Source organism: Pungitius pungitius, chromosome 14 (assembly GCF_949316345.1).
Source record: "Pungitius pungitius chromosome 14, fPunPun2.1, whole genome shotgun sequence".
Lineage (NCBI taxonomy): Eukaryota > Metazoa > Chordata > Actinopteri > Perciformes > Gasterosteidae > Pungitius > Pungitius pungitius.
This window is the reverse complement of record NC_084913.1, coordinates 8317759-8459411: the sequence shown is the minus strand read 5'-3', so window position 1 is coordinate 8459411 and position 141653 is coordinate 8317759. Positions and strand designations below refer to the sequence as shown.

Below are 141653 nucleotides of genomic sequence, written 5' to 3'. Positions count from 1 at the left end.
AGACGGGATTACCACTGACACAGTCACAATCCCAATGCGTTGCGTTTATTCCAGTGTAAAGAGAAGATTTGCTGGAAGAAGATGACTTGTTTCACAGATGTCTGTATTCTTCCAGGATCCTGTTGAGATCCAGATGAGACATTGTCACTTTAAAACACTAATTCCACTTCCAGTATTGAAACTCAAATACATGTTTAACTTTGCATTTAAAAGTCAACACTAAACATTGTATTTTGGGGGTTTATACAAATATAGAGTGGGGGGGGGAAACATTTTTGTTCAACGATAAAATGCTGCTTTTCTTGCCAAACCTCAATTTTTGGGGTATCCAAAAGCAAAATTCCAATGTGTGATTATCAAGCTTCAGCCTGGTGAGCACAGGTGTAACTTTAAACTATTGGTTGCAGAAAATGAAAAGAAGTCAGTATAAACTTTTAGGAATTATGGATGACACTTTTAATTTATTGAAATTGAAAAACCTTGATCAGGATCAAGGCGATTAATGCTTCTAAAGCTGGAGGATGTCGTGGCTGGTGTATGTGTAGGCTTTAGGTGTAAAGCTGGACTTCAGTGTAGTAATCTCTCGTTTATTGTGTGTGGACCCTCGACCGTGATGCCAGAAGCTTCCATGACTTTTGGTTCATTCTCTGCACTAACTTTTACTTTCATGGTGTTACTTAGTTGTTTCTCTTTTGCTTTCCTGCAACATTATCTCTGTTTTTAGCTGTGGATCCTGTAGTTTCTTGAAACATCCCTAGAAGTCTTTCATGTTGTTTGCTTTGGTACCATTTGTGCGTGTGTTTCTACACAACATCTTGATATTAAGAGGGTGGATCATTGTGTTGATTGCTCTGTCACTCACAGCTTGAAGTTGTTTTCACAGAAGCTAGAAGTTTACATTGGAATCAATTCTGCACAATGATTGGGGTTTCCATTGCGAGCCGGTCTTCTAGTGTGTATCGAACCTTTAAAACAATCCTTCACTCTGCTGCTTTCGGTTGCCATTACTGCGTCTGCTGTGACCCACTTCGACCCGATTCCACTTCCACGGAGCTCATTCGGAATCCATGTCCAGATCCTATCCATTCAGACCTTCAGCTGCTAATTCACCATCGCCTCCCGCGTTAAGGGCCGTGACTTCCCCTCCAAAAAAAATGGTGAGATCCCGATAGAGTCTAAATACCAAAGAACACAAAGCGTGTCTCAGTATCACATGAATGCATGTCTTTAGGTAAGTCTTTAGATTCTCTCTTATTGTCCAGTATTAAGAAACCTTTTTGTTCTGCTTTACACTCATTCGTTTTTTGGAGGACCACGTCAAGTCCTCGGTGCCTTTATGACTCACAGTTGGATAACTGATGGTGGTGACTAGTTCCCTGGATTCCACTGATGATTGGTGTTATGTGCTCATAATTCCCTGCTCCTGTTCTCTCGGTACTGTTCAGTGTCCGCTTCGGTTGCCGCTGCTTCCCAACCCCTTTGCATGTTTACTTTATTCCACTTTCATCGGAGAGCACTTTCTACAGCTTGCCAAGTGGATCCATTTGGCTTGTGTGTTATTCCTGCTAGGACACTATAACACATTGGTTTTAGTTTAAAATGCATCAAGTAGCGGTGCACTGATTCCTCTTGTCACATTTTCACCGAGTTTTGGGAATCTAGTTTGTCTGATGGTGGGTAACTCTCTCTTATGTCAGCAGTTAATGGGTACAGTGTCAGTGTTCATTTCATTTTCCTCAGGGTCCATTTCCATGGTACGTGATTACAAAGATGTGTAGTCAACTAAAAGTTAAAGTTTTCTTCACAGTCGCTGCCCCCCCCCCCCATCTGCTCAACAGCTACTGACACGCTGCACAGTTCTGTAAACAGCAGTCGGCAGAACAAACAGCGGAGTGACGACACTGTTAAATGAACTCATGTGTTTTAGTGTATTTGCTGTGTTACGTCTCCTGGAAAAAGTGACATCTCGGGACAAGTAACACATTTCAGAGGGTGGAATGAAGCTGTGACTCATCATCTGCATACATCTGCTTCATGTTCTGGTTTCAACACAGTCCCACAAGCGAAATGCCTCCAGTCATTTTAAACCCCCATGATGCATTGCCACAGCCCATGCGAACATTCAATGCTTACGTTGAATCATGACATCACATTTGATTTTAAATCTCCAATGAATACGTGATTTTATTCCATCTACAGGCATGGTGAGATATCCAGAGTACACATCTGAATGGAAATCAATAACCCTAAACTTGGCATGCACATCAGAGGCATTTGAATATGTTCAAAAAGCTCTCTTGCATCCCTCACAGCTGTAGTTTGCCAGTGGATGAGCCAGAACTTGCAAACGGTTGCATATCGGTGAATTAAAGCTGTCAGTATGTTTCTAGGTTTCTGTTCATGTTCGTTTCAAAGTGCGATTTCATCCTTAGTGTATCCCTGCGTCACTTTTCTTGTCTTAGCTTTTCACAGTGAGTTGCACCCCAGAGATGTGATTGCTCAATAGTGGGAGATATTCCTAAGATTAAAACACTATGACCCCAGGCAAGGTAACGTGAGAAAACAGATCAATGGGGATTTGATTTTTACCCCTATATCGTCTTCTTTCATATTAATTGTGCTGCACTCTTGAAACCATCAGGCATAAATTGCTTTTTCCTCCATTAATTATTAAAACCTAACTTTATGCTTTGCCTAATGAGCTCTGAAGCTCTCCTCTATATGTAATATGCCCTCTCAAGCCCCAGATGAGAGGAGAATACCCCAACATCAGAATGGTTCGTATCATATACCTTACACCATCTTGCACATATGGAGATGGTATGGCTCCATATGAATATGAATTATACAATGTATGTCTTCAGTTACACCTTGGTTGTTGTGCAGAGGCAAGTGTGCATGTGTGTGCGCGTGTGCGCGTGTGTGTGTGTGTGTGTGTGTGTGTGTGTATCAGTGTCTGAGTGGAAACTGTGTGAGTGAGTTTCCCAACAGAGTGAGGCACGTTGTGTGCTCAGAGATACTTTTCATCACAGCATTGTGATGGTGATTCCCTTTCATTTCACACAGCCTCTCTGACATCAGTCGGCCACTCAAAGCAAAAAAAAAATGCAACTCACCCCTGTCTGGGGAAAGAGAGCCTGAGGTGGTTTCCAGAAAAGCTCGAGAGCACAGGCGACAGGCTTATTTTTTCCAACTTGAAATGGACTTGATGGTTGGGCTGCTCCTCCTCACCAGCAGCCATTAATGACAAAAGCAGCACCTCCTCATGTTATTCAAATCGTTTCATTCCTTCTTCAGAATAAAGCCGGTCGGACGGAGGGGTACAAAAATGTGATGTAGATTCTTCACCACATACAGCCAACGAGAACATGAATATTATCCGTCTCACATATTGCTAGAACATACATGTTTATGAATTTCTTTCCAAAAAAAAAGACCATAAGGTAAGTAGTACCTATAACCAATATCACCACGTCTCCTGCCTTATTCAGCTGTATGTGTCACAGCTTGGTTGGAAGAACACCTCCATGATAACATGTTGGCTGCATATCCAGTCAAAGTCATTTATTTTCTACAGCCGCTTATTGTAGAATCATACAGGAATTCAAGCATGATGACCAAGTGAAATATGCTCTATTACAATGTAAGTTGTAGCCTTGCTAAGCCAAGGGGGAATGTTTAAACAGCCATAGCAAATGACTCACAATGATAAACACTTGTCATTAGCTTGATAGTGACAGGAATATCTAATGAACCAAGTGCAATCAATGACTTTGAAGAGCAAAAATCAGTACTCTTTTTCATATAAAAATGACTATAACATTTTTTAACCATAATTTTCGCCATGAAAAACTGCAGATATGCCTGACTTATTCGTATTCTTTCCCTCATTTTCAACACCCCTTAGTGACTTCTGTGAGAGATCTTTATCTAGTGTGTGCTGTTTTTATCCAGATTATCAGCAGAGTTGCTTGCTCTCTCTAAAATAGTCTTTTTGAACCTAAAATGTTTGCGATAGTTCAGCTTTTTGAAAATAAAACATCCGCTCCGCTGCGCTCCCAGATCAATGCGTAATGGTTACGAACGCGGACAGATGGTTTATTTATTCATGACAAATTCAAAAAAATATCGTAAAAACTTACCTTTTTTTTTACTCCATTTGACGAATTTATCACCACTCTTCTTTTAAGAAAAAGGGAGAAAAAAGCGATCCGGGCATCCCATCAAGCGGTGCGCTTCTTTTAAACACGTCCAGTACCGACCAGCGAAATACAGACTGCTCATTCAGGAGGAAGCAGCGGGCGGCTTCAGCTTCAGTGGATGCTGCTGCTGGAGGTGCTGAGATGCTTCACACCTCATCTGAAGGGTGCAGCGCGTCGTCATGCTTTTACATTAACACAGTGAAACAAGTTATTTCAGTTCTGTCGCGAGAAACTTGAAGCGCCTCAAAATGATGTGTGAAAGGTGTGAAAAGTATCTGACGCCCCAAAGCGCAGCTCATCGATGCTTTTTATCCAGCAACCGTCAAGCACCCCCCCCCCCCCCCCCCCCCCACCACTCCTCTCCCTCACCCCCCTGAAGGGGAAGACATTGGGGGCTTGCCGGTGTTGAAACGGTCGGCTCCGCTCCGCAGGGGGGTGACGGTGCCGCCAACAAGTTGCATTAAAATGTGCGTTTCGGGGAGGTTTCGATGGGCCCGGCTGCACCACGGAGCTTCTGCTGTGCGCTCAACCCACGCTGCGTGTGAGGCAGATCCAACGAGACAACAGGCGGGTGTCTGCCAATAATTCAGTGGATAATTCTGACAGGCCATATATTGTCACTGTACATAGGTAAGAGGCAGGTAGAGCCCCATGGTATAGAAACTTTATCCGTATAAGTATCACAGATCATTTCTTTAAGAATATGTGGGAAATTATTTTGACTAAATCCATCTTGATGAGACAAACCCAGGCGTTTATTATGTTAAGGCTGTACTCAAAGCAATACTACAACCCAAATTGTTCTTTGTTCAATATATGGTGCCAATACTCACCCTTCCTGCTTGTGTTATATGTGAAACTCCACCAACACACCTTTGTTGAGTTTGTCGTATGCATTTGTTTCATTAAAATTTCATGCCCTCTGAATCCTCGTCCACATCCTCTTATATCAATAGAGCCTTGATGTGACTTCTGCTGTTATGCTGAAGCTGCATACATTAGGTTTGCATCATTTTACTGGGAAAGTGTGTGCGTCAGTAACACACATCTGCACTGTTGCAATGCAGCATGATCACAAATTAGTAGTAGTCTCTCTCTATTGCACTGTACACCAGCTGCCATTCATTTCACAGGTCATTTTGATATAAAAATAAATAAAAAGTCAAAAATAGTATCCTCAGGGGAAGACTGAATTATACATGTATGTATAAACAGTTCCCTACACAATAGTATTTGTGGTAAATTTGGCATTTTAATAAATATGCTGCAGATTCCCCTTGAGGTGTGAGCTTTTTACAAAACTACAAAAACCCGGCTGTAATGGCCAGTTTGCCACTTATTTCCATAAGTTGAGGGAGGCACCTTCAGTCAGAAACCATTGACATGCCATTGATGATAAAACCATCTGAGCCATTCTTATTTTAACTACACAGTAAAAAAAAATCTGTTGATAACACGGTGAAAAACATCCCCTAATGTCTAGTATGTTAACGTTGTCATTTTCAGTACTACTGAAAATACTTCTGTATTTCAACTGATTTTTTTACAGTGCACAGTCAATTCATGTAAAAATCACAATATTTAATTATTTTTTAGGTGCATTTCTGTTTTCAGTTCAATTTCTAGTACAATTACCAGTGATTACATGTGTTTATTACAATATATGAATGCCAAAATAACTTTCTGTGCTGAACAGTTTTTTACCATCAACATTACTGACTTTACAGTGTATATAACACGTTGCAGGGACTTTACTGTAATTTCAGCGATGTTGTAATAAAGAACAGTAGCAACTGTCATCGGAAAACTAATTTGTCCTCTTTGCAGGACTTTGAAGGCCTCTTCTGGAATTCTGGAATTGTGGATTGGAGATCACCCATTGAACATCTGCCTTAATCACTTAAATTACTGCACATATTTCCAACATAGACACTAGTTGAGGCTTAAAATCTAATAATGAGACTGCCTTGATTGAGCAAAATGATTATTACATTACATGTCATTTAGCTGACGCTTTTATCCAAAGCGACTTGCAATAAGTGCATTTCCACACAGAGATCCAAACTCAGAAGATCAAGTAACAAGAAAGAACAATTTTCATCAAATAAGCAGTTTCAAAAACATGTTATAGAAAAGTGCCATTGTAATTACAATTAAAGTGCTACAATTTGTTAGTGCTACGCTTTGCTAGTGTTTTTGTCAAGGTAGAGTCTAAAAAGGTGTGTCTTGAGTTTTTGGCAGAAGATGTAGAGGCTCTCTGCAGTCCTGATGTCATCAGAGAGCTCATTCCACCATCTGGGAGCCAGGACAGCAAAGAGTTGCGATCTCGCCGAGTGCTTATATCATGTTATATTACAGTATTATTGCATATTGGCAGGCGTCGGGAGGAGACTTATCAAGAAGGCTAGCACTGTGCTAGGGGTGTCCACTGGACGCGGTGGAGGTGGTGGGAGACAGGACGATGATGACTCAGCTCTAATCCCTGATGGTGGACGCCATGGAAGCTCCGTACAGCTCCTTCAGCCAGCGGCTGTGTGGAGGAGAGGTACCGCAGGTCCTTCCTTCCTGCTGCTGCACGACCAACTGTGCACCCAGTGAACCACAGGACATCAAGTCACTGAAAAAACCCACTAAAGAACACTTAAAGATATGTGCAATAACCACTGTGATACACTGTGTATGTACTGTATATGTACATATGTGTGTACATACATTTATTTAGTTCAGTATATTTAGTTACTGTGGTTTTGTGCTCCTTTTTTACCTAATATTATTTACTTACTCATTACTGCCGCTCTGCTGTTATTTTTTACCATGTACCTTGTGTCCCCTTTGCTTCTGCGATCCTGTGAATTTACTGAACACTAATTCACGGAAAGAGCGGTGTTGTTACTTCATTAAATGCTTTGATTGAGCTACTATTTCTCTCTCCTATCTTCCATATATTGTATCATTAATTTAATCACTGGCAGCTCCTTGAAAGTTAATTAACAGGCTCTTCAAACGTTCATCAAGAAACAGAGCACATCACTTTGACACAGGCCGACACACACACACGCACACAGACACACACACAAACACACCGTAAGGGCTGCTTTAAATGTAAATAAAGACCGCTGGATCTAGAATTGACAGATTTGTCTTTAAATCCCATCATTCATACTCTCAGCAAACGCAGCGTCCACATGGAAGTGAAGCTCAGCGCTGTTGTTTTGGCTGTTTAGCTCTTTGAAATACTTCTCTCTCAATGGAGGGTCAAAATGTGTTTGTGCCGAGTTCTTTTTTCTTTGCAGCGGTGCAATCTTCTGATATTTCAGCTGAACTTTTTATTCAGAGATCATTATGGTTTTTATCTTATTCCTATTATGCAAAAAACTGTCGTATGTAACACTTTGTGGTACTTAGATGCAAGAAAAGGCCATTTGAAGTTTTCAAAGTTCTCTCAGCAGAGCGAGATATACTGTAATTCTGTGTATGAAAAGTCCATTATGTAGGATTTAATTCATGACTAAACATACTTATAGTAATAGTTATAATAAATAAAAATAGTATAATATATCTTAAGTTAATTAGCCTGCGTATTATTGTACAGTACAACATATGTATTTTTGTAAAGAGCGCTAAACACACTTATTTTCAGCCACAGGTCACAAAAGCCTGTTCTTTAGTTTTTCACCTTCAGGCAACGTGTCAATTCTAAGCACAATGTGACTCATTTCAGGAGGTGGATTTATATTTTCCAAATTTGACTTCAACAAACATTTGTGAATTTGTATGTTGTTAACATTTATGTCTTCAGTAGGAGTGACTGACCTCGGCGCGGTGAGTTAAAAGTGTGATGGAAGGAAGGTTGTTTTTCCATTCATCACGAAGCCTTAACATATGACCACCGGGTCTGATGGGAGCTCGACCCTCTCAAGCTAATCCATCATCATTTTTCATTAAAGAGAAATATAGAGCACACGCTACATGTGGAGTGTTTTGCTGGACACCAATTCATCCAGGCATTAAAGAGCGTACAGGTCAGGACTTGCAGACCGATCTGATATGAGAGGAATGTCCTCCACTACTTTCACATTCCATTAGATCACATGTCATTTAGCTGACACTTTTATCCAAAGTGAATTACAACAAGTGCATTTCAACCATAAGGATACCAACACAGAAGAACAAGAAATAAGAAAGTGCAATTTCATTAAACTTCTACTTGAACTTGGATCCGTCACAGGGTTTACTGGTTTATTCTTTTCATACATTAGTGGGACGATTGATAATAAATGTCGGTTATCAGTGATGAAAGACGGTGGTTCAAGTCATTTGATCCGTCTCTCTGCATGTTTAAACCTTTGCTGCTACTGGCTGTGTTAATCCAACCCCATCCAATTCAGATAAAGCCGGGTTGAAAGTGATAAAGAAATAAAAGGTTTAGCTTCGAAAATGTGTTGGTTTTTGCCTCTTTCTTGCCAGTAAAATAAGGAAAAAGGTCTCTTTTACAGTTTTTATGTTTCCCAATACAACACAACAGTAGTTTCATTTTAGAAATAAAAACTGGATTGCTTTTTTTGAAGATAACCAACGGCTATTTGGCTGAAGAGCTGTTTTATTTCTTGATTGCTCACCTTGAAAAAATGTTTGCAGCATTCGTGAGTCACAAAGGCCAAAGTGGTGAGATAAGAATGCAAAAATCACAGTAAACAGAGGAAAGATTTCAGACATTATTAACTCTATTATATTTTATAATTATAGGTTTGACCCTGAACTTGGGTTTCATGTATGATCTCCTTCAATCAAAGGTATTCCTCATTTTTCCAGTCTTCGACTTTTCATAATAAACTTTGATCTTCATAGAAAGCATCCTGGTAAGATTTTGGAATTTTTGGCAAATTTGGTTAAAAGAACTAAGGGTGGCATCACTGAAGTACGAAATTTACGGAACAATTCAATCCACTGTGACCTCTGGATAGGATCTTCTAACCTCTTATTTTGGGGATTGTCAGAGACACAGATGGACACCCCTGTGTGTGCTAAAAACCGCTATCTCAAAGTTTAAATCCATGAATTCTTCCCCAGTCAGCTTGCCCCAGGATAAAGTAGTTTATACATGACATACCTGTCCGGTGCAGTCAGCACGGGTGAGTCCACTTTTTCTCACACACATACGCATTAGTCCAGACAAGCTACTGCTCCGTGCGGTTTTGATGTCTGTGGAAATGACGGAATCAGTATCAGCTCATTAATCCTTACGCCGGCTGCAACTGAAAGCTCAGGGAACTTGGCTCCTCAGCCGAGGTCTGTCAGTTCAAATCCCAACGAGCACAACGACCTTTAAATGCTGACTATACAAGGGATTGGAGGTTAACGCGGCCAAGAGTTCTTGTTAAGAATCATCTTTTCTGCCCATGTGATCCCAACTAAACACTGGGCAGAATGTCACCACTATTACTGGGTTCATACAAACCAAATGTATATTCATTTTCAATTGTATCAAACTATTACTAACTAAAATCAGCAAGGATCTGATCGGATTTCTAACATGCTGCTCACACTGTGACAGACTATTGTATGACTAACTCGGGACGGTACGGCTCGTGTATGTTTTGATAGTTTGTTTATTGGAATAATTCCAAAAAGCAAGAAAGTACAGTGACTCACTTTTTCCTTTTGAGGTGCAAGAGGTAAAACGAGACAGCACTGCGGGGCTAGCTGGGTTAGCTCATTTCAGTAGACATCGCTGTGACTCAATACAGTGACAACTTCGATGAAGCATTGTTCATTTTGAATGTTTTAATGAATCATTTTGTTCAAATCTAACACAATGCCCCATAAAGATGGTAAGGATTTTAATTCCAACGGTTTAGATGGGCCAACACACAAAAAACACAAAAGTATATACAATCCATCCTCGAGAGTGACAGAGTTCTTTAACATTTAGCATTTGAATTTTGTAGATTGATGACACACTGTAGATGCAACACGTCACTGTGGAAATCAACCAATAGCAGTTTAAAATTCTAAAAATTCTAAAAAATCCATCAAACCCACCCGACTGAAAACACTGACTGGACAGATGGAGATACACAGCACACATCTTCTAAGTCAGGCTGTACTGAATGTTTGGAGATGCACAAAACAACGACCGCTAAGTGTTTACCGAGAGAAAATTGTTTCTGTAAATGTCCTGCACTCAAAGCTCAGCCCGATGCTGTTCACTGATATAATGGACAGCTGCTGACAAAGGCCTCAGTTGACACACACAAACACACGCGCACACACACACACACACACACACACACACACACACACACATACACACACACACACACACCTAGTGAGAACTAGGTGGATGTGTTAATAACTTACCTTAAGGAAACCTCTTGCATGGTTTAATATGTCAGGAGGTGCCACAAGTGAAACATGTACAGTCATATATCGTTTACAGTGCATTTACACCTTCACTTAAATTACATATAATAGTATTGAGTGTGGATTCCGACACTCAAGATGCATAATAATGATGGTTGTTGACGAGGTAAAATCAAAATGGTAACAATCTTTTACTGTCCTAGCTAGTTTGTTCTATCACTTCATTTACAGCTTGCAAACAGGCAGTTCTGCTCCTTTAGGATTTCACATCCCCTTCTGTTCCTCGAACACTGTACTGTATCGACTGCTGATGTCAACAGACTAGCTGAAGCAGTGAATTTCAACAATCTTGTAACGTTATTTTCCATCATTTAATTTAGCAAAACTTGCGAGCCCTTTCGACCCCAGGCCCCTCCAGTCAGCTTTGTAGAAATAGTTCTCATTCATCAGAGGATTGCAGCAACTCGCTTCATTGCACCACCTCGAGCGTGTGGACTCCAGGGGGATGAGGCCTTATCCGGCCTCAGCATCCCTGTCCCTCAGCAATCCTATTTAGGGCTGGAGTCCAATCGGCGAAGACTTTGCTCAATGCATATTTTAAGCGTTTATAATAAATTATTGTCAAATTACAATCAAGTCTCCCCTGATGGAAATGTCCTTGTTGAAGAGAGCTAAAAGTGAATTACAAATTTGTTTTCTTGTTTCTCATTCAACTTCTGATTAATCAGCAGTATTCATTTGATGTCAAAATATCGTTCTATGCTTTATTTTAATATTTAAGAATGGTAATCACCATGGACTGCAGTATATGAAATTAAGAATGAAAAGTCCTGACTTTACAGTACAGATGCAGTCTTCTTTCACTACGTGATGAGAGCTGAATTTGCGTATTTCAACAAATGCAGCCGTTTTGAAACTGATGTGCGTAGTCACTGATAACCAGTGAAGGGTGCAAAAGAGCAAAGTAGTGGAGGGGGGGGATTTTGGTTGGTTGAAGACCAGGTGAGCTGTTGCATTCTGGGTGAGCTGCAGAGGTCAGATGGCACTGGAAGGAAGACCTTCTAGGAAGGAGTAGCAATCGACAAGGTGCGAGATGACCAAAGCCTGAACCAGAACCTGCGTTGCCTTCTGAGTGAGAAGGGAACGTATTCTCCTGATGTTGCGCATTATGTATCCACATGTCATAGTGAGGATCCTAGCAGTCAGGGCTGGGCTTAGGACGGAGTAGTCAAAGGCAAAGGTCAGATTGTTGGTGGGCGAGTCTTTCCCTGGAAGGGAAATAAATGATCTCTTGTCAAGGTTAATCTTCAGTTTGTAAGCCGAGACAGTTGGTGTACAGAGAGAAGAGGAGGGGACCCACGACAGAGCCGTGGGGGACCCCAGTGGTGAGACGACAAGGTGAAGACACCCGATCCTCCCACCGCGTTACCCGGTAAGTGCGGCCATTGAGGTCGGATGAGAGAAGAGAGAGAGCAGAGCCTGAGACCCAGCTCCTGAAGGGGGGAAATAAGGATCTAGTGCTTCACTGTGTCAAATGCAGGGCGAGACGGATAATAAAAGAGGAGGGAGAGGCTGCTTTGGCAAGGAGGGCAGTCTCTGGACTGGTGAGAGTCAAGAAGACTGTTATGGTGGAGATAGGAGAGTTGGTTAAAGATAGCTTGTCCGAGTTATGGGGAAGAAAAGTGCAGGAGAAAGACAGGCCAGGAGTTGTTAACATCAGAAGGATTGAGGCTGGGTCTCTTCAGGAGAGGGTTCACTTGCCTCCTGCAGAGACTTCGAGAAACAGCCAGTTGACAGGGAAGTGTTGATAAGATGGGAGGGAAAAGCAAGAAGGTCAGGAGCATTGACTGGAAAATGTGAGACGGGATGGGGTCAAGGGGTCAGGCGGTTGGACAGGCAGAGGTTACCAAGGTGAGAACTTGTTTGGGAGACCAGGGGGTGAAAGAGGAAAGGAAAGGTGATGAAGATTAAGTGGATGGAAATGTAGTCACAGAAAGAGGAATAAGATTGCTGAGCGTATGTCAGCATATGTCCTCCCTCTACTTGAGATAAAATCCCAGCTTTCCTTCAGAACACTTTTTTTTTAATGAGAAAGCAGCCTCTCACTCCTCTATAATCCAACTGTCTCGGCTCTGTCATTCACTCATATAGCTTCTACTACCATAGCTATGCAAACTAATCCTAATAGTCTTTTATCCCGATCTGAGACACAGATAGCAGCACAAATCTCTGCCTGTTCGACTGACATCTCTCTGTGCTCAGCTAACAATCTGAAGATTAACCTTTGCCAAGAGATAATATATACAGTAAGTTTCTTGCCTCCAAAACATCTGATTGCTATGGGGGGAAAGAGATCCAACTCAAACCCACTGAAATGAATAAAGCTAACGTTAATAAGATTAATAGCATACATTTTCTCTGCACCTCTTCTCTTTAAAACAGAAAAACGCTTTAATGAGTTTGAAGTGTTTGTGAAATCTTTGAAAAGCCAAATTGCACTGTCCTCCTGCAGTGATTTTATTATTCAGTAGCTGCTATAATATTCACTGCCGGTTGTTTGAGAGCAGCTAAGGTCGCTGTGTGTGCTCCGTCACGCCTGCATGTTGCCCGGGATCACAAATGGCATTAGTAAATCAGCAGGAATGCTTACTATTTCAAAGCGTTAAAGCAGACACGTACAAGTTGTACCTTCATTGTCATTAACTAACAGTGAAAGGTCAATGTCACTGTGAACTAAAGGCAATTGAAATATCGTGAACACAATGTCTCAGCAACAGTATTCATTTAACAAAGCCTCCGTTTGCCCTCAAGAAGAGCCGATGGGAATTTAGTGGTAAAATGTCGACCTCAAAATAAATCATCTTTTGCCTTTACTCAGGAATTGACAATCTTTTGTTTACAATTTCCCCAAAAAAGTTTAGAAGGATGAAATGTTGAAGGGACCACATTTTGGACGGACACGGAGGTGAACTGCAACATGACTTGCTGCCGGAGGCATGAGGCCACGAGCCGGTGATTGTTTTTTTTTCTTTACCACAGGTAAGTCACAAGGCTCTGTTCACCTTGTCAACCGCATGGACATCAACATAACATACCACTATTGTGTTGAAAATAACAACAGTGTGCAAAGCTGTATATTTACCCACTTGCTGTGTATTTGCAGACATGATACAATGATATTCCAGTGCCAGTAGGTCGCCAACATGCAGCCGGCACCAATAGCACATTAGCAGTGCACTAGTGAGCGTGTGTTGATCAAATCACACAGAGAAATAGGGAATCTCCAGTGCAACACAGATACCTTTTCATTTGTTTTGGGGCAACAATGTAGATCTACATGGCACAGAGGAATCTGTTACATCAGGCTTCTTGTTGGACAAGCAACATGCCCACACTTACACACACACACACACACACACACACACACACATGCACACAATGACTTGAACGCTTCACTAGCTCGGCTTGAGGTAGGTAACGTCCCGTCAGGGCCACTTTGGCTCGGGGCTGAGGATCCAAGTTGAGGAAAGCGCTTTTAAGATGATCAGGCATTTTCAATTTCTTTCTCATTAAATCTCATCAAGGTAAAATTACAAATCCGTCTTGACTGGCCCGAGGGAGCTTTTCTTTTTTTACACTCATCAGATTCACTTTGCTTGGAGTGCTGTTTCAATCTGAGTATAGGAGCAATAAGAGCTAAACTCAACATAGAGGGCAAATAAAATGAGTTACTAGTGTTAATAGATAGTATATGTGTGCATTTGGTCAGCCTTCTGTTATATCGTAATTTTAATCAGCAGGGCCACTAATAATAGTGTTTTTATTCAGGATTTATACCAATACAAAAAAAATGTAAATGCAAAAATTCTATTAATCATCTTTCATACGTTTTAAAATAACTTCTTAGTTGACATCAGAGACAAATCCCCCTAACATTTCAGCTCGCAGTAATGACGTGCAACAATCCTCCTCCACTCTCACGGGGCCATGGACTCAGACGCAGGGAGAGGGGGACATTTCATGAATGAGTAATTACCGCTCATTGTAATTCCCTGTTAATGTGCTGTTGGCACAGCAGGCAGCTAAGAGGAGGGGTGGGCAAATAAATCATCGTACTCATTCTGAGATTATTCTGCCTGATCGTTCAAACACGAGAGAAAGAGAGAGAGAGAGAGAGGAAGAGAGAGATAGAGGGAGAGGGAGAGAGAAGGTAAATGAAAGTTAAAAGGAAGGAATTAACAGGAAGTGATAGATTGATGCGTGGCATGAGGAAAAATTTTAATGAAATTATTCCATTATAGATGAATTATAGTCACACACCTTATTTTTGCTTCACCTTTCTGCAGTGAGCCATACAACATAATTATTTAATTTATAATTTACCTTTAATTAATTAACTCCCTTGTTAATGTCTGGTTGTAACAAGAAGTTACCGCCATCGACCGATTAGCTTAGCTTAGCACAGTGACTGTAAACAAGGGGAAAGAGCTAGCCGGGAACCGTGTAACCGCAGCAACAGTTATCATTTAGAAACAATTTCCTTCAATGTATTCCATCAATGCCGTACGACGTCGTCCACATTATGAACCAGAAAAAGGTGTTTCACTTCAGCCAACGAGCCTTATTTTCACCCAGCAGTAAATCCTTAGTCTCCCAAAGTAGTTTGTGACTAGAAAAGCACCTTTAGACAGGTTGACATTAATAACATCTCACATCCAGATGTTCCGTTACCTTTAAAAAACAAAATAGCAACTTCAAACAACAAACCACAGTGGTGAAATAAAACTTGTAAATCAGGCCAAAAGTATTAGTCCCAGTCAGTGCCTGATTTGGAGAACGTACAGTTATATTTTTAGAAAATCTATTTTCTCTTAGCAACAGAGGAGGTGCCAGATTCTACAAAATGTTGTCGGTGCTGATCCCATCGAGAAGGGTTCAAACCGTGTTCTGGCATGATGGAGCACAGATTCTGTCCTGGACCGGGTCCACGTTATTTCTGAAGACGTGAGCCACCAAAGGGACCCAGGGTACAAACAGATTTATAGTTTTATTCTCCTCTAATGACGGCAATATGTCTCTATCTCTGCCTCAACTCCATCAGACTCTCGGGGCATGAAACCATAAAGAAACGTATTTTTTCGATGTGTGAGAGTTTGTCGACACATTTGTAATTCTAAACCTTTGAATGAGCAGGATCTGATCAGATTAAAGGCTCAAAATACCCTCTCTCAAAGTGTCATTACTGTTTCACTCCCTCGTGTCACAGTTGACATTCGGCTAGCGAGGAAAACTGAGAAGGTCAAACTGAGAAGGTCGCACCTCCATTTTATCTTGAAGCGTTTTACTTGTCAAACTCTTACAGTTCTTTTAAAATTGCCTTCTCCTTTCTCTTTTACTCAGATTGCTTGATTTTCTGTTGTATTTGCATGTGCTACATTTCCCTCTGTCTGCCTCTACATGTACCGTATCTTCGTGTACTGCATTCAGTGAGCTCTCATTGAGCTCACCAGCTAACTGTCTCCTTCGAATAAGTTCAGAAGGCAATCAATCTTGTAATTGGGTGCCATACAGAGCAGGTTACTGGTCCCAGCACTCAGCATGTAGTTTCAACCAGTTATATTTGAGCCAACCTCAGTGTGACTTTTGCCTGCTGTGACTCGGAGAGTCGGAAACACTTCACTGGTCGCTGTGGTCGGTGCTCCGTGCTGCCATGTGCTGTCGGCCACCCGCTTTGTGTTCGAACCCCCTTTGTGATACATAAATACGTCTTTTTGCTGTATTTATTAATTAGTTAAACAAAGCTATGGCCGCATTAAAGTGCCGCACCATTTAGCGAGCACGTCGACACGCTGACTGTGATTAAGACGCATGTTGGCATGCTATTGTTTGTTAATGAGCGTATTACGTATATCATACAAATATTTTGACCTGATCATGGATGAAAAGTTGAGGGATAATCAAAATAATTATGATTCATCTGAATCAATGTTTTTGCCAAATTCCACGACAGGCCAGTTGTCAGTAGACATTTCACTCAAAGGCATAAATCTCAATCTCAGGAATGTCTACACAAAGTTAGAGCAGTCCATTTAGTTGCTGACATTTTTCAGTTTGCACCAAAGTGGCAAACCGATCAACAGACTCACTCCTCCATCCTTGGATTCATGCTGCTAGTGTGGTTAAAAGCAGAGAGGACACTCACCGATTGAACAGTAATGTGTTGTAATGTGTTGAAGCAGATTTATTTTCATTCTTTAGTAGATCCTCCTCTCTCTTAATTTCGACAAACGCATTATTCAACTTCTGTTCTCACCTTCCATTCCTCAATTAATCCAACCTCAAACCTGTGAAAGAGAGGGAGGGGGGAGGAGGGGTTGCAGAGTCTACAGGTGAGCGCTTGCTCTGCGAGCCTGATCACTAATTCTGTGATGTCTCACGGCCCATTTATAACAATGACGCCCTCTGTTTGTCAGAAGCAGCAGGTCAGGTCGGCAGAGAGAGAGAGAGAGAGAGAGAGAGAGAGAGAGAGAGAGAGAGAGAGAGAGAGAGCTGGAGAGGGTTTGATGTTTGTCGTAGTCAAAGAGTTTCAACTCGACAACCATTCCAACAACGAGGTATTCATGAAGATTATGACGTAGAGACATTTTGTATATTTAATCAAAGAGTATACACAGGGTGGATGATCAGGATTTGTCAAATTCAATTTAACAGTCTATAGGTGAGCGCTTGCTCTGCGAGCCCGTCCGCTCTCTCAGGTCAGATGGTCACCTGCTCCTGACGGTGCCTAAAACTAAGCGCAAGCTCAGAGGGGACCGCGCCTTTGCTGCGTCTGCCCCTAAATTGTGGAACGATTAGCCTCTGCATGTTAAGCAGGCCTCTTCTTTATCTGTTTTTAAAACCCATTTTTTCTCTTTGGCCTTTGACCCCTAGTAAGATGTCGACTTTATTTTGGCCTACTTGACTTAATTTGTTACTTTGCATGTTTTATTGTGTGGTTATTAATTGTAGTGTTAATATCTATTTTTCTGTACAGCACTTTGGTCAACCTTGGTTGTTGTAAAGCGCTTAACAAATAAAGTTGGTATGGTATGCTATGGTAACAACGTGAAGGAACAAAGAGCAGCTGAAGAACACTGTTACTGCGCGTGTCTGCAGAGTCGTTCAAAAGTATAAAGAGTTGTGTTTTAAATCAATAAAACCTAAATGAACAGGAAAATGTCTGCAGGGAAATTAATATTATAGATCAGGTAGCTGAAAAAACTAATTGGATGTCATTTGAAGTTATATTATTGTTTTTCTGAATATATATAAAATAAAAGTTGAATGTATAGTTTTCACACCAAGGTTGTGCAAGTTTCTTTCAAACATCTTCCCTTGTGGAAAGTTATCGTCCTCTATCTTCCAGTCCTTTAAGATTCTTATTCTGAGGGCTTGTTGCTGCTCCTTTTCCCTTCCCTTTAGTCTGCACTCTCCTCCCCCCTGAGCGCCCCCGTCCCCTCAAGGCAGAGCTTGGGGCGGCAGTGTGACACGGCTTCCCGGGTGTCGCTGAGGGCAGTGAAGTCACTTTGGAGGTCTCCTCCAGAGAGGGGGACGTACAGATGGAGGTTGCTGCTGCTGTTGTCAGGCTGCAGCGGGACGAACGAAGGCTGCCGGCATCATCGCTTGTTGAGTGTTGACCGAGACCCGGAGCTGCGTCTGAGGGCGGGAAGGACCGCTGCGTCTTCGGTGACAGGAGATGTGAGGGACCTCCATGTTACACACGCTGCAAAACAGGCAAGTCAATGAAATTTGATGTGAGATTTTGATTTTGGCCCGAAAGGTTTTGATATTACTTTTGGATCAGTTTATTTAGCTGAATGTTATTTAAACTAAAAATGCAGTACAGAAATTGATCACGCTGTGTATGAAATAAAAAATAGAAATCCCAGTCGGTTATTCTAAAACAAATGGGACTTCCCATCCCATCCTAAGCTGTTCATCAATTCACAGAGCAACACAGCTCGCTGTGCAGATGACAGCCGCTGATACACTGTTCCCAACTCGGTACATTAGTAGAACTTAAATGAAATCACCTCCTTTCAAGGTGGGAAATTTTTTAATTTTACTGTAAGTCTTCCGCTTGAATGATTGATGAAGAGACTATTGGATCTTAGATGTGGCAACGTTAATCTTCTTAAACATCAAACCCGAGGAGAACAAATGTATCTACTGAGCGAATGGAGCAAATGGGTTTTACTTCACAGTTTTTGCTCCAACTCCTCAAATAATTCACTCCAGATTCAATCCAGATTCAATTCACTTTGTGATCCGTCACAGAGTGCCAGCGTCATCCTTAATCCCCAAACTGCAGCCATCTGAATTGCTTTTAGTGGCACCTTATGAAGATGCTACTCCTGTAAACGAATATTGCCTTTCGACATATTGTTAAACACACTGGATGAGAACATTAAACTGGTATTAGCAGAGTCCAGCACTGACCCAGAATACTTCACATTATTGACATTGTTTTTCACTAGGCCTCTGAGCTTTAGAATTCATTTACTTGAGTTTTGTTCAATATCAAAATCTTACATTTTCAACAAGTACTAAGGGTTCAATGTGTTGGCGAACAATAATGCTCATATCTTGGCGTTCAAATGTACCATTTTTCACCCCAAACTGGGAGTAAACATGAGGTCATGGAAAAAGCAGTACAGACTGACGGGTAACTCAATGTTTTTGACTCACAGCAAATGCTGCACTTTTCTTAACCTGATGTGTGATTTCACTTCTTCCAATTGTTCAGTCGGAACAACAGAGTGAATGAAATGAAAACTGGCAGAGTAATAAAAGGGGCTCGCTGTGAACACCACTTCAAAGATTAACCTGTGTATCTCAACACTTGGCCGACTGCTGTAAAGTGAATGCATGGACATCCTGTTTTAAGACAAAAACACAATTAAAAGTTACAGAACAGCTACCACATATTGAGGACCTTGTGGTGTGACAAGTGGCGCGAGAGCTTTCCAATCTAGCAAAGTAAAACTGCTTAGTCTGTGATTTTATTTAGTATTTTCAAATGCAAATAGTCTATCTACAAAAAATAATGTAATTAAGAATCAGGCAGGTTACAATTAGCTGACGCTTTTATCCAAAGTGAGTTACAATAAGTTCATTTCAACTATAAGGATACAAACTCAGAAGAACAAGAAAGAGGAAAGTGCAATTTCGTCAAATACGCCAATTTACAACTTGTTTTAGAAAAGAGCCATTATAGGTACAATGTAAGTGCTACACTTTGTTAGTGTTTTTAGTCGAGGTGTAGTCTGGTGTAGAGGCGTGTCTTTAGTTTGCGACGGAAGATGTAAAGCTCTCTGCTGTCCTGATGTCATCAAGCAGCATCACGAATTGGCAGTACTGTTAATAAAGAGCCTCATATTTATTCTTACCCACACTCTGAGCCGGCATAGACAGCGCTCCGCTGTGCTTGTCGAAACCAAGACGCTCACCGCTTTTAAGTTATCTTTCTGAAAATCTTACAGCTTTCAGCCGAATTCACACACACGCGCACACACGCACGCACGCACACACACACACGTGTGCGGTAGCCTTGTGCCCTTGCTCCTGCCTTTATCTGTCTCATGAAGGGGTCGATGTGCTTTCAGCCGTCCGAGGCCCCGCCGGGAGCCACAGAGAAAAGTCAATATTAAGTCGTGTTGGAGAGTCATTTCAAGTTCAAAAGCCTGAACCCGAACCATGTAAGAGCCTGTCCACTCATACGCCCTCGGTGACTTGACTCGTGGGACGCAATGAATACAGATCCTTTTGGCATTCATTGTGCCCCCCCCCCCCCAATCCCATTGTCAGCATGTGTTAGGATGTGTTAGGATGTGTTAGGATGTGTTAGGATGCCTACATTCCCACCTGGAAGCCGTTGAGTGGATTTGCTTCCACATCCATCTGGTAGGAGGCCAGGAGGTGGACACACGGAGATACCAGGTGTCTGTCTGGCTGTGGGCTCCCCCACGAAGAGCTGGAACGCCACGACGGGAAGAAGGACAAACAAAAAAATAATGCAAGTGGTTTTACGCTAGTTCTGTAGTTCATTTTACTTAACACTTTAGTGTATTGAAACTTGTGCTGCAGGGGCATTTGCGACACGTGTTTGTTGTTCAGAGGCTCTCAGCTTATTCCCTGTGAAATGAATGCAAATCAAAGCTATGACACCCTTGAAAATATCTCATCGCAAGCAAATTGCCTATTTCATCCCCATAATCAACTGTAAATTACTATAAGTGCTTAAAGTGTGGAGCTAATCCGGCAGTGTTTGAAACCTTGCGCCCTGAAGAGGACTTTGTGATTTAGGTGTTCCCTGATCGGATCTAATATGCTGGGATCGAAAAACACTCTCTTCCACTTGCTCGCTTAATGATACCTGCTTTACAGCAATGACTATTGTCTTTTCCTTCTAATAGATATTTAGAAAGACGACTTGTACGACCTTTAAAGGTGCATTGAGGGTGCATTACAGTAGTGTGAAGGAACTGCGGGAAATAAATCACAATCTGACCTTTGAAACAAAAGTTGACTCGACTCAAGGTCTCATATGTCATGGCCCTCATCAATAGATGACGCTTGTTTAGTTGCCAAAGACCTGTAGATGTTAGACTTCATGTTTCAGAACTCCAAGGACTGTTCATCAATGTTGACGTCCGAGTCGAGCTCGACAGCGTGGAATAACAAATTAGAGCTTCCAGAAGCAGCAGCGCGGTGCAGAATATGTGCTGCCAGTCACCGTAAAATAGAGACAGAGACTGATTGTTCGATCCCCCTCACACTCCCACTCGCTTTTTCTATTTCAAAATACACTGTGAGGGATAGTTTGAGCAGAATTTGAAACTGTATTTAACCCTTGCTTAAAAACCCAAACACATTAAGTTGTGGGAGTTCGGCGACCTCTGCTTCTGGGTAAGCCAAGGCAATAAATGTTGCATTCTTTCTAATGGCCTCCAGGGGGCCGGTGCTCTGCTTGTAAAAAGAAGTCGAGTTTTATCAGTCTATAACAAAATTAGAGAATACTATGTTGATTTATTTCCTCAGTAAACATGAGTGTATTGTCTCAACCACTTGTTTCAAGACAACATAGTGTTCTTTTAGTGAGTTTACCTTAAAATAGACAATAAAGCAGGGTCAAGGTGGCTGTGTCCTCTTCTTAAACTGTATACTGCGGTTGTGGGACATAAAACAGAAACAAAGAGCTTGAAAAATGCTGAAAGAGCATGGGGAGAACTGCAGAGTTGGATTTTTACTTTCTTGCTACTCCTTTCACATTGTACATAGTGATTTGCTATCGTCAATATCAAGAAGTAGAAGCAGAAGCTTTGGAGCTTTCCTGCTTCAAACACGTCTGCACCTCATAATCCAGAGAAATGTACTCATACTGTGGGTTTTTCTCTCTTACGGAAATTGTCAGCCATCACCATGTTTCTGGTGTCATCTCACTGGATGAGTGGATTTACAGAGTAGATAACGTGTCTCTTTAGGTTGCTGTTTTCCTCGGTTACCTCAGAATGCAGATACACAGTGGTCATAAATCAGTCATTATGAGAGTGTAAGGAGCTTAAGCCTTGAACAAGAAAAGCCTCAGTGCTCCTGGAATACCTCATTATCATTTAAAAATATTATTAAAGGCTGTTTAAAACAAAACCCGGCTTTAAATTCACATAAAATCACTGCTTAAAAGCTGGTTTTAACTGAAAAAGAAGGCTACTATTCATTTTTTACACATTTTATTAGATTACATTACTTTTAGTTCTATAGTGATTTATGTCTTTATATTTTAAGCTCTTATTTACACTTTTATTTTATTTTTATTATATACTAATTTTATCTCTAGATGAAGACTCAGGATATCACCCACGTCATTATGACTAATCCTCTGTAGACCATGAATTTAAAATGGAATGGTAAATTAAAATACAAATTAATGAAGACTCTTTGGTCACATGGGTTTACCTTGTGGTTTAGCATATCCCATCCTGTGCTTGCATTAAAGGGTGTCGGTTAATGTCTAATGCTTTAATGATTTGAAATATTCTCACATTCATCATGTGTTTGAAGTAGAAAAAAGAGGCAGTAAAAGTGCCTACAGCTGCGAGGTGCTTTTTTTTTTAGTCATAGTGGGAGAGGTACATGTATTAATCTGTGCGAGTTTTCAGACACTGACCTGCAATGGACCGTGTGAAGGTGGTTCTTTTGAAGCCTACGCTCAGCAACGGTGCATCCGGAATCGGTAAATCCCTAAATGTTACTGAAGGAATTATAAAGAAAAGTACATGGCTTCCTAACCAGCAAGAGCGGCTTGTAATTGCATCCCAATTAATACCACATTTAAAATGGCACTGCTTGTATCTATATCGGAAAGTTTAAAGAAATAACATTAGCATTGATCGCCCATTCATGTGATGGATAGTCAAAGCAACACGTTTTCTAAAACACCTCAAACACAACTTGGATATTTCTTATTGCTAATTGGCCGTCTTATATGGCCTTACTTTAACTGTATAAGTTGAAATAAGACCCCCATATGCTCCATGATGATACATCATTTCTACTCAATCTGGATAGGCAAAGCATTAGCAAAGACATTACAAGCCATTTGGAACACATTATCTTTTTAATGCAACACTTAAACGGTCATTTAACCCATATGTTTAATTGATATCGGCGTAATAATAAGGAGCTGGCGATGAACCGGCTGCTCCTTCTCCTGACAGGACTTGGGGACACAGGGGGGAAGAGTCAGAGCTGCCTCATTTCCATTTGAAGCCCAAACATGAAGTCTGCAGAGTCGGGAAAGAAAGAGGAGGTCCTGTACAGCTCCAGAAATTTCCATACCTTCACCTGATGTGGATTCATTCCATATTTGACAAGGAGGGTGGTGAGGAGACAAGTGGTGAGCAAAGGGCAAACTCCTTTCCATATTTCCGAATGTCTCATTCATACAGTATAATGATGAATACCACCGCTATGCAGTGTATATTTTCACCTCATATATACAGAAAGTCCACTCCTCCACATGCAGCACATGCAGTCCTCTGCAGGTCTTCCCGAGGGGACAGAATGTACTCTTTCTGTCCATTCACAGCACTGGTGTTCCCGTCTCATCAGAACATCCTCCCCCAGGTGCACCAGCTGCAGTTTTATCAGGCCTCAGCCTGTGCAGGTGGCTAGCTGCTCATCTGGCTGGGCTTCTCTTCACACATAAGTCAGCTTTATCAGAGACAACGCAACCCTTCAGAGAGCTCAAATTGGATCTCAAAGCCCTTGCATCCAGCCCCATGAGAACGTGTCTCCAGCTGCAGCAGCATCAGCAGTCGGTAATCGTGATTCCCTCTCTTCTTCAGACACTTTCCGTTCCGTGAGTACAACTTTCAATGCACAAGAGCTATGATTCGTGTGAGGATGGTTGTGAATCATGTGTTTTCTCCATTTAGGATTCCATAAAATCTAATAATACAATACTGTGTTTGCAATCTAGTCAATATTGGCATCATTTCAGTGTCAGGTGAACTATAGCGAAACATTAAAAAGATGCTGGGTTGGTTTGGTTTGAGTCACCAAGCTTGTGTCTATAGTTTAACTGACCCTGCTTCATTAAAACAGGACATTGTTTTTGCTCTTCATGGATACCGGGACGGTAATAATAAGAATCCGAGGCATCAGTGTCAGGGCGTGTGCATGTCTGTGTCAAGAGAGAGAGAGAGAGAGATGAAAAACTTCCCAAAGTTACAGAGTGCTCTCCTGTTGCCAAATGTCTTGACTTTGACCTGAGCTTTCCCACACGATACTGTTACACATAATAAGTCGCCTTTTTCCAGTTGGCTTGAGAAGGAGTTGATGAAAAATGTGCTCACGTTGTGACTTTTCTCCACTAAACCTGACACATTCTGCTCCATTCATTTATTTTTCTGCCAATAACCCACCACAGTGAGTGCATCAGCACTGATGTGTGTGTGTCTGTGTGTGTGTTTCTGTTGCCCATTTCCATTCTCTTACATAGATATATAGAGATTGCCCTGAGTTTGGGATGTTCTACCTGGAAGAGATCAGTGTTTTATGTATTTTCTCTTGTCTCTTCCACCTTTTCTCCTTTTTCAGACGTCAAGATGATTGTGTTTCCTTCAGTCCTTCTTTAATCTCCACGCCATGGGATGGGGGGCTTGGAAAGTGTATTTTGTTGCTTACTGTCGGGGACCTTGCAGGCAATCTGTCAACTCAATCCTCACCAACAGCCTGTGTTTGTTTGTGTGCACACATTTGTTCATGTGTGTTTGTGCCACCTGTGGTGGTCTCCATCTTTATGCCTCCGATAGTTTCTCTGCCGGTGAGGCTGCTTTTCTCTCTGAAACATCAGTGGGATACCTAGGATAAGCATTGCTACATGAGGTCACAGCACCTATTAACTGTGGTTTACAGAACAGTGGGGGGGGGGGGGCACTGGGGAAGATGATTACTCTGCAGAGGAATAACACGGAAGCACGGCATTAGTTCATCTCACCACAGAGACAAGATCTGAAGCTGTAAATGGTTTGGTCAGGAAGTTCAGGCCTGTGTACGTAAGCTCTTGATGCACAGCACCATGGAAGTGTGTGAAGTCAGAAACATGTGTGACAAAGTACAACTTGGGTACTAGCCACCATGTAGTTTCATATTGCAAGTTACCCAAAGTAAATGGATAAAACCAGAAGCAGTTACAGGCAGTCAATAGTTTATTCGGTCTCTTTGCTTGTACTTGGCAGGGGTAACAAAGCATAGATCAATTCATTTACTATACATCATGACAAAATACTAGGAAACACAATGAGTAAACACATAACATAGGCACAGAGAACCCACCCAAGTAATTGGTTGTACTGCTGAATTTACAACGGACAAATCAGCCATGCGTGACTTCTGATATACTCATGCACATGCTAATTAACACTGCAAACGTTAAAACACCTAAATTAGGTCACACGATGACATAAAGCAAAATCAAAAAAGAAACAAATTATATCAAAACTCAATCATTAAGGATGTTTACACTGTAAGCGTTGCAAGGGCAGAGAAATGCCCGCTATATTCTTGCAGTAGAGCTATACCAGAGTTGGGCCCACAAGGAGAACAGACATCAAACAGTACAAAACACGTGGCTTTAACTGCTTAGTATGCCGAAGAGAAAAGAAACAAAACGAACCGAGGAAAACAGTGGTCCGGCTACGAACGATGATCGTTGGCAGATCTATAACACAAATTGTTCATATTAGCAGATATTGCACATTTTCCCCGTACATCATTCCTCTACTACTCACATAATTGAGAATAACTAGAATAAAAATTAACTAATTAAAATAGGGCAGTATGATTACATTACACGTATAGTGATCTGACCAACTAATAATATGGCCCACGTCACAGTCGCTTTGCCAAGGTGACTGCACTTAAAACCATGCCTGAATTGCCTACCTGGTCGTCCTTTGTTAACTCCCGTGAAAAGACCTTACATGTGCGTCTATGGGTCTCGCGCCACCACAGTCAGACAAACCAAGGGCTATGAGGAATAAGACACACACTAGTGAGCTGTATGCCTACTAATAACAAAACACAGGGCGTAACATGCACGGCATACCGTAGCTAATCAGAAATAGTAAAAAACCAACTAAGCCTAAACGCTTACCTCCTAATGCCTCGAATAGCGTGCCAACCAGCGACGGCAACATGAAACTCAAACAATTTCCGAGGTCATTTCCTGGTTTATCAAGCCGGATGTTATGGGCTCATTAGTCCCCATCTGGTACACCTGTGGGTGCCAGCCAATACACGCCTACTTGGGCCGACCCTATCACACTCACCCCGCCCACTAATGTTCACCGTCCCGGGGAACCATCTCAATTGTAGTACTAGCCGAACTAGATGTAGTCTAAGTAGTATCCACAGACTCAACAGTTTCAAGAGGACTGCGAATAGCAGACTGCGGTAGATTGAAGGGATTCCCATGTCGCCCTGCTGTGCTACGACTTGAACGTCGAATGGGAGATGTGGCCGCAGTGTCGCATGCTGTGCGAATGAGGGGTGGCGGGGGAGACCGTTCCACAGCATCAGCAGGTCTATGTAACCCCCCCTCAATCGGAGGTGTAGTTGGTGGCTGTATCGGGGATGAAGGTGGGCTTGTACTGCTGGAATGGGATGGGCCTTGCTGGTTGCCTTGTAGGGCTGGTTGCAGACTGGTGGTCTGAACAGGCATCCTCCAAAGTTCCACTTCCTCAGGTGCAGATGGGCTAGGAGTTTCCACGATTGGCAGGGCCAGGTCTGGAACTGTGTGAGCAGCCGAAGCGGGGTTACCAGCAAGTCCAGTTCCTACGGGTGAACAGGAAACCGCACAACCTGGGAATGCCTGGAGTAGCTTAGGGACTGGTTTAATCTCTGTGCGATGAAGGATTTTACATGGACCACTGCCCTCTTGAGGCTTGAGTTTATAGAGGGTACCCACCTCGTCTAGGCATTCAATCACTTCATAGGGCATGGAGCTCCAGACATCCTGAATTTTGTGCCGGCCATGAAAGTGGTTCCGGCAGTATACGAGTGTGCCGTTAGGAAGAATGGAGGCGGGCTGCGCATGGTCTTTGTTGCGCTGTGCTGCTGCAGCTTCCAACTGCTGGCGTGCATGACTGTATGCAGTAGACAGGCGCTCTTTGTGCTGGACCATCCATTCCCCTAAGTCAATGTCGGAGGAGCTGGTTTCCGCAATACCCAGCAACTGATCCACCGGCAAATAAGGCTTGTGGCCAAACATTAGTTCATAGGGTGAATACTTAGTGGACTGATGTACAGTGGTGTTATAGGCAAAAAGAAGCTGGGGAAGCAGTTGGGGCCATTTCCTTTTCTGATCCAACGGCAGTGTTCTCAAGAGGTCATGAAGTGTGCGGTTAAACCGCTCGCACTGTCCATTCCCCTCGGGATGGTAAGGGGTTGTTCGACTTTTCTGAACGCCATAGAGGGTGCATAGCTGATGTAAAAGTTCTCCTTCAAAGCATCGACCTTGGTCTGAATGGAGTCGTTGGGGCACTCCGTAGGTGTAGAACCATTTTTCTGTTAACACTTTCACCACAGACTTTGCTTTCTGATCGACAGTGGGATAGGCTTGGGTGAACTTTGAGAACACGTCTGTTACAACCAACACATTTTCATGGCCACTACTTGCACGTTCCAGTATGGTGAAGTCAAGAGCTACTATCTCCAAGGGCCTGGTGGCAAGTAGGCTTCCTCGAAATGTTCTGACTTTGGGTAAAGCGGCTTTTGCGACCACACAACGCTCGCATTCTTCACACCACTTCTTGATGTCATGGTGCATTCTTGGCCAATAGCACCGCTGACGGATGAGACTTGTGGTTCGATCGACACCCTGGTGACCATGGTTATTATGCAAATTGATCAATACCTCTCTCCGTAGAATGGCTGGCAGCAGGAGTTGGAGTTCTGTCGTCCTGGCTGGGGGCAGTTGCACCTCTCTGTAGAGCAGCCCATCCTTGTCTCGGATTCGCTGCCATTGTTTGACCAGCTCTCTCACTCCATTGTGAGCTGCTCTCAGTTCAGCTGTTCTTGGTGGCCGGCCCTTCTTCCAAAAGTGCATAAAACCTGCAATGCAAGGGTCAGCTGCCTGTAGTACCTGCAGGTCCTCGGTGCTTCGAGAGACTGACACTCCGACTTCACTCACTTGTGTCACCCGGGAGCCCACCCCGGGAGGTACTTTTACTTGCACTTCGAGTGGAACTTGAATGCCTGGAGTAATTACCCTCTCTGATAACTTCCCTTGATCATTCACGTGCACCCCCCGGGGACCCAGCCTGTGAGGCACTTCAACTTGTGAGGAGACACAGGTGCTGACAGTGTTTGCCTCTACTCCCAGGGAATTGATCTGGGGGCTCAACCCTAAGGTTTCCATAGGCATGGAACTGAGTGGCGGTGCCGAATCGGAGTTGGACGGCGTCGGCAACCTGGAGAGCGCATCTGCATTGCGGTTTGCTGTGCCAGGCCTGTACTTGATTTCATAGTCAAACAATGCCAATTGAGAGGCCCAACGTTGTTCAACAGCCGCCAGCTTTGCCGACTGCAGGTAGCTGAGAGGGTTGTTATCCGTGTATACTGTGAACTTGCTGCCCAAAAGATAATCGCGAAACTTTTCTGTGACGGCCCATTTCAGACCTACAAGTTCCAGTTTCATGCTGCTGTAGTTGGACATATTTCGTTCACTCGGGCGTAGGCCTCGACTAGCATATGCGATCGGGTGCCTCTGCCCATCCCGTTCTTGCGACAACACAGCTCCCAGTCCTAAGTGGCTTGCGTCAATTTCAACCACAAATGGGTGGGAGAAGTCTGCATATCCCAACACGGGGGCATGGACCAATCTGTCTTTCAGGGCTACAAAGGCGTCCTCACAGTCCTTGCTCCAGTGAGTTTCAAAGGGACCCCACACTCGACGTCCAGGCTTTTTCCGAGTCCCTTCCAGTGCCCCAACCAGCTTGTGTAATGGGGCAGCGAGGGCAGCAAAACCCGCCACGAAGCGTCTGTAGTACGAGGCAAAGCCCAAAAATGAGCGGAGTTCTTTTACTGTAGACGGCCTCGTCCACTCTGCAACGGCCCGGATTTTCTCCGGATCGGTGGCCACACCTGACGCCGATATTACATGTCCCAGGTAGTTGACCTTAGTTTGAAAGAATTTGCATTTCTTCAGCTTCAGTTTTAGATTGTGTTGCTGTAGTCGAGTTAGGACCATTTCCAGGCGCTGAAGGTGTTGCTGGATTGTAGTAGAAAAGATTACAATGTCATCAAGGTACAACAATAATGCATGAAAACTCTGGTCGCCAAAAATACGTTCCATTAGGCGTTGGAACGTCCCTGGCGCATTGCACAGGCCAAACGGCATCCTATTGAACTCAAACAGGCCAAAGGGCGTGCAGAATGCGGTCTTCTCTCGATCTCTTTCATGGACTAAGACCTGATTGTACCCACTTGCAAGGTCTAAGGTGGTGAACCATTTGGCCCCGCCTAGGGCGTCGAGAGTCTCCTCAATTCTTGGTAAAGGAAATGCATCCTTCCGTGTCTTCGCATTGAGTTGACGGTAATCAACACAAAGACGAATAGAGTCGTCCTTTTTTTTAACTACCACTATGGGTGACGCGTAAGGGCTACAACTGGGCCTGATGACATTATTGTCCAACAACTCCTGTACATGTCTTTTGATTGTGTCATATTGGGAGGGCGGCAGTCTGCGATATCGCTGCCGTACTGGGGCGTGGTCAAGCAAGGGGATGGTATGTTGGACTAGTGTGGCACATCCTAAGTCCCCATCTCCAAGACTAAACGCACTGCTGTGTTTTTCCAACAGTGACCGGGCTTCTTGCTGCTCCGGGTGTGACAGGGAAGGCCAGGTAAGTTGGGAGAAGTTAGGAGTGGGGTCACTTGCAGCCTGAGTAGACTGAATAATAACTACTTGCTCATGGCACTCTGCCTGCCTTTCAAAATGGACAGGGGGGGTAGTGGTGGATGCTGTAGCCACATACAATTCACCCAGCATGAGTTTGGGCCATAGCCACTGATCCTGGCTCCCAATATTGACGACTGGCACCTGGACACTGCCACAGGTAACTGAAAGGTAGGCAGTTGGTATGAGCAAATTAGCAGGAAGGTGACCATCGGTGAACGATACTGGCTCCAACAGAGCGGACGCAAGAGTGGACCCTAGACCCAGGTGACAAGACGCAGGGACTAATTTCATTGATCCTGCAGGTACTCTTATCGCTGGGCCTGACTGCACACGCACTGGTCCTATTCGACCGCACTCCAACACTCGCTCTAGCTGCTGGCACTGGGATAGGGCTTGACGCCATGCTCCGCCTGCCTGCTGGACATCAGGGGAACGGAACAATGCACTGCCATGGTCTGTGAACAATTCTTGATAACAATGACGGATTATATTCATTCCTAAAAGGCCAGGGACAGACTCTTTATGAGGCTGGACATTTGGGTCAATTGGAGTTTTAACCACGAGGATACCCATCTTTGGGAAAGTTCGTCCAAAAAGGTGAACATCCAGTTCTAGGTACCCCAAATAGGGTATTTCTAGGCCGTTTGCTGCCTTTAACTTAAGCCAGGTGCAAGGCTGCAACTGGAGACGTGACTGTAGATGTTGCTCAAAGAACTTCTGAGTAATGGTCGTCACCATTGAACCAGTATCCAGCAGACAAGCCACACCCACACCCCCAATCTGGACCTCTACTACAGGACATTTTCCAATGAGCAGTGATGTATTAACAGGAGAAAAGCCCGGGAGCTCCCCACCCGACGTTTGGGCCATAACGCCAGGGGGTGCTAGTTTTCCTGCTGTTGAGCTTGGGTCTGAGATACAACCTCTACCCTGGGGTGGGTACTAGACCCGGATCGACAGAACCTTGCTATGTGACCAGGTTGATTGCAGTGGGAGCATATGGGTGTACCGTCAGCTTGAAAACGCCAGCGTAGGCGGGACTGTGGCCGTAGGCTGGATGAAGGGGCCAGCTGGGAAGAATCGAGACGTTTCAAGATGGTATCCAGCTGAGCCTGTTGTTTACGGAGGGAGTCTTTCAGCTCTGTCAATTCATTGGTGGGTTTAGCAGCTACAGCGTTAGAATCAACATCATACACAGGGGTAGCACGGGTGCTAAAAGAATGGGCACGGGGCCTTTGACTAGCGTGTTCACCTTCCTGTACCCAGCGAAGGGCTTCACTGCGAATATCATAAAAAGAAATAGTGGGCTGAAGCCGGACTTGACGTCTTAGCTCTCGTTTCAACATGACATCCCTCACATTCTCTATGAATTGATCGCGTAATACGATATCTGGATTAGCAAAGCATGCAGGATCCCTTAACTTCACGGCTTCTAGCAGATGCAGGAGCGCGTGGGAATATTCCCTCAAGGATTCGTTCTCAAGTTGCCGTCGCTGGAAAAATTCTTTCTGAAGGCTAATGTAAGACTGGGTGCACCCATAAACACTTTTAAGTATTTCAAAGATTTTTTCTGGGCTATCACTCGCAGAAGCAGGACGGAATTTAACTTCCGCTTTGGCCTCACCATCAAGCAGGTCAAAGACGGTTAGTGTCTGTTCAGAACGGGACATAACACGCAGGGACAAATGACGACGGGCCTCCTCCACCCATTCCTCCACAGTCATAGAATCCATGGATAGTTTCCCCGAAAATCTTGGGCATTTACGATCTCGAGGGATGTACAAATATCGCTCCAGTGGCCTACCATCATGTGCAACACTGGAGCTAGATGACTGACTTGATGGCCCACCGACGCCAGGTGGGGGGGGTTGTCGTTGTGTGACCTCCTCCCTAAGCTTTTGATTATCTGCCTGTAGCTGCTGCACCATCTCAGTCAAAGCTCTAAGCTGGGTAGCCATTTCCTCCCCCGACATCTTTATTATTATTTTTTATTTTAAATAGCCTCGTGCTCCTGTTCCCTACGAACCGATGCCCAGTAGTCCGCAACCACTGTTTTCCTCCACAACAAAAAAATGCAAAAAACAATATAATGAAAAAAAACTAACACCAGCCACGATAATGAAAATCTACATAAAAAGAAAATAACACCAATACAAGCAACCCCTGTAAAAGCCTCTAGCTTGCATATCCTGCCGACAACGCCAAATGTGACAAAGTACAACTTGGGTACTAGCCACCATGTAGTTTCATATTGCAAGTTACCCAAAGTAAATGGATAAAACCAGAAGCAGTTACAGGCAGTCAATAGTTTATTCGGTCTCTTTGCTTGTACTTGGCAGGGGTAACAAAGCATAGATCAATTCATTTACTATACATCATGACAAAATACTAGGAAACACAATGAGTAAACACATAACATAGGCACAGAGAACCCACCCAAGTAATTGGTTGTACTGCTGAATTTACAACGGACAAATCAGCCATGCGTGACTTCTGATATACTCATGCACATGCTAATTAACACTGCAAACGTTAAAACACCTAAATTAGGTCACACGATGACATAAAGCAAAATCAAAAAAGAAACAAATTATATCAAAACTCAATCATTAAGGATGTTTACACTGTAAGCGTTGCAAGGGCAGAGAAATGCCCGCTATATTCTTGCAGTAGAGCTATACCAGAGTTGGGCCCACAAGGAGAACAGACATCAAACAGTACAAAACACGTGGCTTTAACTGCTTAGTATGCCGAAGAGAAAAGAAACAAAACGAACCGAGGAAAACAGTGGTCCGGCTACGAACGATGATCGTTGGCAGATCTATAACACAAATTGTTCATATTAGCAGATATTGCACATTTTCCCCGTACATCATTCCTCTACTACTCACATAATTGAGAATAACTAGAATAAAAATTAACTAATTAAAATAGGGCAGTATGATTACATTACACGTATAGTGATCTGACCAACTAATAATATGGCCCACGTCACAGTCGCTTTGCCAAGGTGACTGCACTTAAAACCATGCCTGAATTGCCTACCTGGTCGTCCTTTGTTAACTCCCGTGAAAAGACCTTACATGTGCGTCTATGGGTCTCGCGCCACCACAGTCAGACAAACCAAGGGCTATGAGGAATAAGACACACACTAGTGAGCTGTATGCCTACTAATAACAAAACACAGGGCGTAACATGCACGGCATACCGTAGCTAATCAGAAATAGTAAAAAACCAACTAAGCCTAAACGCTTACCTCCTAATGCCTCGAATAGCGTGCCAACCAGCGACGGCAACATGAAACTCAAACAATTTCCGAGGTCATTTCCTGGTTTATCAAGCCGGATGTTATGGGCTCATTAGTCCCCATCTGGTACACCTGTGGGTGCCAGCCAATACACGCCTACTTGGGCCGACCCTATCACACATGTCAAAGGGATGTTGTTAATTCAACAAAGGTTTCACATTCAGGCAGGGATATTGATCGCAAGCAGTGTTTCTTTTCTTAGCATTAGAGTGAAGGGAGAGTCGAATGAACCCCTACATAGAAAGTAGAGAAGGAAGTAAGTCACATTGAAATTCTTTGTTGATTACAGAAGACATGGGTAGGAAGCATGGACGTATTGTAGCATCATTTAGCAGCTGAATAGTCATCTATTTTCCTCCTTACTTGGTAGAAAGACAGCTTAAAGGGAGTCACTATTGGACAAAGACTAATGAGAGGGACATAAACATGTAATAGATGAAAGGTAACGTAGTTTTATAACTGTCAGATGTGTAAATTCTGTGTAAATGTGTAAAACAGAACTCGTGGGATACGTCATTTACCACAGATTTGTTAGAGCGAAACTAATTAAATAACGAACACAAGAGAGAGTTAAACATCTACTCAAGCTTCTAAAGACAAAACCAAACTGTGATTTACACGATACATCCCAATGTATTAGCCTCACCACGAACCAGAGTTTGAGTCAGTTATCATCTGCACCTTAGTGGTATATTTTACTTTTACCGGGAAGTTTCATAATAGCATTCTCATCAAAAAAACTCCAGAAGTCAGCGGCTATTAACTCTGCTGTGATTTTGCAGTCGGGGCACCAATGTAGTTCTGTTCTATTTATTTGCACAGTAAAATCTTGTTACTTCACAGTGCGTGTGATTCATTGAATATTTGTATCACATATACAGGCTTTCTTTTCCATTTCCCATCAACACATACAAATTACATTTTGAGCAGCACAAAGTCGCTCTCCGCGCAGTTAATAAATGCTCATGAAAGCCATTGAATTGTTCTACATCCATTCCAACCAATCAGTCACAAGAAGGCTAGCCGCCCAAATCCGTATCAGCCCACCCATCGCTTTCACTGCTTCGGTCAGGGTTCGGTTATTCCGACCTGAGTGTATGTTGTGTGCTGGTTTGTGCGTGTCTTCAGAAAGCCACACGGTGTAAGGACAGTGGAGTATTTGTTTGTGTTGTATAGCAGCTTTAGAGAGAGAGAGAGTTTTTTTCCTTTAATTATATTTAATTTAAAAGAGTGAGTGATTTATCTTACAGTCCTAACAGATTTATAGAAGTTTCAGGAATCTGTCATATCCTTTTCTGGAATTACTACCCTTTGTGTAAATCTGGGGGGGCAGATATATTAAGCTGTCCCACCTGGTTTTTAGAGTAGTGAGGCTTAAAAAACAATCCGACTGAAACTGTAATTTGTGGCTTGCAAATGTGAGTAACAGCTAAAACACTGTCCTCTATGCCTGATTAACGACATGCCAGATTACAGCAAAATCAATGCAGAATGTTGTCTGCTCAGCAATCGATGTTAATGTTTGGCCCGCACACTTCCAGCTCCTTTTGAAGACAGCGCTGCTACAGACAATCACATCAGATTTACTGTTCTCTTCTCTGGTTAAAGCCTTTTTAGATTCACTTCTAAGTGGTTTTGCCTCAGATCAATTATTTTTTAAAGCCATTTGATCATTTAAGATGCAGGATACAGGATACAGGATTTAGGATAAGATGAGATATAAAGTTTAATGGCCGGTCCAAGCAGGTGATGGTAAACAGTACAGTGTGAATGGAGCAGGAAAGAGTCCTGACAGGAAAGTGCAGACAATGGCTTAAACACAGTTTCATGTACAGACAGCAGGGTTTACAGCAGTAAAGAGGGTGCAAAGGAGGACAGGAAACAACTATGAATATCTGGCACTGGATAAGGGCTTATTAAAAAATCAAGGCAGGTGAGGGATCAGGTGAGCGGGGAAGATCCGACCACATTTAATCAGTCTCCAGTATTCCCCTTTCTATTGTCACATTTCATTTTGATTAACCCCAACTCTGTGGGACGTTTGGTTGGATGTGTGTGGGTTGTGTGCGTGTCGGGTGGGTTGTTTATTAATAAACAAACATGAATATGGTCAAGTTAAAACAACAGAAGCTTGCTTACCATTATGAGTAAAACAGGGGAAACATTTTCACACAAAGTGAGCCAGAGTGTTTGGTGATTGGTTTTGTCATAGACTATTTGCCTGGCAGCTAGCCCATGGACAGGAACAGCAATGAGCGAGTTTGACCTCTTGGCCGATCTGTCAACATTAAACCAGCTCGGAAGGTGGGAATGCAAGTAGCCTGCGGTTTGTGATTTGGAGTCTTTTGAGCTCCTCACCTCAAAGAGCCACAAGAGGAAACACAACACACAAACTGCCACCGGAGCGCCGGCCAAAACATTTTCACTCGAAATAACTTTTTATTTGTTATCCTTGAGAAAAGGAAATAATCTCTGCTCTTTTGATTAAAGTTGAAGATCGAATGCAGCATCGCCCTTTGTGTCATTAATCGAAATCCCTTCAAGCAGTTGAACTTTACTTATGTTGTTGAATAACATTTTCTTTAATTATCTTTTTTGATGGGAAGATAATTAAACTGTCTTTTCACTGGAAGCTTGCTGTTGTAACCTTAACTTACAACAGACTGTGGCATTGAAAAAAAAAAGTTTCCTTGCAGCTGAGCTGTTTGAATCTTGCTTTGCTTTATGAATGCACAAACAAACAGTAAAGAGTCTGGAAAACGTTCCTTTTGCTTCTACGTATCTCATGATCGAGCCAATTTCATGCATAACTAACCAGGTACGTCACAGTCAAGTACCGCCGTGCTATTGATTACGGATTAAGTAGAAATCCGTGTCATCACTGGGCATAAGCCATTAGTATGCTGTCAGTGTTTTGGCTCGCCGTCCTCCAAAGGCTTCTGTGATTGCCGAAACTAGCGGAGCTAAATGAAAGCAAATGAATCAGCCAGTGGAAAAAGCTTTTTGCTGTGATTCTCTGAGGATCAAACATAATCGTCGTGTAAGCATTTAAATACGCTCAAGAAAATTAGTGTCGCCCTTTTGCTCTCCTTGTTAGTACACCATCACCTCAAACCAAACTGCCAACACCATATTCATATTTTGTTTGTTTGTCCCGCTGGTCCTTCAGGTCTTTTGTATGCATTTACCGATTGTCATGAGTCTCAGACAGACCCCCAACAACACGTTGCGCCTATAAAGCGCATAACAACGTATAGATGGCTGGCAGCTCTCTCTTCGAAGCGGATTTCTAAGCTTTCACTGAGTCCATTTAAAACGTAAACTGTACATTTGCGGCCATCAAGCATTCTGTTTATGACTTGGCACATAAAAACAGTGGATTCAGTTTGCGCGATCAGCCTGGTGCCAGTTTGACATTCAACACACAAAAAAAGCCAGCTTTTATTAGCCAAAATATACCGGCCAGTAAACGGTTGGCTTCCCAACTGGTTAATGGTGGGTGCCAGCTGAGAGCGTATCAATAATAAGACGCTGATGAAAACTGAAGATAACTGGCTACGGATAACTAGGACTTTATGCGATTCAGATTCACAACAAGACAAAGGGGACACTATTCAGACTGGTGATAATGACACAGCTGTGGTTGCTTTGGGTGATAATGAAATACAGTTTTTCTACTCTGATGCAAACCAGAACAATACCAGTCTAAGGCTCATCCAAGCAAAAACCCTGCTGCTCATTTCAGTTTTATGAAGTGAACCAAAACGCAGGTGACTATAGGCAGAAATGTGTATGAATGGAAATAGGTTAACAGCACTTAAAAATTAGGTGTAAATGTCTGTCGGATATTTGAGAAAACACAGAAAATTCTTACCAATGTACACAACATAATGACGTTTACGCTTATTCAAGATAAACTGGAGGATGAGGGATTCAAATCAATAGAGAGTTAAAAAAAAAACTTCAGCACTCCTTCTCACCTGTAATGGGTGATAGTGCTGGGATGATTATATGTTTATATGTTTCTACTTCAAAAAGTTCAGCTGAGGCAAATATCATTAGTGTTGCATGATGTTTTGGTAGTATGAGTCAGCATAAGTATGTATCGGCCAAACCGGATGATGGCCCCTTAGATGGAGAGCTTACGTCATTAGGATCTTCTGGGGATGATTTTGTGGCAATCTATCGCATATTTGCTCAAATATTTCAGTCCGGACTAAAGTTGTGGAGCAATCATCCCTGGAGCAACAATCTTCATTCCATAAATCAGCCCAAAGCAGAGCGAGCAGCTCATGCACACACAGTGGAGACTCCCCATCGTTGAAATGTATTCCCTGCGCATTACATTTTAATGCAGTGGGAAGTTGAGGCTGAACATGTCCTCCCTCTTACCTACTCAGCACGTCTTCGTGTCGTCGCTCTCGTGTTGATCTGAGGAACTGAATTGTCTGAAATTGTGTTTTTCTAATTCCCATCTCAAATTGCTTCATCTGATTGCTTTCTCAACGTGGAGCAAATGCTGAACTGTGTTCATGTGCCCAATCATCAAGAGCCCCACACCTCTTTATTTATTTACGGAGGCTGTGTGTTGCATTAAAAAGAGTCCTGATTTTGCTGAGGTAACATTTCACTAAGCTGCTTGGCAACAGAAAATACAGAAATATCGAAGGTTGTAAATCCTCCGACTGAGCAAAGAAATGAGGGCAGGAGAAAGAGGCGGAAGGAACAAGAGTTAATGGATCATCTTTAACTTATTATCATACTCTGCCTCATACCATTTTTTGAAATATATTTGAATTATTTATCATGTTTAACCCAAAATTGCTACAAAAGGGGAAAAAGAGCTTTTTGTGGGGTCAGAATTCTGTGTTTTGTGCACCTTGTGTCTTACCAGATATGCTCCGTGTGATTTCACCATGATTACGTCACACTTCCTGTCTTGAGAAAATAAATGTTTGATCCCAAATTCCTCAACTTGAGGTGTGTTTAATAACTTCTTTTACAGCTTTCAATTAAGATGATGCTATCATTGCTCAAATAATCACAATGTCAACATTATCAGGCGGTTTGTAGCACAGGAGTGGCAATGATGCTACTACTCTTTGTCAAGTTATTGTCCTTTACAATCATTACAATGAGAAAAGTCAGTCTTACATTCTTCTGCTTCAATAAAATAATCTAATGGCTGATTTCCTTGAAAGTGTCTTTCTTAAACAGCTGACATGACGCTATCTTTGACAGTCCTGAAACCTTTCAGCAGAGTGATCAATTATTTCAAACTTCTGAATGGCAGCTGTAGTCGGCTTGAATTGAAGCTTCCAATGCAACACAACCCCCCCATTCCCTGTTTGCCAGGTACGTTTTAAACCCTCCCACGCTCGTCTATGTCTACATTTTGGGTATAACTTTCATTCAAAATGTATTTTTCTGAGCCATTGTTGTGTTCACTTTTTCACTCTAACTCTCACTCTGAAAGTAGAAAAAGGCTTTTTTTTTTTTTCATCCCAGCAGGCAAAGGCATGACACGCCGTACTGTGCCTCTCATGGCATGAACGCACAAAATGTCAGTCTTGGGCCTAAACCTAACCAACCCAAACAACAAGTAACTCAGAGGGAGAGTAGGGAAGGTCATGACTTTCACCATGCAACAAAAAGAGACCAGCCTGCACACATGTCTCAGCAGAGGAAAAGGCCGTCGCCTTTTTGAATTGATGTGAACGATCTACAATAAAATAATCATCTTTATATTGGAAATATATAAAAGTGTATCACAGATAACTAATGATCTTTCGTTATTGCTAAAAGGTCAAATCCGTCAGTGTGTTAAAATGAAGTCGCGTCCGGATTGCCGTGAATTTAATTGTGGTTGCATCCTCATCTGTTCGGAAATGAAATATGTAAACATCATAAAATTGATGATGATTGCTTACGTGTCAGTGCGCCGATGGGCATAATGGGCAGGTATGTGCAACAGCTGTATCGCATTTGTTACATCCACCTTTCACAAAAGCTGTGGGGGAAAAAAGCCTTGAGGGTAATATGATGTGATTTAACAAAGCTGACCCTTTTACAGTGTTTGCCTGTTCCACATTGCAGAAGTAGGAATGTGACTGAATGTAATGACAGACAATTAAGACAAGCTGCTAGGTTTAAAGAAATGAAAAAAGTAGGTCTCTACCATGCGGAGCAGAATCACATCTGGAATAATCTAATGTTATGTTATGTAATGTAATGTAATGTAATGTAATCTAATCTCAACAGAGCTACCGGACACAGGACATAAGCTGTCACAAGGGCCCTGGTCCTGAGCCTTGAAGAGACATTAGGCCTGTTTATGAAAGTAAATAGACGACCATAGATACACACAAAACCACAAAAGATCCACAGAAAAACTAGGAAATGACAACAGCTAAACACAAGAAAATGCATAGTTGTTTGTCGTTTTTTCAGATTTTTGTATAAAGCGCCAAGGCTAAAAGGAACCACAAAAGAACATTTAAAAGAACCGTTGCTTTCTATTCATTTAGTGGACCTTCTGTTAAGGTTGGTTGAAAAAGAACCCGAGAGCTCACACTGAGACGGGGTGGTTCGGTGAAGGAGGCGAGTGGCGGCGGCCGGGCTGCGGCGTGGACAAAGGGGTCCTGGGCGCAGGGGGAATATATCAATAACACGTCTCAACAAAAAAACAGCATGGGGACATGCCTCTAGTCAATAAAGGGACCTGGAGCCGCCGGGATTCTGACTGCCACTGAGCTGACGAAACACTCTGGAGATGAGTGGGAAGGAAGCCGGGGGGATTTAGTAGGCAGGTGTGAAGATGAGCCCAGGGGTCCCCCCCCCCCAACGCACACACACACACACACACACACGGAAACTCAAGAATAGGATTGGAGTCATCCTTGGCCTTTGCCTTGACATCACATTACATTTTGGGGTTTGACAGGTGGAGCTGGAGGGAGTTCCCATTTAACTTCCTTTATATCCATATTTCTGAGTTCTCAGCATTCTCCCCTTTGCGCATAGTCGGAATTTAAATGTCTCTGCAGGCCTGACCCCTTTTGTTGGCGAGCTTGTCCCACTAATAGTGTTCTACTCCCGGCACGGCGCAGGGACCTTGTTTCGGTTCTAAAGCAAGATCTTTCCTGTCACTCCCCCCACAAAACACCTGCACATCCCACGAGAGGAAAGAGAAGAAGATAGTGAGGAGGAGGAGGTGGCTTTGTGTTTCTGAATGACTCGTTGATCAAACAGAACAAACGCTGGGGGGCAAATAACAGGCCAGCTGTTGACATTGACATTGTGTGATTATGTCAGAGAATGGTGGGGAGTCAGTAAGAGAGAAAATCAGTCAGGAACAAAGCTTTATCCCTGAGATAGTGAAAAGGAACGAATAAAGCGGCAGAATTACCCGGGAGGATGAATGCACTAAAAAGATGCTGCTCTATGTTGTATTCTTTTGAATACAAAGACACACACACAGCCGGCAGGGCTCATGTTAGATTTTAGTTCTCATCCTGTAGACAAAACAATGTAACAACAGTGCAATGATGCCCTGACTGTGTGTCTGTCTCTCTGTGGGCACTTGAGTTTTGTGAGACTGTGCACGTGTGTCATCTTGTTCTGACTAAGCGCTAACAAGCGCAGGCAGATTAAGAAAATTGTATTGGAACAACACTCCATAACAGACTTTAGCCGTATGCCGCTGCCGAGGTGGGCCCCTATTATACAGACAAGTGGAGCAAGTCGCAGAGTGGTGTCAAGCGATTTAACCGCTGAGAGGTGAAAAAAAAAAAAGACCCGCCACCAAAAAAAGCGAAATCGAGTTGCCATGTGGATGATGTGCCATGCAAATGCATTTCCTCGTGATGCAGTGAGAACCCACAAGGCGTAGAAGAGGAAGATCTTTCCATACGAAGGTAAAACGTTTAATCAGAAATATATGCTTCACTTTATTTTTCCAGTGTCACCCATCTGTCGTTTGAATTTAGTATTTCAATGTTATTACAAATCCAGACCAAGTACTTCAGTCAAACTGAATGCAAATTTGTTTGTTTGGTAAATGAAATATATTCATATATTTGTACTTTATTTACAACTTTAATTTCAATGTTGAAAATAAAATTCCATCAAGGTAATGATATTCCTGTCTGCCATGCTTTGCAAAGCCAATTTTTTGTTCCAATGGGCAGCACGTCTGCTGGTTCAGAAAATAGTTGTGGCCTTTGGAACGAGGTGAAGAAATATCTCAAAATTCAGGTGATAAACAAACCTTCAGCAGTGCTGGGAGGAGATTTAGGGTGATTGTGATCAGAAAAAGCTTTTACATCCTTCTGTCACAGGGGTAATGTGTGGCGTATATTCCAGGAGCAGTGGAGTCCAAATGAAATTGTAGGAGGATATTTCCATCATGTACAAGCCTGAAATAGATTACTGCCCGCTCCTGCCAGGACAAATGACAGAAGGAGACACAAAAGGCTACAAGCTTTGGATTCATCACATGTCGGTGGCTCTCTCTACTACAAAGTGTTCGCCTGTGCATACATATTTTAATGCATGTGTGTCGCCATCAAGTGTGTATTAAGAGTTTATTTTTCACTGGCTATCCAGCATTTTTACGCAGGACCTCTTTTCTTGGCAGCGCTTCACCTCGAACGCTATTAACTCTCTCTGAGTGCCGCTATTCATCATTTGTAAGATTCCCACCGGGTGTTTTGTTTTTGCTTTCTAATCAAGGGTTGGATCTCGTGCAGAGAAGCTCATTCGGCTGGGAAACAAGGCCCAGGTCGTCCCTGGCTAACGACACGCATCTTTAAGCGAGTGAGCTGCCTGCTGACAAATGAGCTCGGCTCCAACACCAACGGGACGGGCCGCCGAGAAACGAACACATGGGCAGAGATGAGAGAAGAAATCATGCTTTACAGATGCATATAGCTATGGTCCATAAAGACTGTATTCATAGCTTACAGTACGCCTTCATACACTACTGTTTGTCTGTATTTATGATTGCAGCAATGTGGCTGGGTTTGTAAAAGTTTATCACCATTACTCATAGGCCTTTGCAAAAGGCAAAAAAAGTAGTTATTGTTAACAGTTATACACAAATGGATTTCTCGCATATAACTATAGTGTATAGCATGGAATTCATCTATTGATAACAAAGCTTTAGGAATGTTTTTTTTTTATCTGACCGTTATTTACAAAAGATTATTATAAGAAGAAATAGCTAACATGAAGGGATTTTATACTTAATATTCTTAATAATTTACCATTATTAAAATTGGTGACATGTTTGTTTTTTTATCTAATAACCCACAAATAGTTTTCCATGTAAGCGTTGGCCCTTTAAATCAGTGTTAGCCATAGGCTGTATTGTCTTTAAAAGCATATTTCCTCATTACTGCTATGTCTTCAACACTAGAATGAAAATCCATAAGGAAATGGAGTAAACCGGTGCCGTTAAACTCAGTTTGTACACATAATTGTTCTGTTCTATAAATAGCATTTTGAGATATTTGTTACATGATAAGCTTTCTGTATTTCACTGTATCCATGACTAATTGTGAAATGTGTGCAGTGTCTCATATAACAGCCAGATCGATCCCTTTATAAAGTGCAGCCATTTTTTCAATTGTCCACAGGCATTACATTGCAATGGTGTCCCTCACTCCTGAATTTACCCGGTGAAAAAAATCATTGATATATATAAAGCTTTTGATGCAATATTAATCCAAATGTCTTTTAGATTTGAAAAATATTCCTTGAGCTTCAATTAATCTTGAGGAAATCCATGATAGTCAGAGGAGCCTTCTGAACTTGAGTCTGATGAATGAAGTCCAGGCCTCCTGCGGGTATTTGTCATTTCTTTTTGGCAGGTTTGTCATGCAAGACAGAACATCTTAACTGCGTGTGAGACGGCAATACTGATTCATTGTGAGTACGTCTCAATGTGTGGAAAGTTGTGTGGGCTGTGAGCAGAGCAGTCAGCAGAAGCTTGACACTTGAGAAAAGAAGAAGAACCGAAGATCTCCACCGTTCCTCACTGACTGCACAGATACAAATGATCGGATTTGTCATTTTCTTCAGTGGCGCAGATCATGGCGGAAAGAGGAAAATGAACCATAATAAATGATCTCAACATAGCACTCAAACTGGAGTGATAAAACAAAAAGTTTTGTAATGTGGACTCGTTGGCACTGCATTAAAAGCTTTGCTCCAAAGGTATTATTTTAATTTTATTAACTTGATATGAGCACATTCTAAATGGTAAAGTTAGGGTCTGAGATGGAGTGGTGTGTATTGTGTATGCGGCACAGGACATCTGCAACATTTAGCAGTTTATAAAGCCTTACATTGAAGAAAAATCATTTACGTAGCGAAAATGCGTAACGAAATTGTAGTTGCAACTTCATCGCGTGGCGTTAACCTGGGGCCGCGCGACTGATTCAACTAAAAAAAAGGAAAGTGTTGCATCTGCATAGATTCTCCAGTCAGATCTGAATGTAAAGCTTGGAGTCTACCAATGTAAGACACAGGCCCTGTGAATTAATGTTACAATAATATGTTCCTACAAGACATTGTGTTTAGTCTATCCACTTGGCATTTAGAGAATTTGAGTCAAACTGAAATTTAAATGCATACGTTGTGTGTAAAAAGTTCGAAATGAAAGTGACGTCGCGGATATTGTGAATCTTTGACTGGCAACTCTTCAGAAATTACACCGCCTCCCAGCTAAATACCATACCAGTGTTTGTGGGCGTGCATGTGCATGGGTTTGGATGAGGAGCTGTTCGACCCCGACCAAATCGCACACCAAAGTACAGATTTTATTTACACTCCAAGCTTCCATTGAGGATTTTAAATGAAGCTGTGAACGTGTGGTGTCGTGAAATATATCTTTGACCCCTACTGCATTGTCGAAGCAGTGTCACAGCAGTGGCTTAGTAAACCTGCAGGGAGAATGAGGGCTCGTCTGGGAATGGAGATGCAGTGAAAAATGCATGCAGGCACACATACAGTAGCAGCAGGCATTGTCATTAATCCCGCAAAACATACATTTTATGACTGGTGCTTCGCCTTTACTCAACAGTCTCCATGTATTTGACAGATTGGCATCAGAGTCCTTTGCTCTACATGGAAATACGTGACTTTTTTACTAAAATCCTCTGTGTTTTGTAATCAGTGCTTGGATGTTGTTGGCAAAAGCCTTTTTCTAGTTTCATTTCCAGTGTGTGTTCACGTTCCTCCGTCTGTGTGTGTATGTGTGTGTGTATGCAGGTGTGTACTTGTGTGTGTTGTGTTTACTCCACACCCAACAGGAAATTAACTGACTGCTGATCAGTGGACATCCAGGAGAGGGAGAGGTGACCGTCTTATTAAAAACGTGTCCGTTGCTGCAGGTGGTGTGTACAAAAACATGCACAACACGTCTTTGCCGTCATTACTTTCGGTGTTTGCACATTCAAATTACACAGAGAGACACGTTTCTCTTTTTTTTAAATGTTCATTTTTGTCAATCAAACTAATGTGAAGGCTTTTGATCTGATTACCCAACACAGCGGGAATTGAGTCAGCTAAATATATATATATATATATATATATTTCAAAAAGGACAGCTGGTTTCTGTTATCTGACATCATTTTGATTTTCCCTCCCTCTGGAAACTATACAGCAGAAGTTAAAGCAACCTCTATTACTTTTGAGCTCAAAGCAGCTTTGCGGAACCTGCAGCCTTGGTACCAAATCTATCTCAAGCACTTCTCCTACAATTATTTTTTATCTAACTCCATTACACAGTTGGTTCCTATGTTGTGGGAGAAAGTCTGAGAGGCTTCCCGTTGAAAAGCTCATGAAAGCAGCTGTGCGCTGCTCTCTGGTGAAGGTGACGTACATCTGTGAAACCAACGGGACTTGTTTTATCATGGAAATGATTCATTTAATGCGTGGTAAATAATTGTCGAGCCTGTGACGGAGTTTGGGCAGATTTGGCTAAATAGAAATGCCGCGTGAAACAATATCAAGCGACTAGTCCTTTCAACACTTTTACCAGAGCTACAAAATGCATTAGTGTGAACAAATGTTGCTGTATTGCAAATCTCCTTTTGTCCATTTTGGATGCTCAAAGCACCGTTAGTGTGCCAAAATGCAATTGAAGCAGACAAGCAGGACATTGGCCTCCTCACTACAACAAGTTGTTTGCCTCTTGAAAATCCTTCAGCTCTTGCTGGAGAAATGTTCATGGATTTTAGCTCAGCATCTAATACCTTACTCCATCAGATCCAAGCTGAAACAGATGGAAACATGTCTATTTCCCCATTTTAACATCTACCATGTGCTAAGATGAGCACATTTCCCACTAAAAAACCCACTGTTTAATTTCGCAGATCGTGCATAAATATGTAATGGAAATTATTTTTAATTATACAAATTTCTCTTGATGTCACAAATATTTTGTGATAAAAAAACAATAATATTTTCAAAAATCAGAAGAGAACAATGCAAGAGAGCCTCTGAGGAGATAAAGGCTGAAGCTAAATAGTCACGAGGAAGTGAAGAAGCTCTCAATTCACCAGTTTCTCTGTGGCTACAAAAAAATAAAGACATCGTGAACAGAATAATGAGTTTTCTTCTCACAGGGACTTGTCTCAGGTCTCACCCCTGATAATGGGATCAGCTCAGATATCAGAGGGAACTCTCACCACTCACTGCATGTTAAACACGACCAGTTGAAGAGTGTTTGGGAACTTGTTGAGGTATTCCCGGCATGCGTAGCGGAGAGAAGACCCCGGGGCGCTGGAGGGATCACACACCCCGTCTACTTAGGGAAGCCGTAGGATCCTCAAAGGACACGACTGCAGTGAAGGACGCAGATCTGACCTTTCTGCCGAAGCAACGTGGACGACTGATGTGGTAGAAAAAAACACAATTGAATGTGAATTATTTTCTGTGTGCACGATTGATAGCCATTGTCTTTATTTACTTGTTTACTCGCATAAAATATACCTCTATTTCCATTGTCCCTTCATCATCTACTTTTTATAACAAATATCACTGTGAACTTTGAGACAGGGAAGTACAGCGTGACAGGATCAGATTTTTCTTTTTAAAAAAGGAATTATTTTGGCTGAACAGCCTTGAAACTTCAAGGCTTTTTTCTCAAATTCTCTGTTTCTTTTGTCTGTGCTGTTTGCCTCTGTGAGACGGTAGAGATGAATCGTTGAAGACAGGGTACGCTTTTTATAATACAAGAGAAAGACATGGTGAGAACCTCTAAAAAAAGTCATAGCAATCGAATATTTATGTTATGTGTCTGCACTTTTGCTCTTTCCCCTTCTCAAACCTCAAAGCTGCCCCGGGCCTCAACCTTTGATGGGGGGGGTAATACTCAGAGTAGTTAACCTCGTGCAAACCGAGGAGGCCCAAATGTTCAGAGTATTTTATTGTTCACCTCCTTCCTCGGTATTTAAAAGTGACTCTCTGGTGTGTCGATGTGAAGAATGGCTTTGCATAGTGTTGCACTTGACTTACTTTGGCCTTTCACAGCAAACGATTCTCCACGGCACATTATTTATTTCGTGTGAGGGGATTTGAAGCCTCACGCAAGAAAAACAATGATAACCTCAATCATCCGTTCCTGCAGTGCTCTAATTAATTGCTTAATAAACAAGCCTGAGGAGTAGCTTCTGAATAGATAAACACCCGAAAGCTTTGAGGCAACGAGTCAAACTGTGTGTCGACTATAAATTAAAAGTGCCTTTTCAATGTGAACATTTCAAATTGAAATCAAACACAGAAGAAGCTGTTTTTAAGACGCTGCGTCCCCCCCCCCGTTAATGGTAACCCCAAAGTCCTCCGTCTCGGTAGTCTGGACACGGCACAACGCGTCAGTGGGTGAAAAAGAGGGTTACGTAACAGCGGGTTGTGGTCACCACGAGGTCAAATCGAGGCGCACACTTCTTATCGCGTATGGCGACTCGGCACGCTGGCACCCCCACGCCGCTGTCAGATGAAAGCTCTGTCTTCCGTTAGCAAACTGAGAACTTCTAAGGGAATTTAGAAAAACATAATTTTGGTCAGACTAACGGCGATCAGCATTTTGAAGTCAGACCTAAATGACTTTGAAGGTTAAAGTGATGCAATCTGTGAAACACAAGCGCTCAGTACTCGGCTCCCTTCGCACGTACGATCAAGAAGTCTCATTCAATCTGACTCAAGAATACGTTCAAAAGAGCAGGGTTTTTTTTATTGGCTCCTCTGTTTGTTTGTTTTTAAATGCAATATAAAGATGGCGGACTTATCCCTCAAGGCCCTGGGCATTAGGAAAATAAATTAACCTCTATCTCTCACCTCCATCAGTCAGATTAATCAGAAAAAAGGATCAGCAGGAGATCAAACCTACTAATGGCTCTTTCCTGTGTTTGTCATTGAAGATTCAGATGAAAATACTCCTGAGGTAATAAACATATAGGTTATAGGTAAATGTGTGCACATAGTTTGGTAGCATAAGGACAGAGGATTGCACTAGACGAGCTATACGCAAAGGCGTTAAACCACTGTAGATCGCACATGCAACCCTTAAGAAATTAACTTTCCACATCCGTGTGCGAGTAATTAGTGGGTAGAATACATTAGCAAGTAGCCGACATTTTCACACGTCCTGGATGAGGGGGAGCCAATAACTGTACGTATGCGTGGCTACTGAGGCCACAAGGGGACCGCGTGCTCTTATTGGTTGGCGGCAACAGAGAAGAGAGCTGGGAGGAATAATATTCTGGAGGAATGATACTTGCAACAACAAATCACATCCTTAAAGCTGTGTACCGGCTGAAAGGGAGTTCAGAGTTCATCGATTTTCAATTTGAACTTGAAACACCTTCGGCGTAGCAGCCGCGGGAACAAGAGTCCCCGCTCTGCAGGTTTTCTCTGCGCTTGAACGCTCGGGACGCTCCGGTTGAGCGAAAAGGTTCAGAGACCGAATTGAAAGTCCACAAAGGACGTTGTCGGTGTCTTCTCTCTACTCATTCCAGTCAAAGGCTCTTCGTCCCTCCACCGCTTCTTATCCACCGGTCTCGGCGCCCAGTCTAAAGCAACTGGTAGCTACGAGGTTTTATCCAAAGTGTCCAAATGTTGCTTATTTGTTTACTTGGAGGTGTCTTTCACATCAGGTTCCTCCTTGTCCTTTATGCGGGATGCTGTCCGTATGTACTTACAACTAATGCTCTTATCCTGACAATTCTCCAGAGAAGATGAATTAATCCTCTTTGTACAGATGAATTGCATCGTGAGTTGTCAGTCAAACTTGTTTTCCTTTGTGGGTTTGTGCAGAATAGAAAATACCAGTGAACCTACCCACAGATGTGTGGAAGAAGTTCCAGTTTATAAGGAATATCCTCTTTTAATGTTCATCAAAAGAGTAAAATACCAATATGGATATATTTCCCTGTGGTATAAGCATGCCGGTAAAATGTTATTTTACAACCAAATGAACCGGCTGCTAAAGGCTTAGTCTATAAAAGGTTGTTTATGCTGACATAAAAAGAAGCAAAATCCTGGGATGATTTATCTCGCAAAGAGAATTGAATTGAATTACAAAACAGAAAAGAAAACAAACCATGGAAAATGTAGGAATCTTTCTTCATAAATACCACAAGGATCAAACTAATAAACCTTCCAAAAATTGTAAAAACAGCTTCAACAAACATAATCAGAATGTGCCGTGGAGCCTGTTTGATCCTCCCTGTACGGGATTTGCCTCTTATTGCTTGTATTTGCAGGCAATGGAAAATGTCCTCAGGGTGTTGCAAGATATAGTTCAACATTATCAACTGTTTCAGGTATTTGCAAGTAAAACCAATATTTTTCCTGTGCATTGCCTTTTTTTCTGCCTAAAATACTGGTCACACAAAGTGATGATACGGAGCAAAAACTCTCCTTTCTGCAACTCTCCTGTGGTTTAATGAAAAAAGGCTCCACAACCTTCAGTCCTGGCAGACTCGCTGGGACAGGGATGGAACGGTGGTGGACGGGTCTTGTTCCTAACAGATATGGACTGAAGATGCAGCTGATTGAATCCACTACACGCTCAGCCAATACTGATAGTGTGTCTGTCTATTTCTTACATTTCTTTTATTACATTATGCAATAAAAATGTGCTTGACAAAAATAAAATTAGAGCATAAAACTTGTCTAATGCCACTTTCAATTTATTTTTCAATGAGTCATTTGATTAACGGCAATACGATTTCTTGGCCCAGTTAAAAGACTTTTTCTTAATTCAGAACACTACTGAGACACAAAATTGCTTTTTGAATGTGGTTGAATAAATAACTCATTGCTTTTCAAAGTCAACCGTTAAAAAACCAGAGTTGCACAAAATCTGAATTATATAGTTACAGATTTGCGTTGGAACTAAACACACATTAACCTAAAAATCAACGTCTCCACCAGCAGAAATGCAACGGTCCCCCACTGTAGGCCAACAAGTCTGCATTGATGTGGGGATTATCCCCGCCGCTGAGTGGATTACGTTTGGGTCGTGTCTTATCTTGCTGTGTGTTCAGGGTAATGTACGAGGCTCGCTGAATCATGGATGAGGTTCGTGCTCACCATGCCAGTTCCACACAGCACGTCTGATTGGCTACCCCAGTTTTGAATTGCTTTCGCAATTAAGCAGCTCCAGATAAAACATTCATGATATTTGCTCTCGTACTCGTTCTCATTTTTTTATGTGATAAACGAGTCGACTTTGCTCTATTCTGTGATCTTGCAGGATAAAGTGGTCTCTCCATGACCGCACATTATTTAGAGCAGTGAAAACCATAGCACAGAAATCATAATCTTCAAAATCAAAGGGAAAATATAGAAAGTCTGAAATTTAGTGTGAAGCTCTAAGGTGGTTTAGTGAAAAACTGACAAATTCAAATGTAAGCGGTCGTAGATCAGGAAGTCTTTCCTATCTGAAGATAAATGTATGTGGAGGAGAAGGTCACTTCTGTAGTTTCCAGGATCCTGCTTCTTTTATTTATCTTTCCTCCAAGATTTCCGATACAAAGAATAAATGTATCCTGCGCTGTAAAAGATCTGATTAGCATGATATATATTTTTCTCTTTGAGTTTAATAAATCCCAAGCAAACACCACACTTGCAGCTCATGCACCAGCATGCGAAACCCCTCAAGGACACGTGCATTTAACTGCAACTAGGTGATAGTCATTTCTGAAGCACGTGCTTTTGCCACCAGGAGTTCCATCACGGACATTAAACCGTCTCGTGCCTGTGATGAGAGGAGCTAATGGGGTTTGTTATTCCTCAAGGTCACCCACATGTAGATAATCTATTCCGTGAGCTGACAATACATTCACCCGGCACCTTCTCCATTTAGCATTGTGTCCCGATCGAAATTGCGCCTTCGGCCCCCAAAGACGTGGCTCGCTGACCCCGAGTGTGGTTGCGAGTGCTTTGGTGTCCTTTGTTTATGTTGATGACACTCAGTCCTGCCAAGCGGGCCTGATTACTTATTAACTAGTGTGTTACTGACAGTGATTTACTGTAATGCCTTATGGGGCAAATACTTTTTGCTGTCCAAATTGAGTCACGTGACGAGAAACAAGAACAAGAGAGGACGACCGTGATGTGAGACGGGCAGAAAAAGGCAGAGCAGTCATAACGAGAATGTCAGAAACAGGGAAAACATGCGGGACGTTTTACAGCGCAGACCACAATCAACGGTTGTGATTTATGTTTTTTCTCTCTTCTCTTTTGACGCCTCGCTTTTGTTGTCCGCATTAAATGAATCGGTTTATCAGGGGTCTCTGACCTTGGGGATCCCAAGGCGTTCCCAGGCCAGCTTGTCCTGGGTCGTCCCCCGGGTTCTCTTTGCAGCTGGCCGAGCATGGAAAACCTTCTGAGGGATTCTTCCCTGATGCCCAAACCACCTCAACTGGCTGCTTCCCACGCAAAGGAGCAGGTTCCTCTCCCAGCTCCTCACGGACGGCTGGGCTTCTCCACCTGATACGACAGCCCCCCTCCTGAGGGAAACCCATTTCAGGGCCGCTTGTACCCGTGACCTAGTTCTTTGGTCATGACCCAGCCTTCAAGACCATAGGAGAAGTGAGCTGTGCCTTCCGGCTCAGGTGACAGTGAAGCGAGTGGCACAGAGCCCCCGCTGCTCCACTTCTCCGGACAAACTCACACTCCATCTTTACCTCACTCGCCAACAAGACCCCAAGGTACTTGAAAGGACTTGTATTGCTCGATAGATTAGGAAAATCTAATGTTGACAGAACAATTTTTGTTTTTGCCAAATCAACCCTTTAAGAAGTTATGACCTGTTCATGAATCTTGTGAACATATTTGTCATCTGCATGTTTCCATGTGGTGGAAAGAGCAACATGAACCAGTAAACAAAGCCTCGCTTTACTGCAACACTTCTACTGGCAGCTTCACCTGAAGCCAGGTAAGACAGAACAAAAATAAACTCTTTTACTGGGGGGAGAAATACAAAAGTGAGTGATTTTTACCAATGACGTTACGTCACATGACATTTTACAACAAAGTCATATGACTCTACGGTCATAGCATACAATGCATTACCGGCGTAGCTATCTTAAGCTAAACCAAGTTGTTTTGTCTAACCCTAACTAGTGTGGCTATTACCTAACACCTTTTTATTTTTCTTGCATTTCAGCTTTTGAGCATTTGATGTCTTCAGACATGGAGGTAAAGGTGAACTAAACTCATCAATATGAAGGGGAAGACCTCAAGTGATATCTTGTGTCTCCAAAATAACTAGTGAAACGTAGAGCTTATTTATCCTAAGCCCTAAAATGTGATCAATTATATTGTATTATCATAATTAAAAAGTAGATTTGATATGACCAATTGTTGTTACTTTGTGTTTTTGCTTTCTCATCCCTTTTCCTTCTTGCCTGCACAATATGAGTTACTTCTTACACATTTACAGTAGTTTTTAATTTTGCTTCTTGACTTTCTCAATCCTCTTTTAGGGCTCCCCAAATAGTGTATTTATGTAGCTGGCTATATCTCATATATATATATATATATATATATATATATATATATATATATATATATATATATGATTTGGTTCTTTATGGCTCTTTCCCAAGGCTAAAAGAAGCCTGGTGATGTCTAACCATTGGCCTATAGGGAACTTCTGGCTTGCCTGCTGTTCCTTTATGCTTTTTAGTGTCGAGCGTACGAGTCTCAGAGGAAATTTACACAGAAAATACTGAACGCACAGAAATGATGACATAACACATAAGCAAAGAGGGATGGACAAAGTAGATATAAGTAGTGAATTGTCCCGTTTTAAGGATGGATAGCATGTCTGCGAGTGTGGGAAAGACATTAAAAGAGGATGTTAGCATACGGATGAGTATTCCACCCATATGTAATAAATATGCAGTCCTATAGGCTCACGGATCATCCTCCAGCACATCCTCCATCTCTCAATCTCACCTGTACTGGCTCTTTGCCATTCTGATCCTGGACTTTCGAGATCAACGCTTTGAGTCATTAGGATCTCATAGATTCTTGTCACGCGGTGAGATAGAAGAAAGTGAGTTGCAGACAGAGGAAATGAAAAAGGCAATGGGAATTTTAAGTATTACACAGATAACAAGTCACACATTGACACACAGTCGATTATCTGCAGCCGCCAACACCTAAAAAGACCTGCGCAATCTCTTCATTTCTCCTTCCTTCTGTCACCTGTCGGTTTGAACATCAGTCACGCAGATGGCTTCTCGCTGGGGTTTAACCACGAAAAGCAGGATTCCCGGGGAATAGACAAAGTATTTCCTGTTACCCCCAAAATATATATAATAACAGTACAGCAGAAAGGACTTGTTACGTTCAAGAAATATAGCAAAAAGGCTTTGTTTGTTAGACAACAAAAAATAATCAATTCCTATTCCGATGCCTATTCCTTAAAACTAAAGCAAAGTTCAAGCTGCCAATAAGTTTATGTGTCAAATAAAATCTCACAAGATAGAATATCAATTACTGTACATTATTTAAAATGTGAACATAGCAGAGAGTTAGGTAGAGCTGCGGTACGAAAGATACTATCCGCATTTCAGCAGGAAGACGGTACACAGCAAAGTCCTTAGAGTTCATTTTCCTGTGTTGGGCAAAAGTGTTTAAGTGCAGAGTTGAAATCACACTGCAAAAAGATTCAACTCTTAGAGTCAAGAGCATCGAAGCGAGGGGGCCTCGTTGCAGTGATGTCATTTTACTTACTTACATCTACATATTTTCTTAACGTTCATAAAAACAATCGCAGCGATCTTGCTGGTTTCGCTTTCTCAGTAGCAGCTCATCCAAACTACTTTCCACTTAACACTTTGTGTCTTTGGCACCTGAACAGACACCAAGTGTCAATCACAATCAATGGTTGCTGAGAAAATAGAAGGAAGGAAAGACAGTTGTCAATAATTTATCAAGAAGTTGCCAAGCAATCTACCTGCTAATCCATGTGTGCAAACACACTGTACTTTTGAGTTTGAGAACTAATTCCATCTCAAGGGCAATGATCTCTCATTTTCTCTCTCTTTCTGAGTGAGTTGGTTCTCATCTCGGGGGAAAACCCCAAAGAAAGTGGCCAGAAGAAAAAGGTTTCCACAACAGTGATTTATTCCCACCCATTTCCAGGGGGAAATCATGAATAAATGCAAGAGTTGGGTCAGCTACACGCCTCACTGATTGTTTCATCTTGTCATCTTAAAAAGAGGGCAGGGGTGTTACTGTTCACGACTTGTGCATGTTTTAACCGCGACGCTTCTGTCGCAAATTGGATAGCGATCACTTCTGTTGTTGTTTTCTATTTTGCTAATTGGGTTTATTTCGGGGGATTTTGCAACACCTGGGAACATGAGATACGCAATCACCGTGCGTGACAAGAGACGGGGTGCCATTCATTTTTTGAGATCTAAAACTTCAGATCTATAAGGATGGAACGGTACATCTGTGCACATGTACGTCTCAACGTTTGTATGTGTAAGCATATGAGCTGGTCTCTGTGAAGCACAAAAGTACCTTTTTAATTATAACTTCTCCTGGTTCTTGAATTGCTGTTCAAGATGTGTTGCACTGAAAGCACTTTTACAGCCCAGATTTATTCTTTGTTTTGTCAGGTTGAACTCATTAGAACTTCCCTAAGCTAAACTAAAAAAGATATATTCAAATATTGATCCATGCAAAATATTTTTGCCAAGCAAGAACATGGAAGAGACAATGTGCTCTCATCACTCACAGGGTTAAGGGTTACCCGGGACCATTAGAATAATGGAAACAGTTTGCCTGAAAAACTTTTGATTATGAAATTTAGATTTGAAAAAGCTTCTCCCGCTTTCAGAAGACAAGCTTGCATATTAAACAAAAGAGAAAAGTATAGACACAAAAAGGTCTCACTTATTAGTTTTATTGGTATTCAATGTGTTCAAAGGAAATACATCTAATTTGGAAACCTGCCCACTAGTTGCATGGTAGGAAAACATGGACAAAGGGACCTTTTCTCACAAGGTCCAAAGCTGCTCTTTAAAAAGAAACATTTCTATTTCCATTCATGCCACAACTTTTAACGGGTTTGATATGGAGAGGTAATTGGCTTTCTCAATATTTCAAATATCTTCTTGTCTTTGCCTTTTGCTCACATTTCCTTGTTTCCTCATGAGAAAAAAAGACAGTGTGTGATGCTTCTCTGCAAATACATGAAACAGGCTTTTTAATGAGGTTTGAAGCCACCTGTAGAACAGCAGACCATCGTCAGGGAAGGAGGGAGGACGAAAAGAAGGCGAGGAGACAAACAATCTGATGGTCACGCTGTTATTTCACATGAGGCAATGTCAATGAGTCCCATGGCGAAACCTCTGTGGCCCGAGTTGTGTTGCCCTTTGACCCATTCCCACACCTTGTTGTAACACACCTGTCTGCGTCTAAACCCTGCAGGAAAAGGGCTCCTGCTCAAGTGGAACAACATGATGAGACTATGAACAGAGGTCTTCATCCTCAGGTCGCTGTGTCCTCACCATTCTTTCTGTAACGTAAAAAAGAGAATTTGTGATGTGGATTCCGTCTGTTCTTTTTCCACCTCAAAGTCGATTGGTACCCTTTTTTTCTCAAGATTTTTAAATATTAAAAAGAAGAAAAATTAAGGAAAAGAACCTCAGAAAGAGAAAACTGAAAAGGAGGAGAAAAGGGATACAGAGAACTGACGTGAGAGGCGGATGACTTCAAAGGGTGTCGCGACACAAGCCCTGTGCCTATTGGAGAATTTATTAATGGAGGTAAGAACAAGGTAAAGGCTGGTGGTAGAGGCTCTATATTCGCTTGTACAGTTGTGAATGATTTGTCAAGCAGAGGCTTCGCGACGACAGGAGTATGTTACAGGAGAGAAAAATCAATGCAGAGTCAATGAGTGTCATTACAGATAAACACTGTCACTTTGCAACACTAGGAGTGCTCTGTTGCCTCTTCCTATTCCCAGACTCACATCACGATTATATTTGTTAGAATCGAGGAAAAATGAACTGGAAGACCTTGACTTTGAAAAGCATTTTTGCCAGCTTGCAGGTGGGTGTGTGGGTGTGCAGCGCCTCGCTCCGACAACGCAGCCTCATTAGAGATGTTCATCACTGTGTGGGTTTCTGTGTTCAAACATCTCTCGCTGGCTTTGTGCGTGTCGTCTAAGACTCCCCGACAGGCCGTATGCACCCAACAGAAATAAAACCCAATGCTTTGTACTCTGCTCATTTAGCTGCAAAAGCTCTCTCGGCTCTATTCGGTTTGTCAATGAAATGTGCTTGACGTGTATCTTTTTCATTATTAGACAAGGGACAAAATGTCAAGAGCAAACTAAATAGCTTTTTGTCTTATTTTTAAAAAACAACCCTGTCTAAAGATTTGAAGCAAACAAAACTCCTTGTTGTTGAGACTCGATTTTAGACAAATGCCAATAGGGGATTTGATATTGCTTTGTTTATGAAATAACTTAACACAGGATCATAGGTTATAGATAATAGGATTGAAGTGAAAACATCATTTTTAATTTAAGTGCATCTTCTAAAAGCTCCAGGGATTCTTTGAGTAACGACACTTCATGTTTCAGTCAGCGACAATCTGCTGTTAGAATCCATCACAGACTTGGGATGTCATGCAGAAGACATGCTTCACAGTTATCGGCTTTTAGGAATCAAACTTCTTGTAACTCCGTCTTTCAGAACAAGTCTCACTATCAATGCTAACAAGCACAGGGACGGTGTGGATGCTGACGTTGACAGGGACGAACGTCTGAACGTCTCCATCTATCCATCCAGCAGACACAGGTAGGAGATGCTTCAGCTTACTGTGAACTTGGTGAACAGGGAGTGTGTAAAAGCAGCTGTTGCGGTTATTGTTTCCTGTGGTCGTGTTGGACATTGACAGATTTATTTTTAGAGCAATGCCACAACTTTTCTCGTTTTCCCAGGTGGGAAGAGGAGGAGATCTCTGTATATTTGTGCTTGTTGTTTACTCCCCAATCCTCTCAACACTACATATGTGGCAAACACATACAGTACCCATCACCTGAGAATATTGTTTTATGCAATAATCCTACTTGTGTCTGGACTTTCTTCGGGCTTGTCAATATTTAATCAGAACGTTGGTGGGTTTTAAGGGCGTAGTATCAACATACTCACTTTGTATCTCTCATTACAGGGGATTTCACACCAGCAAAACAGCCTCTGCAAATATAAATATATATATATAGCTTTACAGGTCACATTGAGCAGGGTTCAGATTGACTAATAAGGGGTGGAATTGGTTCTGGATGCGCTCCATCAGTCAGGGTGGTTCATGTGTGTGTATTAGTGTTTGCTCCAAGGTGAAGGACTGCATCTGAAGCCTTAATGGGTTATGCTCTGCGCTGCTGAGAGGACCAACACATCCCTAAGTACATGTTTGAATTCCAGTATCAAAGCACTGTTCATGCTGAAGGAGATGGAAATAGGCAGCAGGAATGGCTCCACGATCTGTGTGGAAAAAAAAACATGAACTCACCGTGAAATGCGTTCTCCCGGCGTAGCTCCGGGGCAAAGGCCTCCTCACCTGAAGATCGACCATACAAGGCGCTGTTTTACAGACTTACAAGAGCTAAAGCGCTCTTACTTACTTAAATGTATCAGTTCCTTTGGATGTAATATCACTGATATTGCCCCTTTGTTTGCAGGTATAATCAGAAGTCGGAAGTATATACACTCCTATAAATGTAGCCTCAAGCTCATGTGTTCATAATTGAATTTCAGGCAATTGTGAGACCAATAATGAAAAATAGCTTCTCAACCCTCCCTCATGTGGATAATCAGGTTACATTGGAACAGCAGGGCAACTTGTGGCCGCCTAAATAGTCCGTTCAGTAACAAGGACGGCCACGTTGTCCTCATGTGCTTATGAGAATATGGCTGAATTAAGAAAAGCATTCCTTGTACTTAAGGCATTATCTTTGTCTGTTCTCTCTTTTAGCTTTGATTTTTGCACAAATCAAGGGTTATAACACCCCAAAAGCGGCTAAATCGCCTTAAGAAACCCCAAAATGAATACTGCATTCATGTCACTGATAGACCAGTACCTGCTAGTAGCTAAAATGCACTAAAGACCTCAGAAATCCCCAGTGAATTGAATCAATATCTTTGTGAAAAAGACTGCACATTGTGAACTTTACAAAGCTGCTTTTTTTCTGAGGAGAACTGAAATAATAAGCAGAATAAAAGTTGTGGCTTTGAGCAACAGAAAAAACAACTAATATAGAACAATACATTTTCTTGACATTCAAAAGACGTTGGAGAGAATAATCTCACAGGAGTCAGTTCAATCAATACATTAGAACAGTGTTTGAACAACATGGGAGTATTTCACAGGACAAGGTGACCTATAATGTAATACATTTTGTTTAATGATGTTGGAAAAGCCCAATATTATAATGTGTTTCAAACCTGACTGTTTCAATCTCGAGATGAAGTCAAGAGTTAATAATTACAGACAAAACAGTATTACATTAAATTGTGTTATGCAATCGAAAGATCTAAAAAAATAGTTCAGTCTGCCTTTTAGTGAGATTGATTTGTCAACTGTTTTTTTAAGTTAAAGAAGAAGTTAAAGATGTCTCTTTGCCGACACGGACAAGACAAAAAAACCTCCTCTTCCTGTTTTTATACACATTGAAACACATTTCCACAAAATTCAGCCTGACAGATTGGGTATCTTTGGAAACTTTGGATCACCACATACAACGGCATGTATTATTGTTATTATTTAGGTCATTATAAAACACTCTAATATACTACTTTAAACCGATCCACTCAAATCATTTTGAATTTAATTCAAACAACTTTAAAGCAGTGTATGAAGCCACAAACTCCTCACGGGCTGCTGACGTCGGCGTAAACGTCCCTGTGAAGATAAATGCGTCGTTGTCAAAGCAGTGAGAAGTTCATTCACATGCTGCTCAGAGAAAGGGATTTAACCACAGCGGCTCCCGCCATGAAGGATTTCCTTTTGTTTCTGCACTCTTTGCTTTGTACATACATGGGATGTCACAGAGAACGCAAGAGCCAACTCTCCCTTTACCTTATCCTGGGACATGAGCTTATGTAAACGTGTTGTGTGCGTGTGCGTGTATGTGTGTGTGTGTGTGTGTGTGTGTGTGTGTGTGTGTGTGTGTGTGTGTGTGTGTGCACTTCAGAGGCGCTTCACCACAATAAACTTGATAAAGGTCCTCGTGTTATTGGTCGTTACCAGATCTACATTTCTGAATCCAATTGGTGCCTCTGCAAACCCAATTGCAATCTGTCACTGCAGCAGTGTTGTCTGAACTATACAGCTGCTCTTATCTGGAAATGGATGTAATGACTTCAGCATGACTGGATGAATCAATTCAATTACGCTCAGAGGTCAGTGAATATAAATAAGGCTAATCCATTTCCAGCTGGCAAAAATGCACTACGGTGCAGCACAGTGCATCCACATGTCGAGAGGTTGTTTAGATGCTCTGACAAAACTCAAAACCAAAAAAAAAAGCAATCTCTGTCTTCAAATGGTTTTCTGTTTGTTTTTGAGAAATAATTACGAGCCAAAGTACGTGTGTGACCATGACTTCTTCTCTTTCCACAGGGTTCAGGTGAAGAATCGTAGATCTTAACTAAATAAGATGAATATATATATGTTGCACATTCAGTGCTGTTAACAAATAGCTAGAATGTGAAGACGTGAAGGTCCAAACATTTCAAAGTTTCAGACAAACAGCTCAAATAGTAAAGGAAATATAACCGATTGATGGAATTTTTTAATAGATCAAGAAGGTTGACGTTGTTTAACAGTAATAGATACATGATTGAAACATTCATCTTTTAGCACTTTGAGTGGAAATAGAACCAATAAACATGATTAAACACAATCATTGTCAGTTAAATTGTTTTTCTGAATTTTTATTGAGTGTTATTCGTTTGAGCAAACTCTTTTCCAACTCTGTTTTACTTGCTCTTCGTCTTTTCCTCAAAGCCAGCCTTTGAGACCAAAAGAATGTGTTCCCATTCAAGGGTGACTCCAGCAGAGCAAAACTTCTAATTCTTCTTCTTCTAACAAGGAGTCAGCTCCTCTATAGACCCACACACAGACATTTAGCATATATTCATCACGGATAAATTAGGTATGATATTCACACTGGGCACACTGATGTGCTCCTTTTTCGCTAATCTGATTTTAGGGCTATCTTTGGTACCATAATGACTCAAGAGCATTAGCTCGAGACGGACTCAATGAGACACTGCTGAGACATCAAATAAAGGCTCAAGAAACCTAATCAGCTCATGCTGGCATGTGGGAAAGACTTTATCTTCCTCATTACTCACACCTTCATGTTTTGAATGAACACTTTGGTAAAACCTGATGAGGTTTAATGTTTCATATGTTTGATCAAGAGCAGCTAAATAAAGGTTGGTGTCGATTGGCTAAAATGAAGTGTGACCTGAACGGAAATCAGTATACATATATATATTGTTGCTGTTATAATGTGCAGGAAATTTGTACTTGTTTTGCCAAGGACTAATTTGTTTTATTGACTTTGTTGCCAGGATAGTGGCACACATTGGTCCCTTTGTGTCGCCATTCAAGTCCCAGAATAACAGGAGCTGTTTACTGTCGGCTCTGACAGCTTCGAAAGAAAAAACGGCTAAAACTAGATTAACCCCGTCTTTTATTTATCATAGAATCTAGGCCAAACACAGTGTGTGGGAGCTGCCAATGACTCAGCAGGTGTTGGTATAACATAATTGACAAGGTAACGTTCTGGTAGGATTAGTGGAGATATCAGCAAACTAAGCTAATTAGCCTCCACTTTCTGAATGGTGGATTCTGTTCACTACCACTCGTCTACTGCATTTACAACATTAAAAGTCGTGACAGATTGCTGACAGTAGGCTGTGGGGAAATGTCAGTAATCCATGTTTGTGGGCTATGAAATGGTCCAGGCGGTGAAAAGCACATGAAAGAATGTCAGCATACTGAATAACTCTGCCAGTAGCTGATGCTGTTTCTATTAAAATAAACAAAGGTGGAGGATTTGAATAAGAAATGTGCAAAGTAGGTGCGCTGCAGTGTGTTTTTGTGTGTACTTCATGTTTCAGTTTGGCTTCAAATCTCATCCAATATGAGACGGCGGATCGCATCACAAAACTGAGCACCAAACATCTGTCGGGCAAAGAAGGAAGGAGACTAGGAAGAGGAAAACGTCTCGAGTTCATGATGGTTGGAGCCCACAGTAGGCCGGGGGGGGCATTCTCAGACATTAATGGCCTTTTTACAGTCTCGGATTGTGTGATTACAGAGCGATCGACTGCAAGCGGCTTCATTTTCGCCATCGTGCTTGACCCTAAGTGGGGCGGTGCGTTTGTATAGCATGTGTGCAGCTGTGACACAGAAAGCAGGAACAGAAGTAGAAAGCATGGGACGCCAGCTTCAGAAAATAGAAACAATATTCAGCAGCACAAATGTACAATAAAGCTGCAGTGTGCTCAAGAGGTCCCAGTACAGGGAGAATATGCTAACCAGCCACGCTTACCAACCGCATGGCTTGTGACCCCTTGCCATACTGTGCGCTACTCTCTAAACTTCTGAGACTGTTTAAGTTGAACTATTTTAAAGATGTGTTTATCACAGCTATTATATGCTGATTATAGGCTGTTCAGCAAGAATAATGTTTACAGCGCAAAAAGATTCAGAATACATTTCAAGCAAATCTGATGCCAGTCAGGTTGTCATTTGTTTTGCTGGTGGGCTTGTTAGGTAAAATATTGATCGAGTTGATCAGAGGGACCATGAAAGCTGCAACTGGTGCAAGAATGTCCATCCAGTGGGTGTAATTCAGACAATAGTGGATCAACAATCATTGCAACTGCAAAAAGGATAAGTTGAGTAATAACCAATGTAGGTTTTTGTTGCACAACACGTTTCTTTCCGGTCCTATTAATCATGTTTTGACCTTTCACAGAGAACTCAACGCTTTTGGTGTGAAACCATTGGTCACAGACATCATGAATAAAACATCAAAGTTGAACCTTGAAATGGGTCCAAAGAACAATCACAGATAAATATTGCCACTAAAAAAACACTGGGATAGCAAGGGCAGAGTTTGGTAATGGGCCCCGTACATGAATATCTACCGCTGCATCTGCAGTGAAATGTGTGAACACGGCTAGTGTTTTATGCCTCGAAAAGCACACTGCAGCCAATGCAGATGTGATTGAGTGAATGCATAAAACGCTTCTCAAAAGATTAAACAACGTTCATGAACAGATTATCCTGTCAGCTCTTTTCTGAGAACCATAAAATATTTTTAATTTACCGGTTTTATAATCAAAGTACAGCACTGCCCCCTCCTGGTAGAAAGGTTATCTACAGGAGGAAATATGACCAGATTGTTCCAGTGAAGTAATTCATATATAATTCCCGTGCGCACACTACATCCATCACAGATGGTAAATCTAAATAATTTGCCATACAGCCAACATTACCATTAAAGAGGGACGAGAACACTATCTGACTAAATGGGGAAAAAAGCTATGCTCTCTAACCTTTATTTTAACACCAGCTGGTGGAAGAAATATAACCCAATTGGAGTCATAGTTAGGCTTTCACTTATGACATACTGTACACCTAGTAGTTTGTGCCCTTAAATTTCTTGTAAATGTTATTTTAATAATGATGTTATATCCTATTGAGCATTAGATGTTTAAATAATTTTAAATTAATCAAGTTTCCCTTCCAAACACTTCATGCTGTACAGATTCAGGCTTCCTTTGGGCCGCTGGCTTGATCAATGTACATTTTAATTGTCAGCAGAAAATATTACGCACTCTTTACCATTTACAAGGTATGGTTCAGAAGGAAGTAGACTTTAGAATATTTTTACATGAAAGACTTAAAAGTATCAAAGATCCAATGAATGTAATCCAATTACGGCTCTAAATATTGGATAAACTGTTTTTCAGTTCTTAAGTTTACCGTCAGCTTTATAAACATGGCCCATCTTTCAAGACAGAAGGAACAAAAACACTGAACATTTATTTATCTTTATTGGCCAGAGACAAGCAGCTCAAACAAGGACTCCATATTGTTTAAGAACATCTGTGAATTTTGCAATTTTGCTCTCAACGTTCTTTTCTGCCACCTTGGTCAACTTGGTCAGTGTCTTTTTCTTGCTGTAGCGGAGCTTAGCCTTCTCCTTTCTCTTCTCCTCCAGGGTGGCGGTGATGGCCTGGTATTTCCAGCCGACCTCATGTGCCAGACGCCCAAGGAGCGCAAACTGTCAAAGCAAGAAGTGCCAGGTCTTAAATTTACTGCAGCAGGATTGATAACATTCTGACATCTTTGAAAAGTTTATATTTTTGAAAAGTTTACATTTAAGTTTTTATTAAAATGCCCAACATTTATCCATCTTAACTCAGGAATCAGATCCGTACGTTGTCTCATCAATTGATGATCAGTTTCGGGATAATTTCTCATCATTGTCAAGAACTGTTGTAGCAGGTTAAGACTTTAATCTGGTAATTTATAAATATTGACTAAGTGATCAAAGTAATTCAGGTCAGCACTGAACTTAAATATGAGGCTCACCTTGCGAGTGGGTTTCAGGCGCACAATCTTAAGAGCAGCTGGAACAACCATGCGCTTTCTCTGTGGAACAAAAGCCATAATTAGATAAAGAAGAAAACAGTATGCCAAGCCACGGCTATGTTAGCATGTCTCAGATAATTAATTTCTTTTCAGTTGTTTTTCAAACAAGGTTAAGTAAGGAATTTATTTAACATCACAGACAGCAGAATTCAAACATTTGTCCTTTGTTCATTGAGATTCACCTTGTCATAGGGCGGAGGGATACCATCGAACACCTTCAGCCTATCCAGAGCAGCCTGTCCTCTCTTGGTTTTGTGGGGCAGCATACCTGGTCGAGAGAAAATGCTTGCAGGTTACATTTTCAAATACCGACAATTGTTGAATTATTTATCATACTGTTGAATTTGCCCAAGCACAAATCTAGTCAACTCAGCAATCAGATCCGAAAGGTTTATCTCATCAAAGGATTCAGTTTCGGGATAAAGTGTTCATCACTGTCAAAGAACTTGTGCTTGGTCAAATAAACAACTGCCCTACAATAAGTCAATTTGGAATTACATTTGAATCCAACCCAGGATTACTGCTCAATGTCCCACTACCAGGCCAACAGGAATCTACAAAAGCACTGCATTTTAGCAACGCCCCTTTGTACGTTACCAAAGAAAATATGGCAACATACCCTAAAGAGCACATCAACTCTCAAATGCATGTTTGAGCACAATCTACAAAGTGATTTAAAAACTTGTCAGTTAAGCAAGAATCCAACTTTGTGATAGCCTAGCAAGCTCACCCCTGACAGTCCTCCAGAAGATCCTGCTGGGGGCCCTGAAGTGGTACGGTCCACGGGAGGGGTTGGTGTTCATCCTCTTGCGCAGAAAGGCCAGGTACTTCACTGTAGAGTGGCACATGAGACATTTAATCTCAGCTACAAATACTTGGAGGCACAAGGCATCACTTGGGTATGCTTTGTCTCAGATGGTAGTGCATGTAAGGTAGTCTCATTGTCATTTAAACTCGAACAACAGTGTTAAAAAAATCATCACTGACAAGCATATAAATTGAAGAGGTCAAGTTAACTGATAAGTACCCTACTTACGCTTGTTGCGGTAGAAGTTCCCCGAGATGTTGATTCCTTCACATCTCACCACCACCACTTTGTGTCCTGAAAGATGAACACGATTAACTTAGTGCGAGGTCATACAAATCCATCCATGTAAATAACCTATTTGCATTCTGTCTCAGATGGTAGTGCATGTGAGTTTTCTCATGGTCGTTAAACTCAAGCAAAGCTGTATAAGTATCATCAACGACAGGCAGAGGCCACACGGCAGCTTATAAAACAATGCTGCTTGGTAATGTAATGCTCATATGGGCACAACACATGGCTTTAGCTAAAATTGTTAAGTTAACGTCAGTTTAATATCCTTACATGGAACTTACCCAGCAGAACCTGTTTAGCCACGATGGCAGCAAGCCGACCGAGAAGGTGGCCCCTGCCATCAAGCAGCAGAACCTGTAGAAAAGAAAGTTCAACGTTGAAAGCTTTTTCGCCAAATGACCCTTGATTTCCTATCTCACCGTAAGCGATAACTTTCCCCATTTCAAAGCAGACGGGTACTTAAAATAAATACTTCATATTTTGATAGTGCCCACATTAAATACGGAATTCACTCAATCTTTTACAGGTTTAATAAACTAATGCTTCCGACATGCGCCTCTGGAAACGCCACATGGGACTTGCCGATAAGGACCTAGCATTAGCTTAGCATCAGGACGACTTAAACGTTATTCAAGAAATTCAAGTCAAACAAAAAATACAAAATGAATGCTATACAGTTAGTGCAGCTACATACGCGGGTAAATTGAACAGATCTAAAACACTAGCTTAAGGAAGCAAGTAAAAAAGGCATTGAATTGTTGAGGTGGCTGCCATGATGAAAGCATGTAACGATACTCGGCTTCCACAAGCCGTATGAAAACTGTCGTGAAATCTAGTCTTAAGAGTAACACTGATAAAAGATACAATAACGCCAAGAAGCACCGTAGTTATCACCTGCAGATTATCTATAAATTGACGGATTAAACGTCCACTAAACAGCAAAAAGAGACAATATCATTCCGCAGCGGTAGCACACCTTATTGAACCGGTCCGCCATGATGTGCGAAAAGAAAGGGCTACGGGGTTGCTCGTCCTAAAAGGCACGGGTAGGCGGAAGTGACGACATTGATATTTCTTGCTCGTGGGAAGTGTGAGCAAACGTTCCATTGCCGCCGTTTGTATGGAGGAGAAGTTGACATAGAAATGTACCATATTTTATCCAGAATATATCTATCCAGCTTATATATGTGTATAAATGATAAATGATATAAATACAATAATAATGTAGTGTTCTCTTGATTCCCAATTGAGAATTAAAATGTTTGGCCATTCTCAAATTGCCAGTAATGGTCTAATATAAATACCCAAATCGGAATTGGCTCAATTGAGAAAAAATAGTTTACTATCTAACATGCTTGTGTTGGGTCATGTATTACACACTGGAGTTATGTTACTTATTTTCTTGGGAAATTGGATTTGGAAGGATCCAGTGTATGTGACCTATATCCTTCAAGGACAAATGACCAGGCCATTAGAGCAACTACTCCCTTACTGCGACAATTAGTCATACTACTTTATAAAAAGGTGTATGAAATTATAAAAGATCACAAGTTTCCAAAGCCTCCAGGGAAATCTTTAGACTGTTTCTCTGACTGACAGTTAACTTAAAAAAACAAAAACAATAAATTGCTTCAAAAGTAAATTGAAAATACAGAATGTATGGTTATTTTCCATACTAAATTACAGAAACGAGTAATAGCTCCTAAAAATCATTGGATCTTCAGTTTATTATCTCATTATCTAAAAGCACTAAAAGAAAAGCTGTCAATGTCATTTAATTTACTTATTTATAAGTTTTTTGCCAAAGGAAGCATTACAAATATTTTGTTTTTTCACTTGGGTGTTTTTGGCATGCAACACCACTGATCACCCACTGTAAACGAAAGTGAAAAGAAAGTGGTGCAACATGAATCAGGTCACACCATGGAAACAAAATTCAGTCCTTGAATGTTTTTAATAACAACTCAAGCTTTTACACAACAACTACTTATAGTTTAATGGACAGAGTTTAGTTAGATGAAAATACTGGAACTTTTTTTTGTCCCCAAGAAGGGTTTCACTCAGTCGTCGTGCTTCAACTTCCTGATTTTTCCCTTGTGGCGGTCGATCTCACGTTGCATTCGTTCAATCTCCTTTTTGTGGTGGTCAATTTCCTCCTGGTGATGCTGCTTCAATGCAGCCAGTTGCTCCTGCTCCTTACGCCTTGTGATGAGGTGGTGGGTGACAGAAGAGCAAATAGATGAACATTGAGAAAAGAGCATGACAGATCAGTGGTTAATAAATAGATAGCAGGGGCAGCTTAGTGCACATTTGGCTGCTGTAAAATAAAGAGATGCATACTTAAAGTACATCTCCTCCTCAGCGGCCTGCTTCTTCCCCATGGCGCCACCTGCCTCTCTGATGGACCCTCCTGCACCACCTCCCTTTCCTGCACCTTTACCCAGCTCGCCCAGCTGAGAGAGGGTGGGGAAAAGTTTAGTTCATAAACCTATGCACTGTAGAGATTATTATAACAAAACAATGACTTCAAATGACACAATTACAAATGAAATGTATCTCCTGGCTTGTAGTTTATAAGACTTGCCTGTGTAATTGAGGTTGAAGCAGTTGGACAATATTAACATGGCCCTATTCTGAAGGTCAACAGGGCAACACGGTTCTTTGTTAGCTAAATGATAGTGCAGGCAGCTGGAAGGGGACCAGAAACCGTGTAACCAAAACATGGACAAAACCACGGAACACACCTGGATTCCTGTCCCAAATAACGTTGTTTAACATGCAACTCATTGTTTTATTTAGACCAAACTTGCTGTGATCTAACGTTAAATGAATCCTTTCTAATTCAAGGCATTTTTTGTAAAATCTTTAACAAAATGGCCTTAACGCAGAATTATTATGCCAACAGTGGTTTGCCTACTTGTCGGGCAAGCTTTTATTAGCTAAAATGATCAACGTAACGCAAGCTAATTCAAAGGTGATTCTCACACAGCACTGTACCGCTCATGTTACGTCTTTCCAGGACGTATTTTACCTGGTCGGATGACATTCTCAGCTGTGAGGTGAGAAAACTCCGGACGTTAGGCCTCAAAAACCTCGCCATGTTTTGAAATCACATGTGAAAATACCACTAACAGTTGCGAGGATCGTGTCCTTCTCCTCAAAATACGCTAAAGGACGAAACCATTATTAGCCAGGGGGGTCGGTGCCGGGGGGGGCACCAGCATTGAGTGGGTCTACTCGGAGATAAAAGGAACGGATCATATATACTCGTACAATATGCTGCCAAAGTTGAGTTTAATATAAGTAGCAAATAGTTTAATATAGTTTAAATACACTGCTGTTTCAAAATGGTACGGTCTCGAAAAAGCCGACGTGAATCAGCACGTTCACCACGTGACTGTTGACATCGTGTTGATTTCAGATGCTTCATTTTTTCTAAAATGAAAAAAAACTTTCTTTACCAAAACTTACCATAAACAGAGATACAATTTTTCTATTTTCTTCAAGTAATCCAATATATTATATTATACGGTATTGAATAGTCTACTTCTACAAATCACTAATCCATATATAACGTTCTGTATACTTTGTTCCTTTAATGGGTCAACAATAAATTCCTGTACTGTTTTTTGTTACAATTTGAATAAATCACTTATTTTTTTAACATCTTCATTATTTTCGTCAGTATTTTTTTCCAGGCGTACATGAAAAATCCTTTCAGTTCACAGGTTTAGTAGGAAATAACTCAACGTTTCTAATGCACACAAGTGCATTACTTTTATATAGTACATCCCATAATCATCACTGAACATTGTCATGATTGGACTGATGGCCCCACAAGATGTAGCCAATGTCATCTCACCACCATCATGTTTAGAAAAACAAGCTTAATTTTAGTTTTGTAACCGTATTCAAAAAAAATAAAACCAACAATAAGAAATGCCTCAAAGAATTTTATTCAATGCAGTAAAGACAGTATGCAGTCCCCTCGCTGAACAAACCAAACACTGGCTTATCTGGTGAAAGGAACCTCGCGGACCCACTTCCCCATGTCCCCTGTAAATACTTTGCTTGCCAGGCAACTGCGGGCTCACACCGGCCCAAAACAAAAAAAGAAACTAAAAAACACAGCATCAACTTAAAATTTCAAACCACATTCAATATTTTCCACAATTCACATCATACACCATTACTCCAACTCCCTTAAGTTACATATGTACAGGTACGGTAGGAACCTTGTCGGCAATCACATGCTTTAGGAAAAAATAAAACAAGTTCCCCGCAGTGCATGTAAAAATTATGTCTAACCTAAATTCAAATTAAATATTCTGCACTGCTCTGTTCATAATGCGTCCGATGAACAAAAACAGATTATCAGAGGCACTCCCATTTGTTTCACCATGACTAAGCATCTACATGTTCTTATGCAAAACTGAGAATTTGAGATGATAACTATGTTCACCTTTAGACTTTTGAGCTTGCTTGGAGATACTTCTTAAGAAGCATTATATTGAGTTTTCATTAAATCTATTTTGTTATTCAAATCCACAATAAATAAAATCTCAGTGTTGTGTGGGATTAACCAGTTCAAACAGTTGAATGTCATGTATGCATCACAACAGAAACATAACTCTTTAAGGTAAATTTCTGGCCTTGAAATCAAACATTGTCTTATTTTTTAATTCTACAAAGCAAATGTTAAGAAATTGTACGGAAATAGAATTATTTCAGAAAGTAATCATTTAGATATATCTGCTAAATGTGACCTGTGCTCCAACAAGAATTTTAGCAAAACACACATTGCCCAGATTTATTCTCCTCAGCTAGTGCATATTAAGTGTCTATGGGAAGACTGCAGACTTTAGTTCAGGCTTGAGATATTTTTAGGCTGGCTTGTGCTGATATATTTGGGTTTTGTTTAGAAGAACATTTCAAAAAAGGAACCAAACAGAAGATATGGCAAGTAAAGAAATTACACAGGATTGGGTGGGATAGGTAGAAAAAGGCCAGGGCGCATTAGAGGGCCAGGAGCGGTCTGCGGAGGCCCTTTAGGGTTGGAACCAGACGAACCTCCCCTTTCCAGCCCCATCAGTCCTGCTTGATGCTGCCCAGAGCCCGCAGGCGCTCCAGGAGGGGAGGGTGGGAGTAGTGCCACATGGAGAACAACCAGTCAGCCACTGGGAAGCCCAGGTTGTCCTTGTTGAGCTTGATGAGGGCAGAGCAGAGCTCAGAGGCTTTGCCCATGCCGCGTGCAAAAGCATCAGCCTGGAACTCGAACCTGCGACTCAGGACTGTCAGACAAAAGGACAGGACCTGCAAAGAAAGATGATATTAGAAATGGCATTAATAACTAATTTAACTCAACAGCTCAGAAATGTACAGAAACAATGTCAATCAATCCCACACTCGCCTCGTTGTACGGAGAGAAGATGAACTGGAAGATAATCATCAAGCCTATTAATGTGGGTTGGCTGTCATTGAAGCCAAAAGCTACAAACAGCTCCTTGCGTCCAATCAGAACAGCAAACAGGGAGAAGCACAGGAAGGAATTCATCTGCAGAAACAACAGTCAGCAGATTATATTTGCATATCAACTGACATTTAAATTGTCTGAATTTGATCAATCAATTAAGTCAACTTCTAATTTTTTGGATTAAAAAAAAAAAGAATCACCTGACTGATGCCAATATTCTTGACCATGTGGCCAAGCTTCCAGTGGCCGAGCTCATGACCCAGGACAGCAAGGATCTCAGAGTTGTTGCATCCTTGTTTCTTGTTCTGAAAAGTATACAAACAACTGTTGAGTTAGACGGATATTACAAAAAACAATACGAGGGGAGGATTGAACATTAAATTTGTGTTAAGGAACTACACGCTTCTGATTGAATCGGTGGTCTCCACCTTTCGTTAGCGCGGGTTGCTAACGAAATGAACGGATGTTCAAGATAACGCTCAAAAACAGAACTGCCAAACATGGGAGTTTCCTCGTGTGAATTGAGTGTAAAAAAAAAAACAGCACTTCCTTTGTGTCTTTGCTTGCATTGCAAAATATCTACGTTTCCTTAAGAAAAAAAAATGTTACTGAATGTGTTCTAGTCAAGATATATATAAAATGACAATTAGGCAACTTTAGGGACTGTTTAACAAAAATACGTACTGTCAACAAAAAACAACAATTCCTAAAAAGAACGGACATAAGTTACGTACGGAAACCTGGTTTGTATGAGGGCATTTAGGACATGAAAGTTTATAGATAAGTAACCTTTTGCTTGGCTTTGGATTTGTTGGATGCTTCCTCTTTCTCTGGCTCTCCTGCCTGGTTGAGAGGCGAATAGTCTTCCAGCAGTGTGTCAAACAGAACAATGCGTTTGTTCTTGAAGAACCCATAGAAGTATGCATTGCTGTGGGAGGAACGCTTTGAACCTGCATATAGAAGAAAAAAAAAGTTAGAAAAAAAAAATTGTTTATCTACCATCCACTGTGGAAATATTCAATGCATCTTAAAAACAAAATATAATTATAATGGAATAGTGACGAGTTGTCAAAGAACACCATGAACGGGTATGTAGCTACGGATGGCGTATCAAGTTTTCCTACTTTACCTTCAACTACATAGACTTTAGTGAGGGGGAAGCTTATGCTCTTGGCCATTGCCTCAATGTCTGTCTTCAACTCTCCTTCTGGCAATGGAGCGAACTTGTCAAACAGGGGCGCAATGTAATCAGCATAGATCGTGACAAGCACCTAAGAACAAAGGAGAAGTGGACATACGTTGATGAGTCTCCTGAACCACAAAGCCAAACAAAGTGCAATACAGCACAAGTACGTTATCAGATGACTTTTCTTCATGTTTTCTCCTCATTAACAGAACCAGTTGAACATGGCACTAACCAGAGAAACAGCCAGAGTGAAGAGCCAGGCATAGATGAAAAAGAAATCTCCACCAATCTTGATGATGTAGAGGAGCAGCGAGGTGACAGGCAGCAGGATACACTGGGTCACAATAAACTTCTTTACAGCATCCTTAAGGAAGAACCCCAATGTCTGAGGAGCACAAGACATTCACATATAAAATAAAGGATTTTAGAAAATGCCTGAATAACTGTGGTCTGGGTCCTACACTGGTGATATTTTAAGTATAAAAGTAAACACACTGGGCATCGGTTATGCTGTAAAAGGCTTTAAGTCTAGTTCCGAGAGAAAGCTGCTTTGGTCTGCTTTCATTCATAACGTTTGAATCCATTAGTGTGGAGAAGCTTTCATAGTGAAAAATAATGAGGCCCTTAATTAATCTTTGCTCTCCATCTGCATGCTTTTTATGTTTCCAAAACACAACTTCCATTGCAGGTTTGGATCTCCTAAGAGGATGATAATGACACATCTACGTTGATGCATGGTGGTTACATGTTGGTTATTATAGCGGTTATGAAATGAAGATTGTCGAAGATGCTGTTCTTCCTCAGGAAGGAAATGACACAAACACATTTCAGGCCTACGGCTCGTGTGTGTGTGTGCCGTTCAGTCCGTCAGTGTACCTGCTGGTTAAAGCCATGCTTCTCCTCTATGACAAATGTGTTGTACACACTCCAGGGAAGTCCAGTAAAGGCACTGAATAGGGTGGCGAGCGTCAGAAACACGAGCGACTGGGTGATCTCGTACTCTGAACCTAATCCCATACGAGACGTCAGGGAACCAGCAGTGTCCCACAAAAACGGGATTCCTCCCAGGAGCAGAATCAACTGAAAATATATGAGAACAGCATACGTCAAATACATAAATTAAACATGTAGCAATGACAAATATTTATTTATATGGTTGGTAAACCTGATTTGTAGAGAGGCATGAACAAAACACCTTTCACATTAACAATCTGAGTAATCTGTCCCATTCTCTGTCCATGAAGTTACGCACACATTTATTGACACTAACAGCTCACTCATAACATATCTTCAGTATAAGGGAAAAAGTGTGAAAATGCAAGTCAAGTGATCGATCGATGGCTTTTAATCTTTCTGTTCTGGTTGTATTACCGTCCCCTCAGTCTCAGAATAGAGTCCAGACCAAAAGCTGAAGTTGCTTTTATCCAGCTGATAGAGACGTGACTTCTCAAATGTTTCAGAATCCATGATCCTCAAGAGTTCCTGTGGCACATGTGTTGTTGATCTGTAGGTCCTCCTCTGTGAAAGGTGATGAGGGCAACATCAATTGATTTACACTGTTACCTAAAGACAGATTTCCAAAACATCAGACATCATAAGGGAAGAAATGCTTCTAAAGAAATGCCTTAGCTTTCTTGATTTTCAACAGATTTATGCTCCAGAAAGGATATATTTACCTCTGTCTATATTTAGAATTATTTTCAATACTAAATTCAGCGAAACATATATTCACATGTTTACCATTAACTTGTTAAATAACTGTTGAATTTTTTACCATCTGAAATTATTCTGGAAAATAAACTCAATTGTGCAAACTGCAATCATTTTTTATCATTCTCTACGGCTCCTCTGTTCATGTTGTGAAGAAGCTAAATTTGTACCACACTTGTTTACACTTTTTTGTGGGGGAGAGATAAACCGAACTCTAGAAACCCCTCCAACCATGCCATTTAAATGTGTCTTTTACAAGATTCAGAGTGAATATTTTGGTGTTAGTTTCAACGTTTACTACATTAGAAACCTACATGTATGTCCACTTATTTTGAAGATTCAATATAAGGTAAGGTTGAAAAAATCAAGAGGAAAAGTTATTTTAAGTCCTAGCTTCACCTATGACATTTTTTCCAAACTATTCCTTACTGTCAACATGTAGCTACATTTAACCTGCAGTTATAGTACATGTTCAAAGGTTGGGGAGAAAATATTGCATATAAACGGCTGTCAAACCAATAGATTAGTAGAAATACAATTAAATTAACTTATATTACTCTTGAGAATTCAAGGACACAAAAAATGTCAGTTACCTAACAGCTCATTTAATTACTAATTAGATTTAGTGGGTTTTCCCCTCAAAAGACACATTTAGCAACAAAGCATGAACTTCAGAGTCCGATGCAGTCGAACCATTAGCTCACCTGTCTGTAAGAAAGGTAGGCTTCCCACAGATACACCGTCCACGAAAAGCCCAAAACGGCATAAAAGATCTGCTTCTCCACCGACAGGTCGAGTGTGTGTTCGACCATCTTTGCTCCGTTTCTTGTTTCTGTTGTTAGAGCAATGCAGAAAGCTCTCTGGCTAACGATGTTAACGTCACCTAGCCTGACTGCTAGCTTCAGGCTAGCAGCTATTTAGCTTGCACTCTTTCCCACAAACAGAGACCACTATAAAGTTGAATAAAGGGAACACCGTTTCCACGTTAAATCGACAGATAACGACTAAAATTGTAAAATACAAGAACTATGCATTCATTTTACATTCCTAAATTAAAGCTTTTACAGTTAATATTCCATTCATGCGAGACGCGAATCTGACGGCGAGGTGTGACAACAAAATCTGCCCCTGTGGAAACCACAGCTTGAGTTTTAGTTCCGCCTTCGTTTTATTGCAATGATGTTTAAGTTAACCACTAGTGTTAGTAGAAACTGATCAGATCATTTTTGTTTGCTAAATGGTGACTTTTACTTTTGGTACGAACCAAACCAACTGGAGAAGTTATTACCTTCTAAATGGTTGAATAAAATGAAACAAGAACAGTGTAAACGATAAGGTAAACCTCTTTTACAAAGCCAACAAATGAATATATAACTATTGTTTTGAGAACTCCAAAACAAGTTAATTTACAGTTTGGGGTTGGATTTTAAAAGATTATTGATGTTGTTAGAAAACGTTTTACCCGAAAGAAAAAAATAACCTTTATATTATATACGTGTGTGTGTGTGTGTGTGGGAGGGGGTGGTGCTGTGCCATGTGCATTGGTATTTTAGATATACAGCCTTTAATGTGAAATAAATCTCCTACTCCATACAATAGTTCAATGCTACAATATCGTATAGCTGCAGATTTTATGCTTGAACCTTTAATTCAAACATTTTTAAAGAATGTGCACCTCTCTAACACACAAAAGGAATTTCTGATAATAGCACCATATTGTGCATCATCTATATACTAAACGTCCAGGCAGTGGAATATTTGACATACAAAACATTTTAATTTACTTAAGTGTATTTTCAATGTAGCAAACAGCTCCTATGCTACAATTTTATAATTACTTTGAATTATGTAAGTAACTTTTTTTTTATATACAAAAGTAAAGGACAAAAAACATTTCTTAAAAACGTGTCAGATACATGTCTGCCATTATCTTTCCACTGCATCCCAACACTGATTTAATACAAACTTAAGTGAAAAATATTCAAGCATATTCCTTGAGTATTTTTTTTTAATCAGGAAATGTCTTGTCACATTTTCACACAACTGAGAAGGCCTTGCAATACACTACTTAACATTTCTAACAATCTGAAAATCTGTACATTGTCATGAATAGCTACAGTATATACACACATACACACACACACACACACACACACACACACACACACACACACACTTGTGTTCGTAATGAGTCATAACAGGTGTTATTTGAATGCGTTCATACAACAGATATCTAAAAATGTGCACTGTTTAAGCTTGTTATCTTAGAGCTAATAACATTTCTATTATATTAAGGTTGGCAACTTAAAAAAAAAAGAAAGAAAGAAAAGCCAATACTAATACTTTGGGAGAAATATAATTACTGGAAGAGAATGTGAAAATACAAAGTAATTAATCATAGCTGTAGCATAGCTATGTTAAAAAGGTGCTCAGTTCAACTAACTTCCAAGAAGCAGCTTGCTGCTGTTGGTGTCTGATGGGAAGAGGTCGGGCAGGGTGCTGCTGCACACTGGCCTCCCCAGGACCACCACGGGTCTGAGGTACTGAAGCTGCTTGATGGCCAGGTCCTCGCAGCCCGCCAGGGCTTTGTCCAAGATGGACTTCAAGTTTTGGATCGACCTGACGTCCCCAGTAACAGTGTGGGGCTTCAGCAGCAGGGAATGAGTGCGCCTGCTGCGGGTGTGGGAGACTCCCAGCTGCTTGTTCTCCTTGACGGAACAACTGCGTCTGAAGGAGTCCCGCCGCTTCACCGCCGCCGGGCCTTTGTCTTTGGAGCTCGTCTCCTGTATGAACCTCAGGAACGAGGACTCGAAGCCCGTCGGCTTATAGGCGGTGATGTCGGAAGCGCTGCGGGGCAGAGGGTCTTTCAAGTTGGAAGGCGGTTCAGACAACTCGTTTTTCCGTTTTAATGGCTGCCGGACAGGTGGGGCCGGTGGTGGTGGTGGTGGTGGTGGTGGTGGTGGTGGTGGTGGTGGCGTTGGCGCTGCCGAGCCGTTCGCCGCCTTGCCGCCTTCTTGGACGACCTCCTCTGCGATAAAGCGCAGCGAGCACGGCGGAGAGAGGTCAACAGTGAGGGGGCGGAGGAGCGGTTTGATCTTATCCAAACTTAGTCTCTCCTCTGGTTTCTGGCTGCTCTGCGCGGCTGCAGCAGTGTCCTCGGGGTCCCCGCCTGTGCTCGGCTCGCCGTACAGCACCTCGTCTGCGCCAACGAGGACGCCATTTCTCTCCACGGGCAGCGGCGGCGGCGGCTTGTCTGCCTCCTCCTCCTCCTCCTTCGGGAACCCCACTGGGTCGCAATTAGCCTCCTCTTGTGCGTCTGCCTTGACGGGGTGTAAGCTCACGGGGGATGGCAGCCCCTCCGGGTTTTCCGGCTCCGCCTGATACTCCATTTTGCGAACTCCACTGGGGGAACACGCTCCTGGGACCGGTGGCCTGGCAGACTTCTTCTGAATCAATTCCTCCAGCTGCTCGGCGTTGAAAACCAGCTCGTCTTTATGTCTCGAAAACTCTTTTGGCCGCATGCTGTGAACCCTGCGGTAGTGGCGGTGCAGGCTCTTTGAGTACGTGACCACCGAGTCACAGTCCTGGATCATGCACGGGTAGCCCGCGCTCATACAGCGATCCTGGCACATCTGCAGCGCTTCTTCGTGCGATCTGAAGACGTAGCGGCTGTAAGTTCTTATTTCTCCTGGCTTTTTCTTCTCCACAGACGTCACCACCACCTCCTTCTCCTCCTCCTCCTCCTCCTCCTCCTCCTTTTCCTCCTCCACCTTCTCCTCGCCCACCTCCACCGCTGACCGAGGGGTCCCTTCGGCGGGCGGACCGGACCCCTCCGCCCGTGCGGGCTCTTCTTTCGGAGGACTCTGTGGGGCGACGATGAGCTTCTTCTGGCATCCAGTGATGGACTTTTTGTGAGTGCTCTGCAGACGTACCACCAGCGAGTCGTAGTACTCGCAGTGACTGTAGAGTGTGTGTTTTTTAAGCGCGCTGTCGTGGCTGAACGCTCTTGTGCAGCCTTCGAAATCGCACCTTATCAGCTCTGGCGGCTGCGAGTGCGAATCGCGAGTGTGTCGCACTAAGCTGCTTTTCAGGTGGTAGGAAGCGTGGCAGTTGGCAAAGTGACACTTGTACTGGGGCTGAGGTTCATCAGAGCTCGGGGGAGGCCTCTTCTTCGCAGGCTCTTTTCGGGCTTCCGGACTGTGATTGGCGCCGATGTCTTTTTCCAGCAGGAGCTGAGAGCGATTGTAATGATGGATCAACTGGAGGTGGCGTACCAGGCCCCCCTGGGTGGAAAAAGCTGCATCGCAGTTTTTTGCCACACAATGAAAGGGTTTACTGAATTTGTCCAATATATAGCAGAGATTGCCTTTGGCTACCAGGCGTCTGGTGGTTCTGACCTGTTGTGTGGTCGAGTCCTCACTTTTTCCCTTCAGCTCATTGACTCGCTCCTTTACCTTCGATTCCTCCTCTCCTTCCTCCTCAGATGGCGAATGATTGTCCATGTTTTGTCCATTTTCGCTAACCCGGGGCAGGCTTTTGGCCTCTTGTTGGCTTTGCAGCTTGGGGATGTCTTTCTTCCATACTTTCAAGTGCTGAGGTGCATGTTTTTTAGGGTCTTTTTTGCCCTCAAACAATGTTGATGCGCAGCTTATTTTGTCCACCAAAGTCTCACTTAGTTTATGTTTCTGAATATAGTGGCACCTCAAAGCACTTTTTTCTCTGACACTCTTGGAACAAATCTTGCATACGTAAGGCTTGAAATACGATGAAGTCAACCTTTTGGCCTGCTCTACTGTGCGGCCATGTTTGGTGTTATAGTGCCGCCGTAAGCTGAAACTCTGAGCAGTCCTGAAGTCGCAACCTTTCATCTCACAGACATAAGGCTTGGCAGCTGCTAATGGTTCGTCACGGCCTTCATCATCAGCAACTGTAGCTTGTTCCACTTTGACTTTTACCTTTTCCTCAGGGTGGGACTTCTTCTGAATCAGCACAACAGGGGGCCTCGCCGCGGTGGCCAGAGATATTTCAGACGTAGCAGACTCTGGGTTGGACTGAGGCGCCTCGCTTTTCGGACTGTGAGGCGACGGAGAGTTCAGGTCCAGTTTGCCGAGCCCAATGAGGATTTCATTTAGAACATCATTTTCAGTCTGAAGGCACAAATAGTTTGTGTCACTGTTTTCTTTTCTTTCTTTTGGGTCCTCTATGGGTTGAAGTGGAATCGAGTCCTCCTCCCTTCCCCTCTCCTTACCGTCTGGCTCAGGCTCAGCCTTTGTCCCTTTGGACTTTGACCGCTCTTTGTCACGTTTGTGCTCTTTGTTCTCCAACTTGAGGTGTTCTGGGTGGGCACATTTCAGATGCCTCTGGACATCTCTGGCTCTGGAGAAAGTCATGCCGCACTTCTCAAAGCCACAGGTGAACTTACTCCCATCAAAACACACAGCGACCAAGGTTACTGTGGTTTTGGGCTCCTTGCTGTCATTTATCTCGTCTGCGGGCTCCATGCTTTGAGTTGCTGGCGGGGAGGAGGCACAACTTGCTGCAGAAGCGCTTAGTGTTTCTACCTTCACCGTCTCTTCTGTATCTGACATATTAGAGCAGATTGTGGCTTCAGGAACCGTCTTGAGAAGTTTCCGCTTTGCCTTCCTCTGAGCCTCAAAGTCCTTCTCGGAGAAGGTGATGTTGTGTGTGGATAAATGTTTCATGAATTCTTTCTTGGATAAATAGTATTTGCCACATTTAGCGCTCGAGCAGGTAAACGCCGCGTCTCTGAAATGCTGCGCCTCGTGGTGGTAGATTTGTCCCAGGTCGGAGTAGGTGACGTAACAGTCTTTGAGCTCGCACTGGTAGTGGAGGTGATAGCCGTGGGTGTGTTTGTGCGTGACAAGTTCATTGGAAGTCCTAAACTGAGCGCCGCAACCCATAATCACACACGTGTAAGGCCGATCCCCGTAGTGAACTCGCCGATGTTTGTGGTGATGGTATGCGGAGACAAAATGGCGTCTACAAAAAACACACTTCTCCCGCATGTCTCTCACCTGATGAAAATGTTTCACATTGTCATCCCCTTTGTGCTCCGACTTTAAATGCACATACAAGTACTTGGAATGCTTAAAAGTCCGAGTGCACCCGGTTCCTGGACACGGGTACTCCTCCCGGTTCTGCACACTGAAGTGCTGGTTGATGTATTCGAACGTCACATGCTCGTCATTGTCCACATTCTTCTCCTTCACGGTTTTGGCTTGTTGCACAATGTGGTGCAGCACGTCTGGATCATGTGTGGATTCGTAATACTGCATTAAGGAAGGGTCAACGGTGATCTCACCTGGTTCAATATCATCGTCCTCATCCTGCCTCCTCTGACCGTCCACTTTCTTTACATTGTTCTCCTTCACATGCGTTTCACTATGCACATGGTCCTTCAGATGAGGAATGAGATCTCTTCTTCTCTTAAAGTTCATGAGGCAGAGAGGGCAGGGGTGGCTGTTGTCCCCTGCATGCCTTTTGGAGTGGTGAACGATGTGGGTGTCTGCGATCGATCGCTTACATATCTGACAGCAGAACCTGGGTTTCTTGGTCTCTGAATCACCTGGAATGTCTGCCAACTCTGAAGACTGCTTTTCATCAAGCTGCTCGTGGCCATCAACACTTCCATTCATTGACTTTGCATGGTGAGATTCTACTTTCACTGTGATTCCCCGTGGGTTGTGTTGTTTACCCGTCTCTTTTTTGTCTACATCTACAACTTCTTCATCTTCTTCTTCTCCCTCGGACTCTGGCATCAACCCTAGAAGGGAGACGCAGTGATACTTGAGAGTTTTCCAGTCCCAGAATTCGGGGTCAAAAGGCCAGTATGCTTTCAGAGCGAGAAGCAGCTCGCAGCGTAGCGAGTTGGGAATGAACTCATTTTCCTGGTCATACTTCTGGTCTGGGCGTAAGTAAAGCTCCCGAAGTGACCCAAAGATGTCCTGGCTGGGGCCAATCAGGAACTCTGTGAGCAGGCAGGCACGCGATACTTCAAGGTCCCGTGGAAGTAGGCAGGACACGGACTTACAGACGGAGATCCTCGATTCGGAGTCGTCCTGCTTTGGAAGTTGAAGGGCTTTGACACAAAGTTCTACTGAGGCAGGTACCCCTATTTCCTCCGTCTGAAAAAAATGTGTTTTTTAGCATTAGTCTCTTTAAATAATACAAAATGAATACGATTTAATGTGGAAGCCTATAGCTAATATGACATAGCACTTCAAATACAACTTGCAGGCTGCTCTAACTTGAATCATCATTTGGAAACATTATTATTCACCTTCACACCAAATAATCTAGTTTCCAGCCTCCCTTTCCGCCTTTGTATGGCTCCTTTATCCCCAAACAAGCAATAAAGATCAAAGTCTCAATTGTGCAAAAAGAGTGCAGAATTTTAAGAAATGTAATTTCTCTTTTCTGACACTTCATGTGGTGATAAAACAAACAGGAAGTGCATGATAAAATGTCTTTTAGTTCCTCTGTTTACTTCCTGTGGCTCCTCAGTAACTAGAACTCCTGCTCTGTTTCCACTGTACGCCTCCTGCCCGACTGAACTGAACTCACTTTGGGTACCAGATCCTTTTATCTACTGCTTAAAAAGGGCCCCTTATATAACCAATGCACGCACTAAAATAGAGTATAACAATGGACGGTATGGATGTTGGGCTAACCTCAGTCTGAATGACACGGACCAGGCAAAGCAAGTGGTGGACGGTTTTGGCAATAGCACCTAGCTGAAGGCATCGTTCCAGAAGAGACAGCGACGAGGGGTCGATCCTCTTCTGAAGCTTACTCCACAACATAGTCAACTCCCTTTGGATAGAAGAAAATATACACTTGAAATTTCTCTTAAAACTATACCTTGACTCACTCGCCGATAACCACCACCACATCAACAAAGAAAAAAACCTTTCCTTGGACATGAGGCATAAATACATAATGTACATGGCGTGCCGTCCACTCAGCCTCTCGGCGCCACGACTCACCAGGAGCAGTAAAGGCTCTGCTGCTGAAGCTGCTGTGTCAGGAAAGTTGTGCACAAGATGAAGGCGGTGTTCTCCTCCCCCTCAGTCTCCAAATTACACGTGATCTCCAGCACGTCCTTGCAGTCGAGTCTGGATATCTGTTTGAAAGAGAAAAAAAAATAAAACTTGACAGCTCAGAAAAAACAACATGGCAGACAACACACGCTCCTGCATTAGCTAAAATGAAATGTGTGATAGGAGGTGCCAACAGTTCCCTTTTTAACTAGTGAGAAATTTGGCTGAAGTTAATACATCATTTAGGGCTCCACCATTGAGGTCGGACTATATTAAGCGGATCAGATCTATAGAGGATAAAGAGATGCAATTGCTTTGTAAATATTACAAAAAGTGTATTTGTGTGTGAGACGACTAACTATAGATTGGACTCCGACAGCCTGTGATTGCCCAGCACTCCATGCCACAACCATATGTCTCTTCATGCATGTTCAGCAGAGGTCAGTCATTTCGACCATCTCACTATGACTTTTAACTGTTTAGTTTTAGAATTGAAGGCTTTGTGTTTTTCTTTCTTAAATCCTTCAGATTGATTTGGAAACCGGTGACATATTTACTTCATCATATTATCATTGAAGCCAAGCTCTGAGAAGTAAATACATAAGTACCTTTCAGGACTATCGTCATTATACAACATTTAATCGCAGCTGTCAAATTGGACAAAAAGAGGATCTAATGTTTGAGTAACATGTCAGCAAGTGGAACTCTGGTGCAAGTATTCCTCCAGTGTTGTAATACCTCCATTATGGCCTCTTCGTTGGGCAGCAGGTGACAAAGCAGGGAGACAAATGTTTGACGAAAGGTAGCTTGGTTGGAGATGACGCTGCATTCGGTGCAAGCTTTGGCCAGCACCACTGCCTTGGCCACTTCGCCCATTTTCTCCAGGTGCTTCACCCGCATCTCCATGAAGCCCTCGCCCTCCAAGCTGATGTATGCATCCACTAGCGACAGGGGGAGATAGGATGAGCAAACTGCCACAACATGGCCAACATGACAACAAGCAGTCATGCAATGCAGTGCAAAAGGAAAAATGGCATAGGAAAGTTTTTGCCAACCTTCTTGTGGGTTGGTTGGCTGACCGGTGAGGAGAGATGCAAGGACAGGGTTGCTCCAGGCTCCTCCCTCTCCTGTGATCTGGAGTAAAGCCTGGAGGTCTGTGCTTCCATACTGTAGCAAGGTGTCATGGGCAATCTGCAGTAGACACACACAGTTGTAATAAAAGAGGCAATTTGTTAAGCTCCTACTTGAAGATTAGACCAGTGATCAAAATGATCTAATAAATTAAGCCGTATTTTGCTAGTGTGCCACGCACGCACATGCACACGCACGCACGCGCACACATGGGAAATTTCATGAGATAATGAGCTTTACACATAATTAAAGGGCCATTAGTTCACATTACAAAAAAAAAAAAAACTAAGTGGGTTAAGTGAAAACTTTTTTTTATCGTCCTAACCTGCTCACTGATGGATTTTATTTAACAAACCGTGATTTTATCTCTGACTTGCAAAGCCACTTTTATTGCATTCTCTGAACAGCTGTCAGTCAATTCCCGCAGTCACTGATGGAACAGTCACTAAGTTATATGTTCATAAGTGTAAACCTATATTAACAGGATATCATTGACTATTTAAAATACCTACATTTCAACCTGAAATAAACTAAACGCTAAAATGAAGCAAAGAGAGGCCTAAAATTGTCTACTGTATTTTTACATCTACTTTTTTTTATACATATAATTATTGGATTTGTTTAAAATCTTCAACTTTACTCATAATCAGTTTGCTGATCTCTGGTAAACGAAGAATTATTGGACAACACTGAATAATGATTCAATACTAAAGTTATTTACACTCCTCTCAAATTGTTTCATTAAATCCACATATACATGAATTAATATCTCTCTGCCCAATGGCTTGAAAATGGAACTTGTATTTCATTAACACGTAGCCATGGTTAGTTGTGATATCGGACCTCCATTGACTGCTTTTTTCCCTTCCGACAAGCAGTGTCAGGATTAGATTAGATTTGTTCCGGTGTGGCAATGAGTTCACATAGATCTTCATAGTTTGTCAGTTATGTCCGCCAAGAATGAATTATTATATAAAACTGCCTGCAGAGGATAAATTGGGTGTTATAATCCCCGGGGGTTTAGACTCAACAAAAGGGAAACACTGCAATCTGCACCAGCTCCTAGCCCTTTTTTCTCAAGCTTCTCTAGCCGACTATCAGAAGGCTTTTGAGAAGACCTGCTGAGGCCCGGACAACCAGAACGGCATTTTTCTTTACACAAGCTTATTTTTTTTCCGAGGAAAGTCAGCATTCCCTCTGGAAACAATGGTTTGAAATGAGGTTGTCTACCTGAACAGAGTGGTGGAACTGAACCCAGGCTTCGTATGGGATTTCATTCTCAGGCACTGACAGCAACAGCTCAAAACAGCTCCTACAAGAAATGACGAGATCAGAGAAATTTCAGTTAGTTACGATAATTCTGGACAGTTTTATTAATTACCCCAAGACAAAAAAAAAAAAAAAACACAGTCTAGATATTTTAATCTTGATTTAAGTCTGTGATACTACAAATCAGTAGGCTTTACTAAACCAAACATATACTTCATGAAGGATTGTTTGAAAAACGGAACAGTAATGACACGTTTAGGTTGTACTACAAACTCTAAGGCCGCCAGTAGTTAAAACGCAACCATTTTAGGCAACTATTTTAAAGGTTTTAGTGTGAAACTTCAGCTCAGTGTTTCCCCTAGTCGGCCGAAGCCAACCGGGTAATAGTCGGGCAAATGGTTCGTTCCAGTGTGGAACTGCCGGATAAATAACACAAAAACAGTGGTATAATGGTAGGGGAAACACCGCAGCTACAACAACCAACATTCCTCACCCAAAAACACCTGCATATGGATGGAGATTTATGGCAGAAGTAGCACAAGCATGGCGTATATCCATGTGATTTATGACAAGTACTTTTACTAGTACTCTTTATTTATTCAAAACTGATTTGCTTACTAGTTTTTAAGAAAGTGGAAATTTGGACGAACCGCCCTGTTTTGAAAATGGATCGGAAAGAAAAGCGACAACCTACCAAGCTGCACATTCATCCTGTTAGTTTGTAAAGGATGTATAGGGATGTCTTGGTGCAGAACAGAACTGTCTCTCATCCAATTTAAAGATAAATGAAATATTAAAGGAAATGCATCAATTAACAAATCCTCAGACAACCTAATGACTGTATGCTTGCGTTAACTTTTAAACTTAAAGTATTCATTAAGATGACAATCGCTTAACCTTGAATCTGGATGCCAAACAATGAAATGGCTTCACCGAACAGGATGAACTATAGTCGCTATAATATACATATCCATTTGTCAGTACTTACAAAGCTAGTCTCTTCAAAACAAGGGCCACTCGGTCCGACTCTGAGGTGAGGTGAGATCGGGCCGCAGCAAAACAGTTTATGGACAGACAGTAGACCTCAAGAAGAGGCAGACCATGTTCCATAGAGTTCCTGCTCCCAGCATAGTGCATCAGTGCCTACGAACACACAAAAATCGCACAGAATGACGAAAAACAGTAATGGTAAAAGCAAAATACTCAAAAACGCTGCAATCAGAAGAGGACTGGTGAGAGAGAAATGTGTTTCCACCTGAGAGAGATACCAGTCTACACCTGGTTGATCCCAGCTGACATTGTGTCTGGTGTGAGATGCTGCTGATTGGGCCCCAGGGGACTAGAGTGTACAGCATGTGACAAACCTATACCTTCAATGGTGAGAGAAAGTGCACTAAAAAAACCCACAGAAAGTGCACTAAAAAAAGGTACTTGAATTATATACCAATGGGCAAGTGAATGCAAACGTATTTTCCTTCCTTCATTCAACAAAACCCAATGGACAATATGTATTTCTCTGAATTATACTAACATGACATTTAAACCTATTTTACAGATGACCAGGCATTTCCTATTCCTTCATTGGCACTGTATAGTTACCACGGTTCACAATGTGTCAATTGTCCTCAAACACAGAAGAGTCAACATATGCGTCTGTTTGTAGCCGGCTGCATCGCACATGAACTCATCATCACTATCAATAGCACATGAGTCCAGTTTTCCAGACAGAAGAACCATTGGTTGTTGCTTCTTGTGTCTACAGAGGCAAGACATGCATTCCCTGCAGTCTAAATATACGGTGCCCTCTCAAAAGGGAGGCAGTAGTAAGTCTCAACCCAAGAGACCCATACATCTGTGTACTAATTACATCCAGGCGACTTCCGAGTCTAACAGAAAATTAATAAAACAAACGTCAACCCACTGTGTGCGCATGCACACACTGTACATATCCACCTGTTCATTATATAAAAAACAACTGTTGAATTTAATCATTATATATTTATTCGAGCATATTTGTATTTTGAACTTTTCCACTGCAGAAGTATTGTTTACAATGTTCACAATATTTGACTTACAGACATTGCATATTGTTGTTTTACTGTGTTTATACTACAATGTATTCTACAATGAGAGCAAAAAGTTAAAATCCCCAAATGTTATGTTAATATACCTCCACTTGATCCGCAACACAAAGTGAGTTTCTCAGTAGAGATAGTTATCTTGTTCAATGAAAATGCGTATTTATGCAGGTATACCTTGTAAAACGTAAAACGTTCAATCACAGTGAGCTGGGTAATGAATAACTATTATCTAACGTACTATCAACTTTGGCTGGTGACCAGGTTTTAGTGGAATACAGGTGCTTTGCTCAATAAGGTAACGTTACCACCAGAAGGTGGAAGTGAGGGAAGTTCCCCTAATTCCACCGGTAATAAAACGTGTGTTTACACCTGCTATGATGTGGATGCCTCCATTGTTAAAGACGATTTTCATGTCAGGTCGACAAACAGTGCACAGCAACATTCGACATAGCAGAATATCACACGATAACTAACTTAAGAGCCCAAAAATGGGAAATGGTTGGGTGCAAAAAAAACAGAACCAAACGCGCCTTTGCACTGGCTTTACGCTTCTACTCGAGTGGATCTGGATAAACATAACGTGATGCCGCCCCGCCCCACGCACATGCAAACATGCAGCAATACAATGTGTAAATTAGCATATGTTGGCTTTCTCTTCATGAGGGTGTTTTGAAACGTCAACGTCAGCTCACCGTAAGAACTTAAAACCAGCAAATAGGCAATATATGTCGCATCTGACAATGCAACGTTGCAGTATCATTGGCAATGATGTCAACTTATGGCTAGTATTGAAACGTGCCATTAGGTGCATACGTCAATATGAACGCCAATGGACAGCTCCATGTTTGTAGAGCCAACCATAAACTTGACCAGGTAGCTAGCCGTTGCAAATTAGCTAACGTTAGCTAGCGGGATGCGAGAAAACACAACCCTAGGTGAGCTAACGTCAAGCTAACTGTAGCGTCGGTGCTGCATGTATACATTACCTGACAGAAGTTGTCGCAGTACTCCGTGGAAGATGCTATGGATATTTCCTGTTGCCTGAGTACGTCTTCAAAGGCTCTCAGTGTGGCCAGCAGGGTTTCCATTGCAACCAGAGTGTCATCGGCCGTATCTAGGGCCCGGTCGCTCCATTCGTGCCCTGGTTCGACATTATTCTCCGCCATCTTCGCACTCCGCCACGGCGCGTATGCAGTGCAGTCTGACGCTGCGTTCAAGTGCTGTCGGAATATTTTTGTATGTGTCAGTTAAACATAAACCCCATATAGGGGGAGAGAGGACAGTCTGTAGAAATGGGATTTTACGTATTTTTTATTTTATCTTTGTAGGTTGCTGTGGTTTATTCAACGTTTGTATTTAGTTAACGCATTGTATACTCTCTAATTAATGTGAAAGATTATTAAATTACCTAGCTGGACAAATAAGAGATGAGGTTCTCCATTCCCTACAACTCCACTTCATCGTGGAGTTTTCTTTGGTATGTTGCAAATTTAACAATCCTATTTAACTTAACCATTCGTTTGGCCTACTTATATTTAATGGCTATAGCATGACGCCAAGGTATTTGCTATCATGTTCGCAAAATCGTGGTGTTTAGCGCCCCCCTGTAGTACTTTTGTTTTCCTACTTTCCGTGACCCGGAAATACATTCCAGTCCACTCGGCTACACGTGCAAAGGGTAAGAAATGCAGACTCGATAAACAAATGTGTTCTTTGATAAGGAAATCTGCTGAATCACATATTGTCTTGCCCCGATCATTTCTGACGGGCAAACATTTTACTCCACTAAACCCGATTTTTATGACGTAGAGTAGCAATACCCCGTCTAAAACGTCGACATTTGCTGATATCTTGGTCTCCTGTTTTCTGCTGAGCAGGATCCGCCATGGGAAAGTCCAAACAAACGGGAAATCACAACAGTGACAAAAAGAAGAGCATCTCAAAGACATGGAAGACTAAACGCAGGACTAAGGACTTGGACCAGATCCACGCGGACATGAAGCCCGAGACCGCCGCCAAGTTGCTGCATCAGAAGGTCGACGTGGATGTCACGGGGTGTGCTCAACACTACTGCTTACACTGCGCGTAAGTTCACATGCATCCTATCTGCTTTTTTCCTCTAAGGGGCATTGAGTACAGTTGATTCCCCAAGAGATGCGACGTTTCCTTGTTGTTGTTGTGGTGGTTGTTGTTGTGTTCACAATTGCCCTGATTGTAATGTGTAACAACCGATAATAAGGGTGCATCGGGTAATTGGTCTGATCAGTACAAATTGTATACGTGCTGAAATGATCATTGGTAGAGGAGGTACTCTTACTAAAATAAAAGTAGATAATCGATGCCTACAAACGCTTTTAGTGAGGCATAGTTTAATTAATGTATTAATAATCCGATAACAAATATGCAGATCCTGAAAGCGACTCACCTTTTGTAGACCGGTTGGGATTCTTTGTGTGACTTATCTCTGTTCTTATTCCCTTTCCTGAAGTCACGGAGTGCAAAATCAATCTTGAACTCATTGAGATGAGTTGATTAGATAAAGGTTATAACAAAGCAGTTTGTTGCACTTGGCTTTTATCTTATCTCCTCTAACTTACTAACCCATAGCTTTAGTTTTTAGCGTACTAACTCATAGCTTATATTTTATTATACTTTTATTTTATTTTAATCTTATTTGCACTATGTCGTCATCATTGTACTGTCTTCTGTCATGCACCTACCGTCAAGACAATTTCCATGTATGTACAACATATTATGGCAATAAACGTTTCCTGATTCCTGATTTTAACAATGTGGCCCTTCATGTCCTGCAGGAGATACTTTGTGGACTTGAGATCGATGAAAGAGCACTTCAAGACTAAAGTGCACAAAAGACAGTAAGGCACCATATTTCTCCTGATAACTACAGTTGCCAAGTGTACCTGCGATTGTCAAAGATTCCCATCTTTTATTTTCAACCTCAGGTTGAAAAAGCTCAGAGAGGAGCCCTACACACAGGCGGAGGCAGAACGAGCCGCGGGAATGGGCTCCTACATTCAACCCAAAAAAGTTGAAGTGAAGACACAGGATGTGGAAGAGGACATGGCATGAGAGCTGCTTACTGAATTTATGGACCGATCAGTTAAATTACAGAAGCATTTACAAAATTGATGATGCTTATATTTTTTTCTTGCTGTGACAAGTGTTCAGTGCATTTTACGTGTTGTTTTTTTTGACACACTGTCTTTTTAGCTAGTAGTAAGCTGGCTATCAACAAAGCAGGAAAGTCCCATTGCAATCCGGCTAATGTAATGCATCATGTGTCTTTTAAAAATAGTGTAATACTAATAAGCTGTAACATCGAGTAGATGGGCTGCATTCATGTCTCACTACAAAGTTTGATTAAAGCATTGTTTCATCAGTTATTTTGTAAGCGACTCCAGTCCACCTTGTGCTTATAACCTGAAAGGAATGTCACGTTAATAATATTTTTTAGGGATTACAAACCCCAAAAAGGTTGGTGCCCTTGAGTCCATACATTTTTATAGGCAACATAGCATTTATTTATATATTCTTTCAGTCCAACAAATAGGCCTGATTATAACAGCAGTCTAAATTTTCTATTGCATATGGCCAATACACACTTTGTGTATGCCCATATTTCTACTTAATGCAAAACTTCTCGGTTATATGAAATTTGGTTATTGTCTGTTACATTATAACACACCCCTACTGTGGAGGTGTGGAAATCCCAAAGGCAAGTCAAGCAGAAACGGGGCCTTCACTTCTACTGGAAAACATGAAACTACAAAGCAATAATCACAGCGTGCATTGGCAGACAGACATAATTGAGGGGTTTTAGCCGTCATTCCTTGGACGAGGAATGCTACACTGCCCCTTTAAATGTGGTCACTGTTCTAGTAACTGTCATCAAGTTCGAGGGAATGTAAATATCAATTTCCGGTTACTACCTTATACTACTACCTAATAAAGTAATAACCACCGACGCCTCAGAAAACGGGAGAGGTTTCTTATAAAACCGGACAGAGTCGTTTGTTTTCACGCTTTAAACTTCTCAATATTGCAAAGTTGTGAGTTAATAAATATCCTGTGGTTCATTGGACACCCCACTAACCGTTGGTTTCTTCACGGAAAAGGGGTTTAAAAAATAGTTTGCTCACTGAAAGTAGATCCCGGTGAAATCACAAACATACATTTTAAACACAACTAGGGGGTGCTTTACTCAAACAAGGCACGTTTTGACCATTTACCTAAAACGTGTGTTGAACACACCGAATCTCGGCCTTCAGAGTGCGGAGTAAAAACGCTGTGCTTTTGTTTTGAAACCACAAAAGGCAAATATCCGGTTGCTCACCCTGGCTGCTCTGCCATCACTTTCCCACTTGACGCATTTTAACCACATCCATATGTTTCAGGGCTGGATGTGGGAAATAAGAAATCCGTGCCGCTAGCTTACATTTCACAGCTGTTGCCAGCGATTGCAGCTCCTCCGCTGCAGGAAAACACAACTGCCGCCAGATTCTCAACACTTTACTTTACGGAAAGGCTTTTACACCGAACGGATTCCCCGCTGGCTGCTTTTTTCGGGGCGTTATCCGACCACCATGTCGCCGATGTCCAAGTAGTCGTGGTCGGAGGTCGAGGATGGCGGCAGACGTGGATAAAACGCCCCCCGGGAATGAGAGAGTTTTGTCACGGCCGAATGGGCACCGGAGCCCGGGCTCTGGATCCCGGCTCTCCCGCAGGCTCTGGACGCTGCTCGTGGTCGCCGCGGTCCCTTTCCTCGCCTGCGGGATCAAACATTACCAGGATGCCCAGCTGCTCCAACGCCATGTGAGATCTACATAATGTCTTATGAGTCACCGGGGACCTTAACTAGAAAACAAAAATAATAACTTTTACAAATTCGTGTCAGTGTTAATAGAAAGTTTCCATTGACCTGAATTAAGTGATGCATGTATAACTACTCTAGACACATCTCATTGTTATAATTCAATGTTGTTCTCTCAGACGCCACTAGACACAACCTCTGCAGTTTTTTTTTCCACTCGTGGTGTTTTATTAGGGGAGGTGGATGTGAGTCACATCTGGTGAAACGCTTTTGTAAACCCACTCTTGTTTGGCTAAGCAGGGTCTCCAAACAGGGTCTTCTCCTTTCTTCCCCCCCCCCCCCCCCCCCTCTCTGCCTCCATTGTAAAGGCGCTAGTAGGCACGCATCAGACTGAGAGTCTGTGGCCCCTGGGGGCTGATCCTTCTCCAGACAGCACGCTGCTGAGGCTGAATGAGGCACAAAACACTACTGTCACATGCACATGTTTCCTATGAGCGTGAGACGATGCATCTACCCCGGTGTTTTCTTTTTCCTGAATATCTGCTCACTAATGTCCCCACTCTGAACAGGAAGAGAGTGTTCGAACCCTGGGTGCAGAGGGGCTCTTTCTTTTCTCCTCCTTGGACACAAACCACGACCTTTATCTCAGTCCAGAGGAGTTTAAACCTATTGTTGAGAAACTCACAGGTACGTCACTCTAACATTTCTTGCTCAATGTCTCATTTATTATCGATACCTTTTTCCTCTTTCACCTGCAAAAACCTCCAGTATAAAGCTGTGTCTGTGTTCCCCGTGGCTTCCTCACAGGGATTACACCCCCGGTCGATTTTGAGGAGGAAGAGATCTATGACCCCGATGGAGAGACTTTGACCTTGGAGGCCAAAATGCAGCCTCTACAGCTTGACTCCATGACAAAAAGCAAAGATGGATTCCTTGGGGTAGGACAAGGCCAAACTGTTCTCTATCTCTCTCGACAACTTTATAGTAATGAGTCTGTATCAAGTGTTTAGATAATGCCACACATTTACTCTGATTCCCTTTTTAATAAATAACCCTCACCTCGAGGTTCTTTAGATTATTAGAGTCAATTCTTTTTGACATTCTTTTTGTCGACATCGGCTCCTTGTCGATGGAATTCATTCAGCAGTCGAGAACTGCATCAGAAAGGAAAACATCATATTATTAACTTTCAATCATCTTTGATTGATTCGATTCTTACAAGTCATTTTTTTTAAAGTGAATGGATTTTGTCTCCTCGCTCTTTGGTCTTGCAGGTGTCTCACAGCTCTCTGAGCGGGCTGCGCTCATGGAAGAGTCCGGCGGTGCCGTTTTCCGCCTTCTCTGCCGGCCAGTTTAGGGCCCTCTTGCCCCCGAAGAACAAGGTGGAAGTGGGTGACACGTGGTGGGTCCTTCCCAGCGAGCTCAACATCTTCACCGGGTACCTGCCCAACAATCGTTACCACCCTCCCACACCAAAGGGCAAAGAGGTATCCCCCCCCCCCCAAAAAAAAAAACTTGTCAGGGTGTTAGAGGCTTTATAGATAATCCGACTGTGTGTTGATGGCTGTTCTCGCCCTGCTGCAGGTTCTCATCCACTCCTTGTTGAGTATGTTCCACCCGCGGCCCTTCATCAAATCCCGTTTTGCTCCTCAGGGCGCGGTCGCCTGCATCCGTGCCAGCAACGACTTTTATTATGACATCGTGTTCAGGTGAGAACCAATTTATGAGGAGATTAAAAAGGTGCTTTCCCTTCTTTGGGCCCATTCAATTCCACATTATGCATCCTTCCCATTAGTGCTGCCTAATGTCCAGAGTATATTGTTCATTTTCCTTTCTCCCCTGGCACGCAGCCACAGCGTGCTCCGCTTGACTCCGCTTTACTTTGCTCTTAATGTTTCATTATTATTAAGAGCCGGTTTTGTGAGGTCAAAAGACACATGAGTCAGCTGCCAAAGAGCAACTGATCTAAATGCAAAATAACCTCCCGATTGGCTCTACATGCTGGATTTATTCATTTTGTTGTGCCCCGGCTTAAGCCTTCCAATGAAAAGTTTTCTTCTTTTTTTAATCTCCAGCTTCAAATACCAATGTCATAATTGAAAGAGGTTTTAAAAACAGCACTCGCTCCCAACTGCCTTTCCATGTGACAATAACGTAACATTAGCCAATAGAGCGCGGTTTACGAAGCCTACGACTGCCGGGAAAGTTTGGAATCGATCTACAAGTGGTGGTTTGCGCTGGAAATTTGTCAGCAGCAACGTGAGTTATAACATTTAACCATCTCCTCGATCTGTTCTCCTCTGCAGGATTCACGCAGAATTTCAGCTCAACGATGTTCCAGACTTTCCCTTCTGGTTCACTCCCGGGAAGTTCACGGGCAACATTGTTCTTTCTAAAGATGCATCTCATGTCCGTAACTTTCACCTCTACGTCCCCAACGACAGGTAAATCCCTCAAAACGTGTAACCGCCGCCGCCACTGTCCCCGCAGCGCCCACTCAGTGTTTTTCTGGTGCGATGGTGTGTGTCAGGTCTCTGAATGTGGACATGGAGTGGCTGTACGGGGCCAGTGAGAGCAGCAACATGGAGGTGGACATCGGCTATCTGCCACAGGTACACAGGCTGCATTGACACTTCAGAACAGATATTCCAGCACTTCCTAATTTAGTTTGTTACGGTATTTTAAAACTTATTCGCCACATATTGCTGTCTTCCTTTAATTTACTTTCTCTGTTTTAGGCCTGGGTTCCATTTCCTTTTTGACTTCAATTAATCACGCACAATTAATGGATTCATTTCCCCATTTTCATCAGAAAAATACGGTCGCCGCATAAGAGATGTGAAAAATTAAAAATCCTTTAAAAAGTGTATATTTGAGATGGCTTGCATTAAAATGTGTCCACAGTTGGAGCTGCAGTCCACCGGCCCGTCCACTCCCTCCGTCATCATGGATGAGAAGGGCAACGTCATCGACAGGCGGGAGGGGGGGGGTGAGCCGATCCAGTTCGTCTTCGAGGACATCCACTGGAGCTCAGAGATGAGTCGGCAGGAAGCCGACCGGCGCTTGGAGGTCACCCTCTACCCCTTCAAGAAGGTAACGCTCCACGAAAAGATGCCATTGGCTTTAATCCTGCGGCTCCGCAACTGTTCCACTGTCCTCATCTTCCTCCCTCCCTCCCAGGTGTCCTACCTGCCTTTCTCAGAAGCCTTTGAGCGAGCCGAGGCAGAGAACAAACTGGTGCACTCCATTCTGCTTTGGGGGGCATTGGACGACCAGTCCTGCTGAGGTGAAATCATTAAATCTTTAATTTAGTGTGAGTTAGTGTTTAGAAAATATGCCGTGCTGATGTTTTGACTCCTACGTTAGTTTAGTGTCAGGGCAAAAAATAAGGTCTTGAACCTTCTTGAACATCTTTCTCCACTGGTGCGGCCTGTAGGTTCGGGGCGAACTCTCCGGGAGACCGTTCTGGAAAGTTCGCCCGTCCTGGCCCTGCTCAACCAGAGCTTCATAAGCAGCTGGTCTCTGGTCAGAGAGCTGGAGAACATGCAGGTGAGCAGTGTGACACCCAGAGAAACTCGGCCAAAAAAAAAAAGTATTATCCATTTATGTTTTCACATTTTTCCTCTCTTTAAACAGGCTGATGAACAGAATCTTGTGTTGAGTGAAAAGGCCCGATTACACCTGGAGAACTACAACTTCCCCGTCGAGATGATGGTGGCTCTGCCCAATGGAACTATTGTAAATATGTGGAAACCCTCTTGCTGATTTGAGTATAAAAGAAATTTATTTAAGTAAAATAGGGAAACCTGTTTCATATCAGTGGTACTTATTAATGTTGATAATCTTCCATTTAAAAGAAGGAATGCCTTTCTGTTGCGTTAGAACGTCAGATGTAAAGCTTTCTACTTCCTGTTGGGCTTTAGATCCACCACATCAATGCCAACTTCTTCCTGGACCAGACGGCCATGAAACCAGAGGAGGAAGGAGCCCCTTTCAGCTTCTCTGGAGGGTTTGAGGACCCGTCTACATCCACATATATCAGCTTCCTGAAGGAGGGGCTGGAGAGAGCCAAGGAGTACCTGGCACAGTAACTGGGCTGTGCGACACCAAACGGAAGGAAATGATCATCATTCCTCTGATGTAATGGTCCAAGATAAGGAAAAGCCTCTGAGAGTTGTGTAGATAAGCTTCCTCATCAGTGTCGGCAGCTGACGTGTTTCGTTTTCTGTCCCGTTGTTATTTATTTGGGCGTCTTTCTTGCTCGGAAAGTTTTATATCCAGCGACAAACTTAACGTGGAAATACTGCTTCTCAAACCCAATGATACTGTTAATGTAGCTTATTTACTTAGATACAAAGCAGTAACAGGTATATTAACACATTTAGGCCGGCTTCTTTTGGGTGTAGCTTCTGATTAAATTTTTTTTTAAATGTAGGCCGAGGCTCCTCACAATGCAGAAAAGTCCTATATCTCTTATTTTACATCTCGTTATGTCATGTGCATTTTTTTAATGACTTGAGTTTGTTTTCCTGCTGCTGATCGTACCCACAGACAGGGAGAGGGGGGGGGGGGCAGCTGTTGCCTTCAGTTGTTTCAGCAGCTTGTGAAGACGTTGCCTGAAATCTCTCTTTGGGCCGGGCGACGCCTGATGTTATTGCTGAGGCTGCTGGAGGGAATCTTCCCCCCCCCCCCCATCCCCCGACTCAGGGGACAAAAGCAGGAAAAACATGGGCTGTGGCGCTCAGAATTATTTAAGTTATCTTCAAATTTAAACCAAGTGTTGAATGTTTAGGAAGATACAACCGCACCAAAGAGCATTTTAATATGTACAGAAGCTTAGTGCAGCTGGAACAGCTGTCAAGGTTCATATTTATACATCTAACGGGAACCCAATGGTTACAGGTCTGATTCTTGAACGTGATAAGTGGATCGCTTTAAGAATATAGTCAAAATACATAATAAAAAGGCAAATTCTCTGTTTTAAGGAAAAAAAGGTGACAATCCGGATCGCACATCAGCTATTTTATGTCTCTTTAATTTGTTTATACATACAATGTTTCCTCTACAGGTCCTAGTCACCCTGAGCACAGGGATCAACACAAGTAATGTTAAATAGTAACAGCAAAACTTGATAGACATGTGTGAAAGGTCAAAGAAGATCCTCCTCTTACTCATTGATAAGCCTTTAGGGAGGAATCGGTTATTCTGTAAACTACCAGTGCCATTTTCTTCCACAAGGGGGAAATAATTAAAATGTTTTGTCTTTGTACAAAATGACTCGTGTCTCTTTTTGGCAACATGTGCTACACAATTAGACTGTTTATATGGTCACTTTGCAGCTTTTACCAACTATAACACAATGCTGTACAATGTAAGATCGGTTTTGTTCTGGCATGGAATGGATACAGTTGAATCAGCACTTCAACTGAAAAGAGTTCATTATCCATTGTAAGTGCAGCTGTTTTTCAATTGAAAAGCTTGACTTCCGAGTGTTTGCACATCATTATCTCCAGTATTCATTTCTGCCGTCTATGGCAGTAATTGATGAAAACCCATCAAATTGATCAGTGTTCAGTGACAGGTGCTTGTGGGAATCAGGGCTTTGTGTGTGTAGTTTTGTTTGCACTGGACAAATCTATTCACGAGAAGACAAATATGTGTTGTGAACTTCCACCTTTAACCAAGCACAGTTATATGAAAGCTTTAGGCTCACCGTCATATTCACATGACAAATGTTAATATCATTAAGTTACTGATTCACATAAAGAACAAAGTGCATTTTGTGAGACTTAATTCCCGGACTCAAAAGAATCCAATTCAGTACACATTGACATTTCTCCTGCCAAACCAACGGGAACGAGACGACCATGAAACCATCCAACATTAAACCCCGTACCCTGGGTCATCGCAGTGCCTTGTAAAGTTCAGTTCCTCCTCAGGACTAAATCACATGGATGAATCCAGCAGTTTGTAAGAGTTCATGTTGGCGGCTGTGTGTGTGTGTGTGTGTGTGTGTGTGTGTGTGTGTGTGTGTGTGTGTGTGTGTGTGTGTGTTTGCTCTGTGGTGCAGCAGACGCCGTCTCTCTGGCAGCGATGAGAGTCAAGAGGGGAAACCCGGCGACCTCTTTCAGGTGAACGTCCACACCTCCAGCTCCATGACTCGGAAGTCGTTTGTTTCCGAGAGGCAGCAGTTGTTGAAAGTGTAACAGGGGTTGCTGCGCCCCAGGTACAGATTCTCATCCACCCAAAGACCAAAGTGACCGCTGAAGATAAAGATAGGAGAAATTGCTGAAATTCCCATCGAATTCATATTTTAGACATTAAAAAAAGTTTGTTGGGAAGTTGTGAAAATGCATTACCTGCCTCCGCCAATAGCGAAGGAGTCCAAGTCTCCTTTGATGAAAAAGGAGTTGTCTCCGGTCCATTTGAAGCACTGCAGAGGAAAGGAACAACCACAAAACCGCTTCAGGGCTTGCTGTCAAACTTTGTCTCATTACTTTTACTAAAATCTTGTCTTACGCAACCATCAAAAAAGCCTTTAATTCAATTTTGACGCCACACCAAAAAAAAAAAAAATTGTGATATTGAGCAGATATTTAACAAATTGTCAGAACTAAAAACAAAAGCAGAGGATTCATTGGCTCACCTTGAAGCGAGGATGCAACATGAAGAGGAAAGTTTCTCCTGTGCCGTAGAACGTCTCACTGGGCCTCAGGGGGTGAGAGAGGAAGGCCCCGAATATCTAGATGAATAAAAGCCACAAGACACGGCAACAAGACACAATTAAATTCAAGTAGCATCCAAAATCAATATTAGAGGGAACACAGTGTTTTCATCCACCTCGTCTAGAGCGTCCTTGATAACAACAACCACAGGGGAGTCTGTGGCGCGGAGTTTCCTGTAGAGGGACTTGAGGCTGGCGCCGTGCCGGAACGTACTGTAGGTCAGCTGCCAGCTGTAGCCGACTGTCCTCGGTGGAAGCTCCTTACACAGCTGAAAGAAGAACGAAGCACATCTATGGACAAACCGGACCAAATGCTGAGATCTAAATCTGTGCAGCAATCAGTGAACTCTTACTCTGGATCTTTTAAATACCACAAAGTGTAGTTTTGACCACAAGTGTTTACTAAAAAGGACATAACTATTATATAAAAAAAGCTGCACCACACAAACTGGTTCGTTCGATGAGATTCATATTTGCAAACTGACTGAACAAAACTATTTTGTGCATTTTAAAGCTTTAAGAAGTGAAAGATATGAATTATTGTTAGCTAAAGCAAATATATGCGTATGAAAATAGTATAGCGTGGGAAAAATTGAATGGGATAATTATACCTCAAACATCATGTGTGCAAGAATACAACTATTTTTACAGAACACATTCAGTTTTATTTATATGTTACACATTGCTTTACTGCTAATTGAAAGGCTGAAGACGTCTCTTTACACATTTCTGAAGTCTCAAAGTACCAGTTACAATTACTCATCTCTTTTGCAGTCACACGTTCATCAAGGTTTTGATGGTGCAACACGATTCTTTAGACAATCAGTTTTAATTTGTTACAAAGACAAAAATGGGGTGAGATTATATACGAGACCCACCTCTCTGACATGTGAGGCCTCTAAAATATGGCTGCTCTGTACGATGTCATTGAGTCCATCCGGTTCCCTGTCGATGACCAGGCCTGGTTTGTCCCCACTATCCTCCATTAACACCATCTGCAAAAAAACATTGAAGAACCAATAAATAATTGGTGAGGGTGTTACACTCCCAAACCAAGTTTGGGATACATTAATATTTTCACTAAAAAAGAAGAAAAAAAATGACCAAGATGGGATACAGTGGTGCAGGTGGGACCGTCTGATTGGGCCAACCAGTAACCGGACATACATTCCATTACCACATCGTTCTTCATTACCAGCTAGAGGGAATCAAATGCCCGGCCAAGATGGCCGTCGGGCTGATGATCACGAAACAAGTTTAGGACGTCACATAGGTATCTAAACACGACCCAAACCGGTGTTACCACACTCCTCAAGTGTTTACACAAAGTACCGCCACTTCTGCCCTCCTGCACGCGCTGTCCTTAAGACGATCCGACTGAGGCACTCGAGCCCACGACAGGCTGGACCCGTCCTCAACCTGTCGTTGCTGAAGCTGGGTTGCAAAACAGAACTCGCACCAATCATTCATGAATGAGCACATTTTCCTCCGTAACAGCTGCTGCAGCACAGAGACAATTTTACAGCCTTCTGTTAACTCAGGCGAGTGGCATTTTTTAAACTTCTCCATGGAGGCCCGAAGATCTTTTTAGCCCTTTTTGCCGAGCACACGGGACCACTCTTTGTCAGGAGAAAAAACTCAAAATAAAATCTGCTTTCTTTATTTGCAAAACATCAGCCGATAAGGCTCCTGCCCGCATGCCCTTTAAATGCCAGCCGCACCAAGCGGGTCTCACTTCACTCTCTCCTCTGTCTGTTAAAAACGTGCCCACCCATTTGAAAAGAATTCAATCTCAATCCACATGTTCCTCACAAATGCCTCGAACGACACAACACTCATACATACATACACACATACATCTACTCACAAGGACCCAAAACGAGGGCGACGGACACAAGAATCTCTTGTGAGAAAGAACGAGAGGCACTTCTGTCTTTAAAGACGCTAACCTTCAAGTGTGTTCACAATCAAGTTTGATTGTGAACACACTTGCTTGAAGGGCACCAATGTTCAAGGAAAAAAAAAGGAAAAAAAAGCTCTCCTTGCGAGAGTGAAGTGAACCTACTCACCTCCCAGTCGTCCCCTGAGCCGCGGTGCCTCTGGAACACGTCCGCCTCCTCTTCTTCCTCCTCCTCTTCGTCCTCAATGACTACAAACTCCTCTTCATCCCGGTCCGCCTCCCTCTCATCCTCCTCTCCCTCGAGTATACACAGGTCTGGTCGACAGTGGGTGAGGTAGGCGCGCAGCTCATTGGAGCTGCGGGGGGGGGGGGAACAAAGCGGCCCCTCAGACATGTTGAAAAGGCAAACAATCCCAACAGCTGCGTCAACAGGGTCAGAAAGAGACGCAAGAGGAGCGTTTGAAAGCTTTTAATTGACTCATTAAAAGAATACATTAGTAATTCTATTTTCAACTGAGGTATGTGGGTCCGAATAATACTCAAGTACAGTGTTTAGATTACTGTGTTGGGTTACCTGCCCCCCCCCCCCCCGACAGCGTTAAATAGTTACTGTTTGGGCGCCCTTTCAATAACCTTTGTACTTTTACTAAAATGTTCACGGAATGAAAAGAGATTAGTTGACAGGGAAAGTAAATATTCAACTGAAGCCATCAGTTTGAGAATCACAAGTAGATGAAGTGTCCACAACAGAGCAGCTTTCCAAAGATTGACTTAAAATGAGCCAGACAACGTCACAGCGTTGTGTTGTTCTTAAGTACATTACTAGATGGGAGGAAAATATTCTGCCCAACAAACCGCTGACAGTCTTGACGCGGTATGAAAATAGCCTCTGCACTTAAAATGAGGCTCTTACGAGTCCCCCAATTGTGATCTAAATGTCTGGAGTATCCCTTTAAATCTCTAGTCCACGTATGGTTGGCTGTCATTAGTTACTGTAGTACCTCTCTTCTGAAAGAGCGAGCCAGGCATCTTTTCTATGTAAAGGTTTCGACGACCCCAGCCGAAGGCCCCCAGCCCCCTTTTTCTTTCCTGCAGACGGCTGAACCCGCAGCCGCAAAAACCTCAGACCCCCGGGGTTTCCATCCGACGAACTCCAAGGCACTGGGGGAAGTGAACACAGAGCCAGGGCTGACTTATCGAGAAGGAACATAGAAAAACAGAGACAATAAGCCACTGTATTCACATCCGTTACCTGCGGTCCAACTCTTCCCAGACCCCGCTTCATCAGTGCGGGGCGTCTCCGCCTCTTGACCGCCAAAAGGAAGGCTTGCGGCCCCAGACACCCCCAAGTCGCCCGCGGCGGACGCCTCTGGCAGCACCTCCAGAGGGCTGCTATCGAGCTCCGCCTCAGCCTCCGACGCGCCTCTGCTCTCGGCCTCCTGCTCGTCCCCACAGACCTGTTTGGTCTGGAGGGCCAGATGGGACAGATCTGATGTGGCCACGGACACCCAGGCCGGGAGCGACTCCCCCTTCGGGGTCGGGAAGCCGCCTGCTTGTCTTTGGGCGGTGTTCAAATTCTGGACATTTTTCTTGGCTTTTCTCCTGGTAAAAAAAGAAATAATAAAAAAAGACTTTGTTCCATTGACTTTTCATGTAATCCGGTTACGTGCGTGTTTAGGGTTAGGAACAGTGAATCGTTGCTGACCTCTGCTGGGACGTGTTGAATCGCACATGTGAGATGTCAGAGAAGAAGGCGACGGACGCCAGATTGTCAACGGAGCAGGAGAGGAGGTACTCCTCACATCCGTGTTCCTTCACCAGGGCGTGTGTCTTACACGGGTCGAAAAAGATCTTGTTGGACGTCACCAATAAGATACCTGAAACCACCCCCTGAACAGGGACAGAAAGAGGCGATGTTAGTGTTCGGATGTTCTACTTCAACAGAGGGCATCAGCTGGACAGATGTGCTGCTCACAACGACCTTCCTGTCGGTGATGTAGCGGCAGAACAGTTTGAGGTACCGAATGGCCCCTGGTCCCTCCCCCTGGCAGCACTCTGGGGGCAGAGCCAATAGGCAGAGCTGTCCATCGGGCATCGGGACCGCCTCCACATCCTGTCATTATCACAAATGGTATCGGCATTAACAACAACAACAACAACAACAAAAATGTGCCTAGTGTTCCAATTCGAGCCGGAATGATTGGTCAACAGACATGTTTAGGTTTGATTAAGCGTTTAACTCATCCCTACATCATGAATTCTGAATATTTATTGGTTTTAGCTTTGCCATTGATCATTTTAAATTATTACAAATATGTGGTTTGGACTTTTTGTTGGACGAAAACGGCAATTCAAATAAGTTAACACAACACACACACATGTTTACATCAATCTTGCACGATTAACATTATTATTATTGGATAAAAGCATCTAATTTAATTCAAATGACTCCTTATGTAGTAATTTGAGCCCTGTGTCCCTGTGTTTTGTCCGCTGTCTGTCCTTCCTCTGCCTGTGGGTGTCTGTCTGGAGATCAACCCACGCACCCGAGATTCATCAAGCTCCTGCTGAAAACTACAACGGCTTTGTTTAGTCAGTCGGTCAACGTGGTTAACGGGGTTTTCTAGTTTATTTTTAATATGCCCTTTTCAAAGCATCAATGTTGACATGTCATTGAAGGGTAAACACAGGTGTAATCGACACAACTGATAGAGTTCTCACTCTATTTAGTGTTACATTCATTATTAGTGAGCCATTATGCACAACACTAGGCCCAAGCCCACTTAAATGAAACCGCGCCATAGTTATGTTTTTTTAAATCACGTCTTTCTCCACCATGTAACTACATATCTAAATGGCTGATATGTTTGCCTGAATCCTGTGAATTCATGTGTCTCGGGTCCATCCTGTGGTTGCCCAATGCCTCTGCGGTCTGTTTTCCCTACAAACTCCAAATCTCCTTACTCACTAATGAAGACTTTGTTTAAACCCTTTGTTTCAGATTCTGCTCTTGATCCCTAAATTACTCAATTTAACAACAACAATCTCAAACTATTTTTTTTGTGCATGTATTTAGTTGAGTTGATTTGGAAATGCAGATCATGCAGAAACAGGAAGATGTTTTTTTTTAACTTACCAGTAGTTTGTCATATTCTGCTTCTGGTGAGGGAGGCTGAGTTTGAGCAACAAGGGTTTCCAAAGACTCCGGATCCGCCTCTCGCTTCGGTTTAGGTTTGGAGTCCAGTTCTTGTTGAGACGATACTGGACCAGCGGAAGGGTTTTTTCCCTTCAGGACGACCAGCTGCTTTGGAATGGAAGCCATGATAAGAATAGCTCTGACATTGAAATACACACAACACAGTGACACGAGTGACTACTTCCTCTTTCTACAGGCCAGCATTTCCCCCACCTCCCTTTGTTGCAGTCAGATCTTACCTCCATGCCACACATGAGGGTTGAGAATGAAGAGCTGCAGACATATTTGTACAGCGACAATACAGCAATTTATGGTGTTAAAATTCACTTGAGTTTACAAATACAAAACTATCAGTCTCTGTTTGTTAGCCAAAATAGGTTTTGTGGTGAAGTATTGATTTCATAAGTGGATTAAAGATGAAACCCACTTCCTTCTGAAGGTATAAATACTTACATCTCACGTAATAAGAGACATAGGGGAAATGCTTTGTTTTACAAATCGGTTCCGCCAAAGCAGGATTAAAAAAAAAAAATACCCATCCCTTTCCACACGTAACATTCACACTGTGCCCACATGGGCTTACAATTCATTTGTACCTCTCTAGGAACGCGGGTAGCAGAAGAGGAGGGACGGTGACCAATATCCCCGTCTTCCGCCGAAGAAGGACCATGACTGTTGAAGTGAGATGAGACGCTGAATACCGTGTCCCCACTGAGACCCTGAAACAACAACATAGGAAAAGATTCAATTCTAAAACCAATATCAAAAGAAATCTCTTCATTCATGCACAATATGTTATTGCATCCATCTTCAGTCAAGCAGTGAGCTATGAGAGAAATAAAGGAAGTTCAGTATGAAAAGAAAATGGATGACACATAGATAAAAGGTTTACCTCGGTCGTACAGAGGGAAATCATTAAATAATGTAAAAATCACAAAAACTATTTAGCAACTCAGAAGAACAATAAAAAACCCATCAGTTAAATACCTTTAAATAAACATCCAAATGTTTATTCCTGCGGCTGTATTTGTTGTAGAGGCTGCGAAACAGACTCTGTTTTCCCATGACGTTTTGTGGACGTCTCCAACGACTCTGACACGCAACTCTGAACCTTAGACTTCCTCAGGACCATAAATTGTGAAACCAATCATAAGGCACAAAAAGGCTTGCCCCAGCATACCTCATCAGACGGCATCTAGGTTGCACCAATAAATCCAGGTCTGTGGCTTCCCAACTTCCCGAGTCTATGTCTCAATTGTTCTCACAAGACACAAGTCCAAAACAAAAAACATGTGACTTACGGTGCTGCTTGTGCGGTCATCTAATGGTCCACTCAAATGCTCTTGCTTCACTGCAGTATTGTTCAGGTCCCACGAAGTCCCTGTGAGAGGGGAAAAAAAACAACTTTTGTCACACAAAAACATCTCGAGGTCCAGCGCGTCATCGCTGTTTAGTAACAGGAGTGATAGACTTCAGCTCATTTCCCTCCATAAAAATGACTTCATGCAAAGACAAGGACGACTCGGTGGGATAAAATGTAAATTCAAAGTTGAAATTGCCCTGCGTTTGGCCTTCGACTCAATGCAAACCGAGGGGATGACAAACGGTGTAAGCGCACCTGCCAGGTAGTACTGCCGTAGTTTAGGGTTTCGGATGTGTGGGGTGTGGTCGAGGGGCCGGCTCTGCGGACGCTGGACGCCGGGTGGAGTCTCCCAGGGCCGCTTGGCAAACTGTGGAGGCTGAGAGACACCCGGAGGAAGCTTGGATCCCAGCCTGGGAACGAGCAAAAATAAACCGTGACATCGGATACTGTCAAACACACTGGGAGTATGTTATGAACTAACTATAAATTCACCCTCAAACTGAATTTACATTTAGTTGCTATCCAACTATTATTTTTCATTCTTTATTTGTTCTGCTTTGTTTGATTGTTAGTTTGTTTGTTTTTAATAAAAAAGGTTCCCACGTTCTTCTTTTACATAACAGAGAAAAGCAGCCCACGGATCATTCACCCGTCGTCTAAAATGCTGCCGCAAAACTATTGATCCACAAACACTTCATAAATCCCTGGCTATTACTGGAACATCTGTCTATAAAGCAGCTACTAAATGTATTATTTTGTCAAATGTTCCTCCCAGTTTCTGTTACAGGTTCAAACGTACAAATGGATATGAGTTATCATTTCTCAATTCATTAGTTATTTGTTGGTCTGTGAAATAAAATACCTTTCCCCATACAATAAAAACCGAGGGTGGCATCTTCAAAGTCTTTGGTCGGTGAAAAAAAGAGGGTGAAAAGCCTAATAATATTTAATTTGATATCATACGGGAAAGAAAAGAGCAACAGTACACACCTTCAAAGCCATGTGAATTCAAAAGTTCAAATTCTTTTTATTTATTTTTCACTAAATTGCATGATCATTCAAGATGAAAATATACATTATATTCTTTAATAGTGGGGAGATTGAAGGATTGATTTTTACTAAGAATTTGAAGCGTGAGTGACAGAATGGAGAAGATTGGAGATATTTATAGGGGGAGTGGGTGTTGTCTAAAGGAAATGTTTGTGTTGTACCTCTCCCCCACATGATACTCTTTGATGGAGCTCGGAGTCTTTTATTGACAGTTGATGGAACCAGCTGATTGTTTTGTTCTAAACAAGCATTGCTATTTGTGTCGTAGTCTGGCACGACACATTCTTTATTTTAACCATAACATGTAACCCTTGTTATGACAATAATGAAAGACTGAATCAATAAATCTGAGAAGCGATTGCCAGCCAAACACGTCACATGTCTGCTCAGAGCTTTCCCCTTGTTTTCCCTACAGTAATCCATGTATTTACATGGCTGACCTGGTCTTGACGTTGCCAAAGTAGCCGGTCCTGGTCTTATCCCTCTGGGGCTCGTGGTCCATGGCTCCTGGGGTTTCCTGCCTCCTCACGGACTGAGCCATTTTCTGTTTTGCTTTAGTCAGAGGCTTGCGGTGGTTGCAGATGGATGAGGGGCTCAGCATGCATCCTTCCGCCTCCTTTTATTCCCCATGCCTACCAGTTGCCCCAGTTTCACCTACACAAGACAGGGAGTCATATGTCATTGGGATTACATTTTAACAGGCGGAGGGGGGGGGAGGGATGGTAAAACTTCTACCTGCAGCCATATGACCCAATAAGGAAGTAAGCTATACATCTTGCAGGGTAATGGAGATGGGTTGACAATCGATCCATATAATCTGAGTGTGCTATCATATTTCAATGGTGAGCCTCTGATGCTGACTAAGTACATATTACACTTCCCAGTAGATTAATAATTCTGTAATAATAAAGTAAAATAATATTACACATAAAAAAGGTTATGGTTCTTCTTTTTAAAAAGGACAACAGTCACTCTTAACAGCGCACAGCTTAGTTAAGACAACCACAAGAGTATGCTCCGATCAAGATATTAGGGAACGCAACCTGGCTACATTCCTTTCATCTCCTACCGCATTACAAGGCTTACACCCTGTTACACACTCTGAATAAACAGCAGCATGCTATGGTCCTGCATCCTTCGCATTACCCATATGATCATATTATTAAAATGATCACAGGCGGGTTCCCGTCAATGCTCGGCGTGCAATAATCACCGTGAAGTCAGCATTTTAGACGACAGAACAATCGAGTCTGCTGCTGCTGCAGGAACCAAATACGACATCAGCAGCGCAACAGACACGAAGAGTTCACGGAGGCATCATGCTAACTGAGCAGTATATTTACCGACCTGTGCCTTGCCCAGGGATGGAGACGGGCCGCGGTCATATGAGCGCATATTTTCTTATATTGCAGTGTTGTGATATCATCGCAAGTAAGAGTTACAAGTTCAATAGTGAAGCTCCGCCCAGTCAAGAGGTATCCCAGCAGGTCGGCTAACAGAAGCGGAGGCGGAAGTAGACGGGAGGGATGCATCTTGAGTTATATACAGTCTATGTTGAAGTCCCTTTTTAAAAACTTATTTACTTATTCTTAGGTCATTATTTTTATTTCCATATATATATATATATATATATATATATATATATATATATATATATATATATATATATATATATATATATATATAAATATTCATCCCTTGTATCAGTTATATGTTATTTTGATGTTTTTGTTTTGTGTTATGTCTCTTGTTGTTCCCCAACAAAGACTATTATTTTCTCAATCCTGCTCTATGTAGTCACAGAAAAAGAGAAATGTGAGGATTTACAAGCATAGAAATGGTTATTGTAATATTTTATATTTATTTTCAATAAAATAAATACATTTTTAAATAAAATAACACATTTTTTTACTATGTAGTATCTTCTCACATCCACCTCTGGGGGCGTTCTTACACTAGTTCCGAATAAATAAATAAAATGAAAAAATGAAAAAGCTGACGGGGCTCCAGCCAATCAAATCACAGGAAATGAAGGCACAGGTTTTCCGGCCTAATGAGGAAAAACACACAACTCCAAGCCGCAAGACGAAGGGGAGAAGCGGCTGCTCGTGAATAATTATACTGCTTTAGCGTTCCAATTTATTGGCATAATCCACCGTAAGTTACGCTCTTGCAGCGTTGGTTGTATTTCCTTTGGGGTGAAGGCCTACACGGTGAAAAATAGTCGTGTTGGTGTACGTTGAGGGTCAAACCGGGGGGCCGTTGATGATGCTGCTGCTAAAGCTAACTGACGGTCACTCATATACCCGTAACGTTAGCTACCCACCAACTGAGCAAAGCTACTCACAAACTATCGCATCCGAGCTATTTTTCTGACTATCATCATTCTCCATCACCGGTGTCTTTGTTAAAAACTGCCAGTAGAAGCAGCTTCGATACAATCAAAGCTAACGTTAGCTGTTCAACATTTAACGGTAATGTTAAGAGGTTAGTTAGCCCGCTATATTAGCAATGATGATTCTTTCCTTGTTTAACATCTTTAATGTATGTATGACAAGCATCGATGGCCCGTTAAGAGTTGGTTCCCCAAACCTTTTTGAGAATCCCGTTATTAGCTAGCGGTAATCATTTAATGTCTTTAAGATGTTTTGTTATTGTTTACCCTCTAAAGTAAAACATAAGAAATACCCTGTTAAGACCAATCATTTTCATGCGTTTTGTATCAAATGCCTTCCGTCATCGACAGCCTATCTGTTTCTATAATTCCCCTCATACTAATGTATTTAAAGAATATAAAATTAAGATCATGAAAATAATCAAATAAGTTTTTCGACTTCTAATCTTACTAAGCAATTTTCTCTATGTTTGTGTGTCGAATACTGCAGTCCTGCTTGTGTCTCTTAACAAATGCTCAAACTAATCGCTAATTTATCTTCCAAGAGTTGGCTATTGATGTGACATGGCATCTGTCTACTGAACTGCTCCATCTCCGCCACTATAAGCACCAAGCATTGGTGTGCAACTTCCCAGTGAATGCAACATCATCACCATGGAAACGGATCCAGTAAGTTTGATTATTTTGCTGTAAATGATGTCTATTAACACTGTTTCACTTAACACTGCCTTTCTGTGCAATTATGCAAATGATAGACTAAGAGACTGACATTCAAGTACAACACTTTGTAGAGCGACCGTTTTAAAATATATGCTTTACAGGAAGTTATTCCTATCTGGCAGAATAAGCCTCATGGATCCACCCGTAGTGTGGTGAGGAGAATAGGTTCCACTCTTCCACTTAGACCTCCTCAGAGAGCATGTTTCCAGGTAAATATCCAACACGTCCTGCATGTATTTATTTTATTTTAAACCTATATATATTGTAATAGAGATGCTTCTTAATGCAACACCAACTTGTGTTTTTTGTGCATCAGGAACTACCGGGCATGCCCAGTCTTCGGCCTAGGGATGGCCCCATTGTGCCTACCTTGGCCGACATAGCCTGGATTGTTGCAGATGAAGAAGAGACGTATGCCAGAGTGCGGTAAGAGTGCCCAAAGACACAACCAGTAAGGTTATGGAGTACTGCCAAGTCACTGATCAATAACTGCAGCTTCCATCTTAATAGGTGCACATTCACACCAGAAAAGAACATAGTGCACTGTATAAGATTAATTTTGCAGCTGTAAATTGTGGCAAAAACTGAACATTATACATTCAACAAAAAAATGTATTATTTGAGTGTTACTGGATCCAGCTGCTACTGTAATAAACTGATATTAAAGTATTGATTAGTACTAGGGCATTTACTGAAAAGTCTGCGAAGTGAGAGATGTGAGAATACTGTTCCGCAACACTTATCGCCCACTTTTCTCTTCTCAGGAGTGACAGTCGACCTCTGAAACATGAATGGCGGCCCACGCCTCTCCTGGTGCTCCACAGGAACTCATCTGTACCCAACTTCCGGCGTGAGGGCAAACGGGTGGAGGGGCTCAGGAAGCCTGGGGTGACGGCCATGAACCGTACCACTGCCCTGCAAGACGAGCTCAGCAGGCTCCGTGCACAGATCGCCAAGATTGTCGCAAGCGATTCTGGTAGGCAATCAAGGCAGCAATTAAGGTTTACCCACAATATAGACTTGTCCACAGTAGATTGTTATCTTTAATTTAAAGTAATCATGAGAACTGGTTTTACACTTTACTTGACATTCTTTATTCATACTTCACACTAGGATTCATGAAGCTGCTCATAACAGTGTTGAATGATACTGGCTAAATTGAGTTTCAGCGCTGAGATCCTGTCTTTGTGATGACTGTAGTCCTTTTGTTGCTTAGTCAGTTTCCCCGATTCTCCTAAAGCTCTTTGATACTAAGATGTCTTGGCATTACTTTACTGTAGGTCAGTGGCAAAAGATAATGCCGGCGATTCAGGGGTAGCTCTATGAGGAAAAAGTTTCACATTCAAAAATATTGTATTCCCACTGGTTTTAAAGATCCTTTCTGATTTCTAGAAAAACCCCACAAGAAAGATCAACTTATTGTGTATAATCTAAACACTCCTTTATTGCTTCTTAAATTCTGTTATTTTTGTACCAAGGCTGCAAACAATAAAATGTCCTCATAGAGTTCAGGCTTACATGTTCACTAACAGTGTTGGTTTTTTTAAATATAATTTTACAGCCTTCCTTCGAGGTAGGTAATGGGATCCTAGAAGCATTCAGGCTTTTAGGTGAGGAAACCAAGAATAGGTGCTTGCCTCATGAAGAAATCACATACTGCTAAAAGAAATGTGATTGATTGGAGTGTGGACTCTCCCAAAGCACTCTACTCCAGGTATAATTGTGGAGATCATCCACTCGAAGCAACAATAGCTCAGGCCAGAAGTTGACATTAGAAATGGCATCTGAACTGTGTGCTTCTGATATTTATAGCAGCTCTGCCTCCTTCTCTCAGCACTGTCCACCCCAAGCGTTAAACAACTACAGATTATTATTTCTACCCTCCTCTGGTTCTTTTCTCTGTTCAGACTCCAACCCTGTGACCCCTGACCTGCTCTCCCCTGACGACACAAGTATGAGCTTCTCCATGGCGCCCTTCGAGACAGCGCCCTATCAGCCGGCTGCTACAGCTGCCGCTTCCTTTGTCATTAGTGATGTCACGGAGGAGGAGGAGGAAGAAGAGGAGGAAGAAGAGGAGGGAGATGTGGTCTCTGTAGTGTCGGAGCTGGTCCCTGACCCTCTTCTGCCCGTTTCCATGACGGCATCAGCAACCTTTGACCTGGACAGACCGAGCATGGAGTTCCGGGAGGCGGAGGAGGATACAGTGTCTCTATCAAAATCGACCAGCTTTGCTGATGTTATGGACATCCTGAAGGACATGAACCGCATGAAGATGAGCAAAGACCGGTAAGAGTTGTCTGTTGGACTTTGTTATGTGTTGTTTGAATTGCAAACACAAGAGTGGTTTCTGTCTTCTAATTTCACTCCTAGCTAAAAAAACAAAAACAAAGACGCCTTTACACAGAAACTGCCTGTTTGAAAGATGATTTTTATTTATATGCACAAACGTCATGAGTATTACATTGTGTACCTGCTCTGACATTGTTTCTACTTTTTGCTGGGTGTCATTGCAGTTACAACCGAGGCTGTACGTCCCTCAGAGAGGAGGACTCCGCTTCTCTAATTTCAGAAGTTCTGAGAAAAAAGTTTGTCCTGAAGGAAGAAGATACAGAAGCTGTGAAACGGAAGTAGGCTGATTACGTGTTTATCATCGATACCCAATCCTGCTGCTCCATGTAAGTCATGGGAGGGTTCTAGAAAGTACTTTGTTTTTTAAATATTTTGTATCATGAGCTCCTGAACACGTGTGGCAAGTTATCATGGGGAATGTTTTAGCTCGTTCTTAGTTGTTGTTTTGTTATTTTCTCATTATTTTAGGCCTTTGCCTGTGGAATATATACCCGTGGATCCATGACTTTGCTCCTCAGGCCTGAGGCAATAGCTGTTGGCTAGAGCTAGAATGAAGCCCCTGTGCCTCAGACATTCAGTATCTGCTGAGTATCTGTGAGGAAGATCTTCCAACTCCTGATAACAATAATCGCATATTGCACCCAGTTAGTTTCTCTCTGGAAAAAGGACTTTGGTGCTAAACATTTTTTTGAATAAGTTCTCAAAAGACTTTTTTCCAGAAACCTACTATGTCTGGGCTATTGTGATTTCTCATGCAACTTTTTATTTCATTTTGTCAAAGGACATAGTGTAGGGGCTGATTTCCAAACAAACATAACGATTTTGGACTTAAAAACGGGAAAGTCTTTTTAAAATGTTCTTTATTCATCCCGGTATGATGACAGTTATTTTTTCTTTTTTATAAATTCTTCATAGAGTCTCAAATGAACTTTTGTTTTGTTTTTTCAGTGTTAGGAAACCCTCTTGCAGTTGAAAATATGTTATCTATAAATGAAACTGATCAGAAATGTACTGTGTCTGTGTGTGTGTGGAAAACCTCAGATCTTTGCTGTTATTTGCATTACAGGTGTTTACAAATATGCACAGCATTGTGTACATGCTGTTGCTTGCTCCACTGCACCTCTCATGCCTGTCCTCTTTTTTTGTGATTAATCTATAGATTAATGGTCACAGAACTACAGGACTGATATAAAAGAGTTAACTGTGGGGTAAAAATCCAAGGAGATGTGTGAATGAAACCCATCACTGTTTCCAGTAAAGCCAATGACGGATTTCCTTACACACACGTTTTTGGTTGCCACCTGGTGTACATACTTAAGTACTGCCCGAAACCACCTTTTTATGAGCCTACGTTGTAACACATTCTGTATGCAGAGTGTTGACAAAGCCACGAGTAAAAGTATCGACGATGACATTGAATATTCTTGTCTCGGCCTTACCTCGGATCTGTTGCCTGATTTTATTCCCTTATTAGTTCAAGTGCCGTGGGTTTGGTTAATCAGCCCACCCCTCTTTGCCTGCCCTTTCTTAAATGTCTCCATCTTCATCCTCATTAGGATTCCCCTATTTACCTCTCGTGTGTGTGTGTAAATGCTTAGTATTTAATTAAAATACCCCCACAACATGAACATGCTTTCCCTTAAGCCAGTTTTACCTCCTCGTGTCACTTGTTTTTTTTCTTTCTGTCGCGTTAATGCCTGCATGACGGGGTGTCGTTTTGCAGTGTGAAAACTAAAGTGTGTGTTGCTCTATGCGGTGGAGTTAAATGATGTTCTGTCCTGCTGGAGTTTCCCCTCAACTTGTCCTGGGAGATTGTTTTCAATAGTTAATTTCCTCTTTGGACAGAGTGAAGTATACAATGACTGAATGGGAAAACTACTATATGCAAGTTTAAATATATTAATCGCGTGTCTTTACCTAAGATGATGAACCTTACACAGCATACTCTGCCAACTGCTTTACTAGTCCTGCTAACTTATAGAGTGGAGAATTTAGTTGAGGATTTTCCAGTTTTCAACTTAAAAAGTTGGCTTTTAAGGGATTTTCACCATTTTACTTGCGTGCAGGACGGAACCCACCACCACCATATGTATGTTTATTTTATTGTCATAAGGACTTGTAAATAAAGATTGGCTGATGTTTTGAAACTGACCGTTTTTTCTCTTTGGCAACAGTTCCTTTGTTTCTGCAGTGCCAGCATTCACCACATGATGACACTGGAGGTTGAACAAAATGAAACATTTCTATAATATAATTGAGACACTGAGCAACTTGTGTTTGTTAACGTACACACATTTGACACAAATATCTACGTAGTTACATATTTATTAAATGAAAGTATGTTTGGCCCTTAGATAATAGCTTTTGCATTGAGTTAAACTGTTAACCCACATTCTTTACCTTTTCCAGCCTTTCCCCATGACAATATTGCCCTTCAGTGAATCAGTCTTTTTTTTTTTTTAAGAGTCCTTGGCCTACTTCTTTCTTACCTTCCACAATAGACTTCTTACCTATTTTAGATACAAGGAGTCTGTAGAGAGCTCAATTAACAGCTCGTGTCAGAACGAGGCTCGGTTATCCTATAAATACTGGCTTTCAGCTCAAAGTGACATTGGAACATTTTCATCACCATGAGTGTGTGGAAATAGTTGCAGAGCAGATTGTTATATGTGAATGGCAAGTTTCCTGAGTGGTCACTCACAGTTGGTGACTATATTGTTATAAGAATGAATTAAAAAAAAAGATAATTTGACTCATCCACCTCCTCTCCCCACTGATGTTTTTTTTGTGCTAATGAAACTTGTCTTACTGGTCCCGAGCGTCTCTGTATGACTGATGAATTTACGTTGTACTCCCTTAGAGAGTTCTTTCTGTGTCACTGTCACATGCCGAATTGAATCAGGTGTATTTGTGACTCAGAATTGACTTTTTGACATACAAAGCATCAGCTGTGACCCCGTCGCTCCACAGTCAAGTCCCCGCTCTGAGCTGAGTGGAAGCGAAGCAGCAGCCCCACTCTGCTTTTCTATCAATTTCTCCTCATTTTGCTGCAAGCTCCTCACCGGGAGACCTGTCCCCTGGAAACACAAGCTTCCCTCCGTTTTTCTCAATGTGTTCTAAGACTGCCCGCTTTCAAGCCCACTTGTTTTCCTTTCAGGGGTAATAGGATCAAAGGAATTGCTTTTTAGGTTTCCCTCGGTGGAGCGAGCGCTGTCTTGAGTCTTGAAGCGTTGCCTGGGAGAGAAACACCGCTAGGGTTTGGGCCTTTGATGAATCGACCCGGCAAACGTTTGAAGCGCGGCCGCAGCAGGAGGGCTGATTGTGAGCTACAGCCGAGCGTAAGTTGAACCAGGGGAGCACGGATCACTCCGTCACCCTTCAGAGAGCAGGTGTTGCAGGAAACATGTCACGGCAGGTAGCCTATTATTTATTGCCGCCCTTATGGGAGCGTCTTAAAGTGTATTTCCAATTCAGAGTAATATTTTTTTTATCATCAGAGAGATAGGAATTATTGAGATGTTCATGACATGATGAAATATACGGCACTTATATTTAGATACTTATCTCAATGTTGAATTAGTATATTTTGTTGATATTGTGTACGATTATCAAAAGCAAGGGTTTAGTTTCCTCCATGTTACGAAGAGTGAATTTCTATAGAGGGAATGGACTTAAACCCCTGCAGATGAAATTCAAGAGGCAGAGTGCACTGAGCTCCCACGATGATGAGAACTGCTCCCAATATCCGTCCTCCTCATCTTCCGCATCAGAGGAAGTGCGCCGCAGAGCCGAGACCTGCCCCGATGACCAAAAACACGGCTCATCATGGCGCTGTCAGTCTGACTCCAAAGTCCTTTGTTGTTTACAGCCGTTTGTTCGGCCTCCACAGCTGAAATTACCCGGCCTTGACTACACACCAAGTTGAAAAACCTGGGCCAGACATTTCTATCATTTCACAAATAGAAGAAATGATTGTCAGAATGTGTAAAAACAAACAACAACTAAAAACAAACATTGTGTGTGTGTTGGAGGGTCAGCGCCCCCATGCTGTATCGTAGCAACAACCCGCAGAACGAAGCCAGGGCTGAGTGGAAGACAAGGGACCGCAAGCGATGCATCTGCTGTCCCTCCCACCGCCCCAACTCAATCCCCCCACCCCCCTGTCCACGCATCCCTCCCCCACCGTCACCCACGCTGCCGCCCGCGTCATCAAAGACGCCAAGCTAACACTTATGAGTCAGAACGGGAACGGCGCCACAAGAGCGTCTGCTGCTCCATTGAATTCACCATGTTGTTTCTATTTTGGGACCCTTTGTAGTGTTTCTGTCTTTTTTTTTGGGGAGGGGGGGCTTTGCCTTCTTGAGAATGATTGCTTTGTGATGCAAAGTAAATTGCGTCCATTAGTGGAGCTGCTGATGGCCCCTCAGTGCGTCGTTGCGCCGCCTCTCACTGTCGACCTGTCGCTGCTCTTTTTGTGCTGTTTCATGTTAAGCAGATTCAAATATCTCTAATTCTGATATGAAATGAAAACTTGAATTTGGCCAAATCTGCTAATACTTACACTGCACCCTTCACAATTTGGGGAAACGTACTTATTTGCTCCCACCCCCCCCCCGTTTCCAGCCGTGTAGCGTGAAAACCCAAACAACGTACAAGTAGGATGGAAGTTGAGATAAAAAAGAAGCCCACGGTGTAATGACATGGGATTACAGATGAAGCAGATTGGAATTTGGAGGTCACAGCACCCTGATTTCTCAGCGGTGTGTTCATTTCAATCAGTCAGTCCCTTAATTGGAGCAAGTTATCATCATGGCCTTGTTTCAGTCTGACAGATCCTGCCACTGGGATTCACCTGGTATCGGAAAATATCTCAAAAGTGTTGAAGGGAAACTGGTCGTATTATAAAATGAGGACACAATTTGTCCCTAGAAAATTATCTACGAAAGAAAAATGATCCCAGGTTCATGGCAGTGAAACAAATTCACTCAAATAGGGGGAGACAATGTGTTCTCATTCTCCTTTCCTTCGGTCTGCCTTTTCCCTCCGAGTGATGATCTGATTATAGAAATTGATAAGAGAGAGTTTGTGAATCCCAGATGGTGCCCTAGTATGTGTCAGCCATTTATAAATCATGCAGTTTTTGTCGAAAAAGCAAAACGACACAGGCCAATATGCTCTCCAAGTACTGTAAGTACATTTGTGATACACTTTTTATCATATCAATCCAATACTTGTGGGTATTGCATCCCTTTTACACCCTACTCGCAACTGTCATGAATACTTGACGAATGTCTTGTGACATATAGTTAGTGTCTTGAGAAAGATGTTAAATCGAAGACAGGAAAGAAACAAAGAGTTACAAACTAGCTCCCATGTTACCACGGGAGTTGGCGTGGCAACCGGTAAATCACAGCCACCGCCATGTTTTAAGGGGTTTAGCAGCAAGGATCCCATCTTTAATAAATCAGATTTCTTGGCTGAAGCAACGCGTGGTATGAATAAAACAGCTAACTTCAGGCAAACAGGCAAACAAAAGAAAATACCAGTGGCTCTCCATCCTGATGAAGTAGCAACTAGTGATACAATATTAGTTCAAATACAAGTCGCTTTGGATTTAAGTGTAGCCTAATTCATATGAATCTCCTTTGTAACTATTATCAGACTACAAAATTAGATGAACAAACTCCATCTTATAAATATATAGAAATATCCTTTGTAATAGACATGATTCATCTATATTATTTCACAAATTTATGTTTGTTTGATTTAACATTTTTCTTTATCAAACAATTGTGCAAAAAATAACTATACTTGTGTCTATTCGCGTTATTAGATTTCTCTCGAATTGACTAAAAGTCTGCATAAGAAAGTGCCTAATTTACATATTTAAACATGACATTTCAGAAAATCTAGCATACAAAAATAATTGTCTTAATGTAAGTAATCAACACACATATAGTATTTAAAGGCCTTTTCTCAGTCTGAGCTAAAACTTCCGTAGCACTTCCTCTAGATATTCTGAAGGTTTTTAATACTTTTTAAAAGCTGTATGTTTTGTGGTATGCTCATAGCACCACTTACATAATAATTTACAATATTATAATGCTGCTTTTCCACATAACTCATAAAATGTGATTTCTTGTATATGCAAATTAGGAATTCAAAGAATTTGTGTTCATTTAGCAACTGCCGGTCTCGCCACATGTTGAAACATGAAACCAATAAAAGTAAAACCTGTGTAGGTGTGACCAAAGGTCGACCCGCCTGAGGTGAGCGTCAGTTGCTGCTGACTCCGCTGTCTCGTTTGCTGCTGACCAGCTGGAGAGCGGCTACGTGGTGGCAGGGGTGTCTCCATTGAGTCATGTGGAGCCAAGTGGCTGCACTCACTTGGATTAGTGTCCAGTGGGAGAAATGGACAGTGTTTGACATGTCAGTTTTACACCTTTAAATGAAGAAGATTCATGAATCAGCAGCAACATGCTGAGAAAAATGCTTTAACGTGTTAATGTTAAACTGTTTACACACATTTCCATTGGGTGATTTGGGGTAATATCACATTCCTGAAGATCTCGTAATGAGAAGACAATAAAATACACCTTGAAAGGTTTTTAAATAGCACATATCTTATTTATTTGGTTTGTTATTGGCTTCACCTTTATATTCAACAGACAACAGAAGGGGTGTTGTTTATCATCTATAACTCTTGGTAAAAAATGTAAAAACAACTTTTAATAATCAGTGGAGTTTATTGAAGTCATTTTACAATAGTTTACATTTTTTTAAATAAAGATGGCCATGTTGTAACCATATGAGATCTTGGTTGTGTCGGGCCATTAGATACCCATAATTTGACTTTGTAAAGTGAAATCTTCTCTCCCTCAAACACACACACAGACACACACACACGGCATATTTCTCATCACTTGTTGTGTACCCTGTCGAAGCTATTCCTACGATGTCTCATAACAAGATGGCCTAATTAGCTTAGGTTCTTAGGGAATCTATTTGCCCATTACTGTAACCCATGCTGGTACATCTGTGTGTGTGTGTGTGTGTGTGTGTGTGTGTGTCTGTGTGTGTGTAATGCCAGGCTGGGTCATTGGTAATTGCTAGTATTTTTAGATGACAGCCGTTAAAGGGTAGTCTCTATCACTTAATATCATTTGACTCTTTATACACATCCTTCCCTGCAGGACATACGATACGTTTTCATTGTCATGCTTTATATATTTGCATTTTGCTCAGTGATAATTGACAAACAAATGATTTGCAATGCAGTATGTCCCATACACATTATAGAACTGCTGGATTGTTAAATTAGAAAGCTTCATGGTACAAAAGCTCCACTGATACAAACTAGAAAGTCAGTGTTGTGTTAAATTCAAAGAGCAATAATGATACAAAATGTGTGGATTAATATTCATGATTCTACAAACAAAGCGAAGCTCTATTACTTCCGACATGAACGTAAAAAACGGTGATGGCAGTATTCACCATACGTTCTTGGCATAATAAACAAAAGTAAATAAGCTCAAGAGGGAGAGAGACAGAAACTGAAACAAATCATTTATGAAGATGAATTCTAATAAACTTGGTGATACCCTGTACTTCCTCTCCTGCCAAACTGTTAATCGTGCAATACTTTATGATCCTTTACAATCAAAAACCTCAAAACTAAATCCACATCAACCGTAACTCTCCGTTTAGGTTTAATAGTCTAATGTTACACAAAATTTAGGAACGTAGCTACTAATTTAAATAATAAATGCCTTCCTCATAATTGCATTTATTTTTTAGCAGTAGTGAGCAAAAAAGAGTTGCCTGAAAAACAAAATGCAAGATTAAATGTATATCAATGTCATTCAGTTCTATTAAGTCCAACCAGCAACAACTCTGACAGCTAGAGATCTTTCTAATCACCCAAAAGCAGGAATAAGCCTGTTTTTAAACCAATGCAACACGTCCACGTGTGAAATCGTTACATATGCAGCGAGGTACTCAAACAGCCATTTACAACTGTGTGGAAGCGACCTGCTGACAGCTGGTGGAGCACAGTCACAGCGGAGCATCATTCGCCGAAAGACGCTCATATTTCAGCACATCCTAATATAAAGGACCTCATCAACGAGTCGGCCAACACGTGTGAATCCCAGCGCGACCCAGGCAACGGCTTACTGCGCAAAATAGACATTGTTGTTTTATTTTGTTTAACACTTGTACATTGTGTTTGATAGTCAATTTCATGATTCATCATTCAAAACTCATATGAGTTTTGAATGATGAATCAATATGCAATAGACAACTTCCCCCCATTTAAACTAACAAAGAGGTCAAAGTCATCTTAAGGTCTGTTACTCTCTGAGAGAGTGAGTGCATTTCTAAGAAATGCATGAAAATGACCAGGTTGTGAAAGCAACGCTGTTTCTGGAAAGTTTGACCACAATCCTCCAAATGAGCAGATGTCTGCTGGAGTGGAATTTACTTTCTGATTTAATCTGCTAAACATTTCAAATACATTTTTACAGACTTTCTCATCGGGTGGCAGGTAAACATGAGGATTATCCACAAGTTTTAGAACAAACGGACAAGGTCACACCGGTGGCTTGAAGACATGTAATTAAAGTTAAGTATTGTTAATAAACATAAACAATTATTGTCAGAAAAAAAAGGCCATATTTGTGTGTCCTCCCTCCAGTACGGTGCTCCAGCAGCTGAGAGAGGGTATCAGGATGTTTTCTCTCAGTTTGTCATCAGCTCTTTTCCAACATAGCTCTCTCATCTGTCTTCCTGATTTCTGCTGACATGATTCGCAGTAACCACACACACACATACACACATAAACACAAACACACACCATGTGGACATACAAATGCAACATTGACTCATGTTGTGGAAGTCTGGCTCTGTGACTGACTCATGAGATTGTCTTGTGCCCTCTCCGGGTGGTGGGCTATCATTGTGAATGTGTACAACCTCGGCTCATTTTTATCTCAGCAACAGTCATCGAAAACTCAAAAACTGCCTGGTGACACATTTAAAAGTCCAAGGCAGACCTAACTTGTAAAAATAACCTTTCAACAGATAAGTGCGACAGCTCACTCTTTACCTTTGAAATAGTCATTTGAAAAAAGAAGATCCGGAATGACTGAAGTCCACTTACATGCTTTTTTAATGTCATGTGTCACCATATCCCACAATGTTCTCTCTTTGAATGCACTGTGGCTGGATGACACCTTAACAAGCACAGGGTAAACAACCTGTAGCCCAAATAAAATCTATCTCTGTGCTTCATTCATTCCCCCTTGCTCTCTATGATTTATGTCTCTATAACACTAAGTGCATCACCGGCCCCTGAAGACTCATCGCTCAGGTGATGCTGTAAATCATAACGAGCTTGTGGCCACGGAGTGTTGAAATAAAATATCCACCCTTCCTCGGTAAACTATAATCCAACTAAATGATTCCGACATAAGAAATCGTTTTTCTTTAGATCATGCAAGCTATAAGTCTTGAGTCTGTGGGCGTAGCTGATCTTTTGAAGGGGGGGAGGAATCCCTTCTGATTTCAATCAGAAAGTGAACGGGGTGTGTAGGCTCACTTGTTGGGGCCGTGTTGAGTGAGGAGGCTGCAGTCTGGCGCCTGCCTCCTTCCTGCTGCAACACAACTCCAAGGACACCTCGTCACAGGGAGGCCTTCATGCATCACTACAGCAGGCGTCGCATGCTATCTGAGGCCGGGGAATCGCCTGATATTTCCAGTGTCATAAAGGTGTTTGATTCATATAGACGTGTTAATATATAAGATGGTGTCATTGTTTCCTTGGCCATCTCCTGAGGATAAAAGGAGTTTCAGCCTACACCTTCCAGTATATTTAGTGATTAAATATAGATATACCCATGACATTTTTGAAAAAATGTTACGTTTATTACTTTTCTTGCTGAGATTAAACAAGTGGAGAAAAATTGATACTAATCTTAAAAGGGGAATTTGAACTGCAGCTTTATACAACAGGTAGCTGGTTAGCTTTACATGCATTAAAAATTATTTTTTGTTTCTTTTTTTTTGTCTTTTGGGTCAGGGATTGGATTCAGTAAGAATAAAAGTTTTACGTTTATATTATGTAGCGATGAGCATGTTCTTTAGCAGGGAGTAAACTTTAAACCTTTATAGCTGGTTGCCTGGCAACTGGTGGTCCCTCCATGAACAAGGACCCTTTGGCCCTGTATTAAAGGGAATTTCTTTCTTTCTTTTTCTGCACTTTGGTTTTTATTTGTAGCATTTCCCAACTTGTTGAGTTATTCATTTAAAAAGTCAGTAAGATTTTCAAGAACATCCTGTCAGTCCAGTAAAAACGAATAAGATAATTTCCTTTCACAAAACTCAATAAAAGAAGTGGATTTGCCCAGGAAATATAAATCACATCCAACGTTACGGAACGGGAGTCTTGCACCGAGTTCTGGCAGTGTCACATGTCTCCTCCTTCCCACATCGTTCCCTCCCTTGATCACTTGCAGCTCTCCTCGCATCGTGGGTGCAGCGCAGCGTGGACTTGGAGATGTTTCGGCAGCGTTACGCAGGAAGACACGACAAACGCGACAGCCTCATTTGAGAAGGACGCAGACGCTTCGGGCTTTCAAGCTGAACTTCAATGTCTTTCAACTTTTCCTTTGTAACGTTAAAGCAGTTATTTTGCAGCCTCCTTTTTTTTTTCATCTTCTCCTTTCGGCAAATGAAACTCGGAAGTCTCCTTCGCGACGGCAGCAGTGGGTCTGAATGCCCCCCCCTCCACCTCCTTCTTATCTTTAGGTCACGGTGACTATTGAGGAATAGAAAATATGTAAAGAGCTTCAGGAGGAAAACAAACTATACAGAGCAACAGTTTTTTTTTTGTGGAAAAGATCCCCAATAAAGAGAGGATGATCCCACCGGCCACCACGATCCAGGACGAAAGAGGGAGCAAAGAGGAAGATCAGGACCAGAATGAAACCCCCGAATCCCCTTCAGCGAACCCCAGCCAGCAGGAAACCAAGGTGAGACTTTTATTTTTATTTATCATCCCACGGAGAGACGGACACGCAGCGCGGGTCCCAGGCTGCGTGTCCGTCCGACAACTCGTATGAATAGAGCCGAGCAAACAAACTCCCCCCTTCATTACTATCATATTATCATATGAACACGATAATATATACCATTAAGAAAAAGAAGGGAAAAAAACTTTAGATGACATTTCCGGTTGAGCCCCACGCACATTGATGGTCATTGATAAACATAGTGGAGAGTTTATAGTTTTTACCTTTGTGATTTATGGTATGAAATTTATTGTCTCTGTAGATGAAGCTAAAACCCCGTTCACGGTGAGCAGCAGTGGTCAAAGAGGCAGTGTGGTGTGTTTAATGTTAGGAGTATATGAATAAATAAGTGCAACATGGGATGGCAACATCATCTGATGTAGGAAAGTAGGCTGCGTGACAGAGATCCACAGCTGCTGCCTCAGGCGTTTTGCCATCTATGTCACATTTTTCCTAGAATACTACAACTAGCAGTAAAACACAAGTACTCGTCCTAATGCCAGTAGATGCCTACAACAGCTCAACCGAAGCGCATTTTAAAGAATATGTGACACATATATTTTGTTTTTAGAATCTTCGAAATGTCCGTTTGTGAAATTTCCGAGAAAAGGTTGGAGCTCTCATCGGGATCGTAGAGAGATGCCCTCCTCTTTGTTTTGTGCATTTTAAAGCTTGTGCATGTGAACTCCTCCTTTGGCACATCTGGTCACTTTGTATTCCAAACAACTCCTGGCTGACATCTCACGTCTAAAGTTTCTGCCAAATAACCATCCACTCTTCCTTTCAATTTCTCACCTCAGTAGTGAAGTACTTAAGAAAGACCATAAAGTGATGATAGAATTGTTGAATCCATCCTCAGAAGATTTAGTGCAAGTAGAACGAGTTCTACAATAGGCGCAGCACGTTTTCTACCATCAAGTGAAGCTTTGTTTGTGTTTTTATTCCTCCTTTAAGAATACTGTGAGGCCTGCCCATCACAAGCGCAAGGTGGGTAAACTGCAGCGCACTGCTGATTATAGTCCACCGTGACACAACTACACACCTGCATGTGCGTAAAGACAAGTCAAAGTTGCCTTGCGCTACAACTTTGACTGCTGCTTTAAGGTAGACCACTTTAGTGACATCATTGCCAAATAAGGTCTCAGTCACTCATGTTTATAGAGGATTCTTTGTTTAGAGGCTGTATCTTTCAATTCATTTATTAACAACAATATACAATCTCACGACGTGACTGGCTGCTTTCTTTTCTTCTGCATTACGTAGTCCAGGCCCCGTTGACCCCCCCCCCCCCCCCCCCTACCCCCACCACAGATTTGGGGCCATCAAACACAGCATGAGCGACTCAATGCATGCACACATTCCCTCCCTTTGTTTACTTTATGCATTTCAAGTTCAGATGTACATAACCACCTTACAAGGAAGGATGTGTTCCATTCCTTCTTAAATAAAGTACAACACGTGCAGAATATCTAGACACAAGTTGCTGATGTGTATTAATTTACTTAAGACCTAATTGTGTTCACATTATTGTTACCAACAGCTTTCTTTCCAGGGTGTTTAAAAGCCTTGCAAGTGAAGAGCTAACAGATGCTGCGGTGTAATATCTGTGTGCGGTCTGTTGATGTCTGTGTTGCATTCCTATGTGTGGTAATGGCACAGACAGGGTCCACATTGATTTTTTTTTTTTCAGTGATCCGTACAATTGATTGACCTCCACCATACCAAAGCTTTAACGATAAGCTCCGGTGGTTCAGGCGCTTTAGCCAACAACATCATCAGCTAACAATACATGTTTTTTTTCTCGTAATTGTATTTTTTTTAGTCCGGAACCAGTTCTAAGTTGTCACATACGTGTCCATGTGTATATCGGCATTCTTCGGAAACCAGGCCGATCGGAGGGCGGGATCAACATTTCTGCACAGCAGGAAAGCCGTAAATCCACCGCGCTATAACTCCAGGCCTGAAGCGTGTGCTGCGACACCGTAGAACATCAGCAGTCCTTCCTCACCCATTCGTCACTTAAAAAAAACCTAATCTGTTTCTTTAATCAGAGACCTCCAGCCACACACCTGCCAGAAAGCAGAACCATAAAATCACATACAGTAGCTTTAAGATTCTTTATTGCGTGTTTGGACCCAGGATTAAGTTGGCTCCAGGGAGGAGGAAACACACACTGAGAGGTTAAATGAGGAGTTGTCAGCGTGGAGTGTTATGAATAGCATTGCTGTAAAAGAGGAGCCTACGGAGATTGATGGTGGCTGCAGCCAGAAATGGCAGCACGGCGTCTGAGAAATAGTGTTGATGCGCCGCATTGCTCTAACCAGGAAATCACATTACCTTCCAGCTAGGGAATCTCAAAGGCTTTTCATTGCACGGTGATAAGTATCTGAGACATCTGAGACATTTGCCAGAAGATTCTTTATTGTATTATTTTATTAAAGGAATTGATTTACGTCACAGAATTCTTGAATTCCATTCCCGTCATTCCCTATTCGTTTCACCCCGCCCGTTTCTCCCGCCCGCGCCATTTGACTTTCCTCCAATCTCTCCTCCAGCTGCAGAGACTCAAGCGCTCCTTGTCCTTCAAGACCAAGAGCGTCCGCAGCAAGAGCGCCGACAACTTCTTCCGAACGAGCGGCGACAACAACAAGGCGGAGCTGCTCTCAGACGTGAGCAGCAGCACGGGGCACCTGTGCAACATCGGGATGGCCCCGCCGCACAACCCCCACCACCCCATCCCGCCGGTCCCCCCAGCCATCCCCTCCGCGCCCCCACCCACATCGCGCTCCCAGTCGCGCAACCCGCTGCAGGTCGACTCGGCGGGACACTGCTTCATGGAGCACATCTTCAAGAAGCCCACGTTCTGTGACGTGTGCAACCACATGATCGTAGGTACGGTTCTGGCGACGCCCCCCACCAACCCCCTCTCCCCACCTAGCTAGGAGGGAAGAGATCAGAGGAGGAAGAAAGGTATTAATTAACTATCTAATTAACTTTGCAATCACAGCATTGAGAATAACCTTTTCACCGAGAGAGACCTTCATCAGACGACCTGATGGTTATCATTAGTCTTTAGTCATTAGTCAAACTTTTTTTGTCCACAAAATCAAAGTAAGGGTGTAACAAATAAGCAATAATATACACAGACGGATTCCAGAGGATTACCGTCTCCTAAAGCGTCGACCTTTGTTTTCATATCCTAAACACACAAGGCATATGTATCAGAACACGCTCCGATATTAAGGCACATGACACCGAGCATCCAACCCGAACCTGCTGATGTTCCCCAAGTGTCTCGGTCGTCCTCTTTTTGCACCTTGAGCCAGGGTGCTCTGTCCGCCTGCTGGAGTGTCGGAGAGCCAACGTCAGTACCAGCTCCTCTTCCTGTTCTCCCCTCGCCAGATGTTCTGGTTTCCCAGGCCGCTCCCCTCCTTGTTAACCACCAGTACCGAGGGAACACTAAGTCCTTTTCGGCCTGCACCATCTGCTCTACTGGTGCTCTACTTTGCCAACAGTCTTCCATTTTCTTTTGAAATTATTTGGTTGAATCCTGTGTACAGTCTAGTTTGAGATCTTCCTCTTTTGACTAAAAGCAAATTTTAAAAAAAGTCTGATTTAAAAGGTGACCCTCAGCCGCATGGGGCTTTGTAGCTCATTTCAGCTCAGGCCCAGAACTTTTAGTTCACTCTCATCGCTCTAATTAACCTCTCATTAACGTTCCCAAAAAGCTCTACCTGTCCAGTTCTAACCCACCGACAGGCAACATTGGAACCAGCTGATGAACATCAGGGCATTTAGCAGCTAAAGAGACTACTCAAGACTAAACTTTATTCCACCATAAAACATATTTATGACCGTGTTTTCTTTACACTAGTCTCTTGGTGTGGCCAAAGCCTTGAATGGGCCTCTGCTGCTCTGTTAATAATGAAAGTATGATGTCAGGCCTCCCGGCTCTGTGCACCTATGTGCTGAGCCCTTCGCTCCAATCGTGAAAAACAAGATGCTGGCGTCTTCTTCATTTGTCCTGTTCTAATGAGAACACAGTGTGGTCAGCGCAGAGACAGGGAGTGGAGGCTGTTTTTCTGTGTGAGTGTGTGTAATGAGAAGCGATGGTGCTGTCCAAGTCTGTCTTAGAGTCAAAGGGCAGCACACAGGGGAGGGGAGATATATGGTTATGGTGGAGGGGCTCGAGCTGATAATACAAGCATACTGTGTTTATTAAATCATAATGCCTGGTCATTAGCCGATGGAGTTAAAATAGAGCAGTAATTGTTTTTACAACATTCATTAATTTGGATAAGAGTGTATTCAGTGGAATATACAACCATTCCGTTATTGAATGAATGTTAGTACAAAACAAAAAAATACACATTTACACATTTCAGTGTGCACAAAACCATATTGTTGGTTCTTGTAATATTCCCCACAAATGAGAAACGTAACTTGATTAACACGCACTAAACTCCACTGTGAAATTCCCAATGAGCCACATGACGCTCTGGAGGACCCTAATAAAAAAGTTGCAGTTGCAGATCCAGTGCATTGCTGAGTGTGGTAGCGTCTAACTGCATTAGAAAATGTCAGCTGAAGAAAGCAGCGTGAAGAAAGCTGCGTGGTTCATGTGGAAAACATGATACCGAAAAAACATCAGCTTAAATGTCTGACTCACAGAGAGGTCAGCATTATTTTAGACCTGTAGTTACGTATAACAGTCCATTATCAACTCCGCCTTTGTACTCTGCACCCTGGGCCTTGGTTCCCTAATTCTCTAGGTGGGCATTCAGTGGGGAAAAAAAATAATATTCAAATTACCGTGGCAGAAACTAATTAAAGTATTTCAATTAACCAAAGACTGCTGCTCAGGTCAGTGAGCTTATTGACAAGAGGAGGTGGAGGAGGTTTCGTCATGATGAAGGAAAATCAGAAGGCGTGAAGCAAGAACAATGGCTTAATGGAACAATGTGTGCAGCCTGACCGAGATACTGTTGGGAGAAAGATAGGAAAATTGAGACTGTTGGAAAGAAGTATGGGAAATATCCGGCAGGGGTCTTGTCCTCTTACTGTTGTATAAATGAAGAATTAAGCTGAGTAGCCAAGAAATTGCGAATACCAGAGAGAGCTGCACTGTCACTCAAATTTCCCCACAGCTGTAATCTCCCGGCTTCCTTTCCAAGCCTGGAGGAAAAAGCTCTCCTAAACACACACACACATGCACTCACACATGCACTCACACATGCACTCACGTCATTATCCAACCATTGCTGAGGGAACTTCGACTATGTCAGTTTCTAGTCTCAGCCTGTGGAAAACAGAGTGGTCTGTCCCCTTCGTAGCTGTTACGAGCGCAGGTGGAGGCGCCAAATCATCCCTCCGTTTTGAAGTGAATGAGCTCAAACAGTCGAGAACTTGTTGTGGAGGGTTTCATTTGCCTCCTGCCCCCTGGGTTCTCAGAGAGACACACAATAGCTCCAGTTAAGGGGTCTTAAAGGTGACGCAGAATGAGTCTCGCGGGTCTTCATTTGAACATCATCGTTCGGCCTGATTTAGTGTCACCCTAACCCTTGCTACAGCTCGTGCTCATTGCCTCTGCTCTTGCTGTACAACTCGATCCGAGGGTCCCATTTCTTCGGGTGCGTACGCCAGCTCTGTGACAATCAGCCTCAGCCAAGCAACACAAGAACTTGAAGTGGGGAATACGGATTCATTTTTTCCACCCATAACTGAGTTCCTGTTGCTGCTGCCCAGCTCAGCCGGGACATGAGTTCACGTTGCAGCACGTGAAGAGCAAGCAGAAATCCCCCCCCCCCCCTCTCCCCCCATTGGCTACGTAAACTACATGAAGGGCCTTCTACCTTATGTACACAGTGTCAATGTTTGCTGTCTTCTTCAGGGATCAGGTGTTCTGCTTGGTTTCCTAGTTACAGTGTCATCTCTGCTCAATAAACCCAATATGCTGCGATCTAGATCGGAATCTGACGCACAAAAAAAACGTGCAGAGAAATGCGAACATGTCGATGATCTGTCATTGATGTGTGCTCTCCGGCTGCTCTCTGGTTGCTCTCCCTGCGCTCTGAACGCACGCTGATGAAGATCGATGAACCCTGTGTACGTCAGAATCTTTTCAAATGCATGCATGCAGAGTGTAGGACAGGCCAGGGCTCACAATCATTGGTTGATCAATAAAGAGCTGGAGGAGCACATCTGTCACACTACAACTGATAGCATCACTAGTTAACACTGTCGTCTCCAGTTGTTATGCAATGTCTAATAATACGACAGTGCTGGCTAAAAGTATTTTTTTGTTTGTCCTGTAAATATTCTCAGGAACCCATGTTTCAGTTTATCCTCTATGAAACAAAATAATGGTAACAGCTGTCTCTTTGCCAAAGTCAGCGGCTGAATTTGATTTTTTAAAATGCAAAATATCAAGCAATACTTGTTGTTTTAAATTATGGACACGTCGATCCCTCCAAGCATTGAAAACTAGATGTAGGATTACCAGTGAAAGCTGGATTTTCCTTTCATGATATTGTTAATTAATGACACCTCGTTTTGAAGAGTATTTACTTTTTCCCTTCTCAATGTATATTGCTGTTTTCGCTTAAGGACCCCATTTAAATGCAGTTCCTGCAGGACACAGCTGAACCTGTTGCTTTTCTTCTACTGTGTGTATCAGGCACAACGGCCAAGCATGTGGTGTTCCTGGCTGGAAACACGGCGAAGCACGGCCTCCGCTGCAAAGCCTGCAAGATGAGCCTTCATCACAAATGTGAGAATGGAGTGGGACAGCAGCGCTGCATGGGCAAACTGGTAAGATGCATGACACCAAATCATACGGACACAAAGACTTAATGACGACGGTGCATTTGTCTCCTTGCTGTCAGCGGATCGGGAGCTTAAAATGACCGAGTCAGTGTGACAGAAACACAAAACAGACATATTAGAGTTGGCTGGCTGACCGTTTCCCACTAGAATGTGCTTATTCATAAATCACACTTGATGTGAGAGTGTGCTGGTACATCTGTCACCACCCTCCGTCCTCGTCATCGTCCTCGGGATTGTTATATCATCACTCTGCCCGTCTAAGTATTCGATAATAGCAGAGCAACTCAGTATAGTAGAAAAATACTGACCTCCTCCTCCTCTTTGTTAAGTTCTGTCGTGCTGCCGTCAGCATAAAACCATTGAAACAGAATCGATTCCATCCCCCCGGAGCGCTTTCACACCCTCACATGCAAGAGTGTTGTGACGCGTTTGGCATTTCAGTCTCCACCAGGATGTCTGTTTTTTTTATTTATATACAAGCAAAAGCAGGTGTTTTTTGTGAAATAAGGGGGTATTCAAAAATATTTGGAACAATCATAACTATCGATATCTAAGGAAATGCGATTGTAAAAAAAGAGAAGAAATTCACTAGGGAGCGTTGGAAGTATTGATTGGTGATCAACAAATTACTTTGAAGATTTCTGAACCCTTGAAAGTTTAGTCCTTGAATCCGTTCCTCTGATGAAATCTCACACATAGACATAAAGTAATGAGCTGGGTTGATGGTGATATTCTTTTTGTCTGATGAGCTCAAGCTGATTTCAAAATGACGTTATGTGTTGACATAAAGAAGTAAAGATATTCAGGGGAATTTGTATAAACTTCATTCGATACAGTGGGTGACTCAGCTTTTCGGCGTTAATACCTCATGACAATGAACTTTCATAACAGACCAGTCAGGACTGAACTGTGACTCTTTAGTCATTCGCACACATCCCACACTGAGGGGAAAGAAACGGTAACTCTGTCAGGACATATTTTGTGTGATTTCCTACATTTTCTTACCTTGCTCCCCACAGTAAACGGCTACGCCATCATCGAGAAAAAGTGGCTGCAATTAGATAAGGGAATTTGAAATAAGCTGCGTTTGTGATAATCATCAAGAATAAAGTAGGTGGATAGGCACGTTGAAACAATTTGGTGACGATTTGGATATGCAGGCAGGCCTCTAGATGCCTGAGGGATGGGGCTTGAAGATATGATCCGCTCTCAGGAGTGGAAAATTAGGTTGAGAGGTCAAAAGATAAAAAGGGAAGTTTTCCCACTGGAGTACAGCTCTAAATTCAACTTACTCTAAACTTGGAGACTTCAGCAGCCATGCTTGTTTCTCTTGGCTTGAGAACTCTTTAGCAAAGAAATCCAAACATGCTCTAAATAATTATATACCATTTTTTTTACCATTTCTTGACTGGGATTCTGTACTTGCTGGAACAGATACTATCAATTCACATATGGTGGCATTAACAGCCCTTTGTTCAGGTTCTTGGTTACATTACATCAACCCTTTAGCTTTGGCAGCTATCAGCTAAGGATGTTTTCTGATTTTTGAAGAGTGTGAAGGTAGAGTATACTCCATGTTTTCCTTTTTTATGATCATGGTCAAGATGTAGGTCACTAAGCCAATAAAAGCTAACCATTCATTAAATTGAGTAGCTTTAGATTCCCCGGACACACTGTTTTGTTTTGCAGTTTTTCTGAGTTCCAGTTTACAGCAACAGCTTTATGCAGATTTCTTTTTTCTCTTGTTGCCCAGTGTATACGACACCAGTTTAATCAGTGTTTCACAGAGATGAGGTTGCAGAAAAGATTCACCATACGTACATTGAATTAAATTATTCATGCACAGAGTCAGGCAGACATTTTTCCTATTAGTGCAAACTGATTACAGCGTATATTTTTGCGCCACTTTTGTTTGTCTGGGTGGAACATTATTCCGCTGTGCCCGAAGCATCCGTGAATGAATAAATCACCTAAATCAGTGACTTTTGATGAAAAGAAACAAACATATTGTGAATTGAAGACACAAAGGCAACCTTGATTCTCCCTCACACTGCCTTCGCATCAGTGGGTCACTAAATTAAGTCACGGACAGCAACAGTTAGTTGCGTCTTTTGTTTGTACCCAAATGAACCAAATTCCTTAATGAGTTTGAACATAAAAATGTGACTTTTCTGTTCTCGAGATAATTACATGTCATTTAGCTGACGCTTTTATCCAAAGCAACTTACTGTACATTGCATTATAACCCATGCGTTACATTTGGCCTGGGGAGCAATTAGGGGTTGGGTGTCTTGCTCAGGGACACTTCAACATGGCACATGGAGCAGCTGGGATCCAAACCACCAACCTTGCAGCTCCCAGCGCATCACACTACCCCATGTGCCACCATGGCCCCCTGACATCAAATGTAAACTAACAGATAAAAGCAGTCTTATGAGATGTACGTCTCCAACGCGGATCCTCTCATCCAGTAAAGAATGGAAATGAACAAATATTTATCTAGAACAATCCCCAGAATAAAGAAAATGCCAAAAAGCTGATGATACATGAATTAATCATTACTGAGTGATTGATAATTTCACTCCTGTGTTTTTCTTCTTTACTTAAGAAGGGTTCAAAACAGATGGGGAAGTATTGATTGGATAGGATGGAGGTTAGTAATGGATACATAAATGATTAATGTTTGAGGGTCTTTGGAGATGGAGGAAGGATGTGATGAATAAAGATGAATAAGACTGTGACTTTATTTTAAATAAAGCCCTATCTGGCTCATGTCTGTGGATCACCTGACATCCATCACATTTTCCGCTCCCATCGTCCACGTTCAACACTTTCCGTAACAAATCAGTTATTATTTACAATGGCCAAGCACTATTTGGAACTGTAGTCCTTAATTTAATGTCTGTTTAACATGATGTTGTAGGTCCCATAAGGCACAACTTTATCTCTGTCAGTGGAGCTTGGAAACATCAGACTGAAGACAGCTGTGTGCAGCACTTTAATGGCCAAGTCCTGTTGTGATACGTATCAATTTGCCTGTCAGCTCTCTGTTCCCCTCTCTCTTTCAGCCAAAAGGCTTTCGACGCTACTACAGCTCTCCATTACTGATCCAGGAGCAGTATGGCTGCATCAAAGAAGTCATGCCCATCGGTGAGCATGGTGACATGGTCTAAAGTAAAAACTGTACCACACTCTTCCAGAACCACTTATCTACTTGATTTTCTCTGCTCGGTGTAGTACTTTGAACCACAGCGTGGCTAACTTAACCCTCTGTTTCTTTTTCTAAAGCCTGTGGCAATAAGGTGGACCCGGTGTATGAGGCCTTGAGGTTCGGGACGTCGTTGGCACAGAAGGCCAAGAGGGCCAGTGGATCTGACTCTCCGCACAGAAACTCGGTAAGAAAAAGGATCATGTTTGGTCTCTTTTTACCCCGCCAAAACAAAATACCAGTCATTAAATCTTTCAGCTTTATTCATCCTATTTCCTATCTTCAAGTCTTCTTTTCATCAAGCCATAAAGATTAACACAATCCAGTTCATTTATTGTTCTCGTAATGTTATGTCCCACCAGGACAGACAGAGTGTAGCTGATGGCCTAAATAGATACTGCCACTGCAGGGCTGTAAACACTACCAATAAAGGCAGTCTGGTAGAGGCAGTGATGAAGGGAGATGTTGGGGCAAACACTCATGTTACAGCTCTGAAGATGGACTGGGCCGATTGTGGTGTGAAGCTACACTCTCCAGCCTCCTCTCTGTGCCCGTGTGATACACAAGGAGATCTGATTTACATAGCTTATCACTTTTAATGTAATCTAAACTGTGTATGGCGTCTGGATAAGTGCCTCTGCAGGATGACAAGTGAAAGCTGCGGGGTTTAGCCACCCTGTCCCGTGCAGCTGTTAGTGAATGGACTCGTGTGTCGGTGAAGGCTCACAGAGACAATGAGATCTCAACAGGGATTATGGTAATTGTTTCCAAATGCAGACTTAAAAAACCGCATGTTTGCGACACCGCAGTCTTCTCAACAGCAGCTGTTTAGACTGCGAGAGCGAACACGTGTTTAGCTATTTGCATGTCCATCCGTCTGTCTTTAAATCTGTCTTCACCTCTGCTACGCTCACTTAAAATGATCTTTGAATGATCTCTGCAGACCAGTGACCTGGACAACGTCCCAGAGGAAGTGGTGGCTCACAGCAGTAGGCAGGAGTTGTCGAGAAAGCACAGCGATGACGGTGGGTTTCTGACACACGAGTGCATCATGATTACAGCCCGGACCACGAGTCGGCCATCACACTGCTCTAGTTTGGATTAATGGGAAAAATGAAACACTGAAACACTGTTTCATTGACCCAAGATTATGTAATAATACTTTGTGGTCTATATTAATGTAGCAAACATACTGTAGTATATGATGTGGTAAAACAGGGTATTGTGTGATATTACATAGTATGACATATTAGTTACGGTAGTTTTTTTGAAGGTGTAGCACTTGTTCATGGGAACTGTATGAATAAATAATAACGTCATTTTTGGCCACTTTTCTGGCAAAGTTCTTCAAGTAGCAAATATTACTCTATACAGTCTGCACCCTAACATATAATCTAACAAACATTGCAGATTTTAGCGGCTGCACACTTGCCCTTTGACAGAATATATAGTTCATGGCTGTTCATTGATTTTAATAATTAGCCTTTCTTTTGTTTGTTTTTATCCTTCAGTCTTCACAGTTATTGAGAACGGGACAGATTATTACCTCCAGCCAGAGAGAAAACCTGACGATGTGCTGGTAAGAAATTAATCCATCTAATTGTCGCCACGTTACACATCTCAATCTGTGTTATACATTATTTTCAGCGCTGCTCATACATACATCCGCGTTTTAGTAATGTAAACAAATCAGACTGAATAAAATTGACAGAAAATATAATCGATTCAAAGGTTTTATTTTCACTTTTAACAGATTTTCTGTGGGCGTGAACGTTTCCCACTGATTGTTGCTCTGCATCTCAGGGTCTTATACACTAACTATTACTATTATAAAGTAGGTGCGGTCTGAAGCCCTCCGAGAAGCCTGAACCCCTGGTGGTCTCTCTGAGAACTGATACCCAGCCGGTCCGTTCCGTGTCCGTTAAACATGCTGCACTTTGGCCCTCGCCTCCGTCGTCACTGATGAATTTCCCAGGACCCTGAGGGAAAACTTCTCTTCCTGCCGTAACAAATCAAACCCGAGTTGACAGACTGCTGGCCTGCACTAATAGACAGAATCCGCGACCTTACGTAATGTTTGGATCTGCAGCTTTGGGATCCGTGCTTCTCTTTTTATTCTCTTCTGTGAAGATGCAGTGCTGATGGGGCACATTCATGCCCGTGAGAGGAAGAAATGAACCTCTGTGAATATCTAGGCTCTCCCTGCAGAGTTATGATGAATATTTTATGGGCAGATTTCAAAACTGCTTGTTTTTGTTTTCCATCCTGGCGTTTGTAGTATAAAAGCTCTTCACACACACACTTTCCAACAGCAGCCATGTATTCTGTTTACTGTTATAGTTGAACGTGTTTATCTCTGATCGTCAAGGATACTCAAACGGTCCAAATGAACAAAAAATAACCATAGAAGGCAAAAAAAAGGCACACACTTATCTTCTGCAACGCAATCTGGCAGCGCATCCATCTATTCCAGGGAAGAGAAGTGAAGTGCATTGTGCTGTGTTATCAAGCCAAACCCAGCACAGCTGGCAGCAGGCTGTTTCTCTGTCAGGCGACAGGTCCATTAGCTCAGGAGGCCGGTGGACGGACAGACGCGGGCTCCGCGGGGTAATGAGCAGAGAGAGACGCTCCAAAGAGGCTCACACGCACAAATTGGACCCATGCAGTCACACACAGGATCCCCATCTGTTCACGCTTTGCAGGTTTAGCGTTAAACAACCTGAATTCAATTGACAGTAAAGCTGTCTGGCTCGTGCTGGGATTTGTTTTTGGTTGGATCCTCAGTTTGGGTACTCCCGATAACATAAAGGCTTCTTGAATATCGATTTTTGAAATTAGCTCTTGAAGCTGCACTAATCAACATGAAGCTGCTATATAGCTAAATTCTCTTCTCATGATTTGGGGGAACAAAGCAGTCCTCGAGGGAGAAGGAATATTGGACCTGCTATTGCCAGTTGGCCAAAAATATAGACAGCTATAAGCTGCAGTGTTTTTTCTAGATATTTGAATAAACATTGGCTCATTCATTCATCATAAAAAATGGTGTATTAGGTGATAATTTGTCAAAGTTGTGTTCGCGTGTTACAGAAGATTTAAAGGAATGAACATGTTGTTCGTTCCATTTCCTCATTTTGCGTTTTTTTCCTTCACCACACTGGCGGCCCCCACTTCAAAGTACCCACTCAGTCACAAAGGACGCAGTTATCTCGACCTGCCCGACCTCGGGCTCCGTGTCCTCTGCCCTCATGGCTTTGTGAGCCTCTCAAGGCAGTTTGAAGCTCTTAGTTAGAAGCTCTTAGTTAGAAGCTCTTAGTTAGCGCCGATAAATTGCCCCCCCCCCGCTTGATGTTTCGCCGAGAGGGCCACGAGGACGGCTTGCTTATGCACACCTTGCCGGGGCCACATGGAGGATGCTGCGAGAGGCAGGAAATAACACCAACACTAAGTACACGTTGCCTCAAAGGCAGCCAACGGAACTGCGGTTCGGGGCATTATGCCGGGACAAGTCACTACTTGGATGGATTTCGGGGACACAGCAGGCAGGATTCCGACTCGAGGTATCGGTGATGAAATGAAAGGGCGCCCACCGGCGTTGTCAGGAGGTGTGAGGAGCCCCAGAATGGAGGCTCATCTCCCTGCTAATTGTGCCAACACCTCTGTGACAACTTCCTCTCCCGCCCCCACACCCCCACCCTGTTTTCACTTCCTCAGCGTTGAAAACCCCACCGTGGTTCGCCCACTCACGTCGACCACTTAAACGAGTGCCTCTCCTGCCATTATGGATGCCAAGGGACTAAATTTAAGATACGGCTTAAAATTACCAATAGAGATGATGATGTAGTTTCTTGTTGTTTGTGTGACTATGAGCTTTGTTTTGAGCAAAACCTGATCTCTGTTTTCCACGTTTGTGTCTCGTCTAGTTGGAGCAGAGCCAACTGCCGAAGGACGTCCTCAAACTCAACACCTACGTGGCCTTGTTCAGCTTCAGTCCCCAAGACAGCCACGACCTGGACATGAGGCTAGTTTACACACCTCGCTCTCCCTGTCTTCTCCCGCTCCTTCATTCATTCATTCATGTTGGTAAAAAAGATGACACGTTAGTGAAGAGCTTTCTACTCCTAATCAATATTCATCTGCTTTTTAATGCCAATACATTCGGTCAATTACTGTATCTGTGTTTTATCTCATGTATTCAGGGTACGAAGTAAAAAAGATTAAAGAAAAGGTTTACAACACTAATTAGCTTTGTTTTTAGAGGTAATGGTCCTCAAAGATTAATTTCTCTGGGGGGGCTCATTAATCTACCTGTGTGTGTGTGTGTCATAGTGGTCTATTAAAATCACTCAATTTTATGTATTATTTGATTTACCTTCAGAGTCTCTGGAAAGAATTCTATTTATAGCCCCCATGAGGCGCACACAGTGTACCACTGGCTAAATGTGGGACACATTATTTTTGAATGCTGGTAAAAAAAACACACACAATTTGTCTTTGGTAAAAATGACGAGATGGTCTAGTTGTACTGATAAATACCCATTAAACAAAAATTATGAAAAATGGAAGAAAAACAACACAAGTTAAAAAAAGAGCAAACCAATCAAATAAATACTGTTGAGGATATGTCAATAAAAACGTCCATCGTCCGGCATCATTTATTATTTATTGACTTCTCCTCCTGGATTCCGTGTCCACTGATACCTGCTAAATTCACCAAGTTATGTTTTAAATATATTATCTAATGAAAGCTTACATCAATGTTTTTCTATTCTGGGTTGTGCTGAAAACAGTAATCAGGTAAATGAAACACTTACACATAAAGCACAAATTATGGAATGGGATCTTTAATTAAAAGGTTCAGTTTTAAGGGAGAACAACGGTTTGTGATTACTTTTAGCTGCATCCACACGCTCTGATAACCTGATTCCTTGCGACTATGTGGTGATTGTAATGATGATGAGTTCTCGCCTTTTAGAATACAGAATTAGGAAACCCTCTTCCTCTCCCTTTTTGTTATTTAACCAACTGTTGTTTTCACTTTCGTGGCTTTTCATAATTTACTTGATTAGAAAGCATGGTTCTTCTAGGAGAATGACACATTTCCTGTTTATCTTTTAAGCAACATGTCTCTACTTTGATTTCATCTTAGAAGTATTTACAATGTCAGGTGCAGTTCTGTTTCTCATCTACAATAAAGAATGTTTTCTGAGTCATGGGGATCAAACCAGGCAGAGGGCACACACAAGGATTGTAACTGGACCACGTAAACAACATTTGGCCCAAACTTGTGGCCCTTTCAATTTTTTATTGGTCAAATTAGCTGACGGCTTCAAACAGTTGCCAGTAATTATGGTGCATGCGACCAGGGAATAAAATGACTCCTTTTGTTTCCTGGACACAAAGGATGAAACAAAAAAACACAACCACCTTTTATAATGACCGTCTATACGACCATCTCAGGTGGATAGAATGAATCTAATGTATTGCTAAGCTTTGCACTCACTCGGTTACTGTTGCTGCAAAAATGGAAAGAAGAGAAAAGAATCCATGCGTTTTCCTTTCTTCAGGATTAGAAGTTTATATCTACAGAGGAAGTGTGCCATGTAGCACTGCCATGCTTCTACAGTAGATCAGAACAGACAAACCACACACCTTCCCATTTCTGCTTTACCCCTTGTTGCTTGCATAGGGAGCGTCTCCTTTAAATATGCCCTTGATTGCTACATACATGATGTCATGCTAAAAGAAAAATGCTAACAGGTGCAAAGTCAAAATTCGTTATTCTCACCACTCAATGATTCTCCATTGGAGCATTCCTATTGTATTGTTGGATAATCAGCTGATTGATTTAATTAAAATGTGTTTATAGACATGCACCACAAAGCACTGGGCTAAGGTGGGTCATTGTGACCTGCTGTGTGGAGGAACTCTCTGTTATTTGCATGTATTTATATGACTATGCAGTAAAGAGAAAGCCTTTTTTTTTAGTAGTTTTTCCTTTGTTTTGTTGCATAATGCAGAGCTGGAGACAGAATCTTGGTGGCTGATGACTCCAATGATGACTGGTGGAAGGTATGTACAAAACCAACATATTACCCCACACACAAAAGAATGGATTGATAAATTACAGGAACTCGAGCTGTAAATTATAGGAGAGAGGCAACAATCTGCCTCGGGACAGAACTGCTTGGCAGATAAATTATGGAGACAAAAGGGCCAAACCGTTGCTGCACAGGCTGCTGGCTGCCACCAGACCATGAAAAAACTCATCATGCATTTTAACCCTGCTGCTGTTCTCTACAGGCTGGAGATAAACAAAGACATCTGGCCTGTTTGGTTTCTGACCACTGATACTTTACCTGATTAAATACATGCATGCAGTACAAAGCACAAGCACTGACAACGATGACGTGTGTTCTTTGCCTCCCTGCACCAGCTATAAAATAAGCTGACTTCATCCAAAGTACAACTTCACACGAGCAGTGTAACCAACCCGCAGTTTGTAAACCTCTTTATGACGAGTGCAACTTGACCATGTGTCAGATCCTTTCGTGTTGTTTTTCAGGGGGTAATTGAGGACAGGATCGGTTTCTTCCCAGCAGCCTTTGCTCATCAGCTGCGGATTGAGGACCAGGTGTTCAGGTGTAACAGGACGTACATTGGCTGTAAAGAACAAGGCCAGATCACCCTGAAGGAGGGACAGGTACTGTACAAACCGTATGAACATGATGGAGATGATTACGGGCAGATGAGGAATATTTCAAGTGGAAAATCTTTACATTTCTTCAATGTCAGTCTAATGTTAAGTGAAAAGTCTTAAAACATCACTCCAGACTGAACAAGATGCTTCCCTTAAAATAGTTTTTTTCTTTTCTAAATCATCTTCACCGATTATTATGGGTTTTCCGTTTCAACGTCTGTATTTGCAACTACTTGTTGTTGCATTGTGCAGGAAAATTCACATTTACTTTATATCTTATTGTAAATACAAATAAAACAATGTCCCCAGAGTTCTCCTGAAGGTTTTTCAAAAATTTGGAAAAACAAGTTTAAGTTGAATACCTGTCTGGATGTCTCCAAAGTCAGAAAAGTTGAGTTGGGAATTCTTGTTTTGTGAATAAACACCTTTCAAAAAACTGTTATATATACCTTATATATAACACACTTAAATACCTAACTTAGTTAGGCCAAACATTAGCAAGCTTCAACACATGAGCGTCCTTGAACATTACATTACAATTTTAATATAACACCTGTATATGATTCATGATGGCAACCCAGCCTTTAGAGAACATCCAATTCACATTATCCGGCAGCTCTTTTTACCATCTTATTACCCTCCTGCAGCTCCTACATTGCCTCGTACCTCGAGCAACCCTAACCCTTGCATTTGCATTTTTTGGGATATATCCACTGTGCTTGGATCAAGCTCATTTTCCCACAATATTTTCCAGAGCATGTTGGAAGACTTAAAGCAACTAACCCCCAGTGGAGATGAAGCCATGGAAGACGAGATGAGCCTGTGACGCGCTGCCTTTCTTTTCCTGTCACACAAACCCAGGGGAAGATACTGAGAGGAGTCAGAGCATGAAAATACAAAATGTTCCGGTCCGTCAGGGTGGTCAATGACTGAGTTGGAACAATCGCAACAATTCAGCACATTCTTGCTGACAAAATATAACTTAGTTAATTCCTCAGAACATCCCAAACTTAATAATGACCACAGACTCATAGCAACAAGTATCAACATGCAAATAGTTTTTCAAACTCTAAATAACTTTCAAGTAATGAAATACACGATTCATCAGTGAAAAGCTTGGATGAGACATGGCACACGACTCCCACGACGTTTGAATGTGTCAAGCAGTTATTCACATATGTTAAAGTTTTTGACCCCCACGTTCCATCGCCTGCAGTGATCCCATTTAATTAAGATTCCTTTTTTTTGTCCTCAGATCTGTGTGAGCAGCGAGGGCGAACACAGTGGCTACATCCGAGTGGCGAGTGGAAAGAAGAGAGGCTTCGTGCCCTGTGACGTTCTGGAAATCCTCTGAGACAGACAGACAGATGAAGTGTGAAAGAGAGAGAGCGAGGCGGGAGGTCATCTGGAGGTCAGAGGAGGAGGGAGTTGAATCTGCAAACATGGCTTCAAGAAACCGGTGGGCACCTTCGCCCCTTCGTCAATTTGGAGTTGGATGTAAAAAATATGGCGATTTTGTCAATGAGAACTCCACTTTGTTGAAGGTCAGACTGCTCCTTCCTCTCTCCCTGTCGGCACAGGCACAGACTCACATGAGATTTCACTGGATTTCATTAATTTTCACTGTTTAGTTTTATTCCGCTACGAGCTGTTTATTTCCTTTAAGGGGAACTGCCGTCTACCCGTTTAAGCCAAAGAAAAGGAAACAAGCACTTAGTACAGCGATTATTTTCAAGGCTTCAGCACAAACTATGGCATTCCTCTTAGAAATAGTAACGTTTTTTTGTGCTTTTACATTATCTCCTGAGAAAAAGTTGAGCTTTTAATGCAAATCTCATTCCAATAGACTACAACATTATTGTTATTATTGTGGATGACAAAATCCTTTAACGTCAGAAGATATATATATACGGTATATATATGTATGTATATATGTATATACAGTATATATACCTTATAAGAGATACCACCTTAATTCCACAGATCTATATATTTGATTGAATAACCAGGAATCCTTTGTGTTTCAGTGGACACAAAGTTTAACATGTTGCATTCTGTCCAATCTATTAGATTACATTAATTTTTTCTTTTGGGCTTGTCTTGGTAATGTCTCTAGTTTTTTTTGTATTTAAGTGCCAAAGATTTTAAAGCTTCATTAGAACTGTAACAGTGAACGAGAAGGAAGGATTGCTCTGTTAACAGATGATGAGGGATTTAATACAGTGAAACAGGAAAGAAAAATAATACATTTTAGTTTGCCTGTCATCTTTAGACGCGATCAAATGGTTCCTGTGGTTTTCCTCTTTCTCAGCAGTGACGTTCTGAACAGCACTCTCTGGTCAAATTGCAGATAAGCGTGTTTATGAAGAGTCGTTGCATCATTATTGATATAGTATATATTTTTGGCTGAATGTCCAAGAACTCCACATTGTACATACTGTAAATATGATAAGATTAAAATGTCTTCTTTATCACAACAACCATAATTGAACTTTGATGTTTTATTTTCTCTTGTTATTTTTTCACTGCAAGTCATTGCAGTCCTTTGATAAAAAAATACCTGTCTAATTTCTGCTGTATCTCCTTCTACGTCTCGTATTTCTACGGACCACAGTGCGGAGAAGAAAAGAAAAACATTTCGCTTTAATGCACAGAGTGATCTTTAGTTTTTACACCAATCCCAATCTCTTGGTGCCTCGTGTTGTACTTTCCTAAACCCAAAAGCCCCATGACTCAGGGAGAATCAATTGGATGAAATGAGGCAGTGCATTGTGCACATTGTTAGTTTTGACTTCCTCAATCATGCTGTCAAAATTCATTACAGAAAGCAAGCAGTGGTCATTTCTTAATCCTTTAGAAAAGGTTGAAATCCAATAATGGCGTTCAATTTATGACCATCGCTATGTTGCTGAAGAAGACTGCATCTGTCTGCATCTGGAACAGATTTTTTTTTTGTTGTTGTTACATTTAGATTCAGTATTTCAGTGTTGTTTCTTTTAACCACTTATCTATCTCAGAACAATTAATTGTCTCGCCTTCTCCCTGTTAAAGTAAATGAGTAAATTCTGCCTGCACACCACAGTTCACCATTTGAGAGTCCAGCTCAAAGCTCAGAGGCTTCAGCACTCCGTTAAGCAACTGTTGTGCATGTTTAAATTGTCTCACGAGGCAAAGCTCTGCTATTGTTGAGACTATTTCAGTGTCTGCCCGTGTTCCTCTTATGTGTAATGACAAACACCAGTTCTTCACTGCATGACGCCAGCAGGTCTCAAACACTGGACTCTAGCACTGCCTGTTGGTTCACAGTCGAGCAGCAGCCGCAAAACCATGAGAAATGAATAAGTAACACCCGTCTAAAAATTTCACACTTGGTTTGACACTTAGTCACTGACTGAACCTGTTGTGTGCAGTTCAACGTTTTAGGCGCCATGGAAAGTATTTTTATTCTATGCCCAGCTGTCTACAGACAAAATAAAGCAGTCATTATTAATATATAATATTATGTGCAGCTTACTTTTTGAAACTGACAAAATTCGTACTAACTTACAATGTACCAAATATCACAAAATGAGTAACACAATTTTGTCTGTTTTAAGTTCTGTTTACATGACAGCAGGATTCAAGTAGAAATTGTTTCTCTGCAAAGCCTCAACTTAAAGATAGGATGTTGTGTCTTAATAGTCCCACAGCAGTAAAGTTTAAACTGCAAACAAGAG

General features: G+C 42.2%; 10 protein-coding genes and 4 non-coding genes across 22 annotated transcripts in view; 4 read left to right on the top strand and 10 right to left on the bottom strand.

Annotated features, from left to right (window-relative positions):
• The window catches only part of htr1d (5-hydroxytryptamine (serotonin) receptor 1D, G protein-coupled), a 17304-nt gene extending 12781 nt beyond the window's left edge, over positions 1–4523 (bottom strand). Inside the window, exons 1-2 of one of the 2 annotated variants that reach the window (XM_037487316.2) lie at positions 4143–4523; positions 3117–3226 (exon numbers count right to left, since the gene is read on the bottom strand). The gene's annotated coding sequence lies outside the window, so the exon portion shown is untranslated. The remainder of the gene's footprint in view (positions 1–3116; positions 3227–4142) is intronic. The other variant, XM_062557440.1, reaches the window with a different exon arrangement.
• A 58458-nt stretch (positions 4524–62981) lies between these two features.
• Positions 62982–65793, bottom strand: rpl13a (ribosomal protein L13a). The gene is made up of 7 exons (XM_037487271.1): positions 65677–65793; positions 64982–65054; positions 64638–64703; positions 64332–64433; positions 63784–63869; positions 63542–63601; positions 62982–63230 (listed from the first exon to the last, which is right to left on the bottom strand). Exons 1-7 carry the CDS (start codon positions 65695–65697, stop codon positions 63021–63023), a joined length of 618 nt encoding a protein of 205 aa, XP_037343168.1. The 5' UTR covers positions 65698–65793; the 3' UTR covers positions 62982–63020.
• LOC119228263 (small nucleolar RNA SNORD50) lies at positions 63366–63438 on the bottom strand. The gene has a single exon (XR_005121475.1). It is a non-coding gene; the product is annotated as a small nucleolar RNA SNORD50 (small nucleolar RNA).
• LOC119228264 (small nucleolar RNA SNORD50) lies at positions 63968–64041 on the bottom strand. The gene has a single exon (XR_005121476.1). It is a non-coding gene; the product is annotated as a small nucleolar RNA SNORD50 (small nucleolar RNA).
• On the bottom strand, positions 64507–64591 carry LOC119228260 (small nucleolar RNA Z195/SNORD33/SNORD32 family). The gene has a single exon (XR_005121472.1). It is a non-coding gene; the product is annotated as a small nucleolar RNA Z195/SNORD33/SNORD32 family (small nucleolar RNA).
• On the bottom strand, positions 64774–64855 carry LOC119228261 (small nucleolar RNA Z195/SNORD33/SNORD32 family). Its single transcript, XR_005121473.1, has one exon. It is a non-coding gene; the product is annotated as a small nucleolar RNA Z195/SNORD33/SNORD32 family (small nucleolar RNA).
• Positions 65794–66635: 842 nt separating the features above from the next.
• On the bottom strand, positions 66636–67892 carry atp5if1b (ATP synthase inhibitory factor subunit 1b). The gene is made up of 3 exons (XM_037486560.2): positions 67732–67892; positions 67041–67153; positions 66636–66902 (listed from the first exon to the last, which is right to left on the bottom strand). The coding sequence occupies exons 1-3, from the start codon at positions 67798–67800 to the stop codon at positions 66761–66763; spliced, it is 324 nt and encodes a 107-aa protein (XP_037342457.1). The 5' UTR covers positions 67801–67892; the 3' UTR covers positions 66636–66760.
• A 748-nt stretch (positions 67893–68640) lies between these two features.
• On the bottom strand, positions 68641–74330 carry zmpste24 (zinc metallopeptidase, STE24 homolog). The gene is made up of 9 exons (XM_037485873.2): positions 73774–74330; positions 72731–72877; positions 72236–72439; positions 71592–71744; positions 71303–71444; positions 70963–71123; positions 70374–70478; positions 70111–70254; positions 68641–70013 (listed from the first exon to the last, which is right to left on the bottom strand). Exons 1-9 carry the CDS (start codon positions 73879–73881, stop codon positions 69789–69791), a joined length of 1389 nt encoding a protein of 462 aa, XP_037341770.2. The 5' UTR covers positions 73882–74330; the 3' UTR covers positions 68641–69788.
• A 149-nt stretch (positions 74331–74479) lies between these two features.
• rlf (RLF zinc finger) lies at positions 74480–87070 on the bottom strand. The gene is made up of 8 exons (XM_037485872.2): positions 86597–87070; positions 84518–84672; positions 83491–83572; positions 82185–82320; positions 81868–82070; positions 81076–81212; positions 80761–80902; positions 74480–80214 (listed from the first exon to the last, which is right to left on the bottom strand). Exons 1-8 carry the CDS (start codon positions 86774–86776, stop codon positions 75508–75510), a joined length of 5742 nt encoding a protein of 1913 aa, XP_037341769.2. The 5' UTR covers positions 86777–87070; the 3' UTR covers positions 74480–75507.
• A 71-nt stretch (positions 87071–87141) lies between these two features.
• On the top strand, positions 87142–89014 carry znf593 (zinc finger protein 593). The gene is made up of 4 exons (XM_037485875.2): positions 87142–87288; positions 87488–87695; positions 88424–88486; positions 88574–89014. The coding sequence occupies exons 1-4, from the start codon at positions 87183–87185 to the stop codon at positions 88698–88700; spliced, it is 504 nt and encodes a 167-aa protein (XP_037341772.1). The 5' UTR covers positions 87142–87182; the 3' UTR covers positions 88701–89014.
• A 963-nt stretch (positions 89015–89977) lies between these two features.
• selenon (selenoprotein N) lies at positions 89978–95420 on the top strand. Its single transcript, XM_037486467.2, has 12 exons — positions 89978–90443; positions 91011–91128; positions 91249–91379; positions 91716–91928; positions 92026–92150; positions 92748–92885; positions 92972–93053; positions 93346–93534; positions 93622–93727; positions 93878–93990; positions 94078–94179; positions 94365–95420. Exons 1-12 carry the CDS (start codon positions 90255–90257, stop codon positions 94530–94532), a joined length of 1674 nt encoding a protein of 557 aa, XP_037342364.2. The 5' UTR covers positions 89978–90254; the 3' UTR covers positions 94533–95420.
• A 153-nt stretch (positions 95421–95573) lies between these two features.
• Positions 95574–106156, bottom strand: si:ch211-15d5.11 (oxidation resistance protein 1). 5 transcript variants are annotated; one of them, XM_037486462.2, is made up of 16 exons: positions 106022–106156; positions 105115–105328; positions 103880–104034; positions 103563–103642; positions 102858–102980; positions 102202–102369; positions 101047–101178; positions 100771–100955; positions 100318–100667; positions 100067–100226; positions 99235–99421; positions 98044–98160; positions 97282–97434; positions 97088–97183; positions 96801–96874; positions 95574–96704 (listed from the first exon to the last, which is right to left on the bottom strand). In XM_037486462.2, the coding sequence occupies exons 2-16, from the start codon at positions 105273–105275 to the stop codon at positions 96569–96571; spliced, it is 2277 nt and encodes a 758-aa protein (XP_037342359.2). In that variant the 5' UTR covers positions 105276–105328; positions 106022–106156; the 3' UTR covers positions 95574–96568. The 5 variants fall into 5 exon arrangements, with proteins under 5 accessions (XP_037342359.2, XP_037342362.2, XP_037342360.2 ...); XM_037486465.2 differs by having other exon boundaries at positions 102202–102366; XM_037486463.2 differs by lacking the exon at positions 106022–106156 and adding an exon at positions 105888–105956.
• A 524-nt stretch (positions 106157–106680) lies between these two features.
• Positions 106681–112289, top strand: mtfr1l (mitochondrial fission regulator 1-like). Of its 3 annotated transcripts, XM_037486951.2 has the most exons (8): positions 106682–106831; positions 107615–107738; positions 107891–107998; positions 108106–108215; positions 108554–108765; positions 109697–110075; positions 110303–110464; positions 110607–112289. In XM_037486951.2, the coding sequence occupies exons 2-7, from the start codon at positions 107724–107726 to the stop codon at positions 110418–110420; spliced, it is 942 nt and encodes a 313-aa protein (XP_037342848.1). In that variant the 5' UTR covers positions 106682–106831; positions 107615–107723; the 3' UTR covers positions 110421–110464; positions 110607–112289. The 3 variants fall into 3 exon arrangements, with proteins under 3 accessions (XP_037342849.1, XP_037342848.1, XP_037342847.1); XM_037486952.2 differs by having other exon boundaries at positions 106681–106831; positions 107912–107998; positions 110303–112289; XM_037486950.2 differs by having other exon boundaries at positions 110303–112289.
• Positions 112290–120589: 8300 nt separating this feature from the next.
• stac (SH3 and cysteine rich domain) lies at positions 120590–140416 on the top strand. Of its 2 annotated transcripts, XM_037487157.2 has the most exons (12): positions 120590–121168; positions 122162–122194; positions 123763–124099; positions 127884–128017; positions 131101–131182; positions 131321–131427; positions 132184–132265; positions 132752–132819; positions 135161–135258; positions 137258–137309; positions 137803–137940; positions 139193–140416. In XM_037487157.2, the coding sequence occupies exons 1-12, from the start codon at positions 121055–121057 to the stop codon at positions 139289–139291; spliced, it is 1344 nt and encodes a 447-aa protein (XP_037343054.1). In that variant the 5' UTR covers positions 120590–121054; the 3' UTR covers positions 139292–140416. The 2 variants fall into 2 exon arrangements, with proteins under 2 accessions (XP_037343054.1, XP_037343055.1); XM_037487158.2 differs by lacking the exon at positions 122162–122194.
• The last annotated feature ends 1237 nt before the right edge of the window (positions 140417–141653 follow it).

Excerpts from the sequence above, each read along its gene's own strand:
- atp5if1b (XM_037486560.2), bottom strand. The coding sequence starts at position 67,800 with ATGGCGAGGTTTTTGAGGCCTAACGTCCGGAGTTTTCTCACCTCACAG. Across the intron at positions 67,154-67,731 it reads TGAGAATGTCATCCGACCAG|CTGGGCGAGCTGGGTAAAGG; the intron begins GTAAAATACGTC and ends ACCCTCTCTCAG. Across the intron at positions 66,903-67,040 it reads GAGGAGGAGATGTACTTTAA|GCGTAAGGAGCAGGAGCAAC; the intron begins GTATGCATCTCT and ends CCTCATCACAAG.
- zmpste24 (XM_037485873.2), bottom strand. The coding sequence starts at position 73,881 with ATGGTCGAACACACACTCGACCTGTCGGTGGAGAAGCAGATCTTTTAT. Across the intron at positions 72,878-73,773 it reads CCTACCTTTCTTACAGACAG|AGGAGGACCTACAGATCAAC; the intron begins GTGAGCTAATGG and ends CACCTTTCACAG. Across the intron at positions 70,479-70,962 it reads AATCCAAAGCCAAGCAAAAG|AACAAGAAACAAGGATGCAA; the intron begins GTTACTTATCTA and ends TATACTTTTCAG.
- rpl13a (XM_037487271.1), bottom strand. The coding sequence starts at position 65,697 with ATGGCGGACCGGTTCAATAAG. Across the intron at positions 65,055-65,676 it reads TGGCGGACCGGTTCAATAAG|GTTCTGCTGCTTGATGGCAG; the intron begins GTGTGCTACCGC and ends TCTTTTCTACAG. Across the intron at positions 64,704-64,981 it reads GGCTAAACAGGTTCTGCTGG|GACACAAAGTGGTGGTGGTG; the intron begins GTAAGTTCCATG and ends TTCATCTTTCAG.
- znf593 (XM_037485875.2), top strand. The coding sequence starts at position 87,183 with ATGTTCGCAAAATCGTGGTGTTTAGCGCCCCCCTGTAGTACTTTTGTT. Across the intron at positions 87,696-88,423 it reads CACTACTGCTTACACTGCGC|GAGATACTTTGTGGACTTGA; the intron begins GTAAGTTCACAT and ends CATGTCCTGCAG. Across the intron at positions 88,487-88,573 it reads ACTAAAGTGCACAAAAGACA|GTTGAAAAAGCTCAGAGAGG; the intron begins GTAAGGCACCAT and ends TTTCAACCTCAG.
- si:ch211-15d5.11 (XM_037486462.2), bottom strand. The coding sequence starts at position 105,275 with ATGCTGAGCCCCTCATCCATCTGCAACCACCGCAAGCCTCTGACTAAA. Across the intron at positions 99,422-100,066 it reads CTCGCTCTTTCAGAAGAGAG|CTCCAATGAGCTGCGCGCCT; the intron begins GTACTACAGTAA and ends CCCCCCCCGCAG. Across the intron at positions 97,184-97,281 it reads TCAAGGACGCTCTAGACGAG|ATATTCGGGGCCTTCCTCTC; the intron begins GTGGATGAAAAC and ends TTATTCATCTAG.
- rlf (XM_037485872.2), bottom strand. The coding sequence starts at position 86,776 with ATGGCGGAGAATAATGTCGAACCAGGGCACGAATGGAGCGACCGGGCC. Across the intron at positions 83,573-84,517 it reads GTTTTGAAGAGACTAGCTTT|GAGCTGTTTTGAGCTGTTGC; the intron begins GTAAGTACTGAC and ends CATTTCTTGTAG. Across the intron at positions 82,321-83,490 it reads AGTTCCACCACTCTGTTCAG|ATTGCCCATGACACCTTGCT; the intron begins GTAGACAACCTC and ends TGTCTACTGCAG.
- mtfr1l (XM_037486951.2), top strand. Across the intron at positions 108,766-109,696 it reads GATTGTCGCAAGCGATTCTG|ACTCCAACCCTGTGACCCCT; the intron begins GTAGGCAATCAA and ends TTCTCTGTTCAG. Across the intron at positions 110,076-110,302 it reads ATGAAGATGAGCAAAGACCG|TTACAACCGAGGCTGTACGT; the intron begins GTAAGAGTTGTC and ends GTGTCATTGCAG.
- stac (XM_037487157.2), top strand. The coding sequence starts at position 121,055 with ATGATCCCACCGGCCACCACGATCCAGGACGAAAGAGGGAGCAAAGAG. Across the intron at positions 121,169-122,161 it reads CCAGCCAGCAGGAAACCAAG|AATACTGTGAGGCCTGCCCA; the intron begins GTGAGACTTTTA and ends TCCTCCTTTAAG. Across the intron at positions 128,018-131,100 it reads AGCGCTGCATGGGCAAACTG|CCAAAAGGCTTTCGACGCTA; the intron begins GTAAGATGCATG and ends TCTCTCTTTCAG.